The sequence below is a fragment of the Hyaena hyaena genome, unplaced genomic scaffold (assembly GCF_003009895.1).
Source record: "Hyaena hyaena isolate Hyena2069 unplaced genomic scaffold, ASM300989v1 scaffold_64, whole genome shotgun sequence".
NCBI lineage: Eukaryota > Metazoa > Chordata > Mammalia > Carnivora > Hyaenidae > Hyaena > Hyaena hyaena.
Window position 1 is genome coordinate 2,619,120 of NW_024080698.1, and position 142,580 is coordinate 2,761,699.

Here is a 142,580-nt window from a genome sequence, read left to right on the forward strand (position 1 = left end):
CTCTGTGCTAACAGCTAGCTCGGAGCCTGGAACCTGCTTCTGATTCTGTGTCTGCCTCTCTCTGACCCTCCCCTGCTCACACTGTCTCTCTCTCTCAAAAAAATAAATAAAACATTAAAAAAAAAAGAAAACATGGTAAGGATTGCCTGGCTGGCTTAGTCGGTAGACCATGAGAGTCTTGATCTTGAGGTTGTGAATTTGAGTCCCATGTTGGACAGAGAGATTACTTTTTTTTATTAAAAATTTTTTTAACATTTATTCATTTTTGAGAGAGAGAGAGAGAGAAAGCACAAGCTGAGGAGGGTCAGAGAAAGAGGGAGACACAGAATCCAAAGCAGGCTTCAGGCTCTGAGCAGTCAACACAGAGCCTGGCATGGGGCTCAAACCCACAATCTGTGAGATCGTGACCTGAGCCAAAGGTGGATGCTTAACCAACTGAGCCACCAAGGCATCCCAAGACTACTTTTTTAAAAACGATAAAAAGTGTTGACAAGTATGTGGAGAAATTAAAATCCTCAAGCATTGGTGGCTGGATTGTAAAATAGTGCAACCACTTTGGAAAACAGTCTGACAGTTCCTCAGAAAGTTAAACATAATGGTAACTCCATTCTTACAGGTATACTCAAGAGAATTGAAAACATATGTACACATAAAAACAAGTATACAAGTGTTTAAAGCAGCATTATTCATAATAGCTAAAAAGTGTTAACAACCTAAATGCCCATAAACTGTTGAGTGGATACATAAAATGTGGTATATCTATACAGTGGATTTATCAAGCCATAAAAAGGAGTGAAGTACTGATACATGTTACAACATGTATCATGGATGAACCCTGAAAACATTACATTATGTGAAAGAAGCCAGTCAAAAAAAGCCACATATTGTACAATTCCATTTATGTGAAACATCCAGAACAGGCAAATCCATAGAAACAAAAAGTAAATTCATGTTTCCAGAGGTTAGGGGAAGGGGAAAATGGGGAGTGACTGCTAATGGATATGAGATTTATCTTTAGGGTGATGGAACATTCTGGAATTAGTGGTGATAGTTGCACAACATTGTAAATATACTAAAAACCTGAATGGTACAGTTTAAAAGCCTGGATTTGTGGTATGTGAATTATATCTCAGTAAATCTGCTATTTAAAAAAACGTGATTATTATTTTTAAAATGTTTATTTATTTATTTTGAGAGAGAGAGCACACGTGCACGAGCAGGGGAGGGGCAGAAAGAGAGAGGGAGAGTGAATCCCAAGCAGGCTCCATGCTGTCAGCACTAAGCCTGACACAGGGCTTGATCCCATGAACTGTGAGATCATGACCTGAGGCCAAAATTAAGAGTCATATGCTTAACCGACTGAGCCACCCAGGATCCCCAAAAACTTTATTATTTTAATCCACTGAGATTTTGGAGTTGTTTGTTACCTCACCATAACATAACCCATCCTGACTGACACATTCAGCCAGGCTATCAATCTAGTGCATGGGCAGAGTAAAGACATGTGCAAACCAGCAAATACTCAAAAAATTCAGAAAGCTATGAAAAAGTGTGTCCCACTAGGATGAGAGAATAACTTAAGAAAGAAGAAGACATAGGATCTGGGGAACAGGATCCAACACGGGAGACAGACACAGGGAATTCTAAAGATGATGGTGAGGGAAAGTTCTGGGATGGTAGCTGTGCTCCAGGGCTGGGGAGTAACCAGTGTAGCCTGGACAGAAGGCCAGAAGGGATATCCCCAGGAGAAACAATAAAACTGGTAAAATACCTGATGGATTTGAATCTGGTGGAAATTGTATTAAAAGGAGTATCACAGGGTTCCTGGCTGGCTCAGCCAGAAGAGCATGTAACTCTTGATCTCAGGGTCCTAAGTTCGAACCCCACGTAGGGTGTAGAGATTACTAAAAACAAAAACAAAACAAAAAAAACCAAACTTCAAAAAACAAGAGTATCGCAGAGCTACTGAAGGATGTTGGAAGACTTGGTCAGACTTTTAAGATAAGCAAGCAAATGAAAAAACAAAGCAATTCCTAACTTACAGTAAAACACAAAATTTTATAAGAAAGGATATGGAATGAGAGTACAGCTGACCCTTGAACAACGCCAGGATTAGGGATGCAGACTACTCTACCTTGCACAGTCAGAAATCCATGTATAATTTTTGACTCCTTCAAAAGTTAACTGCTAATAGCCTGCTATTGACTGGAAGTCTTACTAATGGCATAAATGGTTGATTAACACATATTTTACATGTTATAAGTATTATATACTATATTCTAACAGTAAAGTAATCTAGAAAAAAGAGAATTATTAAGGAACTTATAAGGAAGAGAAAATACATCTATAGTACTACACTGTATTTATTGAAAAAAATCCACTTATAAGTGGACCTACACAGGGGTGCCTGGGTGGCCTGGGCAACTGACTCTTGATTTTGGCTCAGGCCATGATTCCAAAGTCATGGGATCAAGCCCCAGGTTGGGCTTTGGGCTAAACATGGAGTCTGCTTGGGATTTTCCCTCTCTCTCTCTTCCTCTGTTCCCTCCCCTACTCACACTCTCTCTAAAATTAAAAAAACAAACAAGTGGACCCACACAGTTCAAATGTGTTGTAAAGGTCAATTGTATATTACTTGATATGCAGTGGAAAAAATATACATCATCATAATAAAGAAAATAGTGAATATGGATTTAGTCCCCAGATGAGGTGTCATTATATTAGGAGAACAGAATGCAGAAAAGGCAGAATGAGAGAAACCTAAACTCCTGTGCATGATAAACAGCAGTAGCAATGTCTGAAAGTGATGAATTGGGAATTTTGGGAGAGAGAATCTAGGAGTCTGGAAGAAATGACACATGGGGTAAAAGTTGACTTAATAGACAACATGTCAAAATGAAAAATTCAAGGGTTGCTATTTAGAAATATAGAGGTTAATATTAGTATAAATGACCAAAAAAGAGCACTTCTTGTCCCATCTCTCCCACCCTTTATTCTCTCTCCCTGGCACTTATTTTGGGCCAGATTTCTGCTGTTTTTCTATTTATTCTCCCATCAGTGCCATATAGGGATTTTTATCTCTTCTCTGCCCTGTTCCTTCCTCAGCACATCAGTCTTACTGTCTTTTCATTCTTTGCTAATTTGGGAGATGATAAATGATTTCTTGCATTTCTTTGCTTATTATTAATGGGCTCAGAATTTTTTACATCTTTGTTTTGGGGGGGTGGTTTTGAATCCAACTTGGCAAAGTGTAAATGGTATCTCACAGAGTTTCTTTGATTAATGGACAGATTTTTTTCTACATCTTTTTTTTTTTTTTTTTGGTCCATTTGGGCAATCATATGTTATAAACTTTCCCCCATCTTCCTTGGGAATATTCATCTTTTTCTTATTGAATTATAAAAACTCACATTAGAAGCACCTGGCTAACTCAGTTAGGTGGAACATGCAACTCTTGATCTCGGGGTTGTGAGTTCAAGCCCCACATTGGATGCAGACATTACTTTAAAAAACAATGTCTTTGAAAACATATATTTTTAAAAAGTTCACACTAAAATCACTACTAACCTTTCAAACGTTACTTATGTTGCACATGTTCCCTACTTTGATGTTTGTCATTTAAGATATGTTTTTCTGCATAGGAATTTTAGATTTTAGGGGTGCCTGGGTGGCTTAGTCGGTTAAGCGTCCGACTTTCGCTTAGGTCATGATCTCGCAGTTCATGGGTTCGAGCCCCGCGTCGGGCCCTGTGCTGACTGCCAGCTCAGAGCCTGGAGCCAATTTCAGAGTCTGTATCTCCCTCTCTCTCTGACCCTCCCCTGCTCACGCTGTCTCTCTCTCTCTCTCTCCTAGAAATAAATAAAAAATATTTTTTTTATTTTTTTTTTTATTTTTTTTTAAATTTTTTTTAATGTTTTATTTATTTCTAGGAGAGAGACAGCGTGAGTAGGGGAGGGTCAGAGAGAGAGGGAGTCACAGACTCTGAAACAGGCTCCAGGCTCTGAGCTGGCAGTCAGCACAGAGCCCGACGCGGGGCTCGAACCCACGAACCGCGAGATCATGACCTAAGCGAAAGTCGGAAGCTTAACCAACTAAGCCACCCAGGCGCCCCAAAAAATATTTTTTTTAAAAAAAAAAGGAATTTTAGATTTTATGGAGTCAAACCTATCAGCCTTTCCATTTCCAGGGTTTACTTTCGTGTCATGATGCTTAGTTTGGAAAATCATGAACAATGCAAAAAGCTTTGTTTTGTGTTTAGATTTCAAGAAAAACTGTCAGGAAAAAACTTTTTAAATCTGCTGCATTGGAAAGCAGTTATAGCACCAAGATCCCACATGTAGCTTTTTGGTCTTTGAAAGCCATACATCTTTTAGGAGGCATAGTGAGGTTACTGTTAAATTGTTTGATCAACTAATATATATTTTTAAAATATCCATTAATCTTTGTGCTACTGGATAAGGTGTAATTTATACAACGTTCGAACATTAAGCAGAAGTCTTAGTGTGGAAGAGACCAGAGCAAACGATCCAGCTCCATCTTCATGACAAGAGGCCTCGAGGTCAGTCAAGATGCCATTGCAAAATTATACTGACGTTGAGATTTTTCTTTCACTTTACAAACCAGCTAGCATAAGAGCTCATTAATTAAAAAGCTGATTTTTTCCCTTTGCTAAAGACAGATCCATTTCTGGACTTAGGTTTCCTTTAGAAAAAAGGAGGCTTACGTGTTTGCTTACACATTAGGAAGGGCTTCTCCTGAATCATTATTGAAACAGTCTTTGATTTCCCTACTCCTTTTCTCACATCACCTCGCTGCTTTTATTTTCTCATCTAAATTGTGTGACTTTGACAATGATTCACTTCAGATAACTTGCTTATGTAAAGAGGAAACATTAACCGTACACCTGATCTTCAAATCAGGACGGTGAGAAGAAGAGAGAAAGAGGGAACGCAGAATGGCCACATTATTTCTAGAAGCCCAGTCACATGAAGCCATTGGGCTCCACACTCCTTGTGACTTCTTCCTCCTGTCATTCCCCGCCCTTCCTCTCCAGAACCAAGAACCGTTCACCTTTGTGACATCACCTGTAGTGCTAAGCAACAGACCTGGGGCTCTCTTCACCCCCATGAGCCCCTGGAGAACATTGGACCAAGGTGCTCCAAGAAAGAAGCTTTGCTGCAGAGGGAAGGAGAGAAGAAGGTGGACGACATGCTGCGGGTTGTCGTAGAGTCAGCCAAGATTAGCCCACCCCGAAGCCCCCCACCCAGACCCTGCGTGTCCATCTACTTCCAAGGTGAGAGCCAGGCTCCTGGATGGGAGAGGGGAGCCCCAAGAGGGAACATGCAGTCAGTGAAAAAAAAGACTTATTGGTGCCCTGCTCTGTAAAAGATGCCCTGTGTGACAGAAGAGTTAGGTGGACACCATCCAGTTCTTTAAAAACTTACCTTTATTGCTATTATTTCTCCTATTATGACATCTCTGCCTGCTGTTTTGTTTTCTGGGGTTTTTTTTGTTTGTTTTTTTTTTTCAGGGAAATGGCTATGGGGAAAAGAGAAGGTTAATACTTCTCAAGCTGCTTCTGTGAACTAGGGCTGTGCCACAAACTGAGGCCTAAAAAAAAAAAAAAAGTACTTGCTTCATAGGATCAAAGTGAGGATTTTAAAAGATAATATATGTACAGCTCTTTGTACAACATCCAGTAATGACCATTCCATCCTATGAGAGCCTTTTCATAAACATAATGATTTTTTCTCCTCACAACAATCCCACGAGTCAAGTTTTATTGTCTCCATTTTTTATAGATAAAGAAAAGTGTCCAAGAAGGTTGGGGGATGAAAGGATTTGGGGAAGAACATGAATAAGATGAAGAACATGAATAAGATGAAGTGTGTCTATGTAACACAGAGCTGGGAGCATAAAGGGAAGAAGGCCAGGAGAAATGGACGGTCTGTAGGTGGAAAGTAGGGGGAGGTGGATGCAGGCAAATGAGGTTGCCCAGCCCATGTGGGAGCGAGAAAATTAGGGCCAAAGAGAGAGAAGACACAGTAGTTTCTATAACAGACATGATGAGGTATCTTCATTTTTTTTTCTGGGTTGTAAAACGGTGCTCACTGAATGTGACAACACTCCTCAGAGAGTGGACATCTGGGACTCCAGGGTCACAGAACCATACATGTTGATGTCCCCAGGTACAGGTGGAGTGGATGTTCAGTGTGTATTAGCCATGAGCCAGAGGGTAGCTTGATTCGGAGCCTTCTTTACTACCACCTTGAAGGTATCATCTTTCTCCTCCCAGAAATACCTCTTACAAAGATGCCTACATCCCAGACTCCTGGGCTTACCCACAGATTTACCTACAATTTCTTATAACTGAATGTTTGATATTTTTTACTCTCTTTTCACCTTTCCAAGCCCCTCTTGCCCCATATACCATCCACTCCCCTGCACCCTTTTCCACCACCCAGCTTGCATATGCATTCTCTATCCCCCTCTTTCACATTCTTTCTTTGGGAAGGATCTTAAAGTAATTTAGCAATTTAGAGGTTCTTTGCAGGGCTATAGATTGTTCTTTGTTCAAGACATTTCTGGAGGAGGGGGATTTTAGTGGATGCAGAACTCTCAACCCATTATAGATGTTTTGGCATGTCTTAAGGTAGACCAGACTTTGCTCTGGTAACAAATAAACCTTTAAATCTCTATGCCTTAACACAATAAAAGTTTATCTCTTATTCATACAAAGTCCTACATCGATGGGGCAGCAATCCTGAGTGGCTCCTCCAAGCAGTGGTTTAGGGACCAGCTGCTTGCTGCTTTTGGCTGTAAAGTCATCCTGGAACCACCCTGCCCATAGATTGTGAGGGTGGATGTGTGGAGTGGAGAGAGGAAGAATGTCTTGGGAGATTTTAGGAGCCGATCTTGGCAGTGATGAAAATCGCTCCCACACCACATTGGTCAGAATGAATCTTGTGGCACCACCTGGATGCAAGATGGCTAGGAACTACATACCATGGAAGAAAATGAAGCAAACACATTATCTGTCAGATGGGATAATGTTACTCTTAGAAAAAGTGAGAAATTTTGAAAAGCTCGGAGTTCAGAATCAGCTTCATAGCACATCTCCCAAAAATCCAAATGTAGATTTGAAGTTTTCTTAGAGTCCTCCCTCTCTTTACCACACTTGAACCTAGACTTTGAAATATTCCCTACTACCAATGACAGCCCCTTGGTACCTTTGCAGATGTCAAGAGGAGAACTCGTGAAGTAGAAGGGAATAACCCCACATGGAATGAGGTAAAACACATCAGGACAAACCCAAAAGAAGCAATGACACCCCAATAGTGAGGTTGGGTCCTGGCCATGTGCAGAATTCTAGAGAGAGGGCAGGGAGCCTCATAAGCGTTCCCCAACGCCAAGGCATCTCAGCCTGGGAGGAGCCCATGAGCCCATATGGCTATACAGGCCTAAGGGCCACAGCAGCCACATCTGCCCAGAGCTGTTCTTGGCCCTTCCCCTCCACTCTGGGGATGGACTATGATATGGCCCATCTTGTCCAACCTGGCCATCCTGATGTTCCCAGAAACCTGAAGCAGAGACGGGGCTCCCTATGCAGAATCCCACTAATCTTCCATCCATTCATATCCCCCCATGCCCACCCTGAGTCCCCAAACTCCTTAACTAAGACGCTCATGGTATTGCAGTCACATTGCAGAGCCCAGATAGGATGCTCAGCACCTTGGTGAAAGGTAGTTAATGCCATCCTCTTAAGAAACCAGACTTGAGGGGCACCTGGGTGTCTCAGTTGGTTAAGCATCTGACTTCAGCTCAGGTCACAATCTCACAGTCCTTGGGTTTGAGCCTCGCATCGGGCTCTGTGCTGACAGCTCAGAGCCTGAAGCCTGCTTCAGATTCTGTATCTCCCTCGCCCTCTGCCCCTCCCCCACTCACACTGTCTCTCTGTCTCTCAAAAAATAAAATAAAGACAGAAAAAAAATTTTTTAAAAAAAGAAAGAAACTACACTTGAGAGAGGTTCCTCAGTTGAAGACAAACACCATTCCAGCCCATTCCCTGCATCTTTCCTCATTTCCTAGAAGGGTGGGAAGGAGAGGGTGGAGGAAAGATGCTGATCTCTCCATGCCTCCCACAGACGCTAATCTGGCACCTCTGGGACTGCTCCTTGCAAGATGACTCTCTTCTGCAAATCATCCTTCGGGACATGGGCACCATAAAGAAAGAAAGGTGAGGCAGAGAGAGGCAGGAGGCTGACTCTCTGACCAAAAGCCACAGCACATGCTGCCTCTCCTGTCTCTATCCATAGCTCACTCAGGTGGCAAGGACCATACCCTTTCCAGCTGACTAATGGGGGAAAAATGGTGGGGGGAGTCTGTGGAAGGGTGGTGAGGCTGGGTATGCAGACTAGAACCAGGAACATGGGAAGCCAGAGGCAGTTCTGTCTTTTCTGAAGCCACAGGATCTCAAACCTCTGCTTCTCTCTACCCAACCCTGGCTTCCCACCATGGCCCCATTCTAGTACCCAGCAGAGACTAACATCCACTGAGACTGAAGCTAGGGTATCCCAAGTCAAAATTCCTAGGGTGGAGAATCTGATTGGCCCAGCTTCCATCAGGTGTCTACCCCTGGTCCAATCAACTGTTACTTGGCACTGTTCCCATTCAATAAGAGTGTCAAAGTGAGCTTGGAAAGGAGCTGGGCAGGGCAGAGCCAGTAACTGGGGCACCCAGTGCTCAGAGCTCCAAAGTCAATTCCCAGAGACATGAGAGCCCTGCATTCTCTGGTGGATGCTTCACATCACTATGTTCTTCCTTCAGCCTCTCTGTGTGGACAACATTGCCTGTAAGAGAGAAAACCCTAGATAAAGTCATGCCTGGGAAAAAGACACGCTTTCCCCCTGGCTCAGGATCTTATATGTGTTCTTCATCTCCCCAGGTTCATTGGCCTGGCTACAGTAATGCTCGAGCCCTTGGTGCAAAATCCAAGCAAGGTCCTTTTTGTGAAGGACCTGACCCTGCTTAACTGTGCCATGATGTCCACAGATGTGAGTTGTGTCCCAAGAAGGGTGGCTAGAGGAGTGGGGGCAGCTGGTGAAGCTAGGCTACTCCGCTTTAGCAGAGGCCCAGTGCCTTCACCAGAGAGCACTTCCTGCCCTAGAAGGCCCCACCACACTGCCGTCATCTCCCTGACATCCCTATCCTGCCATCCATCCACCCTCCCACCCCCACATCCACCCATTTAGATTGATTATTTAGTCAGTTGTCCGTTGAGTGTCAACAACTGTGTTAAGCCTGGGATGCAAAACTGAATGAAGCTCATGGTCCACTGATACCACTCACAGTGACAAGTGCTCCAGCACAAGGGTCAGGAAGGCTAGGTCACTGAGGTCGGGAGGAAGTGAATGATTCCATGTGGGAGGTAGCAGAAGGCTTTGTAGAAGATGTGATTAAGATAGATAGAGGTAGACAAAGACCAACCAAAGGAGAATAAGCAAAGGCTGTTTATACAGAGCTGGCTATGTATTTCAGCAGACACTCAAAGACAGGCAGAGGAGGGGGAAAACTACAGTGGAAACAGGGAAGGCTCTCTGTATGCCCTAATTGAAGGCTATTGGTGGGGGAAGCTATAAGTGGATCAACTAGAAGCTGGGCATCCTATGTGATTGGTGAGGGATGTGTATTTGAATTTCTCTGGCTGATCCTAATTGGAAAGAAGGGACAAAAAATAGGGAAGCTATCAGTTATTAATTAAGTCCTGGCTATTTGGGGCCAGTTGTTATAGGGATTATTGTTTGGCTTCCTGGACTGGTTGCTAGAGGCGTACTCTGACTTCCTACAAGGCTGACTTAGAGATAGCAGGCTGGCTTCCCAGGCTGGTTACTATAGATATATTGGGTTGGTTTCCTAAATTGATTGCTGCAGATTGTAGGTCAGATCTCATTTTTATATAAGGTCTGGCCATTTTCCATTTATATATCGAGTTTCTCAGTGGGCACAAGATTGCTCAATGGACAGGAAAGAAAGACAATCCCAGGCAAGGGTGTAAGGTACATGTGTGAGGGCTGGAGGAAGAGAGGGGCAGACAGCAGGTGCAGGGAGGGTTGGCTGCTGCGCTGCTGGCACACGGGGATTGGAAGGATATAAAGGGGATGGTGGGAGAGCTGAGACTAGCTGAGACCGGGGACCAGAGGTGAATGGTCTATGCTAGTGAGTTGTGACTTTACTCTGATTGGTTAGGGCATTTACACAGTGTTTAGGGGGCTATTCTGGGAAAGGTCTGGAGTTTGGATGGGTAGTGAGAGCACTTGGAGGCAAGAGGTTAATTAAGAGGTATTTGCAGGAGTTCTCACTTAAAGTCAGGAGATGTTAGGCTAGGAGGATTGCTGTTGGCATCAGCAGTTCTGGGCTGGTCCCAAGGTGCCTCTCCCTCTCCTCCCCACCCCACCACACCCCCTTGTCACCACCACTGCCATGTGCCTCTTCTGTTCTCCAAATCCCCTCTGCTATAACCCATTGCTCTTCTCCAACCAGTTCAGAACCTCCCTCCACCCCAGACTTCACAGGCCCATGGCGTGGCATGGCCTGGTACCATGGCCAGCATTGCTCCCCACAGGGGGACTAGGCATGAACTCAGCCAGGCCAGGTGAGGTTCCAGTGTTATAACGTGGCCAAGGATTGGAGAATTTGGCTTAAAGCTCCCCTGCCTTTGCCTTGCAGTGCACTGTCACCCTACAAGTGGCTCTTATGAGAAACAAAGATATTGAAAAGATAGGTATGTACTTGAGACTTACCCCTGCTCTTCTCCAAGTATAGCTGGATGGGCTCTTTGGGACCTTTGAGGCCTATCCCTCGAGGCCTACAGAAAGATTATGACCAGGTTAAGGTTTAGAGGCCAGATCTCCAAACATGTGGCTGTTGTTATCTGTCCCCCTCCCAATATTTCCACTTGCCATCTCTAGACATAAAGCCCACCCTCCAATGGCTGCAGATGGAAGCAAGGATGGCTGTTTCCAAGAACCCCCACATGTGGGGTGTAGGGCCCAGGGTTACTGAGAGAGAGAGGGAACCTATGTTCTAAGGAGGACATGTGCCCCTTTTGGGGCCTCTTGGCCATGGTTTTAGTCAACACCTAGTCACTAGGAATAGAACAATGAAATGGGAGCCAGTGCCTCAAAACCTGAGCCTCTGAGAGCCCACCCAGACTGTGTTTCCCCAGGTGATGGTGACTTTCTGGGCATAAGTGCACGAGAAGTGGCACCGATGGTCCCCAGCTCCGCCGTGTCCAAGCCTCTGTCTTCAAAGCCTCAACACTTTCAGGTGAGGACCTTCCAGGCTGAAAGCCGTCATGATTCACCTGACTCTCTCACTGCATCCCCAGTCCATCCCCATCTCTCCACAAAGTCATGGCAAAGGGCCAGAGCTCTTTTGAACCCTACTGCATCCCTTGCTTCTCTGGGCACCATTCTGAACCACTTCTGTAAAAAGTTGAAGCTAGAGACAGCTCCAGTGAGCCAATAGGAGGCACTGTTGGCTGTACACCAACCAGCCCTGGCAAGGACTGGGGAGGCGGAGCAGAAGGCCTGGACCCCACCCTTCAGGAGGCAACACAAGGTTGGCCATGTGCAGGGCAAAATGAGCTGTATGGGAGAGGATGAGGAGAGTTCCCACTATGACTTCTAGAATCCCCATGCCATGGCTTACCAACTTCCCTCTGATGCATAGCCTGTAGCCTGACATTTCTGCTATGGTTTTGTCTGCTCCCCAGCCTGCCACTTGCCCAGGAGACTGGGCACCATTCTTGACTGCCTTCTTCCTCACCCTACCCTTGCATCCAATTGATGGCCAAGTCCTAGTGCTTAATATTACCTGACCACCCCCACCTCTCCATCACCACATCATTTCCCTGGCCCAACCCACCACCATCACCTCCCTGAACCACCTCATAGGCTCCTCCTGAGTATCTAGCCTCCAGCTTTCTCCTGTCCATTCTTCAGTCAAAGTGATCTTTCAAAAGTGTCATTCTTACCTTACTATGCACCTTACTTAAAAATGTCCTTAAAAATGATGACACCCCCCCCCAAAAAATGAGGACATCCATGACAGATGGTAGCTATACTTGTGGTGAGCAGAGCAGAACATATAGTTGTCAAATAACTATGTTGAATGCCTGAAACTAATGGAACATCATGTGTCAACTATACTTTAATTAAAAAATAATATGAAGCATATGAATCATATCCCAGGCCCTTGATAACACAAGCCTATTCCTCCAAGCCTCTCTGTCTCCTGCCTCTGCCCTTCCTCATCCTGCTCCACATCCTGGACACCTTGAAGTTCCCATTCTCAAGTTTCTCTCTCTAGCTGCCACATCTCTGCACATGCTGTTCTTCCTTTGGAGTACCTTCCTTTCCTCTTCCTAGAGGCCCCATCCCTTTCCATCAGGCTAGTTTGCCCAGGATAGAAGGTCACTGTGCCCAAATCACTGCCCTTCCTCTGTAGTAGAGGTTAGGACAGAATTCGGACATGCAACCTATTTGCCAGGTTTGGCCCACTCTTGTCTCTGAGGGACAGGTAGCTGTATGTGTATCAATCCTTGAAGGGTCCCTAAACTTGATGGATACAAGTCTTGGAGAATGGCTGGTCCATAGCCTGGGTTGGGAGACCCATATGTGATTTACTATCTATAGTAAGATGACAAATTTCCATGACTCTGCCCTACTAGCCACTGCCATCTCTAGTTCTTTCTCCCCTTAGGCCTCAGCCAGCTTGGGTCTTTCCTGGACTTTGCCTTGCTCTTCCCCTCCTGCCTTCTAATTCTAGGCCCAGATGTCACAGCAGCTTTACTGAGTCCCAGTAAAGTAATAAAGGGGAAGAAGAAATCACAAATCAGGAAGTAAATCACAGATCATTGATTCAATTGCATAGAGCTTTAAAATTCTGAATTCCTTAAAAAGATTGTAGACAAAAGTGAAAAAAACAACAAACGGGGAAAGATTAGACTTCATTCTGTATTCTGTAACAAGTCCATAGCAATTGAGAAACACTTGTGTAGCAATTAAGTCTATACAAGATGGAAAGGACAAAGCAGGGGCGGGGGGGGGGGGGGGGGAACAGTTTCCAGAAAAGGAAACAGAAGGAGCCACAGCCTGTCCAGGACTTGTCTTTAGGCTGGCAGCTCCCTGTGGGTCGTTCTGTTTGCAATAGATGCCTCTTATCAGAACACTTTGTTCTTTAAGAAAAGAGTCTCTGTTGGAAAAGGGGGAGTCCAGGCCCCTGTGTTCCCTGTGTTCCCCTATACAACATCAGGTTCCCCTGTGTTCCCGTATAGGTCCGAGTGAAAGTGTATGAAGCCCGACAGCTCATGGGCAACAACATCAAGCCGGTGGTGAAGGTGGTCATTGGAGGCTACCAGCAGAAAACACGGATCAAGATGGGAAACAACCCCTTCTTCAATGAGGTGGGCCGCACATGACCTCCAGAGCTGAACAGGGCACTTGGGCCAAGTGGGCCAGCCAAGGGCTGGGCGTTTCCTTCAGGCATCAGGCAAGCTTGTTTCTTCCACAGACACTGACTGAGCATTGGCCAAGCACTGCTTGACACTGGAAATACAGATGAAATAATTTGAAGCCTCACATTGGAGGAGTCAGTAGACTGTGGTGGGATCAGCATGTGAACACGTAAACAATGAGAATGAGATAAGACTCAGGTTGACAGAGATCTGATCTGGCTGTGCTGTTAATACAACCATGAAATGCAGGCCCAGACCATGTATGTCTTGTCACTGCTGAAGCCCTAAGCTGTAGTATTGTGTCTGATGCACAGGTGGAAGTCCATAACTACTCACTAAATTAATCAGTGAACAGACCAATAAATAAAAGATGAAAGCACAGTGGAAGCAGGGAGGAATGGGTGGACTGAGGAAGGGCTCCTGGAACCTTGAAGGAAGAATCTACCGGTGAAAGAGGAACGTTGTGGAGAATTAAAAGTCAGGAAAAAGCAACTGTGTCTTCAGATGCCTAGAAATGAGAAGCAGCAGGACTTGGAAGAACTGTAGATATGAGTGTGGCTGGAGGGGAGTGGCTAGAGGGAAGCCTGCAAAATGCACTGGGACCCTGTCATGGATGACACTTGGGAGCCACGGAAGGACTTAATTAGGAGAGTGATGGGGCTGGGTTTGCATTTGGGAAAGAGGGTTCTGGCTGTAGCAGGGGCTGGGGTGCAGTGGACTGATGGGGAAATCTAGAAGGAGGCAGAGGCTTGGGTCTCCATCCCTGGGCAGCTAGCTGGGCCTTGAGCCACACACATGACAGATCCTCCTGGGATCCCCTACCCCTGCCTTTTACCCAGGCTAAACACCCTTCTGGAGCCTGAAAGGCCTCTGCTTCTGGAGGCAGAGCATAGGCATGAAATGGGCAAGGGCTGGGGAAGAAGCATACTATTCTGAGTCTTCAGGCTTACTGAGTCCCTGGATGAAGTGGTAGAAGAAATGTCATCCAACCCCTACCCTCATTCTTTCTGCTTCAGATCTTCTTCCAGAATTTTCACGAGGTGCCTGCAAAGTTCTTTGATGAGACTATCTTAATCCAGGTGAGGAGCCAAGCAATATGGATCCATTTTCTTGTCCCACCTCAATTCTGGGAAGAACTTCAGCTCCCTCCCCCTACCTTTGGAGCCAGTCACTTCAGATGGTCCTTCTGACTCCAAGGCACAACCTCTACCACCTTCATCACTCCCTGGCAGCCCAGACTTCCACACATTTATTTAACAAATATTATGGAATGCCACTTACTAGACCCTGAGCTGGGCCCCAAGGTGCCTTCCCATGTGCCAGAATTCTCATGTCACCAAAAGACCCCTCAAATGTCCCCTCAACATGGGACATTCCATTCCCTACCAGAGGGAACCCAGTAACAGTGATGAATGTGTGGTTATCAGATGCCTCCTATGTGCCCAGCATAGGGCTAAGGAGAACAAGGAGGTCTCTCCCTTGAAGAGTGTACATGTTCTTGGGAACACAGGGACAGGGACATGGGAAATGATCAGGACAGCATGCAATGGAGAAAGTTGAGTGCAACACTTTCCTCTGGACTGACCTTTGAGTTGACTAAATAGATTGGACCCTCTGATCAATTTCCTCATTAATAAAATGGAACTAAGATTCTCAACCTTACAGGGTACCTCTGAGAATTAAGTGAGAAGAACTATGTGGAAGTGTGGGCCATTAGGAAGCATTAAATAAATTCTTAGAGAATCCCAAATGTGCCCTTACAATTCTTCCCATGGGGATGGGGGAAATGAGGGGTGTAAATAACAGATCTTTCTGGAACCCCCCTGCAGGTGAGGAATTCCACACTAATGAGATTCAACGCAGAGATCGGGAGATTCCAAGTGAGCTCTGGGTGAAGGAGGAGGTTTGGTGAAACAGTTAACAGAGACTCACCATGGGTTCCATGCCTTAGTCTAGGGGCAAAAACTTGGATTTTCCTGCAGAAATATCCAGATTTGAATCCACCTAACAACTAAGTTAACTTAAGTTATTTAGAATCTCTACTTTCTCATCTATACAATGGGAATAAGTTGTTATAAGGATAAAAATGTATACCATTCATGAAAGAGCTGGGTGCCATGTTGAATACTATGGAAACACTTCAAACCTCTGCTTCCAGGAGATGGAAGCAGAAGATCCAAAAACGCCAACCTAAGAAACACAGAGGAAATTGCTGCCTGTGAGAACAGAAGGAAAGGTTTGCTTTGGAAAGACACAGGCTGGGAGATGAGGAAAGCTGACACTCATGAAGGGCTAAATAAGATTCTCTAAACCCAGGAAGATCAGGAAAAGGTAGTGTTGCCAGATTAAATACAGGATGCCCCATTACATTTGAATCTTAAACGACAGGTACTTTTTAAATACAAGTATGTCCCAAATAATTACATGGCTCCTAATGAATACTGCAGGGGACATACATATACTAAATATGTAGCCATTGTTTATCTCTGGTTATAACTTAAATCAGCATCTGTATTTTTATTTGCTAAATCTGGCAACCCCTGGAAAAGGCTTCCACCTTGGGAAAGGCACATTTAGGACAAATGAAAGTAAGGTTTCTTTCTCATTACTTGTAATAAGCGTATGAAGAGTCACGACCTATCCCTCAAAGAAGCAACATAGGCTTCAAAATGAGAGATTCTAGAGAGGTTATATGGCAGGTGGTAAAAAATGTGCTTTCAACAAAGACAACTGCACAATTTCCAGACAAGGACCAATGATATGAACTGTTAAATAAGTTATAGACATGAGAGAAAACTGAGACTTTTTAAAAAGTAATAATAATTTTTTAAATGTTTGTTAATTTTTGAAAGACAGTACAAGCGGGGGGACAGGCAGAGAGGGGGGGTGACAGAAGATACTAAGCAGGATCTGTGCTGAAAGCAATCAGCCCGAGCCCTATGCAAGCCTGATGCAGGACTTAGGCTCACAAACCGTGAGATCATCACCTGAGCTGAAGTTGGATGCTCGACCAACTGAGCCACCCAGGTGCCCTAGTCTTTTTTTTTTTTAATTACTTCTTTGGAAAATTTCAAACATCCACAAAAGCAGAGAGAATAATACCATGAATTCCCACATCCCGATCACTCAACTTTAATTCATTGCCAGTGATGTATTGTCTATACCTGCCTCCCCCCTTGGAATTATTTTGAATCAAATCTCAGACATCATATTTTATTTTTAATATTTCAGTAAATATTTCTAAATTATTTAGAATAATAATTTACTATGTTATTAGAGTATACTCTAATATACTCTAATATACTCTAATATATCTAGTATACTCTAGTATACTAGAGTGCCAGTCACTGCCCATTCTCATCAACTCTTCATATGGTCCACTTTTACCTTAGCCATTCTATGTGTAGAGCTATCTCGCTGTGATGTTAACTTACACTTCCCCAGTGACTCGTGATGTTGAGTATCTTTTCATGTGCTTATTTGTCACCTATATATTTTCTTTGTTGAAGTATCTGTTTAAATCATGGGGCGCCTGGGTGGCTTAGTCGGTTAAGCGTCCGACTTTCGCTTGGGTCATGATCTCGCGGTTCGTGGGTTCGAGCCCCGCATCGGGTTCTGTGCTGACTGCCAGCTCAGAGCCTGGAGGCTGTTTCAGAGTCTGTGATTCCCTCTCTCTCTGACCCTTCCCTGCTCACGCTGTCTCTCTCTCTCCTAGAAATAAATAAAAACATTAAAAAAATTTTTTTTAAATTTAAATATTTTTCTCATTTTCATTGGGTCACTTTCTTACTGCTGAGTTTTGAGACTTTTTTATATATTTGGGATACAAATCCGTTTATCAGATATATGACTTGGAAATATGTTCTCCCAGTATATGACCTGTCTTCCAATTTTCCGAAGTGTCTTTCAAAGAGCAGAAGTTTTGCATTTCAATGAAGTCTACCTCATCAAACGTTTCTGTTATGGATTGTGCTTTTCTTGTAGCTAAGAAATCTTTGCCTACATAACCCAAATGGGTAACTGAGTTTTTTTTTTTTTAATGTTTATTTATTTACTTTGAGAGAGAGAGAGAGAGTTGGGAGAGGAGCAGGGAGAGAGGGAGACACAGAATCTGAAGCAGGCTCCAGGCTCTGAGCTGTCAGCACAGAGCCTGACACGGGGCTCAGATTCATGAACCAGGAGATCATGACCTGAACCAAAGTTGGATGCTCAACCAGCTGAGCCACCCAGATGCCCCAAAGGGGTAACTTAGTTTTAAAGCAGGCCTAACATGCATAATTTGGGGACTACTCTATGGAACCTTCAGATGTGGGATACAAGGATGATCTGAATATTTTGCGCTGCCTTGCCTCATGCCCCCTTCAATCCTGTACCACATCCCTTGGGCCTTAGTCAGAAACCCTCTTCCAGGGGAAGGGGAAAGCCCATAGTCTCTTTGCCAGCTCCTTCCTTGACCATCCTCTTCCCTAGGATGAGAGATATCTTTCTCAATCCAGGAACAGGGAAGAGTCAATGCTGAGTTGGCCAGGCACTGCCATATGGTGCTTAAGGATCCTTTCAATCCAGACCTGCTCACATAATTACTAGTTGTAAGACTTTAGTACCTTTTCTCACACCAGGTACCCTCCTCTGTAGAGTGTAGGTAATAATGGACCAACTTCTAGGCTGTTGTAAAGAGTAAAGGAGTTAGGGCAAGGCAAGTTCTCAAGCACTGGTGGCTAATACTGTCAGTTTAGTACTATTGCTTGTTGGTATTGCAAATCTTGGTTGATGGTCCTTACTAATCCTTATTCTACTCTTGTCTTTCCAGACAGATATTGGGTTTATCTACCATTCTCCAGGTAAGTAACAGTTGTTGCAAGTATGTGTGCCCTCTGAGAAAAAGCAGACCAGTTATCCAAACATCTCAAAACTCCTGTATGTTCAGCACATGGGGGGAAAGTAATAGAGGGTATGAATTATTTTCTGTATTTGATAATATTTATAATCTTTCTCTGAAAAACTCAGAACATCCCTTTGGGTCAGATGCTAACCTTTTATTGCAACCTGGCGTTGAATTTCTATTTTTTGAGGCCAGTATTGAGGGACTGATATTTGAGTAGAGGTTTCCACTGTAACCATAACACACAACCTGGCCATAGCATACATACAAGGTTAAGATATGAACTTAGTGTTGGGGAAAATGCTTGCCTCTCTCAGATCAGAATACTAATAACTGTAGGCTCCCAGGACGGGAAAGCGGGGCGGGGGGGGGGGGGGGGGGACAGGTGTGGTCTCTATTTCCTAAAGGCAATGGCTGGTAGCCTGGGAGTGCACTAGCTTTGCCTAGTGGTAGAAGTGATTCCCATTTTCCTCTGCTACTGTATGGAAACCAGAATATAGGAGACACATTTCCACACCCCCCTCCTGGTTTCAGGAAAGAAAGATGGAGACTGAAGGCCAGTCTCCCATAGGCCCTCTGCCCCTCCAGGTCACACACTCCTGAGGAAATGGTTAGGCCTCTGCCAGCCAAATGAACCCAGCAGTGGTGTGAGAGGCTACCTGAAAGTCACAATCTGTGTCCTCAGTGCAGGAGACCAGGCTCCGGTGAGGCTACCTTCCATACCCCAATAACATTTCCTACTGTATCTGCTTCTATAGGGCAAACTGGGCCCTTGGTGTGGCCACTGATCTTCACCTGCTTTAATTCAAACAGTGTCACTCAAGAGTTGTTCATCCCTCCCCCATACCAAGTAGAAGGTCGGGGAAGCAAAATCTGATGGCCATGGGCCATGACCATCCTATGACTCTGACTCTATCAGGTCTGTGGTCTCTACAGGTAGATCAAAAGCTGCCCTATGGGGCTGATGACACCAGTATTCAGATCTTCAGGTCAACGGTGGTTCCAATCAACATGGCCTACCTACAGTTCTTCATCTACTGCGCAGAGGACCTTCATTTCAGTTAGAGTCAGGGTTGTGGGGTGGGAATGGCCCTGGAGGTTCCCTACACAGTGGCAACCTGGATTCTTATGGGGCTTCCCTGTTCCATTTTGATGCTAGCCTAAGATTTGGGGGGGGAGGAAAGGGTGAGACTGAAATTCACCAAAATTTGTTTTATAAAGTCCCTACAGAAACCCTTTAAAATGGGTCATATGCCCCTGAATGCCTTTGATGCCCAGATGCAGATTCCATGGTTCCCTGTGCTAGCATCCACCCATCCCTACTGCCCATTATGTGCCATGACACATAGCAGCACATAGAGATAGAGGGGAAGTGGGAGAGGTCTGCCCAGGGGGCACCATGCCAATTGACGGCAGAGGGTTTCAAGTTGTTCTATCACCTCTCCATTTCCTCCCCTTAAAAAAATTACTTCAGTCTCAGAAATCTTATATCTAATCTTATAACTTCTTGTTCTCAGAGAAACAGTACTTAGTGAGTCCTGTGTTGGAGGTGGAACTAATTGGGGAAAAGGTAAGTGTAGAAATGGTAGGAGGTTTAGAGAAACTGTCACCTAGATAGTATGTGTGGAAAGATGGAATTGGTGAGCAGGAGCCCACGATTCAGATCTCAGTTCCTCCATCACTGGACCAGGAACTTTGTGAAGATGGAGGCCATAACGAGTCACCTTGTATCCCAGAGCTGTGCTCAGTGCCCTGCATGGAGAAGTTGCCCACTGAAAGCCAAATATACACGAAGGGCACAAAAGAGTGAATGAGTGAATGAAACAACATGCCCACAAACAACACTGAAACTGTCGCTGTCTTCTTTGAGCCTCGGTTTCTTCATCTATAAATGGAAGGTTTTAGGCAAGACAGCTGCTGACAATCCATGATCCTCTATGAATAGAGAGTAGTGTTTTCCAAAGTGTGCTGATGGATGTTATGTGCAAAAACAAGGATCCTATGTTCAAATTTGGGGAATGGTGGGTTAAAGAGGTTTGTCTCTTTAAATTCATAATCCATAGAATTCATAAACCATGGTTTCTACTATATTCTACCTATTAGAAGCATCATTAAATCCAGCCCATACATAAAAGGAGGGAAATCAGTGTCCACCTTTCAAAGGAAGATATACCAAAGGATTTGTGGATATATTTTAAAACCACCACACCAGCTTGGGTGCTCTGGGTCTAGGTGAGATGCTCTTGGATGATAGGTGGCACACAATTTTCAAAAACTTTATATATCTTTGTGGTTTTCTTAGTGTGTATTATTTTAATATTTCTTTTACATCTTTTTTTAATGTTTGGTTTATTTTGGAGAGAGAGAAAGAGCATGAGGGGGGGATGGGGCAGAGAGAGAAGGAGACACAGAATCCAAAGCAGGCTCCAGGCTCTGAGCTGTCAACCCAGAGCCTGATGCGGGGCTAGAACCCACAAACCATGAGATGATGATCTGTGCCAAAGTCGGATGCTTAACCAACTGAGCCACCTAAGTGCCCCTGTTTTTTTTTTAATCTTTATTTTTGAGTGAGCGAGCGAATGAGCGAGAGAGAAAGAGAGAGAGAGAGTGCCTGCAAGTAGGGGAGGGGCAGAGGGAGATGGGGACAGAGGGTCTGAAGCAGGCTCTAGGCTCCAGGCTCCACACTCCACACTGACAGCAGAGAGCCCAGTGCGGAGCTCCAACTCCTGAACTATGAAATCATGACCTGAGTCAAAATCAGACACTTAACCAACTGAGCCACTCAGGCGCCCCAATTTCTTAGTGTGTATTAGGAAGTTTAACCAGTCCAACCAACCCTTGATATCACCAACATGATTGTTTAGAATTGAGCCAGGTTTAAAAATGAAGTCAAGTGGGGGTGCCTGGGTGGCTCAGTCAGTTAAGCATCTGACTTTTGATCTCAGCTCAGGTCTTGATCTCAGGGTCGTGATTCAGGCCCCGTGTTTGGCCCTGTGTTGGGTGTGAAGCCTACTTTTTTAAAAAAATGAAGTCAAGTGATGCTTTGGGAAAGGGTATTCCATTGTGTACTGCCACAGTTGACATGGTTTTTCTCACTTTTCTAATTGGGATCTTGGAGTTTATCTAGCCAGATCTGTGTGAATGCATTCATATAATAAAGTTAGTAATGCTATGATTATTTAAAAACAAAGTCAATTGAAAGATAGTTTAAGGATACATACTAGGGAATCTGGATATGGGAAGATACACAAAGGACTGAAGTTGTAGCTGAGAAGTTGTGTCTTTAGACCATTCCCATGATCAGCCCTGTGCTGGACACAGCATCCATCTGTGGGCTGGGCTGGAAGGGCTGGAAAGTGAGGCCAGTGGAGGGAGGAGGGGACAGGCTGACATTGACACTGCTTTGGGATGTTTCTAGCTCAAGACAAGCATGCTGAGCCAAACTGAGAACCCAATATGGAACCAGATCCTGACCTTCCGGATTCAGGTAGGTATGGCTGTTCCATCTTGACCACCCTCCTCCTCCTGGCCCACCAACAGAAAGGAAGTTTGAATGTTTGTGTAAGGGTGTGGATAGAAGGTAGGGACCAAGAAGCATGGGGTGGTGGGGGTGGGGGAGCAGGATCTGCCTGATAGGGAACATGAAGAAGGACATATTACAGAAAATTTATTTGTCCAACATTAAGAATGAATGGGCCATACAACTGAACTTTCCAGAAAATTGAAACTTGCCCTTTCATCTATGTTACAAAACAAAACCAAAAATCATTTAAAATCAATTTAAAGACTTATTTTAAATTGTACTGTGCATTTTCTTATAATCTAGGCAAAGTGCCCTGAAGATAATTACAGCTCTTTGTTAATGACCTAGAGGTATTGTGGGAGCATAGTTAGTATATGGGCTACACGTAGAATGGGCTATTTGTGCCTACACTAAATGGTTTCCAGATGCTCTTTGTGGGATTCTGTGGTCTGATTTTTATAGCTTTCCAGTCCTTCTTAGTTACCTATCAATGGTGTGGATCCCAGTTCTCTTAAAGTCCTGGGAGAACCTTGATTGCCTTTTGACTCCATGACAGGCTTCTAAAAGCTGCATGTAGAATAAGAATAAGCAATTCTGAAAAATAACTTGAGCACCGCCATAAGGATGAGTGCAAAGAACTTTGTGTGGCTTCTATTTGGCTACCCAGAGAGTATTTCACTTTCCTTATACCTTACATTTGTGTGATACAAAATCACTAATAAGCTCCCCTCTAGTTCCCTGGAACCCTCTTCCTTGCTTCTCCTAGAAGCTTCCCTAGTCTTCCTCCTGGTGAGGCATCATCTTTAACCATTCTTCATAATCCCTACCTTCCTGGGTGACTTTATAGACTCTTAAAATAGGAAGAGATTTCTTTTTAAGTTTATTTTGAGAGACAGAGTATGCGTGTGTGTGTGCGCGCACACACACACACACGTGAGCAAGGGAGGGGCAGAGAATGAGGGAGAGAGAGAACCTCAAACAAGCTCTGTTCTGTCACCACAGAGCCAGAAGCAGGGCTTGATCCTTGAACCTGAGCCAAAACTGAGTCAAATATTCAGCTGACTGAAACACCTACTGGTGCCCCAGTAGGAAGAGATTTTAAAGAAAGTCTAGTCTATCCTCCACCTTTGATCCCTCCCACCTGCCTCTGGCTGTGATGAGGCTCATGGCTAGGATCCTCACGTGCTTTGGATGCTCAGAGCTTTGAAAGTCTTCCATCATGGTCAGCTGCCTTTAGTCTTGGAAGCCAGCGGCACAGGCCAGGCCCACCTTCATCCCTGAAAGAGACCTTCCAACGGTTAAAGATGTCCAGACACTCCCTGGACCCTACCCACTTCCCACAAAACACAGTTTTCTAGGCTGGAGCCATTTGGATGCAGGCCTGATTGTCACTAGCCCTGTGGAAATGCAGAAAGCAGATGTGACCCTCACTCTAAATGGCAGGATGGCAACAGAGATGGTGGCATCTGAGGCTAGCTGGTCAGGGCCCCAGCAAGGCAGGCTGCAGGGGAAACTGCTAAAAATGGGTATTTTCCAGTTTATAATCCAAGTGCCCCAGGACAGAAGGACAGTCAAGACAAAGAACTGGGAAAAGGGAAGAGAATTCTCAACACAGTGGATGAAAAGATGGTTCAGCCATGAGTTTGAATTTGGAGGATTTGTCATTTTGGAAGACCCAGATGTTTTATGGTGCCCATCTCTCAACTTCCAGTGGGCCTTTCCTCACTTTTTACCTAACTATATGCTCAACTTGAAAGCCCTTTCCCTACTTCCCCCTGGCCCCCAGCTTCCCTGGCAAGGGAAGAATGGACAGCTCCAGGAGCTGCTGTGTGAGGGGAGAGGCCCGGACTGAGAGGATCTGAGTCCCACTCAGATCTTAAGCCCAGCAGCTCTGTTTTCCATGTGGGTTGGTTTTTGTTTTCATAATTGAGGGGGCCCTGTGGCAGAGTGGAGATATGTACCAGAAGCTTGCGTTCGCATCCTGACTGCACTCCTACTGTGTGACCCTAAGCAAGTCCTTCTGCTTCTCTGGGCCTCATTCCCCATCTGTAATTAGGAACGATTACAGCCCTCACTGGGTTATGGCAGAGTCATTAGGACCTCTAAAGCTGCTTTAGCCCCTGCATATAACATGAGACCTTCAGGAACTCCGTTGCTCTGTGCCTCAATTTTCCTGTCTGGAAATGGGAATAATAGCACCTGGCTTATGGGGTTGTTGGAATGAGTCACTCAGGTGATCCATGTGGATCATTTAGCACAGGCCATGGGACAACAGAAACCCTCCCCATAATAGCAGCAACTACTATTTACTCTCTGAGGAGATAGATGTCTTGCTGTTTAAAAGTTAACTGCTGGGACACCTGGGTGGCTCAGTTGGTTGAGTGTCTGACTTTGGCTCAGGTCATGATCTCGTGGTTCCTGAGTTCAAGCCCCATGTCAGGCTCTGTGCTGACAGCTCAGAGCCCAGTGCCTGCTTCAGATTCTGTGTCTCCCCTTCTCTCTCTGCCCCATCCCTGCTCACACTCTGTCTCTCTCTCGCTCAAAAATTAATAAACATTAAAAAAAATTTTAAAGAAGAAATAGAAAAGAAAAGTTAATTAACAGTGAAGAATACATTTTAGGCCACAACTTCCATGCAAGACAGACTGAGCCCCACATTGGGCGCTGTGCTGACAGCCCGCAGCCTTCTTGGGATTCTCTCTCTCTTCCTCTCTATGCCCTTCCCCTGTTCATGCTCTCTCACATACTCTCTCTTTCTCAAAATAAATAAGTCAACTTAAATAAAAAAGAATAAGAATACTAAAGCAACTATGGGACCTCTCCCAGGTCCTTGCAAGAAGCCCATGCAAGTGAGGAGGCCCACAGCCACAGATTTATATATCCCCATGGTAAATTCATTTTGGCTGTGGTCACATAGCTTGCTAATGATTGAGCCAGGCCTTGGACCCAGACCCAGGACTTCCCAGCTGCACTCAGACTCCTCGAGGACCAGACTACCTGAACTTGTACCCACTGCTGCTCTTGCTTTCCTCTTGTAGCTGCCCTGTCTATCCAGCTACATCAAGTTCAGAGTCTTGGACTGGTAAGTTGCCGGGAAGAGGCTGAAAAACATTTAGGGGAGGAGAAAATCTGAGCTGGGCCAGCAGCTCAGGCTGTGTTTCTCTCCAGCCCCAAGAACAAGTGCCAGGATGAGATTGGGACGGTCAGTCTGTTCCTCAACCAAATCTCATCCACCGGAGCAGAAATAGAAGGCAAGCAATCCCCCAGGCCCCTGCCTCCTGCCTCTCTCCCACCCGGCCCTGTCGCCCTTACCTTCTCTTCTTGCAGGAATGTACTCTGGCTTCCTACCGTGTTTTGGCCCCAGCTTCCTGACTCTCCGTGGGGGTAAAAAGGCCCCTTTCAGGATCCAGGAAGAAGACACTGTAAGCTTCTCATGACAGCTCTAGGGAACAGTGTAGGTAAAACCAACCACATGAAAGGTGCTGGGGCCTGGGAAGTGCCGGGGGAGGATCCGGCCCTGGTTTCTGTCCATGATGCTATTAGAGAACATGTAACCTTTGTGTAAATGGCTATGTGTATATGGGATGTGTGTTGTGTCACAGAAAGGAACAGATGGAGAGCTCTGAGGAAGGGGCATTGAGATGAAATGTCAGGTCAGATTTCCAGCAGGTGGAAAGGACATACAAGACTAAAACAGCATAGGAAAAGTGGAAAGTACTGGGCTATTAAAGATTGGTGATAGGAGCGCCTGGGTGGCCCAGTCAGTTGAGTGTCCGACTTTGGCTCAGATCATGATCTCAGTTTGTGGGTTCAAGCCCCACGTTGGGCTCTGTGCTGACAGCTCAGAGCCTGGAGCCTGCTTTGGATTCTGTGTCTCCCTCTCTCTCTGCCACTCCCCCACTCACATATACACACACTCTCTCTCTCAAAAATAAATATTAAAAAAAATTTTTTTTTAAAGATTGGTGATAAATTTCAGGAAGCCAGCTCCAACTGGCTTAAAAGAAGGGAAGAATTCTTGAGTGAGGACAAGCTGCAGGCACCAGGACCTCAATGCCATTAAGAGGCTAGCTCATTCACTCCATCTCTTGTCTCTGCTGCTCCTCAACCTGGGCTTCATCCTTTCCTACTTCAGTCAGGCCTCCCTGCTGGCTAGTGGCCATCCAAGCCTCTGATAGGGAAGGCCCAAGGAGCATTCTAATTGGCTGATATAGGTCATGTGTACTCTCCTTGGGCCAATCACTGTTGCTGAGGAGGTGGGGCATACCCTGATTGGCCAGGCTGGAGTTGCACACCCAGTGTTATCACAGCCTTGTCCAAGCTGGAAGCATTTGCTGAGAACCCGAACTTTGATTTGATCAGGGGGTAGAATGCGCAAAGAGGAGTGGGCCTCAGAGTACGGAAGAAGAGGGTCAGGGCCCAGAGGTTTCCTGGCACAACCATGTCTAGAGTGTCTGGAATTCCACCCCTGAATTGTGGTCAACCCTAGGCAGAAAGTTACTAGGCAATATTGCTTATTGTCTTTGCTGCAGAAGTGTCCAGGGAGATTTGTCTGCTCGTTTGCTCTCATCCCTTTTGGCACTGTTTTCCTTCCTGTTGCCCTAGAATATTCCCAACGCTGTTAAGGATGGCTTAGCTTATCGAGGCCGGGTCTTCCTGGAGATACTCACCCACATTGGTCCCCATCAAAACTTTAAGAAGGATCTCACCTCTGAAGTGACCAGTATAGAGGTAACTACAGGAAAAGGTAACTCAGGAGTAAAGAGCCCCTCTGTCCACCCCAAATCTACTGTGGGTCCTGTTCCTGACACTGTAGAGGCCCTAGTCATAAGCTGAATGACCTTTTGGGTGCATGAGGATGTTTGATCAACCTGCCTGAGTCTTTATCAGGATCCTATTGGGGCTTCATGCTGTGCCAAATCCCAGGTGGTCAGGGACCCAGTAAATACAAAATAAGGTTTCTGTTTAAGAAATGTATAATCTAGTTAAGGAGAAATTATGTTCTAATGATTTCTTAAAAATTTTTTCAGTGTTTATTTACTTTTGAGAGAGAAAGAGAGGGAAAGACAGAGCATGAGTGGCGGAGGGGCAGAGAGGCGGACATGAGTGGCGGACAGAGACACAGAATCTGAAGCAGGCTCTAGGCTCTGAGCTGCCAGCACAGACCCTGATGCAGGGCTCAAACTCATGGACCACAAGATCACAACCTGAGCTGAAGTCAGACACTTAACCGACTGAGCCACCCAGGCGCCCCAGGAGTTTTTATTTCTTCCTGAAGGCTGGGGAAGACCACTGATGCAGGAACCAGCAAGAGGAGCAGTGTTGAGAATAGCCACCCACTTATTCAAAATTGGAATATAGTCACTAGGAAGGAGGGCCCAAGAGGAGGGAGCAAATTCCAGAGAACTTTTGGACACAGAATGGTTTGAGCCACCGACTAACGAGACATTAAAAATGAGGCTAACTGCCCTAAGCTGATGCTCATTTTCTGCCTCAGGTGGCACGGTGGTTAGGGGTGGCATGCATCAACGTGGACTCCCTGAAGTAGAATCAGGCCTGGGAGGGGTGGATGATGTCCACCCCTGGGGGGGTTTGACATGTGCTTGTGAGATATCCATGAAGACCAGTCCCCAAGGCTGCTAGCCAGATGGTGTGTCATCAGCACACCAGGGTCTGAACACAGGGTCGTGGAGGAACTGCCTGGGAGGAGTAGGTGGGTGAAAGGGTGCCACAGCCTAAGGCAGGTCAAGGAGGGGGAGGGGCTTGCAGAAGAGACTGAGGAGGAGTCTGCAAAAGGGAGCATCGAGGCAGCCCCCTGGAGGGAGAATTGCCAGGCCGCATAGGTGTGAGGGAGAAGCTGCGTGCAGACTGTGCATATGGGCAAGTGCATAGAAACTTGGATGGAAAATAGAAGGAGACAAGATCAGGTGATAGCTAAATAGAGGCTCAGAGGTGAGAAGGAGGGTTATTTTTAATGACAGCAGAGAAGAGCTAGTGAACAGACTGGGTGAGTGCAAGAGGAGGGCAGGGGTTGGCCATGGAAATGCGAGCAGCTGACGTAGTAGATGGAGGACCCGGAGCATGTGGGAGGAGGCGGCTAGAGAAGAGCTCAGAGCAGATGTGTGCGTGTGTGTCACCTTCATCACACCCCTGCCCACACTCATCCCTTCAGGGAGGGCATTTAGGAAAAATGGAGAGGGAGAGGTGGCGCAAGTCAGAGCCTAGGCTAGCCCTCTGTGCATCAGAGGGAGAAGCCTCCCTTTCAGGAAGGAAAGGAACCACAGCTGACTGGGAGGAGGGGGCCAGGTGATAGAGGTCCTGGGAGGAACTGCCCTTGAGCCGGAGTCAAAGCAGGATTTGGAGGGGGCGGGGGTTCAAAGATGGTCCAGCTCATCCTGAAGAGAAGCAAAGATGACCTTCAAAAGAAACAGGGCACCTCATCATTGCCTCCCTACCTGTCTATATAGCCTTGGCTTATGTACTGGGGATGTGGGGGGTTTTGTTTTAGAGGCACCACAACCGGCAAAAGTATGGGCTGTGCGTCATCTTCCTCTCCTGTACCAAGATGCCCAGCTTTAAGGACCCAATCCAGTTCGAGGTCAGCATTGGCCACTATGGAAACAAGACAGACCTGAGTTACAAGCCTGTCATCTCAACCACACAGTACAGCCCAGTGATATATGATGGTAATAGTCAGATCCAACCAAAGAATAGAGAGCATCCACTGCATGCCAGGCTTGTGCTTGGCCCTTTTATAAGGGTATTAGCTCATGAACATTTATAGGTATTGTTAACCCACATGTCATTCATGAGGAAAATGAGCTTCGGGGAGGTGAAGTCACCTGCCAAACATTGCATAGCTAGTAGGCGGTGAGCCCATGACAAGAGTTGAAAGTAGGTGTTTACGTCAAGTCTCACTCTACACTAAATTCCACACTACAACTTCCCCAACCCCATCTTCGTCCCTACTACTCTGAACCACCCTGATCCGTCCATGCAACTATCTTCTGCTACTTGTCTGCCTACCTTCTATCCATCCATTAATTCACTCATCCACCCTTTTATCCATTTATCTCCCACCCATCCACTGTCCCAAACACTCAGCCACCCTCCCTTCCATCCATTCATCCATTCATCCAATATATGTTTATTAAACACCTATACCGGGCACAATAGAGTAGCAGTTCTCAAAGTGCAGTCCCTGGCTGAGAATCAGGATCACCTTGGAACTTTAGAAATGCAGATTCTTGGCCCCACCTCAGTCCTACAGAATCAGAAAATCTGGGGATGGTGCCCTACAATCTGTTTTAACAAGCCCTCCATATGATTATGATTCAGATGCATGCTAGAGTTTGAGAGCCACTGTTCTAGAGGAATACTGCCTCCCCTTCCTCTTCAACAGCTTTGCAATCTCATCGCCCATTGAGAGCCTTTCTGTGCTTAAAAAACTTCCCTGGTGTTTTAAGAACAGCTTATTGAAATAAAATTCACACACCATACAATTCATCCAAGTATGCAATTCAGTGGTTTTTAGTGTATTCACAGAATTAGGCAACCATCTGGTTGATTCCAGAACATTTTCATCACTCCAGAAAGAAACCCTGTACCCACCAGCAGTCACTCGCTATTTCTCCCCTATGTCCCCAAATGCAGGCAACCACTAATCTACTCTCTGTCTCTATGGAGTTGTCTATTTTGGACATTTTATTGTACACATGGATTCACAATATGTAGTCCTTGGGGTCTGGCTTCTTTCACTTAGCATAATGTTCTACTTATTTTTTTTAAATTTTTTTTAGTGTTTATTTATCTTTGAGAGAGAGAGAATGGTGGGGGAGGGCAGAGAAAGAGGGAAACACAGACTCTGAAGCAGGTTCCAGGCTCTGAGCTGTCCGCACAGAGCCGGACATGGGGCTTGAACTCACAGACTGTGAGATCATGACCTGAGCCAAAGTTGGACACTCCACTGACTGAGCCACCCAGGTGCCACATGCTCTACTTATTTTTAAATTATGAAATATATACAAAAATATATTAAATGTATATATAGAATTTAAAGAAAAATAAAATGAGCACCCCTGAACTCACTACCCAGTTTAAAAGAGAGAAAATTGCCAGCATCTTAGAGGTTCCCTGTACGCTCTTCCCACATTCATTTACCCACGAAATAACCACAATCCTGACCCTCATGATAATCACTCCCTTGCTCTACTTTTAAATTTTTACCACCTATGTAGGCAGCTCTAAACAGCATACTATTTTTGCATTTTGTTCGAGTGGAACTCTGCAGTCTACATCTATTTTCCATCTTTTGCTCTATATTAATTTTTGTATGTTGGTGTATATAGCTGAAGTTCATTTTCATTTCTGTATATGTTCTACTGTATGATTATAACACCAATTATGTGGTATATGTAGACATTGGGATGTATCTTCTTTTCCTACTATAATAATTTTGTTATAAACATTCTTGTACATGTCTCTTGGTCTCAAGTGCAAGACTTCCTCTAAATTATATACCCTAGAATGAAGGAGAGAATCAAAGCAAAAGTAATTATACCAAAATTACACTCTCATCAGCACGATATGAGAATTCCTGTTACTCTGTGTTCTCACCAGGACTTGATGTTGCCCAGCCTTTTCGTTTTAGCAAATCTGATGGATGTAAAATGGTATCTTATAAGATCTTGATTTGTGTTTTCCTGATTATTAATGGAGGATGAGCAACTTTTCATGTGTTTACAAACACTTGTTTTTCTCATCTGTAAAAAGCCTATTAATATATTTTATCTATTATTCTATTAGGCTTGTCTTTTTCTTATTGACTTTAAGTTATTTTTTCCAGGAACAATCCTTTGTCAGATGGGTATCTTGTAAGTATCTTCCCTAAGTTTGAGGCTTTTCATTCTCTTAATTACAATCTTTTATTTTTTTATTGAGATATTATTTGCAAACTATAAAATGCACATATTTTAAGTATACAATTTGATGCATTTTGACAAATACATAGGCCTATGTAACTACCATGGGCAGAAAATTCCATCTCCCCAGAAAGCTGCCATATGTGCTGCCCCTTTACCGTCAATCTCCCCAACACTGGGGGCAGTCATTGCTGGGCTGTCTATCACTATAGATTTGTTTTGTTTTTCCTACAACTTCATGTAAGTGAAATCATACATACAGTTCTCTTTCTATGGCTTCTTTGGCTCAGTGTAGTGTTATAGGTGTTCATCCATGTTGTTACACAGACAAGTGTCTTGTTCCTTTTTATTTCTGATAGGTACTCCGTTATGGGAATATGACAGTTTATTTACCCATCCCTCTGTTGGACATTTAGATTGATTCAGCTTTTGGAGTATTATGAATAGAGCTACTATGAACAGTCTAGTACAAGTCTCTCTATACACATGTGCTTGCATTTCTCTTGGCTACATACATAGGAATGGGATTTGGGTTAAAAAGAAAATAACTAGCAATCTTCCAGAGTGTTTGTATGATTTTACAACCCCACAGCAGTGTTTGAGAGTTGTACTTGCTGCCCATCCTAGCCAACATTTGATACTGTTGGTCTTTTTCATTTGAGTCATTCTAGAGGGTGTGATATACACAACTGTAATTTTAATTTCCATTTATCTCATCAGTAGCAATAGTGAGCATCTTTTCATGGTCACCTATATTTCTCTAGCAAAGGTACTGTTCAAGTCTTTTGCCAGTCTTTCACTGGGTTGTTTGGCTTTTTACATTGCATTCCTAGAGTTCTTTTATATTTTGGGTACAAGTCCTTTGTCAAGACCGTTTTGTTAATACTTTCCACTCTGTGGCTTGACTTTTCAGTTTCCAAGCAGTGTCTTTTCAAGATCAAAAGTTTCTAATTTTTGTGAAGGAAATAAATTCTAATTGTGAGGGCTGCTTGGCTGGCTCAGTCAGAAGAGCAGGCGACCCTTGATCTCAGGGTCATGAGTTAAAGCCTCAAGTTGGGTGTAGAGATCACAAATAAGTAAATAAGCAGATTAATTAACTAAGTGATTTTGATGAAATTAAATGTGCTGCTGATTATCTTTTCTTTTAAGTAATATGTTATTTGGTCCAAGAAATATTGTCTATGTCAAGATCATGAAGATATTCTCCTGTGTTTCATTCTACCAGCTTTATAATTTTAGCTTCTTTGTTTAGGTTTATGATCTAACCTGACTTGATTTTTGTATATGGTGTGAGGTCAGATTCTTATTTCTATAAAGATAACCAATTCAGTACCATTTGCTGAAAAAAACTTCATTCCCACTTACAATTACGTTGACACCTTTGTTGAAAATTGATTAACCATATGCTGTGGGTCTCTTTCTAGAATCCCTGTTCTGTTCCATTGATCTGTCTGTCTTTATGCTGATATCCCACTAGTTTGATTACTATAGTTCGAAAGCCAGTCTTTAAATCACTCAGTGTAAGTCCTCCAACTTTGTTATTCTTTTACAAAGTAATACAGTATTTGGCTATTCTGGTTCCTTTCCATTTTCATATAAATTTTAGCATCAGCTTGACAATTTCTACAAAAAGCCTGCTGGGATTTTCCTCTTTCTTTTGTTCTAAACAAGTGTTTTTTATTTGTTTAGTTTAGTTTTGTTTTTAGTATTGCGTTCTGTCTCCACTCTGGCTATACATCTCTGGATTATTTGTAGTGGTTGGTCAAGAAGTTGCAATATTGATCTTTAATCTATCATCATCTACCTTGAGTTAATATTATAACTACTTCAGGGGTGCCTGGCTGGCTCAGTCAGTTAAGCATCTGACTTTGGCTCAGTCATGATTTTGCGATTTGTGGGTTTGAGCCCCGTGTTGGGCCCTGTGCTGACAGCTAGCTCAGAGCCTGGAGCCTGCTTCGGATTCTGTGTCTCCTTCTCTCTCTGCCCCTCCCCTGCTCATGCTCTGTCTCTCTCTCTCTCTCTCAAAAAAGAAAATGAAGAAAAAAAAATTTAATATTATAACTACTTCATATGATATTATATATATCCACATATAATTGTTGTATATAAAATAAAATGCAATTTTAATAATACAATTTTATTTTCACCTTTGTTATACATTCTAGAGTTGGTTTGCTAATATTTTGTTTAGGATTCTTGCATCAATGTGAATAAGATTGATCTGTAATTTTCTTTCTTGTAGTGTCTTTGTTGGATTTTTATATTTATATCAAAATTATGCTAGCCTCCTGAAATTGAGTAGCATTTCCTCTTTTTATTCACTAGGATCATTTGGGTAAGACTGTAATCATCTGTTTTTTGAAAGTGATAGAACTCACCTCTAAATATAAGCCTGGTATTGGTTTGTTTGTTTTTAATTGATTGATTCAAATACATATTTATTTTAATTACTCCACTTTTCTATTTCTTTTTAAGTCAATTTTGGTATGTTTCATTTGTCTAGGAATTTATAAATTTTATGTAAATTTTCAAAATTTTCAGCATAAAATTATTCATAGTATCTTTTAAAAAGTATCTTTAAAAATTTTTTTATTGTGGCAAAATACACATAATGTAAAATGTACCATTTTAACCATTTTTAAGTGTACAGTTCAGTGGAATTAAGTACATTCACAATGTTGTGTCACTATCACCTCTATTTCTAGAACTCTTTCATAATCACAAACAGAAACTCTACCCATTGGACAATAAATCGCCTTGTCCTCCTCCCGCCCTCCCCCCCCACCTCTGGTATCCTCTATTCTACATTTTGTTTCTCTGAATTTGCCTATACCTCATATGTGGAATCAAATAATATATGTTTTTCGTGTTTGACTTATTTCACTTAGCATTTGTTTTCAAGGTTCATCCATGTTATAGCATATGTTAGAACTGCATTCCTTTTTACGGCTCAATCATATCCCTTGGTATGTACGTATCACATTTTGTTTATACATTCATATGTTGATGGACACTGGGTTGTTTCCACATTTTGGCTATTATGAACAATGCTGCTTATGAAGATCAATATACATATACCTGAGTCCCTGTTTTCAGTTATTTGGGGCATATGCCTAGGAGTGCAAGCACTGGATCATATAGTAATTCTGTTTAAGTTTGTGAGGAACCATCAAACTATTTTCCATCAAAATTTCTTACTGTTATCTGTTTATCTCTGCAATATCTAAAAAATAGCTGTCCTTATTTTTTTATTCTTTGCAGGCACACGCATGCACTTTCTTTTCTCTTCTTAAGTCTTGACAGATTTTACCAACCTTTTACTACTACAAATAATGCTGTTAAGATATAATCTTATCCACAAGTGATTTCACTTAAGTCAATATAACGGTAAGATAAATTTCCCAAAGTGGAATTGGTCAGGGGCGCCTGGGTGGCTTAGTCGGTTAAGCGTCCGACTTTCGCTTAGGTCATGATCTCGCAGTTCTTGGGTTCGAGCCCCGCGTCGGGCTCTGTGCTGACTGCCAGCTCAGAGCCTGGAGTCTATTTCAGTCTGTGACTCCCTCTCTCTCTGACCCTCCCCTGCTCATGCTGTCTCTCTCTCTCTCCTAGAAATAAAATTTAAAAAAAAAAGTGGAATTGGTCAAAAGTGTATTTGCATCTTGGCAGATATTGCAAAACTGCCCTTCATGCTGGTCATTTTCCCGTTTGCTCTCATTATCTCTAGCAAGGAGACACTTTGCATGCTCTGTTCTACATCAAGCTTCATTCTTGCCCATCCTTGATCTATTCTGTACCTCAGAGCTGAACACCTGCAAACTACATTTCCCAGAGTCCCATGCCAGCTGATAAAAGAGGTGATAATTGTTGTTCTGTTCTATCTCTCCACCTCTTCACTTTGTCTTTCTGCCTCTCCCTCCCCCTCTCTCCCACCCCTGATTCAGGAGGCATCACTGGAAGTAGCTACATCCCTTCAATGATCCCAGCTTTGGCTGGTCCCTCCTCCATGATTCCAGCCTTGGCCAGGCCTCTGCTCCTCTGCACTACTGGTTGGGCATCACCTTGGTGGCTCCAGCACCTTGTGCAGCTACCCCGATGATGAAGCCATGTTGTGCACCTGTCTCTGTTCACACCATTGCCTCCTTTTTGTTCCCCAGCCCTAGAAACAGAAGTCTCTTCCTCCTGTTACTAATATCTGAGTAAGCTCATTTTCCTCTTCTTGATCTCTCGGCCCTTTCAATACATTAAATCCCCTCTATTTCAAATACATGCCATGGCCTTTTTCTTTTCCTGGCTGCACCCTAATAATCCTCCATAAAGGATGTACCATTCAACACTCCCACCAGCAACATATGAGACCCTAATCAGTCTGATAAGTGAAAACTGGTATTTTGGTGTGGTTTTTACTTTGTGTTTGTTGTTATAAATGAAGTTCGGCATCTTTTCATATGTTTAAGGTCATTTGTGTTTCCCATTATTTTCCTGTTTATGTATTTTCTCTCTTATTCTATTGAGATATTAGTCATTTTCTTATTGATTTCTAGGATGCCTTCATAGATGAGGGAGATTAGGCCCTTATGATATGACCTGTCGATATATGTCCTATATTTGTCTCATATCTTTGTCTATGGTGTTTGGGATTTTTTTCCCATGAAGACTTTTTTTTTTTTTAATGTACTCATACTACTTCTTTTAGGGCTTCTGGTTTTTGAGTCATAATTAGAAAGGTCTTCTCCACTCCAGATTTATTAAGGAGAATTCCCTCATGTTTTGTTCTAGAAGTTTGTGGTTTCTCAACCAATACCTTCTTCATAACGAATGCCTTCTCTTTTTCTGATATTTTTCCCTATAAATTTCTTGATCTTTTTGTCCAGCTCCCCAAATATCCTTTATTTGCAAGTCTACTAACTTTACCAGGATATGTTGAAATGTTGATCCCTTGGAGTCAGTTTTCCCTGGCATGTGGTGTACTCTTTTATCGGTAGATTAGAATCTTACTTTGTTAGTAATTTCTTTAGTGGTGTAATTATTTTTACAGTTTTTTAATTGGATTGCATGTCTTCCTATTATGGGGTTATAAGAGTTCTTTATATATGCTAGATACAAGTCTTTTATTAGATGTATTATTTGCAAATAGTCTGTGGCTTTTCTTTTCATTTTCATAACAGTGTTTTTGAAGTGTGAGTAGCTTTAATTTGGAGGAAGTCCAATTTTTTTCTTTTATGGTGTCATATCTGAGATTCCTTTGCCTAACCCAAGGTTATGAAGATTTGTCTCCCTATCTTCTAAAAGTTTTATACTTTTGGTTCTTATATTTAGCTGTATGATCCATTTTGAATTAATTTGTATATGAATACAATTTTTCAAGCATGATTTATTAAAATGACTATCTCTTCCCATGTGAGTTTTCTTTAGTTATTTATATATATGTATATATATTTATGTTTATTTATTAATTTTGAGATGGGGGCAGGGGGGTAGAGGGGCAGAGAGAGAAGGAGAGAAAATTCCAAACGGGATCCACTCTGTCAGCACAGAGCTCGACACGGGGCTTAATCCCACGAGCTGTGAGATCATGACCTGAGCTGAAATCAAGAGTCGGATGTTTAACCAACTGAGCCACTCAGGCGCCCCTCTTTAGTTATGTTTTTAAATATTCTGTCCCATTGTTTAGGTTTTCTATTTCAGGGGCTCCACTTATGGGCTTAACAATTTTCCCTGGTTTTCTTCTGTATCCATCTTCTTCTCCTTGATCCTTTTTGATTCTTTATTTCCATTTTATTCTGGTGACTCTTCTTATTTCTATCCTTACTTCTGTGCCTCTCACCGGCTTGCCTGCAGCATCTAATCTCCGTTAGGCTTCTTTTTATGTTGTCTTCTTTCTAGGGTGTTTGTGTTTTTACTTCTACTTTTTTTTTACCAGCTCACATTTCCTCCTCTGAGCCCTGAGTTCATTCTGGGAGTGTATTTTTGCTGGCACATTCTGCACCCTGCTCCCATCAAGCTGTGCTTCCAGCTGTCTGTCCAGCTCTTCGCTTCCCCGCAGGCGACTTCTGTTGCACTTCACCCCTTTCGGCTTTGAGGGCAATCACAGTTGCTTTTGGCAGTCCTTATGTGTATTTTGAGTCTGCAGATTATATCTGTCTCCTTGCTTTGCTGAAAATGGAGTTGTTTTCCTCCTCCTTGTTGCTTTTGTATGCCATCCAAGAGTAGAAGAAGAAAATTGCCATCTTGTGCCGTACGTTCATATCTGAGAGCCCCAGTCCTGGACCTCTGCTCACTTACCATTGTAATGATTCATTCAGTGCCGGAGTCTGCATCGGGGGTCTGCCAACAATTCTGGAAAATTGTAAGATATTTTCACTTTGAAAACTACTACTTCTCCTTGTCTCTTATAGCTCCTTTTCAAACACACTCAATTCTCTGTGGAACTTGTCATTCTGTTCTTCATATTTTTAAACCTCCCTTCCATATTTGCCATCTCTCTGAGCTGCATTCTGCATAACTTCTTCTAGATCTTCTTGGAAGGGCCTGAGGCAACCAATATATTTAAAATGCTTTGGCAGCTCCTGATCCCTGGTCCCCACTTTATTCTTCCCCATGATATTTTCTATCATTTGACCCACTGTATTTTAATGTATTTTGTCTTTTTTGCCTCCACTATCTTTTAAATTCTTAAGTAAACTTTTGATTCAGGGATGCCTGAATGGCTCAATTGGTTAATGAGATCAATTGGTGATCTCACAGTTCATGGGACTGAGCCCATGTCGGGCTTCACACTAAGTGTGGAGCCTGCTTAGAAGTCTCTCTCCCTGTCTTTCTCTCTCTGTCCCTCCCCCTCTCGTGTGCACTAGCTTTCTCTCTCTCTCTCAAAAAACAAACAAACAACCTTTTGATTCAAGTATAACATAGCTATGGAAAGTACACAAAGCAAAGTGTCCAACTCAATGAATCATCGCACAGCAAACACACCCGTGTAACAACATTCAGACCATGAAACAGAGTCCTGACATCTCAGAGGCCCCTTGAGCCTTTCTGCCCCCACCTCCACCAAGGGCATTACCCTCCTAACCTCCATTTTGCCTGGTGGTTTATAAAAACGAAACCAGATAGCACGCAGTCTTTTGTATCTGGCTTCTTTTGCTCACCATTTTGTGAAATGCATTCGGAAACCTAGATGATGTTGGCTGTAGCTGCAGCTTGTTCTCCTTGCTGTATAGTATTCCATGGTGCAAATATACCATAACTTATTTTTCCCTTCTACCGCTGAGAGGTTTCAGTGGTTTTCAGTTTTGGACTATTACAAACAGTCCTGCCATGAACATTTTGCGACCTGTCTTTAATGCTGTGACCCGCTTCGGTTGGGTGTATGCCTGGAAGCAGAACTGCAGGGCTATGGGGCACCTGGGTGCCTCAGTCAGTTGAGCGCCTGAGTTTGGCTCAGGTCATGATCTTGCAGTTCATGAGCTCGAGCCCCACATCGGGCTTTGTGCTGACAGCTCAGGGCCTGCAGCCTGCTTCGGATTCTGTGCCTCCCTCTCTCTCTGCTCCTCCCCTGCTCACACTCTGTCTCTCTCTCTCTCCAAAATAAATAAACATTAAAAAAAAAAAAAAAAAAGAACGGTGGAACTGCAGGACTAGAGAGTGTGTATATTGGTTCTGAGCTGCTTGTTTTCCTGGAATTGTATCTCTGGGAAACCTTTGGGACTTTAAAGCTTTACCTCCAGAGAGAATTTCTTTGCTTCCTCCGGTTACCTGGGGCACTGCCAACCAAAGGCCACTTTACATGTTTTCCAGCCCACACAGGTGGTATGAGTGCAGAATACAACCTATGTGAGGCTCCAATTAAAGTTACAAATGTTTGAGAAAACTTCCTGCCCCCTCTACCCAGAGACATGCTGGAGATGGGCCTGTTTCCTCACTGTTGTCTTCTGTGTGGTGGATTATTTCTTGACTGAGCGTTTAGGTTTTGGGATGGTAGCTTTGCATGGCAGATTCATTTGGTAAGGGCTGCCCTAACAAAGCACCACAAACTAGGTGGCTTAGAACAATGAGAGACTTGTTCTCTGTTCTGGAGGCTAGATGTCCCAAATCAAGTTGCTGGTTCTTTCTTTTATTTATTTTTAAATTTCTTTTTGAGATTTTTTTAAGTTTATCTACTTATTTTGAGAGAGAATATGAGTGGAAGAGGGGCAGAGAGAGAATCCCAAGCAAGCTCTGCACTGTCAGCAAGGAGCCCGATGCAGGGCTTGAATCTACAACCCTGAGATCAAGAGTCACACTCTCTGCCAGCTCAGCCTGCCAGGCGCCCCAGGGTTGGTTCCTTCTGATGGATCTGAGGGAGAATCTGGTCCAAGCCTCTCTCCCAGCATCTGCTGTTGCCTACAATCTTTGGTGCTCCTTGGCATGTAGATGCGCCACTCCACCTCTGCCTTCTGTCTTCACGTGGTGTCGTTCCTCTGTCCCTGTGTCTTCATGTGGCTGTCTCTCTGTGTCCCTCTCTTCTTATAGGAACATCTATACTGTGTTAAGGCTCCAACCTACTTCAGATGACCTCATCTCAACTAATGACAGTTGCAATGACCCTATGTCCAAATAAAGTCACATTCTGAGGTAGTGGGGTTAGGACTTCAACATATCTGTATAGGGGCCACAATTCAACCCCTAATACATGGGGTCTCCTATTAGACTACCCATTGTGGGCAGTGCCAGGCTTTCTCTACTGAGGCCCCTGCTCTGGCACTTGCCAAAGAGAAACACAAGTTCAGGGCACCTGGGTGGCTCAGTTGGTTAAGCATCCGACTTCGGCTCAGGTCATGGTCTCACGGTTTATGGGTTTGAGCCCCATGTTGGGCTCTGTGCTGACAGCTAGCTCAGAGCCTGGAGCCTGTTTTGGATTCTGTGTCTCCCTCTCTCTCTGACTCTCCCCTGCTCATGCTATCTCTCAGAAATAAATAAAACATTAAAATAATTTTTTAATAAAAAAAGAACAAACAAAGAGAAACACAAGTTCTCCAATATTTCCAGAAACTTAGAGGGCAAAAGTCAGTTTTGTTTTTGCTTGCCTCACAGATTGTCTGCTTTTAGTTTATTTTGACTTATGTGAATTTCTTTTATCAAGTCAGCAATACAATTCAGAAAAATTTTTAAATGCAATTATGTTCCATCTAGCATCCCCTCCCCCTCCCTACCATTTCAATAAGGAACATGGCCAGGGAACCCAGTTTGTCAAACTCATCACTGTTTTTTATCTATCCTTGCTCTCCTCACCCCACGCCTCTGCACTGGCAGGCCCTTTATGTTAGATGTCTGCCCACTCCAACCAAACCCTGGGTCTCCCCTCTGCCTTGCAGCCCACCCAGAAGGGAGACCCTACCTCTCAAGTCATGTACCTTTACCTTGAGGTTAAGGGCACAGGGCTTTGGAGCTAGAAACCTGCATTATGATCACCTGGCCATGCCTGGATTTTCCCACGTGTAAAATGGGGAATTTTGAAAAGCGACATGATACCCTGAGCACAATGAATGCTTGGTAAGGCCAGCAATGTTCATCATAGTACATATGTTCTCAACTGGCCACCAGCCCACCCTCTGGCAGGAGGGATCCAATTAGGATTATTAACAGATGGCATCCTTGAGGAATGGAATAGCTCAGGGAAGATCCTCTGAGGGGACTTCCCACGGTCCCTCAGACACCTCCCCCGCCTCACCACCCCCTCCACATGTCTGTGTTTCAGGGAACATCTACCATTATGTGCCCTGGTACAACACCAAGCCAGTGGTGGCCGTGACCTCCTACTGGGAGGACTCCAGCTTCCGCATGCACTGCCTCAACCTCCTTCACTTCACTCGGGACCGCCTGGTGAGTGGTGCAACAAGGCACAGGGGTGGGGCAGGGCCATCGATGGGAGGCTTGGTGAACCAAATCCCCAAGGATTTGGGAGTCCTAGGGAGCCAGTCACTCTCGTTGCTCACACATTCCACACCAGTGAAGATGGAAGTGTCCGGCACTGTGCTAGATACTGAAGACTCAAAGCTTAATAAACACAGCGCCAAGCCCCACTACCTGAGAGGGCAGACATGCAAATAGCTACTATAGAGCACAGCCAGGGCTGGAGTTACAGTACCCAGCGCTATGGGGGTAGAGAGATTAGGAGTGGAGGAGGTGAGACGAAGAGAGGATATTCAGAGGTGTTTGAAAAGCAGATAACATTTGAGGAGTGTCTTGAAGAATGAAAAGTTTGCTGGGGGCATGGTGGGGGTGCAGAGAAGGGAACAATGTACAAAGCCATGGTGACATGAAGTTCTGGGGTGGCAGGGCCAAGGAGGTGATGTGGAAATAAGGCCAGAGAAGCTGGAAGGGGTCAGATCACAAAAAAGCTTATGCATCTGTTAAGGAGGAAAGTCACTGAACAATTTTAGGCAGGAGAGCCACCTTAGATACGACTTTCTTGCACCCACAGAAGGGAAGCCCTGGGTCAAGACTGTACCCCTTACAGTCCTGCCCTATCCTGGCTCCTTCCTGCTGCTTATTCTATTGGGTCATAGAGAGGGTGCGTGGGGATCCTAGCCTTGTAAGGGCATGTGACAGCTTTGGACGGAGGGCCTCAGGTTACCCCAAAGGCGCCCAAGTCCTGACTAAAAACATCTCAGGCCAATCAGCCCTGTAACCCCTCCCGGGTGAGCTCCCATGCTCACTTTGTGTTCTCTCCTGCTGGACAGAAAGCCAATCTGGACACCTTGAAGTCCATACGGAATCCGAGGGACCCTGCATTGCTCCCCCAGTGGGAGAAGCTGTTGAGAGAGCTGGTGGAGGACTGCAAGTAGGGGAGGAGAGCACTGCCCTGGGGCTGGGGCTGAGCCAGGTCAGGTTCACACAGGGTAGGGGCTCGGACTCACACCCTACAGAACAACCCCAGCCCCCACCTCCGCAGGAAAGGGGCTCCGCTCAAGTCTCTCTCCAGCTCAAAGCCCACATGACGATGCTGCTTCTCTCCTCCCCTGTTCAGGCCCTCCAGAAACTGACCTTGACCTCTCCACCCAGCCTTGTCCCGGCTGTCCCTATACACACACCTGATGCTCCTACCATCCCAGACCTCTCCCTGTCATCCTGACAAGCAGCTTTTTCCCTGCTGCTCCTGTCCACAGTGCCCTCCACAAGGCTCTGCCTGTTCTGGAAGATGCATCGTAAGGCCTCTCCTCCCAGCCCCACACCCCACTTGGATCCCCACCCTCACCCCCCCAGGGCTTGGTTGGCCCTTGTCTCAGGGCTCCCACTCACATCCATAAGGAGCTCCCTGAGCACAAGCCTGGCACACAGCATGGGGCTGGGAGGGCGGGAGGCGGTTCTCATAAGAGCCCGGGGGCCAGGCCATCAGGGGATGGGACAGGATCTCAAGTCTAGGAAGGGTACATTGGCCTAAGTCAGGGCAGGAGGTCATGAGGAGGTAAGATCACGAGAGGCCCAGGCCCCTCTTTCCCGGTCCTGGCCACAGGTACCCTCTGCCCTGCATGAGCCAGCAGCCCAGAGCCACGGAGCTGGACAAGAAGAGGTGGCAGCTCCGCAGCCTGCTCCTGCAGGAGCTGGCCCAAAAGGCCAAGGAAGTCAAGCCCAGGAACATGGTGGCCACCGTGGAGAACTGGCTGTACCGCCTCAATGCCGTGCTCCCCGAGGTAGGCGCTGGACACACCGCTGGGGGAGGTGGGACTCGAAGCCACTCACGTAGGCCTGGCACCCTCCCATCTCCGCAGCCCCAGGTGAGCCTCCCAGATGTGATGATCTGGCTGATGTCCAAGGAGCAGCGAGTGGCCTATGCACAGGTGCCTGCCCACAGCATCCTGTTCTCCCCGACAGGGGCTCTGCACTCTGGCAGGTTCTGTGGGAAGATACAGAACCTCCTCCTGCAGGTGAGGAAGCTGGGAGTCCTCAGGCCACCCTGCTCCTCGGGGGGAGGAAAGGGCCCAGAAACACCCCAAAAGAGAAGCTCTGAACTCTTGAAGTAGCCCCTGTGAATCTCCCTGAGGGCATGCCCACTTCGTCTCTCCTGAGCCCTCAACCAAGTAAAATGCGGTTTAAAGAGTCTCCATAGGAAGGCAGAGGACAGTGACCACCATCATGTGGTTAATGCCAAGTTCACATCCCTCATAAATGTTCCTCAAATTCATCTCTTCCCTCATTCTTATAGTACACTTGGTCCAGTCCCTTGCCATCTTTCCCCTACACCAGGACTGGGTGCTTTCCAAAATATTTAACGTTTATATGGATTGGGCACCAGTCCATCATATCAAATGCAGGCCATACATAAGGCTGGCTGAGCAGCACCCCTGCCCTGATGACAGCCGCTGCTTCCAGCCTTCCCCACCCCACCCCACCCCCTGGAAGCAGGTGGGGATCTCTCCCTTGCTCTTGATGTCCTTGGTTCCCTATTGCCTTCTGGAGAAGGCTCAATCTCCCTGGCCAGGCCCCAGCCCCTTCTCACTGCTGTAACCTTCTTAGGGCCACATACTCTCAATAGTCCGGCTACTCTCGGCTTCCCTGCCTCCAAACCTGCCTGTTCTAGGCCCTTTTCACTGTTGTAGAAGGGCCCTCGCATGCCCATCTGAGTCCCTCATCCTGCAAGAACCACTGAGACTTGACTCCTGGCTCTACCACTCACTGGCTTGTGTGACCCCAGACCAACCCTTGACCATGTCCAGGTCTCAATCTGCTCCTCTGTTAAATGGGCCTAGTGAAAATGATGCCTCCACCCCACAATGGTAATGTGTGAGGATCAGAGCATATGTCCATTTCGCCACCATCACCACTCCTCTTTGGAGCCTTCTCAGGCTCCCTAGGTGGCACTGCCCCTCTCCCCCACACCCCCACCAGCCTCTCTGTTATCATGGGGTCACAGGTATAATCATTTGCATGTCCTCTCCCCATGGAAGGCAGGAACCCTGCATCATTCACTTTTAGCCCCAGCACCCTGCTCAGTGGAAGGCCCCTGCTCCCGGGGCTCAGGGTGAAGGAGCAGGTGTCCCTCACCCAGGCCCCCGCCCCCGGGGGCCATGTACCCCTGTGGGGCTGACCTGCCTCCGATTCAGTACCCAGAGGGTGAAGGACAGAAGGACACGCTGCCGGCACACCTCCGGGTCTGCATGTGGCTCGGCAACGTCACAGACAGCAAGGATCTGCAGCTGCTCCGCCAGGGCGAAGTTGTCGTGTACGCGGAGACGGTGAGCAACGCCCGGGTAGGACGGAAGGGGGAGGTCCAGCCGCAAATAGCCCAGCACCAAAAGTGGAGAAAACTGTTACCAGCAGAAACTTAGGTTTATGAAATGGGCTGTCATAAAGAGCGGTGGCAGAGCTCAAAGCAGCCTCAGATGCCGCCAGCTTGGGGTCCCTTGTTGACAAGCCATAGGCGTGTGATGACAAGAGGAGCAGCCGAGTGGTACCTTAGGGCCAGCCACTCTCTCTCTGATGGAGGTTTGTGAGGAGTAGACCTGCAAAGTGAGCAAGCCTCCAACCGGCAGGGTCTCCTCTCTCACCCACATGGCAGCCTAGGACCCCTCCAGACTCCAGCTGGGTCCTCCAGGTCAGTCTGGTGGCTCTGGGGAGGGTGGGATCTGGAACATTCAGAGGAGCAGGAAATGGTCCCAGAGAACCATAGACCCGGGGGGATGGGGGGTGGCGGCGGGGGCATGAGCAGCCAGCCGGTCAGAGACAGCTCTAGAATCAGAAGAGGGAAGGACAACCCTTGCTCCCTGAGGGAGGACATGGCTCAGGAGAAGGCTCTGAGAGCAGCAGGAATGGAGTTGAAGAGTTTTTGGCTTTTTAATTTACCAAGTTAAAAACATACTTTTGTGGTTTAAGTTGCACACTGTGAACAGATATACCCTAACATGCATAACCAGCCCCTACTCAGGGCTTGGTGACCCCGAGATGAGTGGGGATTTAGGAGGAGTTGCAGGCAGCAGGGGCTGTGTGCCCAGCCAGGAGGATGTGGGGGAAAAGGCTCAGAGGTTGCAAAGATGTGACAAGTGGTGGAGCAGCACTGGGTTCCCCGGCTCAGCAGCAACAGGACTAAGGGACCACACTGCAGGTGCCACCAGGCCCTAATACAGGCACCCACCCTGCTCTACCCTTCAGTGGCTGAGCACCCGGGGATAGAGTTGACCTCTGAGCCTCAGTCTCCCCACCTGTGAAATGGGACTGTGAGAATTACAGGCGACAGTTCATGTAAAACCCTAGGCATGGGCCTGGCCCAAGGGGAGAGCTTGATGAACAATCTGCCTGTGCTAAATGAGTGCCGTTGGGGGAAAGTGATGGCTGTGATAAGCTCTGGAGGTGCCTGGAGCTGAGTAGGGGGCCCAAGGAGGGACCCAGTGTCCCACCGTGAGCTGGCAGTACAAAGCACTGACAGTCGCCCTCCCCCCAGTACGAGAACCAGGCCAAGTATAAAGACCAGTGGGGACAGCAGGGGCTGTACCACTGCCCCAACTTCTCAGACGTCATGGGGCACAAGGCCCTCCCCAAGGAGGATTTCAAGGCACCCCAGGGATGGCACTGGCAGGGGCAGTGGACAGTGGAGCCTCAGAGGAGGTAAGGCTAGCACACAGGCTAGAGCCTCTGTGCCCCTGGAATGCAGCCCTGGGGTGAGAGCCAGTCAGCAGCAGCCCAGAGAGCTAGGCACACAGCCACCATAGCCTGCCCCCGGGGCCTGGAGTGCCCACCACCCCTCCCCTGGATGCCAAGCCCCGCTGCCCAGCCTTGCCCAGAGCAGGTGGGGCCACTGGGTAGGGGAACACTGGGCCCACAGAGGACAACCCCAGGGCCTGAAAGTTAAGGGAGATGTGCTGGGAACTTGGGATTTCGCTGCCCCCAGACTCCTCCTGGACATACACATCAACAAGAGCCAAGTGCTGGAGGAAGTGTATGAGAACCAGTGTCGCGACACCACAGGGGCCTGGGCGCCAGCAGCCATCCCCAACACAGACGTGGTGAGTACGGGCTGAAGCTGCCTCCAGGGATGTGGGGGGATAAGCAGTGCAACCAGGTGGGCACCTCGGAAGCTGTGTTGTCCAAGTGGAAAGAGCACTGGACTAAGGGTTACCATCGAGTAACCCTTTGGGACCTTGGGTGCACACTGATGGGCTTTCTATCCCAAGATGACAGGTAGAGGTAACTTCCATAAGACAGCAAGGAACAATGTAGCAGGGCAGTGTTTCCTTCCTAGGCCTCTTTCAAAGGTAGTGCTTACCCAGCAGGAGAAAATCTGTGTGGGGCTGGTCTAAGCCCATACTGTCCAACAGAACTTTCTATGATGATGGAAATGTTCTATGTCTGCACGGTCCACCTATTGAATTGGCTATCGAGTACCTGAAATGTGGTACTTGTGAGAGTGAAGAACTGAACTTTGGATTTTCTTTCATTTTAATTAATTTGCACTTAAGGGGCCCTAGGAGGTTGGTGGCTGCTGGGTCAGACAGCACAGGTCGAACCCATGTTCTCATGCACACTACCCTCCCCTCCTCAACAGGGACAGAGACAGGGCACACAACAGCAACTAGCTGAGATCAGTCACACTATTTCCCTTTCATAGTCATTAGTATCAGTATTTCCTATCTATGGTACTGATTTTCCATAAAGTCAGAGAGTGGCTTCCATAATTGATAGTGGCTATATAAAGTTTCCTTTTAAAAATACATTTACTGTTTGGGGGCGCCAGGGTGGCTCAGTCACTTAAGCATCTGACTCTTGATCAGCTTAGGTCATGATCTCTTCGTTTAAGGAATCAAGCCTCACATTGGGCTCTGAGCTGACAGCATGGAGTCTGCTTGGGATTCTGTCTCCCACTCTCTCTGCCTCTCCTCTGCTCACGCTTGCGTGCTCTCTCTCTCTCTCTCAAAATAAATAAACATTTAAAATAATAATAATAAATAAAAATACATTTACTGATTGAAAAGGCAAGTCAGTAAAAGCATATTGAGTGGATATGCAGGTGGCATCAGAAGTAGCAAGCACTATCTGCTCCAAGCAGAGCAGAGAGAGACCACTATGGCCACCATAGTGAGCAAACGTGTAGGCAGAGTGAGTGAAGGTGGCCTCCTAGCTCAGATGCCCCCGGCCCACCTTGTCTGTCTACCCTCAGAACGGAGAGCCCGTGGAGGCCCGGGAGAATATGAAGTGTCCCCAAGGCTGGCACTTTAAGGAGAACTGGGATGTGGAGCTGAACCATGCAGTGGACAATGAGGGTCAGTCCTCTGGTCACAGGCTGAGGGAAGGAGGCCCTGGAGCTGCCAGGGACTGACACTTTCCACCTCACAGCAATCAAGTTCTCAGGTGGGATGGGCCTGAATTTCTGGGGGTCCCCCAGCCTCGGGAGAGTGGGGCCGCCACTCTTTCTATAGACATGGGCCCCAGTTTTGAAACAGGGCAGGTTGTAAGTGCCTCCTGAGCACTTACTAGAAAGGAGAAATGCTCATGGAGCCTGGGTTCACCTGAGGTAGTTCCAGGGAAAGAGTGATGGGCTGGAAGTCCGAAGACCTGAGCTCAAGATGCTGACTGTGCTACATATGGGCTTTGTGGCCTTGTGTGGATCACAGGACATCTCTGAGCCCCAGCTTCCTCATTTGTAAGATGGGCAGTTGGGCCCAACCCACCCTGGTGACCACCCCATCCTTTCCATACCTCAGGGCCCTGAGAGACCATGAGGGAAAGCATTTCCTTCCCCTTTAGCTTGCTTTCTGGGGCCCATCTCTCAGGCCTGTCCACGCCTCCCAGCCCGTGGGCACCTGGGCACCCACAGGCCATGGCCCTGCCTCTGCAGGCTGGGAGTACGGAGTGGGGATCGAGCCCTCAGGCCTGCCCCAGCTCTGGAACTCGGTGGAGAAGACCTACTACACATGCCGCCGCCGGCGCTGGGTGCGTTTGCGCTGCCGGAACCACGGGAAGCTGGGCCTGGAACAGGAGACCCTGTCCTTCCTGCAGCTGGTGAGGGGGCCACCTGGGCAGGGTACCCCCACCCTGTGCCATGGCGGGGGGGTGGTGACATTCTGCTCCCCTCCCTGCAGCACCACCCCAGCCCAGCCGAGGAGGAGGGGGGCTGGGAATACGGCACCTTTGGCTCCAAGTTCCACCTGACCCCTCAGCCTCAGAGCCGGTTCCGCCGCCGCCGCTGGCACCGCAGGCTGATCCCAAACAAGGACAAGGGCATTGCACCCATTTTCCTTCTGGAGGGATCCTTGGTAAAGCTTCAGTGGGCTAGGTGACTCCTTGCAATGCTACCTCTCAGAGCCAGGGCCCAGGCTGGGTATGGCAGACAGCTGGAGATGCCCCAGGTTGGGGCACTGATGGCTGGGGGGCAGGGGAGTGTGCACCTCAGATCCACACCCTTGGATAAAGGGAGAAGGGTGACCTGGGCCTGCACTAGAGGAGACAAGAAAAACATCCAAGAGCCTCAGGGAGAATGTCCTGGGTTACAGTTTATGGATCTGAAAGAGCAGGCTAACAAGGAAGAGAGCAGGATGCTGTCACAGGGTCCAAACAAATCATTCATGAGCTTCTGGAGGACTGCCCCACAGGACACCCATCCACTTGACCTACCCTTCATCTACTGCATCTTCAACAGTGAGCATTTGAGACTCAGCTTGGGTGGCCCCAGAGGCCTTGCATCTGAGGGCAGGGAGTGGGGAAGGGCCGAGGTGGGGATCCTGGGGGCAGGTGATAGACATGGCTCCTCTCTTACCCAGAGCCCCATTACTACCAGCTTTTCTGCTACATCTACCAGGCCCGGAACCTAATGTCCAACCAGATCCAGACATTCCAGGGTAGGCAACAGGCACCTGTTTCTCCTCAAGCCCCCAGGGACACCACAATGTGGCTGCCTAGCAGCATAAAGAATTTGACAAGGAAGGGGGTGAGAAACATTCAGACCCCTCTCCCCAGCAACTCAGGGCCCTAGCTTGGGAGAAAGATATAAAAACAAGGAGTATAAGGTGGGGCTCTTCTTGAGATGTGTCCCCAGTACTGTGGTTTCAAGAAGGGGGAGAAAGTGACATACTTGGGGACCATGTCCCTCGTGTCAGAAGATGGGGGGTGTGGGGAGGAGGTGAGGCATTTCCAGCCCTGTGTATGAGCCTGTCCTTGGTTCTGTGAGGAGGACCCAGTGAAGCTTTCAGGAGAGTCGTGTGCTCCTGCCCTGTCCTACTGGTAGCACTGTTTATAAGGAGCCAGGTTGCTGGCTGAGGGCCAGAGCCAGGGCAGTGGGTGTCTGCCAGGAGCTGTGTCCATTGGGCGTCAGTGCCCACACTGAGAGGGCCACGTGATGTCCCCTGATGCCACAGCCACTACTGATGCTGTGGAAGGGCAGCCACATGTAGCTGGTCCCCAGAACTCCAGAGGAGCCACAGGGCCTTCCATCTCCGTGACACTCAGGCCTCAACCAGGTGGTGTAAAATAGGTGTGTGTGGAACCAAATGGTCCTTGGCCTCTGGTTACATGGCCATTTGCTCTGTAGCTTGCACTGAGGTGGCCTTCTGGGCAGCTGGCAGTGGCTGTGGCTGCCCAGCCTAGGCCTCCCTGGGTCTGGTCCAGTGGTAGCAGCTGCCATAGAGGAGCACCTGGCTTGACAAGCTCAATGGCCAGACCCCCTCCTCTCCTTCTACGCCCCAGGGCCCTTCATTCGGTTGGTCTTCTTGAACCATAGCCAGTGCACCCATACTCTGAGGAGCTCTGCAGCCCCCACATGGGCCCAGACGCTCATTTTCCAGCACCTCCTTCTGTATGAGAACCCCAAGGACACTGAAGCGAGCCCACCACTTGTGGTGTTGGAACTGTGGCAGCAGGACTCCCAGGTAAGGTGGGCTGGACTGGGCAGAGTTGCTGAGTTTTTCTGTTAGAGGAGAATATACAGAAAGGGCTCCAGTGGGGCGTGATTCACAGAGAGCAGCATGTCAACATAAATGTTAGCCCTGAACCTAGAGTTGTCCGAATCCCAGGGGAGGAGAGCCAGAACCCTGCCAGCATGGCCTCAGTGTTCGGTGAACTTCCCCTTCCCTGCAGGGAAAGGAGAGCTTGTGGGGCCGGAGCATGTGGTCTCCAGTGGTCTGGCTGGATGCCCAAAAACGGATCCTGCCTCCCCTGAGGTGGCACCCCCTTATAAAATTGCTAGGGGAGGAAGAGGGGGAGATCCTGGCGTCCTGTGAGCTGATCCTGGAGACTGAGGTACTAAGGAGGAGGGCCTGGCTGGTGGCGGTTGGGGGGGCGGGGGGGGGAGATGTCGGTGCTCACTGTCCACCCGCCCCACTTCCCTGCCCCCAGTTCCCACTACCAGTGGTCCCCAACTCCACCCCCCAGGAAAGGCCTGGGGCCTGAGGAGCCAGAACACTGGGCTTGGTGATGCCAGCTGGTGATGTCTCCCTAACCCCCTTCCCGCTGCTGCCTGTGGGGCTCTGGAGCCGCCTCACTTGAGCCCTGCTAGGGACTCGATTTGGGGGTGGGAAGCAGGACAAGCCCACTAGGGTCTCATGCTCTCTGCTCTCCCACCTCACCCCTTCAGAGTCTCAAAGAGAGGCCGGCAATCATAAGTGTTCCCTGGAAGAATGGGGTCTACACACTCCCCAAGAGCATCCAGCCCACACTAAAGAAAATGGCTATTGAGGTGATGATGGGGGGGACGGGGGGGAGAGCAAGCACCCCCCCAGAGCAGTCGAGCACCATGGAGATCTCTCTGCTCGCTCTCCTTGGGCCCTCTGACTATCTGATCCAAAGTGTGGACCCCAAAAAGAGACTCTCTGAGAGATGGAGGGAGAAGGGAGGAATGAAGAGCAGAAGCTCTGATAGAATAGGTTGTTTTAATGACGATCTCTGTGGCAGGTCATAGACAAAGGGCTTTGCCATTCCTTACCGCATCCAAGCCCCTCACTGCCCCCTGTAGTAGGGACCACATTTCAGACAAAACTGAGGCTCTGACACCAGAGAGCCCATGCACCGTGACACAGGAGTAAGTGGCAGAGCCAGAATCTGGGCCCAGCCCTGCCTGACTCCAAATGACAGTAGCCTGGAGGTCCCCACTTCAGAACCTTTGTGCCCAGCCACAAATCTGGCAAAGACCAAAAGATGGTCAGGTTCTCCTGGCCCTGGAGATCCCCTCCAAGATCAGGTAACCCCACTCTGGTCCCCTGAAGAGGGTTTCATGAATAAGAGCGTGGAGATGTTTCCTGGGGTGCCCAGTGTCTGCCGCTTGAGAGCGCTGAATGACCATGGAGTTCTATGGGATCTGAGTCACCAATGAGCTAGATAGCAAAAGGGACACCTGAGAAATCTGGGCACTCTCTGCTATTCTGGGCCTTCGAAGCAGCCAGCCGTAGGAACTCACTCCAGAGAAGTAACTGGAGGCCAAAGCAGCAGGGGAGGAAGGACAATACCTAAGGGGCCCTGGAAGTCAGTGAAGGATATCAGGTAGCCAGAGGGCACTCCCTCATGGAGGCCTTGAGGACAAGCTCTGATCCCTCACAGGGCAGGAGACCTGGGTAACCTTCAGACTCTGACTTTGTCCAGCTCATTTCCAGGCCTTGGATGTTCCCTGACGCACCATCACTCCCAGGACAGCCCCCTTTCTCTGACCAGGACCCCAATACAGAGGCCCTGTCTGTCCTCTGCCCCACCCCTCCTCTGTTCTGGCAGATCCTGGTCTGGGGCCTTCGGAACATGAAGCAGGTGCGTTCCCCCCAGCTCCTGGTAGAATGCTGGCAAGAGTCCCTGCAGACAGAGCCCATCAAGGACTTCCAGACCAATCCCAACTTCGCCCAGTCAGTCCTCTTCCTCATAGTGGTAAGGCAGCCTCAGGCAAAGCAGGGCCTGGGGCAGCCCTCTCCCCTGGGAGGCCTCACACCTGGGCCTCTCCTTGGGGCTGCAGGTTATGCCTATGGAGGAGGTCTACGCGCCACCCCTCACATTGAAGGTGGTGGACAGTCAGGACTTCGGCCAGCAAACTGTGGTGGGTCAGGCCAACATCAACTCCCTACAACCCTACTTCTGCGACCCCTGGGCTGAGGACTATGTGCCTCCACAGCTTCCAAGTATGGCCCTTTCTCCTTGCCCTTCTCCAGCCTCACCTCTAACCTGGCACTGGGAGTGGGGGCAGCCCTGGCGGCCCTGCGGGGCTGGCGTCCCTCCTCCTCACCCTTCTCGCTGCTCCTGAGATTCACGATTGCTTTTTCTCCTCAGTGCTGTCTATGAACAAGTACCAGAAGGTGAGTAAAGAGCTTGAGGTCCCCCCCTTCTCCTGCCCCATTCACAGGGAGCAGCCCTTGTCCCCGAAGAGGGGTGGAGATTAAACCGAGTTCTGAGGTGTGTGCTCCCAGCATACACGAGAACTCTAAAGCTGTGATTCCCAATGTGGACGGCACGTTAGAACGGTTTGAGTTTAAGGAAATCCTATAGCCAGGCCACAGGATAGCTGGGGGGAAGGACCCCAGGTATCAGCATTTTTTTCAAGCCCCAATCACTGTCTGATGATTCCAGTGTTTTCAAGATTCAAAACTACCCCTCAAGAGCTCATTTGTCAAACTTGAACACAGGCATCTTGGGGAGATTTGGAGCAAAAGCAGATTCTGACTTAGTAGGCCTGGGGTGAAGCTTCAGGTTGTGCATTTCTGGGCCCTTCCAGAGTTCCATCTGAAGCTGTGGGCAATGAGGATAAGAACTAAGCTTACCCTCCTTCTAGTTCCTGATCCCATGTCTGATGATCTCATAACTGAATGGACTCCCTGAGGAGCAAGGGAGCCAGGAAAGAAAGCCCTGCCCTCCACTCCCTTTCTCCTCAAAGTCAGGGATGGTGAGTGGGCCGGGCAGGGGACACCGCACCTCACCCGCTCTCCTTTCTCAGGTCCTAGACTACCTCTATGAAAAGTTCTGGTTCAATTCCAGCAAAGCTGAGGTGACGTAGGCTCAGCCCCAGGGAACAAGGAATGACCCTGGGCAGAGGAAGGCCACGGTGCCTTCTCCCTGAGGGCCAGAATGACCTTCCCTCCAGGACGAATATGAGCATGAAGTGGACTGGTGGAGCAAGTTGTTCTGGGCCACAGGAGATGCCAAATCCCTGCAGTACAAGCACAAAGACTACCACACCCTGAAGGTTTGGAGGCCTCTAGGAGGGGAGATTGCTGAGACTCAGAATAAAATCTGCTGGCAGAGACTGGCAAACCTTGCCCTGGTTCCTCTAGGAACTACCAGCGGGGATGGGGGCGGGGAGGAGAGGATGTAGTTTCCTCCTTGTCTCCCCAAGAATCCAGGCCACACCTCCACCAGCCATGCCTTTTTGGGAACCAGGACTGCCCCATCTGCAGCAGGCGGTACTGACCCTGGGGCCACTGAACAGGCAGATGCTTTGAAGCAAGACCTAGGAACTGGTGGCCCCTCAGCCCCCTGACGGCTGGAATGGTCCCCCTCTGGCTGAGCCCACTGTCCGCACCAGCCTGGGTCCACACACCCTCCTGCAGGTGTATGACTGTGAGCTGGAGGCTGTGCCTGCCTTCGAAGGCCTACAGGACTTCTGCCAGACCTTTAACCTCTACCAGGAAGAGCCCAAGTTGGACAGCCCTGTGGTAGGGGAGTTCAAGGTACGAGTCCACCCCAGCTGAGCTGCCCCTGTCTCCCGTGCCCCTTCAGTCACCAGAAGACTCTAATAAAAGCCCTGGCTCTCTATGCTCTGTGAGAGGATGGGGCAGGAAGGGCTTAAAACAGTTTAGGGAGTAGGGGAACAGAGGGTGGCCTATGCTGGGATTCAGAGTGACCTCCCCTTACATAGGACAGGCAAGGGCCTCCTCACACCAGCTGCCCGTGAGCCTTAGAGAATAAGTTGCAACCTGAAGGGATGGATGGGGATGGAATGGGAGTCTGCATCAGCAGAAACTGGAAACTCACCGAACGACTAGAGTTCTGTGCCCAACACCCTTCCTAAGCAGAGTTGTCCCTGTGGAGTCCCTGCTGCAGCCGCCTCTCCCGTCCTCACGGCTTCCATCCCTGCCAACCTCAACATAGCCCACTCTCTCCAGAGCTCAGGCCAGGGGCACCTCCTGGAGGGCTTAACAGAGCGCGGCCCGCACTGCCAACATCTTCCCTCCCCAACACACACACAGGGCCTTTTCCGCGTCTATCCCTTTCCTGAGGATCCCGAAGGCCCCAAACCCCCTCGCCAGTTCACAGTTTGGCGTGAGAAAGAGGACTTCCCTCAGGAGTGCTTGGTGCGGGTGTACATAGTCCGAGCGATCAACCTGCAGCCCCAAGATTCCAATGGCCTGGTAATGAGCAGCCCCAAGCCCATGGTGTTTATGGTCCCCAGGCCCACCCAGCCCAGGTGCCTCCCACAGGGTCCTGGAGTTCCCTCGGGCTGCGGATACCTAGACCGCCACCTCCCTGGTGCTAGGGGCTCACTTCTGCCCCACTCCCACCTGCCCTGACCAACCTGGGCTGACTCTCCATTTCCTGTCACATTTCCCTCACTATGACTGAACCCCAGTGTGACCCTTATGTGATCCTGAAACTGGGACAGACAAAGATTGGCAACCGGCACAAGTACCAGCCCAACACTCTGGATCCCATCTTTGGCATGTGAGCTGCCCTGACCCACACAATCCCACTTCTCCAGGAGTAAGCTCCAGAAGGCGAACAACTCTTGCATTTCTTTCTACCCTCTGAGTTCCTAGCATGGGGTCTCACACACTCTCGGTGCTCAACAGATGGAAGGGTGGTCAGTTCTGCCCTCCCTCTCAAATGCTTTGCCTGGGAAAGGAGTTCAGTGTCCCACAACCTAGGCCTACCAAAAGTTATTTCAATCCATAAGTAGGGGATAGTTAGTGGCAGGTGACAGCCACCCCAGGCTCTGCTCTCCATATTCACCATGACCAAACAAGGGCCCAAGAGCTGGACAGGGAGGCCTGTGGATAACAAGGTGCACAGTCTGTAATCTCCAACACCCTCACCCCTAGGATGTTTGAACTGAACTGTATCATACCCCTGGAGAAAGACCTGGAGATCGAGCTATATGACTTTGACCTGTTTTCACCTGATGATAAGATTGGAACCACAGTCATTGACCTTGAAAACCGACTCCTGTCTGGCTTTGGAGCCCGTTGTGGGCTCTCCAAATCCTACTGCCAGTGAGTACACCTCAGGCTGGGCAAGAGAATAGGGGAGGGGTGGAAGAGGGAGCCCCCAGCTCCCTTTAGAGAGGCTTGCATCTCGGGCTGGGGAACCAGGGCCTAAACCTGGCTCCATCCGTGCCCCACCTCTGCTTATCCTGCAGTTCAAAGCAGAATGTTCTCCAGGCCCCACACCTCCCCACTTGCTCCTCTCCCTTAACCTCACAGGTCAGGGCCCTTTAGGTGGCGGGATCAAATGCACCCAAGCTTCCTCTTGGAACGCCATGCCAAACAGAAGGGGCTGCCTCCACCTCTGTTCAGTCCTGAGGAGGACTCTGTGTTTTACAATGGGAAAAAATTCAGACTGCAAAGCTTTGGTGAGCACAGCATGCTGCTGGAAGGCACAGATACAGGCCTCTAAAACCAGAGGGCACCTGCCCTATTTTGCCCTTTCCTCTTGTAGAGGACAACCATGGCCACTGTCCAGGCGGGGGATAGAGAAGTGGGGGGGGGGGAGCACCTGCCTGGGAGACAGGAAGGCTAACAACCTTGTGATCCCTGCCCCTTCTGCCTCCTTCCATTTAGAGCCCAAGCCCCCTACTGTTCGTTATTTGGGACCTAAGAAAGAACGCCTTGCACTATACCTCCTGCACACCCAAGGGCTGGTCCCTGAGCATGTGGAGACCCGCACACTATACAGCGACAGCCAGCCAGGCATCGACCAGGTATGAGACTGGAGGGCTGGATCGGAAGACCAGGGAGCCCATCCATCCAGGACATAGCCCATGACGAGAAGGGAAGGGGAAGCCAAGCATTCACAGATGCATGTGCACAGAAGACAAGCGTGTTCTGCACATGTTAGAAGTGAGAAGTTCCAATGACGTCCCTCAGAATGAAGAAATTCAGAGCAGGAAGAGTTCGTCTACAAGAAACCTAGCCCATACATCCGTTGGTGGAAGCGCTAAGCCGCACCCTTACCAGACAACGCCAACACTGCCTTAGTCTCTCCTGAGGGAGGGTGGGAAGGTAGCGCCTGGGGTCAGATGTGCAGACATTACAACCCTGGTTTGCCTGTTAATTGCAGGCTGTGTTTTCTCCATGGCAAGGAACCCCAAACAGAAGGAATAAAAATCCCCACAGGCACCCTAATTATCATCTACCCTCCAGCCACCAGGCCAGCTCATCTCATTCTCCAAATTTCTCAAGCTGATACCACATTCCAGACATAAAGTTCTCTGCTGAGCACTTTTTATAAACCATTCTCATTAAACTTGTTTTCTTAAATGGGGTCAACTTCAAAAGAGTAAAATGAGGTCAGTTTGAAAGAATATATTTATCTACCTTCCAGTGTTGGTAGTTCTATTCTTGTAGTTTTTTCTCTTCCTTTTTCTCACCATTTTCACGCCTCCCTCCTTAAGACATCCCTCTGTGCTTGGTGGAGAGCTTCATTTCCTTATGATATGCTTACACAACATAAAGCGACCTGGACACTTGGACTGACCGTGTAGTTTGCTCTTATTGGGGCCACTAAGCTGCTTAACAAATGAAGCCCCAACCCCACTGTGGTGCCCTGTCCAGAGAGGCTGTCTAGCACAGCCTGCTCAACGGCATTAACCCTGCAGCCCCCAGTCACGAGTGATAACACGCTGCAGCCACCAGCCTTGAAGCCATCATACTTTACCAGCCTTACTCTGCACTGTTCTTCCAGCCAAAATGAGAAAAAAGGGAAGCTGGTGGGGAGATGCCAGACTTCCTGTCTGAAGTCCATTCCACCTCCTTACCCCACCCTCTGTAGGGACCTAGCCTCCACAGAGCCCAGACCCTGGGACAGAGCCCCCAGGCCACAGCATGCTCAGAACGGAGGCTAGCAAGCCCCAGCCAGCTAATCCATCTCCACTCTAGGGAAAGGTGCAAATGTGGGTGGACATCTTTCCCAAGAAGCTTGGGCCTCCTGGCCCCCCAGTCAACATCAAGCCCAGAAAGCCTAAAAGGTAAGTGACCCACCTCATCCCCATCACTGTACTTCCCAGGGCATGTAACATGGGTGTGCTCACATGCTGGGGAACAGCACATTCTTTCCTTCTCTTGGGAATCCTGGGAGCCTCCTCGCTTGCATGCTCCCAAAGGTAGCATGCCTTGCGTGGGCAAGGGCCTCCCAGCCTCTCTTCCAGCAGCAAGGCTGCAGTTGGGGAGCTATTCCTCAGCAAAGCCTCAGAGTACAGTGGCTGCAGGTATGAGCTGCGCTGCATCATCTGGAAAACTGCCCAAGTGGACCTGGGGAAAAGTTTATCTGGCGAGATAAGCGACATCTATATCAAAGGGTGAGAAAGAGGGCAGGGCTCCAGCAGCGTTCCCTCAGAGTTCCCCAGCTGTTTCATCCCTATGTCCCCCTCCCCTGCCAATTCGTGGGCCACATCTCTCTACTCCCACCTATGCCTGGTGTCTGCTGAGCAGCCCTTCCCACGAGGCTCCAGCTTGGGGAGGGGCAAAACATGTAAACTCTGGGTGAAATGACTCTGGCCCCAGGTGGTTATTCGGGCTAGAGAAGGACATGCAGAAGACAGATATCCACTACTACTCCCTCACTGGGGAAGGCGCCTTCAACTGGCGGTTCATCTTCACCATGGACTACCTAGCAACCGAGCATATGTGTGTCCAAAGCCAGAAGGTAACAGAACTCGGGTTGGGGGGGTGTGCTCCCCCTTCGCCTCCCTCAGAGAACTGCAAGCTGAACCTTGGAAAGTGGCTTCAGGCAGAAACTTCTTTGACAGTCCATCACTGCTGGGTGGTGGGCTACTAAGGGGGCCAAGGGCAATCTCAAAGGAGACAGGCCAGGAATATGCTCTTCTGTCATCCTCTAGGACTACATATGGAGCCTGGATCCCACAGTGATGAAGTTTCCAGCCCGGCTCATCATCCAGATCTGGGACAATGACATCTTCACCCCTGATGACTTCCTAGGTGAGATCCAGCATAGGGCCCGTGACCACAGGACAGAGAGCTCCTTCTTGCTGATGGCATTTCTTTGGGCTCAGGGGTCTTGGAGCTGGATTTGTCTGACATGCCCCTACCAGCCCGGCATGCCAACATGTGCTCCATCAAGATGATGGATACAGATTCCAAGTGGCCCTACATGCTCCAGCATAAGCACATCTCCCTCTTTAAGAAGAAGACTGTAACGGGATGGTGGCCTTGCCAGGTCCTCGATGATGGCAAATGGCGCTTGTCGGTAGGAGCTGGGGAAGATGTCTGGCATAGGACCACTATGCCACATAACTGGGCTCTAACAGACTTCTGGGGACCTTTGCTAAATCCCTTTTCCTTCCTGGACCCTAGAAAGGGGTCTTAAACTATTCTTGCACCTGCTGTAATGAACTCAGCCTCCCACAACCTATGGTGTTTCTAGGGTAAAGTGAAGATGACACTGGAGATTCTGTCAGAGAAGGAAGCCCTAATCAAGCCAGCAGGGCGAGGCCAGTCAGAACCCAACCAATACCCTACGCTTCATCCTCCCGTGTAAGGGTCCTGCGGGACAAAGGCACAAAAATCTTTCTTCCTCATTCACAAAGCTGAGCTGCTGGGCCTGGCAATTTGAATAGGGTGGTGAACAGTGGGCCTACAAGTGGAGAGAGGTAATTACTTCTTAGCACCCCAGCTCAGTGGTCAGCTACAATCAGGAGAGAACAGCCCTGGTGAAGGGGAAATGGGGGGCTGGGGACACACAAGTAAGCAGAAGTTGTTTTAAAAAAGAAAGCTCTTTGGTCCAGATTACTTGACCTGAAGGTTCCCTCTGCCCTCCATCCTCTGACATCTCCTCTGCTTATTGGACAGACGCCCCAACACCTCGTTCTTGTATCGGATACCTCTTATAAACTTGTGCAAAGTTTTCTGGAAACGCTACCGCTTTAAAATCATAGCTGCTGCAATCATGTTTATTATAGCACTTCTGCTGTTCAACTTTATCTATTCAGCCCCGGTGAGTGACAACCCTGGGGACAGGGACAAAGGCACTAGTTGCTCTTGGGATGACTCTAAAGAGACAGCCTCAGGGGTGCCTGGGTGGCTTAGTCGGTTAAGCGTCCGACTTTCGCTTAGGTCATGATCTCGCGGTTCGTGGGTTCAGGCCTGGCGTCGGGCTCTGTGCTGACTGCCAGCTCAGAGCCTGGAGCCTGTTTCAGTCTGTGACTCCCTCTCTCTCTGACCTCCCCTGCTCATGCTGTCTCTCTCTCTCTCTCCTAGAAATAAATAAAAACATTTAAAAAAAAAAAAAAAAAGAGAGACAGCCTCAGGTCGCTACCTCAAGCTAACTATTGTCTTTTCTCTCTAGCACTACTTGGCCATGAACTGGATCAAACCTGGACTTCGGCTGAGTGCTCCCCTTAAAATAGATAACAATTTCATCAATCTACCAAAAACCCACACTGCCAACCCTTCTGTCCTCACCAGCCAGCATATGAACCTAAATCCTACAACAGAACATGAGCCGAAATTCCTCCAGGGACCTTTGAATCACCTGCAAGACATCTTTCCAGAACTTCCAGCCCCGCAAGATTAATTGACCCATGTCTGCCTGGCTTTTTTCCTGCCCATCGCCAGCCCTACCCTTGGGCTTCCTACCAGCTCCTCATTTCTGTCTTCTAGGACATACCCAAGGGGCTAAGGATATTCTGGCCATTCTGTTCAGAAACCCCTTCGGACAAGGACAGAGTTGTCATTTTTCCACTGAAGTAAACAAGTTTTGTCACAGAGAGTCACCTTGTAACTTGGGGGATGGAAGACAACATGAAAAGCAAGACTCACAAGGACAGGGAACAATGTCAACTTCATAAACCACCTCTAGTCTTCAGAGTCAATTCCTCTCCAAGAGGCTCTAAAGTCAGAGGGAAACCAAGGGAAAGGGGAGCCGTGAGGAGAGAAATGGCTCACGTGGGGTAAGCAGCTTGCCAAAATCACTGTTCTCACCCCTACGGTACATGCACAAGAGTCCTGCCACAGAGCAGGCATCTTCTTCCTCTAGGGCACACCTGGCATTATGGGGCCCAGAACAGTATCTGGTCCCATTCACAATGGGAAATATTTGTTTCTGAATAAAATTCAAGAGCAAAAATCAAGAGCTAGGGCAGGACTTGCCATGCTAGGTTAGACAGTTTCTTTGCATCACACATTTCTCAAAGGCTGACCCCATGTTGGGTGGGGACTGCATTTCACGTCTTCCCCATCCTGTTTAAAAAGCCTCAAGGAGCCCATGAGTGGGAATCATACAAAACTCATGTAAGTTCGATCATCTCACATGCACACCCTCCCCCACGATGAGACTGCTCCCTCTTGTACCACTGCCTGGACCATCCATCTCAAGAACCCACCTAGGTGCTCCTACCAGAGGGGTCTAGCCAATCTCCCCCTGAGCTCAAAAAAGACAAAAGAGCCATTTGCTTTGTCATTGCTAAGTGGTCCTAAGGCCAAGCTCCAGGTAAGTTTGTGCTCTGGCACCCCACCCTGGAGCTCCTCTGCTCTTATGGGGAAGGTCTTAGGAGGACCCCATCTTATTTCCATCTGTAGAAGAGCACCGTGGCCTGTGATGCTCACTTAGGCACATGGGAGGGACAGAAGAAAGTCGAATATGACAGAAACCTGTATGCAGCCAAGGTGACCTCCTTTCCTTCTGGGCTGAGTTGAGGGCTTTCCCAACCTAAAAGAAGGCAGGGCAAGGGTTGATGGGCTTGGGGCTCAGAAGGCCTAGACCTTCCCCCAAATCTACCCCTCAAAGGAAGGACTCTGTTTGGTTTCCATTAGCCATTTTAAGAATTTCCCTTAGGCTAAAGAAGTACATGGCTAGGAGGGCTCAGGGCTCCAGGCCCTCCAGGGAGACTGGCCTATTGGCCAACTTAATCACAGGGCAGACAGGTGAGCAGCAAGTGACCCCTTGTCAGATAAGGCAGTGGAACAAGGACTGACCCACAGAGGATGACACTCAGGATCTGTCACTTAATGACAATGAACTCTTCCAGGCACAGATGACGAGGGTCTATTGCTCCCAGATTTGCAACAGGAGAACACCAACGGTTTCTTAGCCGTTAAGAAAAAGAAGCCAAGTTTTCTCTTTGGGTCATATCCAAGCCGAGGCTATAAAAAAGCTTCCTTACGTTTTGAACACTCAGTGGGATTCCAAAAAATCATGATAAACACAAAACATGCAGGCTCCAGAGTCCAGAAACATCTCCACATGGTTAGACCACATGGCAAGTGTTGCTTTTGGTGTCAAAACATGGAGCTGGTCAGTTTCACAGTTGCTTCTATTACATCCATGGAGTCTTCCAAGCTTCTCTTGACTTGCACACCAAGTGTGCCAAACGTGACCAAGGGCCTAAAGGAACCAACTGGGAAAGTCACAAACCAAAAGAGCCAAGATTCACGCTAAAGAACAATTGCTAGAGCAGTGAGCCAAAGCAAAAAGCCCTTTCCCCATGGCCACCTAATGAGGGTCAGTGAAACCTAAGTTTGTTCTGCAGCCCCAGGCTCCCAAAAGAGAGGCATCCAGATGGTCTCTTCTAGTTCAGGCTGAATTTGGAGAAAGCGATGAATGGAGGGAGAAGGCAACACAGGGAAGAAGTTTCCATCCAGATTGCTAATGAAAGTTCCTCAGGTGGACAGAGGCTTGGATGAAAAACAATGAATGGATGCCAGGAAGGTCTGAGTAGTTATCAGTGTTGTAGTATTTGCAGATTTAAAAATGAAGTACAAGGGTCCTCTGAGTCCAACAATAAGGCAGCCTGAGCTATGAAATTCTTTTCTGTGATTTTGGTAGCATAACCGCATATATTCTCTCCATCCCTCTTAGCTCCCAAGTGGAAGGACTGCAGGGAAAGGCACATCACAGCAGCACTGCCCTGGGGTAGGTGGGCTTCCTGAACCAGAGTCAGATGTCCCCATGGATGACCATGGCAATGCAGTATCCCTGCATTCAAAGTTCCAGTGACAGAACAGAGTCCCTGACCAGCTGTTGGAGACTAGAGAAGGCCTGCTAGGCTATATACTCAGGCCAGCGCCTGCTCCTCCCACGCCTCATAGTGACAGCCACAGGGGCAGCAGTAGCAGGACGGCTCAGTAGAAACGCTTTCGGCTCTGTTCCTGCCATTTGTTGTAGAGTATGATACCAATGACAATGGCAAATACGGAAAACACCAGCGAGAAGAAGACGATGAGGAAGAGGGCCAGGCCACTCAGGGGCGGCAATGGGGCGGTCACTGAGGAAGCAAGAGAGAAGCAAGTCACAATCAGGGAGCCCACCCAGCTGGGAAGGTATCGAGTCTCCGGTTTCTGACACCCATTTCTGGGAGCCAGAAATAACAGACTCTCCCTTTCAGGAGGCCTCAATATAAAAACTGAGCAGCCCTGCTCATCTGTAACACAAACAAGTAGAATAGCAGGAGCACCTGCTCCATGTTCTTTAGTGGAAGAACACAGAAAGGAGAAGGCCCCGCAAGCTGCAGGTGCAAGTCACCTCGGACCTTCCAGGCACAGTGACCTCCCTCCAGCCACGAGACCACTTCCCAGGACCCCCTGTGCTCACCCTCAGGCAGCTTCATGTTGTCCACGGAGGGCAGGAACACATCTCGATGCAGCTTCTCCTCTTCTGGGGTTCTCTCCACTGTCAGCTCAAACAACTTCAAGGAAATGACGTCATGATTATCTAAAGGAGAAAAGCACAAGGAGGACCCAAACCAACCTCAAACAGAGGGATCTTGGGAGTATCTTGGTTCAAGCTTCTGATCCACAGCAGTGACTTTGGGGGTTTTTTAGAAATTTATTTTTTAAATAATCTCTGTATCCAATATGAGGCTTGAACTCACGACACTGAGATGAAGAGTCAGATGCTCTACTACTGAGCCAGCCAGACACCCCACTAGCAGTGACTGAGAAAAATGACTGTTTTCTCATCTAAAAACAAGGATAGGGAACAGAGAATTTTCTATATTACTCAGGATTTCAAGTTTTTATCAAAAAGCATACAATACCTATATAATTTTAAAACTTAAACATAATGCAAGAATGAAAGCCCATATCATATGTAAAACCTTATAGTACAGGGAGGGAAGACACAGCACTACAACGTCCCTTCAGTGCAGATGACACACCAACAAGATAGGAAAGGGCCTTATGGCAGCTGATTAATAGGCCACAAGCAGGCTACTGGCATGGCACACACTTCCCTTCTGGACTATGCCTAATTCTCTGCAGCTCCTTAGAACTGTGACCCTGAATCTCACTATTACAAAAGAAAGAGTCAGGGGAAAATAGTGGGGGAGAGGGAGGGAGGCAAACCATGAGAGACTCTTGAATGCCAAGAACAAACTGAGGGCAGATGGGGTGGGGGGAGGGGAAAGGGGGTGATGGGCATGGAGGAGGGCACTTGTGGGGATGAGCACTGGGTATTATATGGAAACCAACTTGACAATAAACTATTAAAAAAAAAAAAAAGAAAAGAATCAAGCAATTGAGGGCTCATTTTTTTCTCTCTTTTTAAAGTATCATTAATAATCCAGGGGCACCTGGATGGCTCAATTGTTTAAGCATCTGACTCTTGGTCTCAGCTCAAGTCATGATCTCATAGTTCCTGAGTTCAATCCCTGCATTGGGGATCTGTCAGTGTAGAGCCTTCTCTCTCTCGAAATAAATAAACTTAAAAATTAAAGTATCATTAATAAATTCATAGATTCAAACATATTTGCTGTATTTCAATACACTTGAACTTGTACAATCTTATAGGTGCTACACATGACCCATCTTTCTCCAGTGGGAGCCTATTCAAGTTGGCTCTTGAGTCCTTTTGCATGAACCCAGAAATGTTTGATTCTTTTTAAAAATTTTTTAAAGTGTTTACTTTTGAGAGAGAGAGAGAGAGACAGAGTGAGCAGAGGAAGGGCAGAGAGAGAGGGAGACACAGAATCTCAAGCAGGCTCCAGGCTTTGAGCTGTCAGTACAGAGCCTGACACAGGGTTCGAACCCATGAACTGTGAGATCATAACCTGAGGTGAAGCCGGACACTTAACCAACTGAGCCACCCAGGCACCCCAGAAATGTTTGATTCTTTATCGCTTTCCTGGGAGGTTCCCAGCTTGTCCAATTCCTCCTCAGACCTGACATCAGCCATTTCTCCTAGAAGCTCTTGTTCTTTCCTTTTAGGAGAAACTGGTATTACAAGACCACAAATCTGAATACTAGGGGTGCTCACGGCTACCAGGGTAGGTTATTGGAGACTGGATTTCTTGTCGTTTCCCCCTTTTTTTTTTTAACATATGTTTTATTTAACCCAATATATCCCAAACACTATCATTTCTACACGTAAATGAAGGAAAAATTGTTGATGTTATGTTCATTTTCTAAGTCTCTGAAGTCTAGTGTGTAGTCTACATTTATATAGTACATGTCAGTTTGGAATCATATTTCAAGTGTCCAGTAGCCATCTGTAACTTGTTGCTACTGTACTGGACAGTGTTGATCTAGATCATTCTTCTAGTTGACTTTTGACATGTATATGGGACCCAAAGGAAACTCTGATCCCCGTAGTGCAACACAAGAAAAATACATTTGCATAGGGCACTCTCTGCCCTTTCTGCTTCCAGCTGAAGAACACCACTTGAGGTGGTAATTTGGGAACCTCTCAACAATTCATTCCCCAAACTCTTTCCCAACTGTGTCTTCTTAGCATACTTTGTCTTGACTTCTGGCAGAAGAGAGAAACCAAATCATGTTCCCACTTTTTTCTTCCTCACACCTATATGATACCCTTTGAACCAAGGAATTTAGAATTTTTATATATGGGGGGAAATCCATCAATATCTCACATACTAGGATTGTTCCAATTGCAACCTCTGTATGGCCCAGGCATGGCATACCAGGAAGCCTGGTGCACCATTTCTCTGTGATTGTCTCCACTCTGCCGTCTTCTGTGGTTTTCATCTCCCAGCTAGTGGCAAGATGGTTGCCCCAGCTCCAGGTATTTTCACCCTTCCTTCCTTCCTGAAGAAGGAAGAGGGCCATTTCTATTATTAGGCTGGCATTTACAGCTTCTTAGACTCATATTTAGCAGACTCCCAGAAAGGAAAAAACTAGATTTGTCTTTGATTAGAAAAATGTTTTTGCTGTCAGGAATGAGTTTAAGCCATGGAACAAGATAAAAAGATGGGCATTGCTCCTCACAATGTAAGGGCATCAAAAGCTGGGGGAACTGGAATGTGTCCCTTCTCAGCCATTTTCAACAATTTACTGCATATCAAGTAAGAAGATGTCAATAAGAGAGACCTTAAGCGAAAGACATAATTTGTATTTAGGGATATTCCACAGGCAAAGAACAGAGACTTGCTAATATAGGCATTATCATTAAAAATCTAGAGCAAAGAACTCCTTAGGATAGAAATTAATCTATTTCATACCAGCTTTATTCATAATTAATTATACTAGTCAAAAAACCTAAAAGTTCAGTGTCTTACCTCTTACCAAAAGACGTTATGATTAAGGCTCAAGCCAAGAGAGAGAATAAACATATATGAGGAAGCTACGAATTAGGAACAAGTAGGAAGAAAATCCAGAGATAGAAAAGTAAAAGAACCAGGATTAATGCCACATAAATCAAGAACAGCAGGAGTTTCAGAGTAACTGGTCAAACCAGCTGAAGAGAGGACAAAGAGCGAGGACTGAGAACAGAGTACCATGCTACGGTGAGGATGAAGCAGCTTTGAGTAGAGTGGTGCTGATGGCTCGGCTGAGTTGGATAGGAGGTCTGAGTGCAGGGTGGTAGGGGAGTGGATGGCCTAGAAACAAGCACCTGTGCATATGACACATTCAGAAGTCTGAGCACAAAGGAGGATCTGGGGAGTGAGAAAAGAGAAGGCAGAGTTAAGAAACTCAAGGAAAAGCTTTGTTAAGAGAAGAGGCACCAGTGATATCAAAGTATGGAAATCAAAACACAGGCAGAAGAGGTGGCCTGATGAAGAAGCAAACACTACTTTGCATTAGCACCAACCATCTCCTAGAGCCAACTGTGCGAGGATGGCATAGACCTGGGAGCGGTGCGGGGGAGGGTGGTTAAGGATACAAAAATGTCAGAAGACAGGCAGTTTCCAGGTACTTGCTTCCCACAGCTCTGCTTGTCTGGCTTTCCCCTCTGAGAAGCCTCACCAAGGCCTGGCTATCAAGACATGACCTCACTCAGGACAAATAAAGAGTGCATGTGGCAATACCCGAGAGATCCCCAGTGATGGAGGAGGTGCCAAAGTAGTAGCCCCGGGGCAGACGGACCCCCGGCACCTCAATGCAGTCCCTCCACTCATGCTTGCCATCGATGTCCATCATTATCTAGAATAAAAAGAAGAGATAAATCAGGGCCATGAATGGAGGTGCGAGGCAGCCCATACCACCAACTGGTCCAGAAAACAAGGACTCACCGTCAGATGCCTCTTGACATAGCGAATCACAAGGAAGGTGTCATAATGCAGATTGCGGACAATGGCCGTACAGCCCCCCAGCTCTGTAGGCCGCCCATCCCGCTCATGATCGTAGCTGAGGGAGCCATTGTTCACCATGGCTGAGATGTAAGGGAATACCCGCTGGGAAAGCAGGGAAGGAAAAGCGGAGGACAGTAAGGAAGTGCTCTTAGGAATGCCTGTACGAACAGCAACAGGAAATGTGCACATACAAGCTGAGCCCCTTCCAGCAGACCAGACGACCACTCTGCCTCATCATTAGCAGCTCCCGAAAACCCACTCTCAGATGGTCACTCAAAGGATATAGCCCAGAAAGCAACTGAACTCTGTACTTGCCTTCAGGAATCCTCCTTGCTACAAACCTGGGGTGGGCCTGAAACGGCCCCTCTGGAGTCTGACTTGAATCCTTCCAGAGATCCCTATTTGCCACTTACACATGGCCCAGGACTGGTGGTTTCCTTTTTATGTATATATACCTATCTCCCCCAACTGCCATGTAAACTTCTTAAAGAAAAAAAATCATACTGATGTGTCTCCACCTTCCCCCAAATCCCCTTCCCCCACCCCCACTCACCCTCCGAGTAAGCATTTTATACACAGCAGGTACTCTGAAAATACCCATTTGATCAGGGAAACCTTTACATTCTGGATAGTTCCTTTCAAATTCTCAAATCCTATAAGCATACGATGGATGCCATGTGGATTAGGACTCAGAAACAGCACTGCCAGAACCGGGCTGCCAGACGGTGTTCTCCAGCCTGGACTGTTCTTAGCTGAAAGACCTTCCAGCCCACTTAAGCTTCCCCTACACATTACTTCTGCCAGCAATACCCTCCCACTCCACTACCCATTTTCCCACCTACTTCAGAGGCCCTCTCTGTCTCTCTGACAGAGTTGTAGGAGGGAATGCTTCCTCAGAAGTGATGCCCTAACCTTTAAGAACCAGCCCAGTGCGAAGGCAGTGCAGAGGCAGAGTGATGAAATGAGGGGAAACACGACACATGCCACTCTTCAGTGACTTCATCATTGTCCTCAACAGTCAACATGCAAGGTGGAGATGCAGTCAAAATCAGAGACTGGTGACTCAAGACAACAGCCACATGGGTGTGAACAGGGGCAAATGCTGGATGGACACGTAGGGAATAAGGGATGGCCATGGTGGGTCAAGACTGAGTACCTGGACTCCTGGAGAATATCGCCTCTTCTGGGCCTGAGAGGGTCCAGCAGGTTATTATAAAAACGAGAGAGGACACAGAAGACAGACCAGGTCAGAAAGAAACAGCCATGGAAGAGCTTTGACCCAGCTGTGGTGGATGAGCAGACCAATCTAAATCCCCAGACAGAATTGTAGGGTCTGTGGAAGGCATTTAGCAAGTCCTACACCCCTCAAAATTGTGGGCAAAACTCTGTGCATAGAGGCTTGTCTGTTTTCTAAGGAGAGGGTCTGTACCATTCTCAAAGGGGCCCACTAGGAAAACCTCTCTGAGGCTTCCAGAAACTTTATAAAACGAACAACACTGCATTGCACAAGAAGGTCCCCCAGTTAGGTCTCTGAGTCAGAAGGCCAGGCCACATGTTTTGTCTGAACTCAGACGACAATATTTCTGTCACAAGGGGAGAGACAGGACTGACAAATGGGGCTAAATTCTTTCAAATTCAAGATGGCCTTTCCCAGGATCTCAGGATACAGCTCTTGCCCAAAGGACAAAAACCCTACCACTTGAGAGACAGTGAAGTTGACTCTACTCCAAAAGGATCATTTACCCTCTAAGTGAGCCTTGTGGACCTACGTTTTCCAAAGCTCTTGTCATTCTAACCTACAACATGTGCGCAAGGAAGAAGCTCCACGGAGGCGCTGTGGCATGGCAGATTTAGAAAAACCCTGAGACTTGAGGATATTCAGCTTTGCTCCGGAAAACCGCTACAGTTCTAAGCTACCGGCAACAAGAGATACGTACACAAGCTCAGGCCAGGCCTGCCCTACGGAAAGGATGTGTGAGGGTGTAAAGCCCGAAGCATTCCTTCCTCTGACACTTAGTGAGCACCTATTAGGAAGGAGGCGCTGTTCCAGGTGCTGGAGTTCAATGGAAAACCAGACAGACAGGTATCTGCTGTCATGGAGCGGACATCCGAGTAGAAGAGACAAACAATAAATAAGCAAATAAAGTCATTTTAGAGAGAGGGGTACTTGGCTGGCTCAGTTGGAAAAGCACGTGACTCTTGATCTCGGGGTTGTGAGTTTGAGCCCCACGTTGGGTGTAGAAGATTATTTAAATAAAACTTTTTTTAAAAAAGTAATTCAGAGAGGGATAACGCTACAAGGAAAAATAAAACAGGTAACATGATAGACTAATGAGGGAATAGCTCTCTGAGGAGACAACATCTGAGCTTAGGCCTTAGTCGTTAGAGGGAGCCACCGAAAGATCTGCAGGTGTAAGAAGCATGAGGTTGACATATTCAAGGACTAGAAGACACCAGTGTCTGAAACACAGCCAGTGAGGGAGCGGTGGGTGTGAGCTGAGGCACAAGCCAGATCACACTGGGCCCTGGAAGCCATACTGAGGAGCGCAGGGTAAGCCTCACAGCAGCCCCCCACTGCTCTACTCTTAGGCCACTTGCAGAATGGGCACAGGACTACAGAAAGGTGCGAAATGAATCAGTGGATGATTGAATTCCCCAAAGTACTCTTCTACAACTATCATTTACAACAGGGAATTAGGAGTACGTTGTCAGGCAGAGTATAGAAATGGGCTTCTGACAAGAACGTTGATCACCTCAGTGAACAATTAGGGAAAAGAAGGCACTAACATGGCCCTGGGTAGCCCATTTATCAACCCCAGTACGCATGATCAGAAGTGTACGTTGCACCTTTCAAGAGGGTGCCTCAGACAACTGTCCTTAACCTACAGCAGCCTTCATCTTCCAAGGCCGGTGAGGCATCTGATTATCCGGGGAACAGCCAGAGGTAAGCTGGTCCCCCAGCATCACCTGGGGGAGCTTTCCAGTTGCACATACATATGGGGCTCTCAGTCAGACTCTCAGTTAGCAGATCTAGAGGGGGGCACAGGTTTATGTGTTTTTCAGAAAGCACCACGGACAGTTGTGATGTACAACCAAATTTAGGAAACACTGCACCAGAGACACAGCACCCCACACCCTTGGAGCCGGAATCTGTCTACTTCAGCAACTCGTGACACGGCCTTCAACTTTTCACCTCGCGCTAGTATTAAGTCTTTAAATGCCCTCTTATTTTCCATGCCCAGTCAGGAGTTCTTAAGTGTTCCTTGGGAAGCCACTAATTTCACACAGCAGCTCATTTTCTTTCCTTGGAAAGCAGCCTATATATATAGCAAGAACCAAAGGCTGAAGAATCACTCGGACCCAGACAAGGTGGTAGTTTCATTCCTAATTTAAGAGTCACTAAAAATTAGGCACTCCTGCCTATCATCCAAATGATTATTGTCTGTAGGGTGAAGAAATATTTCCAAATTTTTGTACTACAAGGACATTAAAAAAAAAACAAAAGAACTCTCGACATGGTGATTGTACCTTCGGCCTATCTTGACTGAAGGGAGACCCCTGAACTTGTAGATTTATAGATCCTATGTTAAAACTCCACAGATCCCAAGCACACGAGTAGCGTAAACCACTAGGCAGAAGAAGGAGCCCCACACGGCTTCTGTAATCAAGGAGACCTAGGTTCTAACTGCAGTTATGCCACTCGGGGTTGTATAACCTGGGCTGGGTTACATTAGCCTTCGAGATTCCGTTTTCTCCCTGTAAGCAGGCAGAATAACACAGAGCTCACTTGGCTGATCATGAAGATAAAGAGATATGTAAATCATTTAGTACAATGTCTAGCATTCAGGAGGGAGTCAATAAACATTCATTTAATCAAAGACTAATGAATTTCTAGACAGAAATACTATTCACAGGTGCTCATATATAAGCACAAAGCCAGGGGCACCTGGGTGAGTCAGTTGGTTAAGCGGCTGACTCTTGATTTCAGCTCAGGTCATGCATGATCTCACAGTCTGTGAGATCGAGCCTCACGTCTGGCTCTGCACTAAGAGCAGGGAGCCTGCTTGGGATTCTAACTCTTCCTTTCTCTCTGCCCCTCCCTGGCTCTTGTGCACATGCGCTCTCTCAAAATAAATAAATAAAATTTTAAATTACTTAATTAAATAAGCACACAGTCAAATATACATCTTTTAGAGCAGTCATTCCCAGGCCATTGGCTGTCAGACACCAGTAAAATCTCCAAAAATATCTTGGGGATTAATGGGCTTGCATTTTCTGACCTACTAAACATTAAAATATAATAATGAACAATAATGACAGAACAACCATCTATAATAAATATTTTTTTAATGTTTTATTTATTTTTGAGAGACAGAAACAGCATGAGCAGGGGAGGGTCAGGGAGAGGGAGATACAGAATCTGAAGCAGGCTCCAGGCTCTGAGCTGTCAGCAGAGCCCGACACGGGGCTCGAACCCACGAACCGTGAGACCATGACCTGGGCCAACATCGGACACTTATCCAACTGAGCCACACAGGTGCCCCTAAAAGAACACCAAAAGAGGGGCGCCTGGGTGGCTCAGTCAGTTAAGCATCCAACTTCAGCTCAAGTCATGACCTCACAGTTCATGAGTTCAAGCCCTGCATTAGGCTCTGCACTAACAATGTGGAGCCTGCTTGGGATTCTTTCTCCCTGCCCCTCCCCCGCTTGGTGCATGCCCTCTCTCTTTCAAAATAAATGTAAAAAGTTGGAGCACGTGGATGGCTCAGTCAGTTAAGCCTCTGACGTCAGCTCAGGTCATGATCTCACAGTTTGTGAGTTCGAGCTCCATGTTGGGCTCTGTGCTGACAGCTCAGAGCCTGAAGCCTGCTTCGCATTCTGTGTCTCCCTCTCTCTCTGCCTCTCCCCCACTCGCACTCTGTCTTTCTCCTTCTCAAAAATAAATACACATAAAAAAATAAAAGAAATAAATGTAAAAAGTTGAAAAAAAGAACTATATAATTTCACAATAAACAAGTTAGCATTTATGAAAATTCATTTACTCTTCCTATTTGTTAGACCAGCAAAACTCGTTACCAATCAATATGAGTTCATGAACCTCTAGAAGCTGCTCGCTTAGAGCAGTTTTTACCAATCTAAGGCATCGTGCAGTTGAGTAAGCTGGCCAAGTTTGCTCTCTGGAACATAGATGTGAAGAGAAGGAGGGTGAGAGAAGAGAGGAGAAAACAACCACAACTACTACTGCCAAGATGTGTGCACAGTGTTCCCTGCGAACGCCAGTTAGTGGTGTGAATGCAAACGGCTAGCACTTTCAGAGCACTTCCTATGCCAGACATTGTGCTCGGTAATGTACACGCACCTATTTATTTAATCCCCGCAGCCTTAAGGGGTGGGATTAGTATCCCCATTTGACTGGTAGGAAAAATAGTGTAAGTAGTGAAACCAGAATTTGAAGCCAGGTAGTCTGGCCCAGAACACTGGCTCAGTCACTGTGCTTCCATACATACGGTTTAGAAACCAAAAATCAAAACAACAAAAACCCCATGTCTCTAATATACCTTGAGACACAGAAATATTAGAGATTTCCAGAGTTTAAAAAAGGAAGGAGATGACAACTGACAACTGAATGTCACAGAGAATCTGGGCTTCTGTTTTGCTACCAAGGACATATTGGGACAATTGGTGAAAGCTGAGTAAAGTCAGCGGATTAAAAATAGTACTGTTACCACTGCTAACTTCCTGATTTTAGTCGCTGTGCTGTGGCTATGTAAGAGAATTCATTTTTAAGAAAAACAAGTATTTAGGATTAAGAGAGCATGAGAGAAGGCAATTTACTCTTAAGTAGTTCAGAAAAAAATTATACACACATGCAGGAGTACACGAATGTGTGTGCACATGCGGGCGCGCGCACACACACACACACACACGCACGCACACACACACACACACACACACACACACACAGAAAGGTAAAAGAAAACGACAAAGAAAATGTAATGAAACGTTCATTTTGAGTAATCTGGGTGAAGACCATTCCTGAATTCTTTGTTGTGTTCTTGTAACTTATCTCTAAGTCTGAAACTCTATCAAAATTTTAAAAAAATTTAATTTAAACGTTTATTTTTCAGAGAGAAACAGCGCGAGTAGGGGAGGGGCAGAGAGAGAGGGAGACACAGAATCTGATGCGGGGCTCGAACCCATGAACCATGAGATCATGGCCTGAGCAGAGGTCGTACGCTTATCTGACTAAGCCACCCAGGTGCCCCAAAAAAGTTTTAAGATTAATCTGAATCTAGTATTTACCATACTCTTATTTTTTCTGTCAAAATTTTCAAAATTAAAAAATGGTTTTTTAAAAACACATTATGTTGGGGTACCTGGGTGGCTCAGTTGGTTAAGCTTCTGACTCTTGATTTCAGCACAGGTCATGATCTCACGGTTTGTTGAGTTTGAGTCCTACGTCAGGCTCTGCATGCTAACAACGTGGAGCCTGCCTGGGATTCTCTCTCTCCCTCTCTCTCCCCTGCTCTCTTTTTCTCTCTCTCTCAAAAATTAATAAACTTAAAAAAAATAAAAACACATTGTATTAAAACACATGGACACATATTATGTTCAATATAACGTAACGTTTTTTGTTTTTAAAAAGATGTTTGTATGCTTTTTGTCTTCGCCTTTTCTGATTTTTTTGTAAAAATCAGCTTTTATATAAAAACAAGGATTAACAAAACAAATGCCTCTTCTACAGCATCTCCTTCCACATCCCCACGGGATCCTCCCCCGGGTCACTAGTGGAACACACTGCTGCTTCCACAGATCAACACTTTTCACACTTTCAAAATACTGTCAATCACCTGTCCTACAGTAATCTTCACCTACCTAACCCTTTACACAGGGATCTGGATGAAGAGATGGCTGGTTAACTCAGCACCACCACCCTATTCGGTGGGTAACCAGATCAGTGAAATTCTCACCACATTACTGGGCAGCATGAGGGGTTCCAACCCTTCTGCCCCCAAACTATTACTAACCTATGCTACTGACTGTGTCCCCAAGTCTCAAAGCTTCTCAAATGAAGGACACAGAAAAATGACACCTCTAAGCCAGCTGACTGCCTAGAAGACCTTTAAATACTTGAACATTATCCTCATCTCTTAAACTCATTGAATTATTTTAATCCCACTCATCTCAGTTGTGACCCCACCAGAATAAACCCAAATAACATAACTTAAGGACTTCAATGGAGTGCTCCAGAATCAGGAAACTCTTTTATCTTTTTTTAAATGTTTGTTTATTTTGAGAGAGAAATAGAGTGCACAGGGGAGGGACAGAGAGAGTGGGAGAAAAAAAATCCCAAGAATCCCAAGTACTGTCAGCACAGAGCCCAACACGGGGCTCAAACTCACGAACAATGAGAACATGACCTGAGTCAAAGTCAAGAGTCAGACACTTAACTGACTCAGCCACCCAGGCACCCTAACAGCAGGAAATTTTAACTTGAGATATGCCTGAAACCCAAGACACTTGAGTTTATAACCCAACTACCCACATTACAAATGCCAAGATTCAGAATATTGTCTAATGTGTATGCCTCAATTTCACTGCTACCCATCATTGTGATAGTATGTGACTATTTGTTTTGAGTGAGAAGATGTATCAACTTTCCAGATCTTGTCTATAGTCCTACTTCGGGGAGCCTATAAAACTCCCAAAAACATAGGCAAAATCCTACATCTCCTGCACCTTGCTGTGGGCCTACCACTTTCATCATATTGTCAAAACCCAAAGAAAGGGAAAGAACTAACCCAGAGCTAAGTGTCCTCTGGAGCACTGGCTCTTGCTTTCTTCTTCCTCTTTCCTTCTTTCACGGTCTCAAAAAAGAAACATTCTGTTCTCCTCTCCTTTGTTCAATTCTAACAGAAAGCCATAGATTTCTACTTCCGTTGAAAACTAGCTCTCGGTGCAGCTCAGCCTCGGTGCTTAATCACATCTAGAGAACTTGCCAAAATCCCCTGGGCCCAGTTTCCAAAGGAGCCTCTCTTCGGAAACACTGCCTCACCTAGGGCTGAAAAAAACCCGAAGTCACATCCAAGCTGGAGGACAAAGAGAGAATTTAAGGCGCTGTGGAACTCCTTTACTGATTCAAAGATTCTTTCTGCCAAAAACAGACAGACCAAGAGGGATCAGTATCTTCATCACTTAAAGGAATGTGTCTTTTAAATGGATGGCATTGTATTATCAATTTTCTTCTAGTTTCAAAGGAGAAAAAACAGTTATCACATTAAGAAAATATGCGAGGAGCATCTGGGTGGCTCAGTCAGTCAAGCGTCTGACTCTTGACTTTGACTCAGGTCATGATCTCATGGTTCATGGGTTCAGGCCCCACACTGGGCTCTGTGCTGACAGCTCAGAGCCTGGAGGCTGCTTCCGATTCTGTGTCTCCCTTTCTCTTTGCTCCTCCCTCATTAATGCTCTGTCTCTCAAAAATAAATAAAAGTTTAAAAATTTTTAAAAAAAGAAAAGAAAATATGGGAAACACCTCATAGACAAACTAGACTTCTTAATTTTTTTTAATGTTTTTTATTTATTTCTGAGAGAGAGACAGACAGTGTGAGCAGGAGAGGGTCAGAGAGAGAGGGAGATACGGAATCTGAAGCAGGGTCCAGGCTCTGAGTTAGCTGCCAGCAGAGCCCGACGCGGGGCTCAAACCCACAAACCGTGAAATCATGACCTGAGCCAATGTCGGACGCTTACCCAACTGAGCCACCCAGGCGCCCCTAGACAAACTAGACTTCTAAGCTGGTGTGATCTGGGAAGGGCAGTGAGCTGTTTCTGCCTCCTGGGGTAAGACCCAAATACAAGTCTCACCAGGAAGAATGAGGGCCACGGCTCAAAGGACTGCACTTCTGTGCTCTCATTCAAGAATAGCCTCTTGTCATACTTTGATTTCAAATGAAGGAAGACCTTCCTACTTTAAGACTGCTACTGAGTTCCCTGTAACTTTTCACCAATATCTGGGTTCTCGTGAGAAACTGATGATCATCAGCTGATGACTTCATAGTGCCAAGAAAAGATCAGGTCATGTTTCAATCAGTGTTTTTTAAAAATAGCGATGCTAAGATATAATTCATATACCACATAATTCACCTAAAGCCTATAATTTAATGGCTCTTAGTACATTCGCAGAGTTAAGATTATGATTACTACAATCAACGTTAGGGCATTTTCATCACCCCGGAAAGAAACCCCAGACCCACCAGCAGTCATTCCCCACCCCTCCCGCCAGGCAAACCATTCATCTACTTTCTGTCTTTATAGATTTGCCTATTCGAGACATTTCATATACATGGGATCATACAACATGTGGTTTTTGGTGACTGGCTTCTTTCACTTGGCATATGTATTCAAGTGGCATCCACATCAGAGGACCTATCAATGCTTCATTTTCCTTTTAATGCTGAATGATATTCCATTGTATGAATACACATTGTTGACTCATCAGTCGATAAGACATGGAGTTAAATGTTTCTTGGCTATTATGAATAGTGCTGCTATGAACATTCATGTAACTTTTTGTGTAGACATAATTTCAATTTCTCTTGGGTATATATACCTAGGAGTGGAATTGCTGGATGATATAAACTCTATATTTAGACATTTGAAGAACTGCCCAACTGTTCTCCAAAACAACTGCTCCATTTACATTCCCACTGGCAATGTATGAGAGTTCCAATTATTCCACATCCTTGCCAGCACTTGTTAGCCTCTATCTTTATTTTAGCTATGACTAAATAGCCACAAGTGGGTGTTAAGTAGCATCTCATTTGGTTTTGATTTGTATGTTCCTAGTGGCTAATGATGTTGAACATTTTTTCATGTTTGTCAACCCTTTGTATATCTTCCTTGGGGAAATACCTATTCAGATCCTTTGGTCTTTTTTTTTTTTTTTTTTTTTTAAGATTTTATTCTCAGGGGCATCTGGGTGGCTTAGTCAGATAAAAGCCTGACTTCGGCTCAGGTCACGATCTCATGGTTAGTGGGTTCAACCTCCACATTGGGCTCTGTACTGACAGCTCGGAGTCTAGAGCCTGCTTTGGATTCTGTCTTCCTTTTCACTCTGCCCCTCCCCGGCCTATGCTCGTTCTCTCAAAAATAAAATAAAAACATAAAAATATTTTAAGAAATCTCTACACGCAATGGGGGGCTCAAACTCACAACCCCCAGATCATATGGTCCACCAACTGAGCCAGCCAGGCACCGCAGCCATTTTTTAACTGGGTTGTCTTTTTTACTATTGAACTATATCTAGAATACATAAAGAACACGTCCCTTACCAGATATAGGATTTTCATTTATGTTTTCCCACTCTGTGGGTTGTCTTTTCACCTTCTTGATGGTATCTTCCAAAACAGGAGGTTTTAATTTTAATGAAGTCCAACATGAGTTGTGAGTTTTGGTTTTGGTGTCATATCTACAAAACCAATGCCTGATCTAAGTTCATGAAGAATTAGCCGCTTGTTTCCTTTTTTTTTTTTTTTTTAATGTTTTATTTATTTCTGAGAGAGAGAGAGAGAGACAGCATAAGCATGGGAGGGTCAGAGAGAGCGGGAGCTACAGAATCTGAAGGAGGCTCCAGGCTCTGAGCTGGCTGTCAGCACAGAGCCCGACAAGGGGCTCGAACCCTTGATCAGTGAAATCATGACCTGAGCTGAAGTCGGACGCTTAATCGACTGAGTCATGTTTTTTTCTGATAGTTTTATAGTTTCAGTTTTTACAATCAGTTCTTCAGTTCATTTTGAATTACATTTTGTGTATGGTGTGAGGTATGGAACGATTTCCTGATTCTGCATGTGGATATCCAGTTGTGTTAGCACCATTTGTTGAAGGTAGTTCTTGAAGGTAGTTCTTTCCCGCATTGAATTGTCTTGATAGTCTTACCAAAAATCAACTGATAAAAAAAAAAAAAAAATCAACTGATCACAGGGGCGCCGTGTGGCTCAGTCAGCCAAGCATCTGACTTCAACTTAGGTCATGATCTCAACGTTTGTGAATTAGAGCCCCACATCGGGCTTGCTGCTGTCAGGACAGAGCCCACTTTGGATCTTCTGTCCCCTCTCTGCCCCTCTCCTGCTCACACTCTCTCTCTCAAAATAAACATTTTTTAAAAAATCAATGGTCATAAACGTGAAGACTTATTTCTAGGCTTTCAATTTTATTCCATTGATCTATAGGTCTATCCTTATGCCAGTACCACACTGTCTTTATTACCATAGCTTTGTGATAAGTTTTGAAATGAAGAAGCCTAAGTTTTCCAACCTCACTCTTTTTTTTTTAAGTTAAAAAAATTGTTTTAATGTTTTTTAATTTACTTTTTGAGAGAGAGAAATAGCAAGCCAGGGAAGGGCAGAGAAAGAGAGGGAGAAAAAGATCCCAAGCAGGCTCTGTACTGTCAGCACAGGACCTGATGTGGGGCTCAAACCCATGAACTGTGAGATCATGACCTGAGCCAAAATCAAGAGTCGGATGCCTAAGTGACTGAGCCACCCATACACCCCACCAACTTCACTCTTCTTAATCAGTATTATTTTAGCTATTCTGGTTCTCTTGAATTTCTGTACTGATTTCAGGATCACTGAATTTCTTTAACAAAGCCAGCTAGGTTTTTGATAGCTAGGACAAGTATCAAATCTGGAGGCCAATATAGGGAGTGCCATCATCTTTTTTTTTTTTTTTTTTTAAATATTTTTATTTATTTCTAGGAGAGAGAGAGAGAGAGAGAGAGACAGCGTGAGCAGGGGAGGGTCAGAGAGAGAGGGAGACACAGACTCCGAAACAGGCTCCAGGCTCCGAGCTGGCAGCCAGCACAGAGCCCGACGCGGGGCTCGAACCCACGAACCGCGAGATCATGACCCAAGCGAAAGTCGGACGCTTAACCGACTAAGCCACCCAGGCGCCCCGGGAGTGCCATCATCTTAACAATCTAGTGGACACTTCAACAACATGGAATTTAACTGCACAGGTCCACTTCTATGTGAATTTTTAAAATATAAATACAATACTGTAAATATATTTCTTCTTTATGATTTTCTTAGTAACATTTTCTTTTCTCTAGCTTACTTTCAGAATATAGTACACAATACATATAACAGACATAATGTGTTAATCAACTGTTTATGTTATCAGCAAGGCTTCTGGTAAGCAATAGGCTATTAGCACTTAAGTTCTGGGGGAGTCCAATGTTACATGTGGATTGTCGACTCCATCGGAGGTCACTGCCCCTAACCCCTACACTGTTTGAGGGTCAACTGTACTAAGTTTTCTGATCCATGACATATCTTTCCATTGACTTAGATCTTTACTTTCAACAACATTTTATAGTTTTCACAGTGCACTTTAATTTGTTAAACGTATTTCTAAGTATTTTACTCTTCATGATAGTATAAATGGAATTGCTTTCTTTCATTTTCTGACTGCTCAATGTCAGCAGCAGAATTGATTTTTATATGTTGATCTTGTAGCCTACAACCTGCTGAATTCATTTATAAGTTCTAGTAGTTTTCTTGTGGATTCTTTAAGATTTCCTATGTACAAGATCATGTTGTCTACATATAAGAATACTTACTTCTTTCTTTGCAACGTGGATGTTTTTTATTTTATTTTCTTACCCAACTGACCTGACTAGAACCTGCAGTACAATGTTGAATAGAAGTTAAGAAGAACAGATATACTTTATTTCTGATGTTAGAATGAAAGCGTACAGTCTTTCACCGTTAAGTACATTAGATGAGGGTTTTTCATAGTTACCCTTTATCTGATTGAAGAAGCTCCCCTCTATTCCTAATTTGTTTAATGTTTTTGTTATCATAGAGGTACTAGGGGCGCCCAGCTGACTCAGTTGGTAGAGTGGGCAACTCTTGATCTCAGGGTTGTGAGTTTGAGCCCCACGTTGGGTATAGAAATTACTTAAAAATAAACTCTTAAAAATAAATAAATATAATAAAGAGATATTAAATTTTAACAAATACTTTTCTTACATCTATTGATATGATCATATGGTTTTTGTCCTTCATTCTTTTTTTTTTTTTTTTAAGTAGGCTCCATGCCCAACATGGGGCTTCAACTCTTGACCCTGAAATTAAGAGTTGCACCCTTTACCGCTGAGCCAGCCAGGTGGCCCTGTCCTTTATTCTATCAATATGGCCTATCATATTAATTTTCAGATTTTTAAAGCTTTTATTTATTTATTTAAGTAATCTCTACACCCAACGTGGGGCTCGAACTCAGGCCCCGAGGTAAAGAGTCATATGCTCTTACAACTGAGCCACCTAGCCGTGCCTTAATTTTCAGATTTTAAAGCAAACTTGAATTCCTCAGATAAATACCATGGTCATGGTATATAATCCTTTTTATGTTGTGGTATTTGGTGTGTTCATATCTTGTTGATGATTTCTACATCTATATTCATAAGAGATTTTGGTCAGTAGTTGTCTTTTCTTGTGATGTCTTTATCTGGTTTTGGCATCAGGATAGTACTGGCCTCAAAGAATGAGTTGGTTAATGTCCTCTCTTATATTTTGTAAGAATTCTTGGGAAGAATTGGTATTAACTCCACTTTCTATGTTTGATAGAATGAACCAGTGAAGCTTTTCTTTGTGACTCATTTTTTATTACTAATTCAATCTCTGACCCGTTATGGATCTATCCAAATTTCCTATTTCTTTTTCTTTTTTTTTTAATGTTTATTTAGTTATTTTGAGAGAGAGAGAGCACAAACAGGGGAATGAGAGAAAGAGAGAGAGATGGAGAGAATCCCAAGCAGGCTCCACACTGTCAGAGCAGAGCCTGACGCAGGGCTCAATCTCACAAACAGTGAGATCATGACCTGAACTGAAATCAAGAGTCAGACGCTTACCTGACTGAGCCACTCAGATGCCCCAGATTTCCTATTTCTTCAACTATTATTTTAACAATGACTTACAATCTGGTAACCTCACTATGGCACAGGTAGTACCTTGAACTCCCAAACAGCAAAACACTTGACTCACCTAAATTATAATTCTTATATTGCTGACAAGGAAACTGAGGTTATATGACTTTTAACAATCTGTCCTGATTTCAGAGAGCCAGGCCCACACTGAACTCCCTTACCTTCTTCTTAGATGCATTACCAGTTACTAATAGTTTCCCAGTATTTCCTCATGAATAAATGTGGTAGCAAGTAAGCTGAGCAACAAGGTCATATGCTCTGGTGACAAAGAAACAAGAAACCATAGAAACATTTTCCCACTACCTTGAGGGATTTGATGACTTGCTCCACACCCCCATCCTGACAGCAACTTGCCCTCCTAGTCCAGCACATCTTCTATGGAACATGTGCAAGTTTCCAAAAGGTGCCATATACCCTCTTCTTATGTGTTTATGTCTGGAATCAAACCCTCTATTTGTGTATCACTGACAAATTTTTCAACCTTTCTGCACTTCAGTTTCTTCCCCATAATGTACAGATAACAATAATATCTACCCCAAAGAGTTGTTACACATATATATACTAAACATATAATATATACAAATATATATATATAATAGACACACAATATACACAATATAATATACTAATAATACATGTACAAGAGTTTGAAACAATGCCTGGCACCTTTATGTATGATATCAAAATAAATCACACTGCCACCAAAACACACTTGATTTTACCCTATAAAATAGTTCCAGGTGTATATTTTCTATACTCTGTACATTAGAACATAAGCTCTCAGAACTGAAATTACATAGGAGATGACATGAGAATAATAAATGTCTCCATTCTCAAGGAAATCAATCTGCAGAAGAAACAATGGAAAGAAGGGAGGAGGCAGAGCACCATAATTAAAAGCACAGTCTCTGGAATCCAGTGGGCCTATGTTCAAAATCTGACTCCACCTTACATTGGCTGTTCCCTTGAACAAGATAATTCTCTAAGCTTCTGTACTCACTAGTAAATGGGGAAAAATAATACTAACTCTAGGGAGTTTTGATCAGAATTAAGGCATTATTTGTACGTACCTGGCACATAATGGCCACCTAATAAACAGAAACCACCTTTATGAGTTTTCTTAAATTTCATTTTAATAAACAAATTTGATTAACAAGTAAGCTCCTACTATGGAAACAAGGACCTGATGTTGATCCAAGGGTTCCCAATGCTGGCTATACATGTGACTCACCTGGAAAGCTTTGAAAAAGTAAGGTTGCCTACACTGCACCGAAGACAAACAGAATTTTACTCTCTGAGACTAGGGTCTGGGCATCAGTATTTTCATTTTTAAAATATTTTTACTTAAAATTTTTGTATTATTTTTGAGAGCATGAGTGGGGAAGGGGCGGAGGCGAGGGCAGATAGAGGATCCTAAGAGGGCTCTGTGCTGACAGCAGAGAGCCCGATGTAGGGCTCAAACTCATGCCTCATGAGATCATGACCTGGGCCAAAGCTAGAGAATAAGCTAGGGAGGGGCAGAAAGAGAGGGAGATACAGAATCTGAAACAGACTCCAGGCTCTAAGCTGTCAGCACAGAGCTTGACACAGGGCTTGAACTCGTGAACTGAGAGATCATGACCTGAGCCAAAAATGGACGCTCAACCAACTGGGCCACCCCCAGGTGCCCCTGGAACTCAGTAATTTTAAATGCACTCCAGGTAGAGATGCCTAGGTGGCTCAGTCAGCAAAGCGTCTGACTTTGGATCAGATCATAATCTCACAGTCAGTGAGTTGAAGCCCTACGTGCTTGCTGCTGTCAACACAGAGCCTGCTTCAGATCCTCTGTCCCCACCCCCCTCTCTCTGCCTCTCCCCTGCTCGCTCTATCTCTCAAAAATAAACATTAGAAAATAAAGAAATAAATGCACTCTAGGCAATTCCAATGAGCAGCTGGGAGTGAGAACCATTAACAGCTAGCTAGAAAATTTGATTTTTTATTTTTTTACCAACTGAAACTAATTTTACTGATTAACATCTACTCTTCTTGCGAAATAAGGCCGTCAGATCTGCCCTCTCAAATCAGAATTACTATTATCTGATGCTGAAACGGAACCTGAGGGAATCTGAACAATTTATTTCTGGGAGAAGCAGAGGGCTAGGTTTAAAACTCCAGTCAAGCCCTAAAGCCCATACCTCTTACTCAGATGCACTTCTAACTACTACTATTTCCTCAGCATGACTGCAAGCCTAGTCATCACATTCTCCTCACTAAAATCCTTTAACACACTTACCCCCTTAGAATACAATCCAAACTCCTTAACAGGAACACCTCTCTTCAGAATTTGGCCCAACAATGTGCATGGGGAGGATGAGTCATGAACATTTGGATGGCTCTGGTGCTGGTCTGAACACCCAAATCACTAACCACCCAAGGAGACACTGCTCAATCTCAGTGGCCAGTCAACTTGCCCAACAGGGAACAGTGTTAATACTAAAGAATGCAGTGGGAATGGTGGCCCCTGAAATTGTGCGACTTGGCAAGACTCTGGCCCTGTTTTTCTTTCTAGCCTCATTTCTCTCTGACCCCTTTTCCCCTAATACTCTGTCCCTTCTCTCACTTTATCATCTTAAAACACGCTTTTCCCTCTGCATGGAATACTGGTTCCTAATTCTGCAGACTTCAACGTAAATGTCACTTCCTAGAGGAAGTCTTCCCCACCACCACCACTGCCACACTGTCCCGCTCCAAGTCAGACATGCCTCTGGGTCTTCTACGGCACCCCACAGTTCCCCATCGGCATTCTCACACCTCAGTGCTACGGAGTGCGGGACTGATGCTGATCTTGCTCACTAACTTCCCCCTTCTAGAAAGCGCCTGATGTATGGTGGCTTGAAGAGGAGCCCAGAGGCAACGAACATGGAGAAGTGACTCTGTAAGTGTCCCACAACAAACGGTAACTCTCCAAACTCAGGTCTCTCGTTCCACCTCCCTCAGGTGAGCTCCGTGGGCAATGCTAAAAATCATTGAATCTGGGTGTTGCATATATGATGATGTATTCTTCCAATTTTGTAAATAAGTTTGTTATTTTTCATATAAAGCTTTTAGGGAAAAAAAGTAAAGCGACTGCTGTCTGCATCCCTAATCCTGCCTTTCTTGCCAACTATTATATAGCTATCGGATACCCATAAGCAACCTGCCATCATCATTTTCCTACCATGTGGTAGCAGGGCCATCAGGCAAAGAGTAAAAACCTGTTGGCAGTCTAAGAAAGTAGTAAAGAGCCCTAGGGCCAGCCGACAAAAAGCAAGAAGCTCCGGCCAACAGCCAGATACCAGATTGCAACAAAATGCTAGGACTCCATCAATCTCCTTTTACCACCTTTCCCACAGGAGAGCAGACCTGCCGTTCAGGTCTAAAAATAGGAAGAAGAAGAAAAGGATCCTCGAAAGAATGAGCAAACTGCAGAAGAGAGTACACAGTGGTGATCTATTAAGTCAGGGGAGCCGGGTTATATAAATTCAGCTGGCTCTGATGCCGGCTAGTAGCCCAATCACCAGCCAGCCAAGCAGGCTCAATTCCAGCAGCTACCTAACGTGCACAAGAGAACACTGTGAACACTAAAGAAAGAGCCCCCAGTCACAACAGTCATTCCCAAAGGTCTGTGCACCATAAACAATTCTGTCTAGAAAATGCTGACAAGGATATTAGCTTTTCACATTCAACAGATGAAGAAAATAGAAAAGAACCCCTCACATTCTATCCCCTGTTCCCTCACGGACATCCCTGAGGCAAAGGACTGTGATGTCAGTGCAGCTGTGACCTCAGCTCTGACACTTGCCATTTACCTCTTGCTGCTTCTCCTCATTGGGGTACGTGTCTACAAATACTCCCAGCCCCACAAATTTGTCCATGTTTCCAAACACAGGCCCTAGAGAGAGAGAAGAGATGATGAACAATGAAACAAAGCCAAGAGGTGATAAAGGAATAACATATCACTATGATGGAGGAAAAAGTAAAATTCAAATGACTCCCAGGGCCTCTCTTTAAGAAGAGAAAACGTATGTAAAAGCAGCCAGCACGGTGCCTGGCCTGTGGCAAGCACCCAACAAAATCTGTAGCTGTTTGGTATTGAAGGCAGGGGAAGAGAGAAGGCCACTGCAACGTTGTTTAGCACCACAGCTGCTCCCTGGTCCAAACTGGTTGCTAAGGCGCCCCTGAAGAATTCTGCTTCGCAAACGCTTGGTGACAACTATGCCCCTGAGAGAGAGCTGAATTCCCAAGTTCCACTTCTTGTTGCAAAAGAGATAAGGTCAAACCAGGTTGAGTTTGCCATGTCCTTGGAGCAACAGCTCCCACACAACTCCGGACTCGGGGAGTTCTGAGATCGTACACTGCACATGCTCGGAAGAAATCAGCTCACCCAATCGTGGGCGTTCGGGAAAGCCACCGCTTTCAGCCGGCCGACAGGCCACGTGGCCTCAAAGGGAAAGCAGAAGGAATGAATAAGCAAGAAGTTGTCCCAGGATGAGTCAAGTTCAGCTGCTTTACTAGGAGTCAGACCCCATTCTAGAGACTAGACAGGCCGGTCTTCACCCACAGACATCAAGGGGGTGGCAAACTGCTGGCGCTGTGGGCACATACCCTTCTCCAAAAGAGGGCACGTGAGAAAGGAGGCCTGTGGCACCCCACACAAGAGCAACCCAGGGTCCCAATACCTGGCTGCATCCGATCCTTCGTGTACCAGATTGCCAAGCCATCCCCATGCAGGTTCTTCTTCCCTTGTCCATGGATTTTGAAGTGCACCTGCAACTCCCAGTCTCTCAGGAAACATGGCTGAAGAGAAAAAGACACCAGAATCAGTGAAGTGTGTGAAATGTGAGACCCCCTCAAGCCCTCACCAGCAGTCTAGAGACTGGGAAAACATAAATGCAGGTAACACAAGGTGAAGGGTTGAAACTGAAATCTGTGACTTGCTATGTGCCAAAATTAAACAGGTTGGGCCGTTCAACTGTATATGATATCTAATGTGGAAAGCGAATAAACCTCCCAATTATCTTCAGTATCTCCTAATGGAAACAGGATAGTGCTCCAAAGTTGGAAAAGACAAGAGACTGTCAAGTTAGACAGCTGTGACCCTGCAGCAGAGCATCTCAGCCTACAGAGTACAGGTGGCTGAATTAACACTCATTTGCAACTTGAGGTCACCCCTCTGACACAAAGACTCTAAAAAGCCTGGATTTCAAGAAAGGTCAAAGCCTCATTCGTTACAGAAGAACAAAAAAAAGCTAAGCCATTATGCAAACGTTTCCAGGAATTATTAAGCAGATATATGAACAACTCTAATTAGCTAGACTTGTCCTTATGCCAAGCTGAGGGGCAAGCCAGAATTCCCCAAGAAGGAGTAAGTCCCAGTCTCCCAAAACATCATGCCCGTGGTCAAGAAGCATAAATGCACCAAAGGAGAACACCGCCATCCCCATCACAGGGACAGCTTCTGGTGGAAAAACATGGAGGTGGTACTAATCAGACTCTCGTGTTTGTTGGGGTTTTGTTTTGTTTTGTTTTAACTGTGTATCAAAAGCTTGGGAAAATGGAAAAGGACGTAAGTGGATGGTTAAGTGCTCTAAACAGTTGAACGCTTTCAAAAGAATGCGGACTAGGTATCTGGTTTAGAAAGGCTCCTGATTAAAGGTCACTATGAAGAAAGAAGGGAAAGAGGAGCAGATAGACCAGCAGGGTTAACCCAGCAGCTCTCCAAATAGAATGTTCTGGCTCTCGAGCAACACACTGCTAGATCATTTTTAGTATTCAGTTTTAATTTCTGGGAAATCTTCCAAAAGTGTTAGTACTAGGAATACATAGTCAAATGAAAGGGGTGAGGTTACTTCTGAATTCACCAAAGAACCTCCACTAGCTTACCCTACCCTGATGAGCCCAGTCTCTGTGTTGTCATTCTGCATTCTCTTTCTGTTCTTGCACTTAGGCTTCAAGACAAGAGTGAAATTCAGTGGCAGGAAGCTGCCCCTCGCCAGTGGGTATCATCCCCTTGGGACAAGGGCAGGGCCAGAGACGTTCACACTAAGCCCAGAGGTGTCTGCTACTTATCCTCAGTCTCCTCTAGCACGGTGCCACACACTTTTGCTCAGGGCTATGTCTACCAGTGGTTCTGAAACTTGGCTATACATTAAATTCATCTAGGGAGCTTTTAAAATTCCCATGACCACAGGCATCAACCCCAGTAGACAGCCAAATCTAAGAACCACTGTTCAAACATACACATCCTATTCAAATAACTCAGAAGCAACTCCAAAGCTCATTCTGATAGACAACAACAACACAACAACAACAACAACAACAAAAAACAACAACAAAAAACTCACAGTATCAGAGAATCTGAAAAAGGGCAATATAACTAGATCCTAAACTCCAACAGCTGCCAAGAGTTCTGTAAAAGCAGCTAGCAGGACAGCCCCAAGTATCAAGCCCTAGGCATAATCATTTAGTAACCCAGAGACCTCATCAATGAAACCTACATATAACAGATGCATCATGTAACGATGTACGTTTCTCTAACCATTTTAACTTTCGAAGGCTTTTTCAGGTCTATTGTCTTATTTTATTCTCCCAATAACCCTAGTGGACATGTAGAAGGTATTATGAAGCTCATTTGGCAGATGGAGAAACTGAAAACACAATTAAGTTAACAGCCAAGGGCTCACAGTGTGTCTGTGATACAGCTAGATCTAGGACCCAACCAAAGCTGTCAACTGCCAGCCTTTTGCATCTTCCACCAGAACACACTGGCCTGCACTCTGTCTAAGAATGAGAGCAACACTACAATCTGGGTTAAGAGGCCAGCTTGTGCAAATAGCTCATGGAGAAACTTCTCTTATCCCTCTGCTCTGTCAGAATTCTCTGCCACATACAATGAACAGGGAAAAGAGACAGTTCTTTTTTTTCTGAGGTTCATTTATCTACAACCAATGATAAAAACCACGAAAAAGTAAGTTCTTAGCTTATGAGAACCCAAGAGAAAGTATTAAAGGATGCCAAGGTCCTTCTGAAAAGTAAAGGGGTTGTAAAAGATTTAGAAAGAGCCCTGGAAAGCAAAAAGAAAGCATCATCTTACACTTGTACAAAATCACAGTGCAGCCACACCAGGAATACTGCATTCACTTCTTGCCGCCATACCTCAAGGAAGACAATGTAGCTAAAAAAGGTCCAGAGAAGGACAAAAAAAAAAAAAAAAAAAAAAAAAAAAAAAAANAAAAAAAAAAAAAAAAAAAAAAAAAAAAAAAAAATGACCAAGGGCTCAAAGTGGCTTTCACATGAAAATAAAATTTAGAATTAAACTCTTCAAAGTGAAATAGAGCAAGGGCGAATCCTGGGATGAAGTTTAGGATAAATCTAAAGGAGTAGTCCTCTACTTTACAAAGTAATTAAAAGTGAGTTGTTAATCCAAGAAGTAATATGATCAGGTCAATAGGGAATTAAAGACATTTCAGAAAACCGAACCAAAATGGATTATTTGCTATAACTGGGGCAATCAGAGCATTTCCCTACATAATCTGATTTCATTATGAAGGTCATCATATTCTCTGAAAAATCCCTGAAATCCCACAGAAGATGGAACACTGGGGATAGACAGTAAATTAAGTCAATATGCCACTGGTGAGCTTTTTAGGACTTTGTGGGTCAGCAACACAGGAGGGAGAAAGATTCTTACCACCCGGTTCCACAGGGCACCCTGTTTACTTTGCATATCTGGGGTAAGGCGGATATATTGGGTCATCACCATGGCATTGCCCATCAGATTCCACAGTGAGGAGCTGCCTGTGCCCACACCTACAGGGAGGAAGTAGATAAGTTCATACTCTTCAGCACCAACCCGTTCAGAAAGCAAGGACCCTCCTAAAGCTGGAGTCCTCATCATTTGCTCCCTTTCACGACACTCAGTCTCCTACCTCCGTCACTCATAAATCTCAAATCCTTACCATCTTGACAGCTTCCTTTTCACAAAGCCCTTCTCAGGTGAAGTCATCACATCTATCACTTTATCCACGCCACCATAACCATAGCTTAGATCCATTCCTCCCACTTCATAAGTAAACTTTAGCACCATAAAAGAAAAAAAAAAATGTTCCCAGTTCTACTAAAAAGAGCTTGACCTTCAGGCTTCTGGGGCTTAATCACATTCTTTCTTCAAACAATTCAAGTGCAGGGGCACCTGAGCGGCTCAGTCCATTAAGCATCCGACTTCAGCTCAGGTCATGATCTCCAGGTTCGTGGGTTTGAGCCCCGTGTTTGACTCTGTACTGACAGCTCAGAGCCTGGAGCCTGCTTCAGATTCTGTGTCTCCCTCTCTCTGCCCCTTCCCTGCTCGCTCTCAAAAATAAATAAACAATAAAATTTTTTTTAATAAAGAAACAATTCAAGTGTGAAGGTACTGCTTCCAGGACCTCAGGCTGTAACCCTGAGTGTGAACTTTCGTATCTGTGAGACAGCACAGATGAGGCACTTGATGTACCTGCTGAGTGAATAAATGATCACTCTTAGCAGCCGTGGATACACTCGCACTTTGAGTTCTTGTCTGCTGTCACACACTCCAATGGGGAAACAGACTTGTTTCTGCACCGATTTGGTCTTCTTTGTAATTAACTATATAAATGTTCTGGTTGATAAGCTGTACCTAGGAGCCTAGGAGCCCTAAACACAGCAAAGCTAACCAGCCTCTCTGATCAATAGGGCTCCTTGGACCAGAGAACAGGTGTTTTCACCGGCAAAAGGATTGTATCTTCTTTCTCAGTCCAGCCTAGTTCTACTTTATTTCTAGCACATCTATAACTCCATCCAGAGACCGGCTTTTTGCTAGTGGCCTTCAATCACTTTCCACCATTTGCAGTTCCATCCTTCCCACATTCCTCCTATCGAACTCCAACCTCCCCTTTGTCCAGGCCTGATGCTTGTGGCATCCAAGCCCGGCTTCGACTTGCTGGAAACTTCCAAAACAGGGTTGGGAGATGGGGGGAGTTGACCCCTGCCCTTGCGACCCGTGGCTCCCAAACGCGGCGGGAGTCCCCGTGGGCCCCCACCCACCGGCGGGAGTTTCCTTAGGACCATGAAGCCTTTCACCACCCCGGTCTCTACCGATGAGCTCAAGTCCGGTAGCCCTCCCCGTGCACGACCACCTCGCCCGGGGTGCCTCACCCTGGTAGGGCTTCGACAGCGAGTGTTCCCGTTTCAAGTACTCGAACGTTTGACCCGCCCCGACTTGCCGTGGCCCCTGCCCAGACCCCAACAAAAGGAGAAGGAGCAACATCCTGGACCCATTCGGAGCCGATAAACGCCGCCGCCACCGTTGCCACCACCCAGAGGGTCCCAGAGTCGCCGCCATCTTTCCCAACGCTGTCCCTTCACTAAAAGCCCGCCCCGTCGCCCAGGCCATTAGCCCAAGGAACCATCTGCCCCGCCTCCCATTGGCTCTCGTCGAGCCCCCGCCCCCGCAGGTGAGCATCTCATCGATTGGCTGGCTTCGAGATCAGTTGCCTTGCCAACCGAGGAAGGGGCGTGGCCTAATGCCCGGATTCCCTTATTGGCGTTCGTCCCGTGGTCCACTAGGCCTGCTGGGATACGTAGTGATTTCCATTTTGTCTTAGCGTTCTAGAGTAATTTTAAAGAGATAAAATGTTTCCCCCAGTTTCACACAAACGTTCTATCCTCTCTGCCGTAGTACCCTCTTGTCTATGCGGAGCTATCCGTCAGGCTGTAGAACTCAAAGGAGAAATAGGCGAATCCACAATTACTGTAACTGGACAATTATTAGGAAAACTACCAAATTTATAAAAGACTTGAACAGAACAAAGAACTTGACCTGATGACATTTAAAGAGAATTCCACTCAACAATACATTCTCTTCAAGTGCAAAAGAAACTTTTACCAAGATAGCCTGGGCAAAACAGGGTCGCCTGGGTGGCTCAGTCGGTTGAGCATCCGATTTCGGCTCAGGTCATGATCTCGCGGTTTGTGGGTTCGAGTCCTGCGTCGGGCTCTGTGCTGACAGCTCAGAGTCTGGAGCCTGTTTCGGATTCTGTGTCTCCCTCTCTCTGACCCTTCCCTGTTCACGCTGTCTCTCTCTCTCTCTCTCTCTCTCTCAGAAATAATTTTTTTAAAATACATTAAAAAAAAGATAGCCTGGGCAAAACAAACAAAAAGCAGTAAAAAACATAAAAATACCTCCGAAACTTAAGAAGAAATGAAACCACACAAAGGATGTTCTCCTATCATGATGGAATTAAAACTAGAAATAACTGAAAGATTTCTGGGAAATCCTCAAATATTTGGAAATTAAACAACTTCCTTCTTTTAAAAAATGTTTATGTTTATTTTTTAAGTTTCTTTAAAGATTTTTAACGTTTATTTAGTATTGAGAGACAGAGAGAGAAAGAGCTTGAGCATGGGAGGGGCAGAGAGAGGCGGAGACACAGAACCTGAAGCAGGCTCCAGGCTCTGAGCCTGATAAGGGGCTCGAACTCACAAACCGCGAGATCATGACCTGAGCCGAAGTCGACGCTTAACGGACTGAGCCACCCAGGCGCCCCTATGTTTATCCAAAAAAAAAAAAAATTTTTTTTTTATTACATTTATTTGTTTTTGAGAGACAGAGTGAGACGGCGTGAGTGAGGAAGGGGCAGAGAGGGAGGCACAGAATCCGAAGCAGGCTCCAGGCTCTGAGCAAGCATTCAGCACAGAGCCCGACGCGGGGCTCGAACCCACAAACCGTGAGATCATGACCTGAGCTGAAGTCGGACACTTAACCGACTGAGCCACCCTGAGCCCCTGTTTATTTATTTATTGTTTTTTTACGAGAGAGAGAGAGAGCGTGAGCAGGGGAGGGCAGAAAGAGAGAGAGACATAGAATCTGAAGTAAGCTCCAGGCCCCTTAAACAACTCATAAATAACTCATAGAGGAGTAGGAAGTACTGAAGGACTGCAGTAAGTCTTCCAAGAAATGAAACAGGATTATCAATCCTCTACCTGGGTGGCACAGCAATACACACAGGATCTGAAACCAAAAGAGTGAGGGTCAGGGGCATGTGGGTGGCTCAGTTTGTTGAGTGTCTGATTTAATTTCGGCTCAGGTCATGATCTCACGATTTTTGAGTTCAGGTCAGGTGGTGGTCTCACAATTCATGATTTCAAGCCCCACATCTGGCTCTGTGTGGAGCCTGCTTCAGATTCTCTCTCCCTTTCTCTCTGCCCCTGCCCCACTCATTCTCTCTCTCTCTCTCTCTCTCTCCTTCTCCCTCTCTCTCTCTCTCTCCCTCTCAAAAATAAATAAACATTTTAAAAAGGCGGGGCGGGGGCAGAGAGGAAGAAGGGCGCCTGGGTGGTTCAGTCTGTTAAGCATCCAACTTCAGCTCAGGTCATAATCTCGCAGTCCATGAGTTCAAGCCCTGCATCTGGCCCTGTGCTGACAGCTCAAAGCCTGAAGCCTGTTTCAGAGTCTGTCTCCCCCTCTCTCTCTGCCCTTCCCCTGCTCAGACTCTGTCTCTCTCTCTCTCTCTCTCTCAAAAATAAATCAACATTAAAAAAAAAAGAGAATCATCCAGCTTTCCACCTTTTCCTCACCAGTTCTACCACCCAGCCAATGAATAATCAAGTCCTGATTATTTTATTCCTAATTATTTCACAAAGCCATTACATCCTTTTCATCCTCTGCTTTGTCTTTCTCCCAAACCACAACTATTATTCTGGCCACCATCATCCACACGGTCACCCAAGTAATCTAAACCATCTATCCATGCCATTTCCTGAGTGTCAGGGTTAAACAAGTTGTTACTGGTAAAGTAGAGTAGTGACTGGCATGTATAAGCGCTATATCATCATCATCATTATTATTAACGGAGCCCTTGATGGTTCCCATCACCTGTAGGGAAAAGATTCAAGCCCCTCAACTTGGCAAACAAAGCCTTCTGCCACCCTTCTCTGGCTGTATTACCCACAGCTTCCTTTCTTCATCTATATGTACCAGCTTTCCCTCTTCCCTCTCCTTTCCCACAGCCACTTCCTCCTAGAGGCCTTCCCTGACTTCCTCAGGCAGTGGCAGTTGCCCCCCTCTGACCTCTCGATGTTCCCCAAACACATTTCTTTTTTTTTAAATGTTTTTATTTATTTTTGAGAGAGAGAGGGAGAGAGAGACAGCATGAGCAGGGGAGGGTCAGAGAAAGAGGGAGACAAAGAATCCGAAGACAGGCCCCAGGCTCTGAGCTAGGTGTCAGCACAGAGCCCAACGCGGGGCTCCAACCCACGAACCGTGAGATCATGACCTGAGCTGAAGTTGGACGCTTAACCAACTGAGCCACCCAGGCGCCCCTGCCCCAAGCACATTTCTTACAGCACACTCACCAGGTCTGTGTCTCTGTCTTCCCAACAAACTTAACCAAAGTTAATTCTCTCTTGCCTGAATGTAAATATATTTAATAAGAGAAACATGAACATAAGCCCGTTTAACAGGGGACCAACTGGGGCGCCTGGGTGGCTCAGTCGGTTAAGTGTCTGACTTTGGCTCAGGTCATGATCTCGCGGTCAGTGGGTTAGAGCCCTGTGTCAGGCTCTGTGCTGACAGCCAGCTCAGAGCCTGGAGCCTGCTTCAGATTCTGTGTCTTCCTCTCTCTCTGACCCTCCCCTGCTCAAGCTGTCTCTCTCTCTCTCTCAGAAATAAATAAAACATTAAAATAATTTTTTTAATTATTAAAAAAATAATAATGGGGACCAGCTTTTCAAAATTAAAACTGTCACAACCATCGGGGCAAGTGGCTGGCTCTGTCAATGGAACATGTGACGCTTGATAGGGGGGTTGTGAGTTTTGAGCTCCACTTGGGTGTAGAGATGACTTAAAAATAAAATCTAAAAAAAAACAAAAACAAAACCCAAAAAACTGTCACAACCACTGATCATTTACAGACTCCACACAAAGTAGATGTTTGGTGATATGACAGAAGGAATTGCAATGAATCTATTTGCATCATACACTTGCTTTAAAACCATTCATGGATACCAATTATCATAGGATAAAATCCAAACGCCTTAATGTAGCACTCAAAGCCCTTCAACCGGACTCAAATCAGGCTGTACACATGTCTATTACAATGTGTGTCATCCTGAATTATGTGGCTTAATTAGCAGATTATGTGTTTGTCTCCTGGCAAGTCTGGGAGCTCCTGGACCACAGGAAGCAGATCTTACTCATTTCCTATCAGAGGCCCTACCCACTTCCCCATTCCCTAACCCATCACCCAGCACATAGTAGGAGTTCCAATTGTTTTGAATAAAATTATTTCCATTATATTTCTCTGTCAATTGGAATTCTTTTACTGTGATAAATATACATAAAATCAAATTTACCATTTTAACCATGTTTAAGTATACAGTTCATAGGCATTAAATAAATTTACATTGCTGTGTGACCTATCTACTGGATTTTTTTTTTTAATGTTTATTTCTTTTTGAGAGAGACAGACAGAGTGCAAGCAGAGGAGGGGCAGGGAGAGAGGGAGACACAGAATCTGACGCAGGCTTCAGGCTGTCAGTTGTCCCCACAGAGCCTGATGCGGGGCTCAAATCCATGGACCATGAGATCATGACCTAAGCTGAAGTTGGACGCTTAACCGACTGAGCCACCCAAGTGCCCCTTGACTGGATTTTGGATAGAGTATCTCAGCATACCTCATTGTAAAATTCACTGAGATGAAGAAGAAGGGAATAAAAGAGAGGGTCTGAAAGACAAAATACACAGGACGGGAAATCAGATGATTTTCTTCAGACTGTTAAAATAAGGAAAATGCTCACTAGTGAGGAATGTATCAAAGAAAAAGGAAAGAGGCCTGGTGTTTCATAGAGGCAGGTAAACAAGGAAATCCTCATGAGGAAGGATGGAGAGGGTTTTATTTGAGTCACTGAGGAAGGTAAAAGTGGGTCTTAACTCAGAATATTCTAGAACAGGATAGTCCATTGACGTTGAAGTTAGCCATTTCTCAGAACCCAAAATGGGGTGAGAGGGGACACGAAGGGGTGGAGGGATTTCTTGACTGTAGCTGCTTTCCGGAAGTACAGGGTTCATATAAAATTCAATACTGTCAAGATGTTGACACGAGGTGCAGGGAAACAGAAAATGGAGCCATGTCCCCCTCCAACACCATAGTATACACATATAGAGATGCCTTCTTGGGCCAGGTCAGGTCTTGACCATCTTTCAGATCCTTATTACTCTCTTTTTCTCCACCGAATCATCTCCCATGATCTAGGGCTGTACACTTCCGGGGCGGGGCGGTGGGGGGGCATTCACAGACAATGTGAGTTGTACATTCTAACAGTTCTGGATGATTCTTCCACTTTCGTGTCTTCAAAGTCAGATACCTCCACTTAGGAGCACCCTGAAACCTGATGCCCGTACCCCCACCCCATGTCAGAGGCTCCAAGGCAGCCTCTTGGTCCCAACCTTTCCTTTCCCTCTTCCTCCTGCCCTCCACTTCTTAACCTTGCCATTCTATTTAAATCCACCCCCACTCCAAACCTAGGACCCAAAGCGGGGCCTAACATCAGCCCTCCCAAAGCCAGGGAAGCCATTCTTCCCTGCTCAGAGATCCAGGTTAGGATTTGGAATTAGGTCCTCCATCAGCCCTAGGATGGCAGCTAACCCAGTCCCAGCCCTGCCCTGGCTCCATTCCTCCCCAATCCCCTCCCCATTTCCACCCCCCACCCCCACCCCCACCCTCACCCCGTACCTCTAGTTCTCCAAGCAGACCCTAGAGCACGGAAGGGCGCAGTAGCTCTAAAACCAACTAGTCAACTACTTTCCGGTGGCAGCTTACAAAGTCTGGCCTCCCCACACCATGATTAAATAGCCTGGAGCACTTTGGGCCGATGCCTCGGACCCACTCCCAAACACCTGATTGATTGGTAAGTCTAGGGTAGGGCCCAGTGATTTGGTTTGGAAAAATCTATCCCCAGAGAATATGATATGCAGCCAACTTCCAGAACCACAACGTTTTCACATCCAGTATCTCATTTTGACCTCACACTGACTTGTTGTGGTGGGCAAGGCGGGCATTACCTCACTTTAAGATTAGGACATCTGGGGGCGCCTGGGTGGCTTAGTCGGTTAAGCGTCCGACTTTCGCTTAGGTCATGATCTCACGGTTCGTGGGTTCGAGCCCCGCGTCGGGCTCTGTGCTGACTGCCAGCTTAGAGCCTGAAGCCTGTTTCAGTCTGTGACTCCCTCTCTCTCTGACCCTCCCCTGCTCACTGTCTCTCTCTTTCCCCTAGAAATAAATAAAAATATATATATAAAAAAAAAAAGATTAGGACATCTGTACTCAGATCATAAGTTTCAAACAGGGTACAGCACCTCAATTTAGAGGTAAGATTTTGAGATTTGCTTTAAAGAACAAGTAACTCTTGACCTCCGCATTGTGTGAGCCACATTGGGCTTAGAGATTACTTAAAAAAAAGAAAAAAGAAAAAAAGAGGGTCACCTGGGTAGCTTAGTTGTTTAAGTGTGCGACTTCGGCTCGGGTCACGGTCTCACAGTTTGTGAGTCTGAGCCCCGCATGGAGCTCTGTGCTGACAGCTCAGAGCCTGAAGCCTGCCTCAGATTCTGTGTCTCCTTCTCTCTCTGCCCCTCCCCTGCTCACGCTCTGTGTCTCTCTCTCAAAAATTAAAAAAAAAAAAAAAATTCTCCAGAGGAAAATTGTGTGTACTGGTGAAAGGGTAGGATAGATGAAAACAAGCAACAAGATCTTGATAAACGTTAAAGGTGGGTTATGGGTATATGGGGATTCCCCTCTACCTTTATATACATTTGAGAGTTGCCGTAATAAAAAAACTTTAAAAAATCTCCCTTGGAGACGATTACGAAATGTGCTGGGTATGCATTTGTGGTGTTTTCTAAATTTCCTCCAGGGAATGAAAACTGTAATTAACTGTAATCTGTAAAGTTCATTGTGACCCATCCAATATAATGTCGGAACTAAAAAGAGAGGAGTCTGCAATCTAGAAAAAGAACAGTCAATGGATGAAAATATGTCTGGGTCTATCAATTCTGTCCAGGGAGAGAGTATTTCTAAGTATCCTGTGTTGGTTAAAATCAGGTCTACTCTGCTAACATCTTCATAACGACTTCCCACTTAACATTCTAGCTCTCTTAGAAGTTCTCAGTATGTTAAGTATTTAATTTCCCAGTATATTAGGAAATTAGTATTAGCATATTATTATATTGCTAGTACTAGTATATTCATATGTTAATTAAGAAATTAGTTATTTGGCTTTATCACTTCATTACTTCATCACACTTTAGTCAGTGTGATTTAATGCTCCCCAATGTGTTTACCTATCAGTGAATTGATAAAAATCAGTATCCTGAGGACCAGATCTCATATCTGTGGTGGCTCTGTGAAGGGGCAAATGAATTAGGGACTGCCTCTAGGCATCCAGATGTCTGCTTGTCACAGGTCAGTTGGGACATAAGATTCACTAAGAATTTCAGGAAGAGGGTGGGAAGGAGGGAGGAGAACTCTGGCATGTGGAGTTGGAATGAAAACATCTGCCCTTTTGAGATCCACCTCTACCTTATGACCTGAAGCAAATTACACAATCTCTCTGAGCCTGAAATTCTCCAACTGTAAATTGGGTGATAAAACCTACCACAATGGATTGTTCCGAGCATTAAATGAAAAAAAAAATGTATAAAGGATGCACATGCACACTGTAGACTCTAAGAGTCTAAAGAGTTCTAGAAGTACACAAATCACTTTATCGTCTATAAAGTTTTGTTACGGCTCGGCTACTTGTATTCTGAAATGTGTTCTGGGAAAAGAGATTTGGCCCCTTTACTTTTAGTCTTTTAATATTTATTTACTTATTATTTTTTTAATGTTTATTTATTTTTGACAGAGTGTGGGTGGGGGAGGGGCAAAGAGAGAGGGAGACCCAGAATCTGAAGCAGGCTCCAGGTTCTGAGCTGTCAGCACAGACCTCGACTGGGGGCTCAAACCCATGAGCCGTGAGATCATGACCTGAGCCAAAGTTGGACACTCAAACGACTGAGCTCTCCAGGCACTCCAGTGTTTATTTTTTGAGAGAGAGAGAGTGCAAGATCATGTGCAAGTGGGGGAGGAACAAAGAAAGAGGGAGACAGAGGATCCAAAGCGGGTTCTGTGCTGACAGCAGAGACCCCATGTGGGTCTCGAACTTATGAACCTCAAGATCATGACCTGAGCGAAGTTGGATGCTTAACCAATGGAGGGACCCAAGGGCCCCTGGATTTGGTCCCTTTAGAAGAAAGTACATGTATTGGAAGTTGGTTTATAAGTGGAATAGAAACCACTGACTGATGTGAGAATATTGCTCAGGGATCTTGGCGTGGTGGGGGGGCGGGGGCCAGAGTAGAAGTGTATAATGCACAAATCCCATCACTGGGGCTTTAATTTTTTTTTAAATGTTTTATTTATTTCTGAGAGAGAGACAGCATGAACAGGGTAGGGTCAGAGAGAGAGGGAGACACAGAATCTGAAGCAGGCTCCAGGCTCCAAGCTAGCTGTCAGCACAGCGCCCGATGCGGGGCTCGAACCCATAAACCATGAGATCATGACCTGAGCTGAAGTTGGATGCTTAACCAACTGAGCCACCCAGGCACCCCTGGGGCTTTTAATTAGAAATGGGACATGCTGTATCTTCAAAGGTCAAACAACTAAAAAATCAAAACACTTTGGTGGATATAATTTTCTTCATTCACCTTCTGCCTATGGAAGATGGACAGATGGAGGAGCCCTGAGCTCTCTAGATGCTGGATGAGTGGGTAGATGCATGGGGACCGCTGATCTACAGCTCTAATAGAAGCCAAGGGAGGAGTGAATGAGGTTGGAAAGTCTCATGTTCTGCAGCAAGCAGAACCCATTGCTGTAAGAAATGGCAAGCTCTTCAGGATGGGTAGAAGCCATGTGAACCAGGGAAGCCATTCTGGCCCGAAGTCCTGAGCCAACAAGATGATAGCCACTTCCAAAAGTCAGACTGAGGGTTATTAGCTCTGGGGGAAAAGCCAAGAAGTCAAGGGTAGACCAAATACTGATGGATAAAAGCTGAGATTAATGCATAAGGAGCCCAACTGCAAAAATATGATTGTAGGGGCAATTTGGGTGGCTCAGCTGGTTAGGCACTGGACTCTTGATTTCAGCTCAGGTCATGATCTCACCGTTTGTGAGTTTAAGGCCCACATCAGGGTCTCTGCTGTCAGTGCAGAGCTTGCTTCAGATCTTCTGTCTCCCTCTCTCTCTGCCCCTCCCCCACTCACACTCTCCTCTCAGAAATAATTTTTAAAAATTCTTTTTGAAAAATGTTTTTAAAATTTATTTCTGAGAGAGAGACAGCATGAACAGGGAAGGGTCAGAGAGAGAGGGAGACACAGAATCTGGAACAGGCTCCAGGCTCTAAGCTAGCTGTCAGCACAGAGCCCGACATGGGGCTTGAGCCCACGAACCACGAGATCATGACCTGAGCCGAAGTCAGATGCCTAACCAACTGAGCCACCCAGGCAGGCGCCCCTTAAAAATACTTTTAAAAAAATATGATTATATTTCTTTAAATCATATTCCACTTGGTATTTCTTTAAGCAACTAGATTCATACATGGCTGTTCTGTAATAAAGGTTTCTATATTCTAAAAAATCATGGGGGAGCCTGGATGGCTCAGTCGGTTAAGCATCCAACTTCAGCTCAGGTCATGACCTCAGGGTTTGTGGGTTCGAGTCCCACATCGGGCTGTTGTGCTGACAGCTGGAGGCCTGGATCCTGCTTCGGATTCTGTGTCTCTCTCTGTGTTCCTCTTTCGCTCATGCTCTGTCTCTCAAAAATAAATAAATGTTAAAAATTTTTTAAATGAAAAATCATGAAGACTTACAATGTTCTTTGGTTTCAATGTTTCTCAATGAAAATGACAGCTTGTAAGGCACTGGAACTAGACAGATTTAGGTTTCAATTCTTGGCTCTTTTGATCTTGTTGATCTTGAATGACCTTGAACAAGTTATTTAACCTCTTTGAGACCCAGTTTTCTATCTGTAAAAGGAGAATGATAGTGACACCTACCTCAAATAATTGTTATAAATATTTAAATGAGGAAAGGAGTGGGGGTGCCTGGCTAGTGCAGTCGGAAGAGCATGCGACTGTTTATCTCTGGCTCATGAATTCAAGCCCTATATTGCGTGTAGAGATTACTTAACAAAAGGGGCACCTGGGTGGCTCAGTTGGTTGAGCATCCAAGACTTGATTTCAGCTCAGGTCATGATCTGGCAGTTCTTGAGTTCAAGCCCCCAGGCCCTGTGCTGACAGCTCAGAGCCTGGAGCTTGCTTCAGATTCTGTCTCCCTCTCTCTCTCTGCCCCTCTCCCACTCACGCTCTGTCTGTCTGTCTCTCTCTCTCAGAAATAAATAAACATTTAAAAAATTTTTAAAGAAACTGGGAATTTATAGAAGGTTTTGATCAGAGGGGGTTTATCATTTAAGTTTTTTAGAGAATCACTCTGCTGCTGGCCTGAGAAAAAAACTGTAGGGAAGAAAGAGTAGAAGCAAGAAGACCAAGTATATTGGTAATCCAAGTGAGCAAGGAAGATGCCCGGGGCCTGGGTGGTGGCAGCAGAACTGAGGAAAGGTAGCTGGGTTTTAGACTTTTTTCAAGGTACAGTTAACAGGATTTGCTGACCCATCTGACAAAGCTATAAAGGAAGAGAGGAATAAAGGATAACTTAAAGATTTTCTGGCCACAGCAGCTAGAAAGATAGAATTTCTGTATACTGATAGAAGGGAAATTATGAGAGATATATGTTTGAGAGGAAAGATATTTTAATTTTGGTCATACTGGGTTTATGTGTCTATTGGAAATCCAGGCAGAGAATGGGCCCTTTGACCCCAACCATCATCCCAATAAGAACGAAATTCCCAATGTTTAAGAAAAGCAGTTGGGGATCAGGGTCGGAGGAAGTTTGTCAGCTGGTTGGTGTTCAGTAGAGAGGATATTCCCTCACTTGTTGTGATAGCCAGCTTCCAAATGGTCCCCACTGCCCCCTGCCACCTACTCCTGTAGGGTCCTTTCCTATAGTGTATCAATTTTGTTCCATATGACCAATAGGATATGGAAGATATGGTGATATGTCATTTCTTTTTTTTTTTTTTATAATGTTTTATTTATTTCTAGGAGAGAGAGAGACAGCGTGAGCAGGGGAGGGTCAGAGAGAGAGGGAGTCACAGACTGAAATAGGCTCCAGGCTCTGAGCTGGCAGTCAGCACAGAGCCCGACGCGGGGCTCGAACACACGAACCGCGAGATCATGACCTAAGCGAAAGTCGGACACTTAACCGACTAAGCCACCCAGGCACCCCGGTGATATGTCATTTCTAACGCTAGGTCATAAAAGACATTATGGCTTCCATCTCAGATCACTTAATATAGGCAAAGCCAGCTACCATGTTGTAAGTAGCCCAATGGAGAGGCCCATGGGACAAAGAACCGAGTCCTCCTGCCAATTTCCATGTAAGTGAGCTTGGAGGTGGATCTTCCAGCCTCAACCAAGCCTTCAGATGACATCAGCCCCAGCCAACATCTTGACTTCAATTTGTGAGAAACTCTGAGCCAGAACCACCCAGCTAAACTGCTTCCCAGTTCCCAACCCACAGAAGCTATGACATAGTAAGTGCTTATTATAAGCTACTATGTTCTGCATTTGTTATGCAGCAATAGGTAACTAAAATACCTGTCAAAGTTAAGCAAAGGAGGTGCTCTAAGAAAACTTGGAAGGGGGGAAAAAAAAGAAAAAAGAAAATTTGGATACTCCTGCAAGAGAGACTGGCATCTTATTCCACAATCAGACCTCTGCTTAGGCAGTAGTCTACTATTTTGCCCTGGGTGGTCTATACAACAACCATTGGGTGTACTCATTCAAGAGGGGCTGCCTGACAGGCAAAGTGTACCTCAATGGCAAGAAGCTGGAGGGAAGGAGTCCCAACAAGGGCTGAGCTGAACTTTCTACTACCCGAAACCAATAACTGGACACAAACGACACTCAGTCAAGTGGCAACAACCACAAAGTCATGGGGAGAAAGGGTTTCACACTATGGGAGATTAAGTAAAGACAAATTACCTTTCTTCCCCTCTTGCCCTATCAGGCCCCAATATACTGGAGAAGTTTGATCCTGAGAAAGAAGAGGGAAGCATCCTAGAACCAACACATGACCCCCTTCACTTGACACCAGCCACATCCACACATATAAAAACGCCTCCCCTTCCCGAAACTGGCTACAGTGATTGGAGGACTGAGAGCTGACCAAGGCCCTTCCCCGCTCCAAGTACCTGGAGCAGAAACTGTGATCTCCGTCCAGACCCTCTCCCCATATAAAAGCCCACAGCAGACTCCTGATTGGAGCTTCTTGGTGTCCTGCAGGCCCTAAGTCAATTGTTAGGGCCTGAGGTACTTTGTCCAGGCCTGGTCAGCTGTCCGTCTCCAGTAAAACCCATGGGAAAGGAAGTGGGACAGGTCCCCCGAGAATAGGGGGATACTGTTCCTTGAAGATGGGGACAGGAAGCTGGACAGCAATAGATGTCCACTACATCTAATCTTGTTAATCTTTTTTTTTTTAAGTTTATTTATTTTCGAGAAAGAGAGAGAGGGTGAGTGGGGGAGGCGCAGAGAGAGAGGTAGAGAGAGGATCCCAAGCAGGCTCTGCACTGTCATCGCAGAGCCCAAAGCAGGGCTCGAACCCATGAACCTGTGAGATCATGACCTGAGCCAAAATCCAGAGTCAGACGCTTAACTGAGCGAGCCACCCAGGTACCCCATTATCTTGTTGATCTTAACTTCTTCTCTTGGTTGCCTAGGAAAATTATACATCAGAGAATTTAAATGAGGATAGAACCTGCTTATCAGGCCCAGTCCCCTCATGTTGGAGACAAGGCCCCAAGGCCCAGCTGCTGAAGGCTCTACAGATATTTGGTACCTGGGCAATTGTTTGGGACAAACCTGTAGAAATCTGGACACTTGGGAATGAAGATCTCAAAGGCTGTCTCCCTTTCTGGGCAGGGCTGGGAGACAATAAGATTCAGTAATCAGGAACTTGCCTCACTGATCTGCTTGCGGAGATTTATTGCCTCATGTGGATTATGCCAGGCACCGTGAGTGTGAGTATTATTTATAGGGAGAGCATTCGAACTCCCACCAGGCTTCCTAAGGTTCATCCAAAGAGAATTCCAGTAGACACTCATGAGCAATGCATGAAACTGATGGCAGTATTTTTCAAATTGAAGATCGGTCAAGAAATCAATTTAGTTAAGTGCAGAGCAGACTTTTTTTTAAGACCTAGGATAGGACAGAAATTATATCAAGGGGTAAATGCAATGTCATGAAACAGTTTTCTAGCTGCAATTTTATACATAAAACTACTGGTTACAAGCTTTCTCCTCGTTTCCCATTCCTGGTCCATAACAGTATTAATCCTATCCCCTTTTTTAGGGAAATCCAATTCATTCCACAAATGCATATGGAATGGCAAGCATGCTAGACACAGAGATGCCTATGACATAGTCTTTGTCCTTGAGGGACTCTCAACCCAGTGGGAAATGGCCTCCAGTCCAGAGTAAAGGAGAAAATGAAGTGGGAAGAAGGTGGCAGAAGACTTTACAGAAAAAATTTCTGGGCAGTGGATAGGGAAGTTGGGGGAACTCCTGTTTTCTATTTTTTAATTTGAATTTGTTGCAATGAACATGTATCATTTTGGCAATTTTCAAAGCCGAGTAAAAATAGAAAAATACAGGAATGAATAAATGAATCAAATGTAATATGAAAGTCCTGGCCTGAGGGAAGGAAAAGAAACCCATTTAGGAGCAGTGCTACCAAACTTGGGTTCATTTAGTCCCTTTAGTACAATCCAAGGGTCTCTTGACCTCCATTTTAAAAATGGAGAAATCAAGACCCTAAGAAGTCAAGCACTATCGCCCCAATTCACCAGCTGGCAAGGGACAGAGCCCATGGCATTTCTGCTATAGCCTGTTTCCATGTGCCAACTATGAAAAAGGGTTGGGATCTAGGGACAATGACTTCAAGAAGTTGCTCTTTTTTTTTAAACTTTTTTTTTTAATGTTTTATTTATTTCTAGGAGAGAGAGAGAGAGACAGCGTGAGCAGGGGAGGGTCAGAGAGAGAGGGAGTCACAGACTGAAACAGGATCCAGGCTCTGAGCTGGCAGTCAGCACAGAGCCCGACGCGGGGCTCGAACCCACGAACCGCGAGATCATGACCTAAGCGAAAGTCGGACGCTTAACTGACTAAGCCACCCAGGCGCCCCACAAGAAGTTGTTCTTAAGCTCTAGTAAATACTAGTGTTTGTTATCTTGCTCTTCCTTACTTTTCTCCAGTGATTAACAGTTAATCTCTTGACATAAAAAAGGGTCTTGTTGTTTTGGGAGGAAGAAGGAAAAGCTTGGTGGGGTAGCCGGTCTTGGGGACAGGGCTCTCCAGTGCATGAGGGGAGGCGGGAAGCAAAGAGGGGGGCAGGCAGAGCCCTGGAGCTCGGCCCCTCTCATACCCTGTGCTTGCCTGAGACTCCTCACAGGGGCCCTGCTCTCCCCAGCAGGACTTGCCTTCTGGGTCGTCAAGTCTCTCAGATCTGAGTGACAGGCTTCTCTCTTTCCAACTTGCCAGCCTTAGCAGCCTGAGCTGCAGGCTGTGACAACCCCTGTCTCACCTCCAGCAGTACGACCTGTGCCCCAGCCTCCTCAGTTCCCTCACCATGGAGCCCCAGGGGGACCACATGTGGTCTTGTTTCGGCCTTGATGATCTCCCTTGGTCTCTCTTCTCTATTATCGTCTACAGACTGTCTCGCTCTGCAGGAAAAAGAAGGGAAAGAACTCGAAGACAGTAGCTAGGGTTGGATGGAGAGACACAGTGGGGCTAACGGAATCTGAATATCCTATAAAAATCCCAGCCTGGTCGTGTCCGTCACCATCATGGTTACTGATCATGTTCATTGAGCTCTTAGCACGGCATCATCTGACTCAACACTCCAGAATGTCCCAGAGTCTCAGGTCACACAGGCCATCCATGGCCAAGCCAGCCCCACCCTGTGCCTCCCGAGCTATGCCTGAACCCCCATGGTAGGGCATCCTGCTTCCTGTGGTCCGGTCCCAAAGGAGAACAATTTGTTCTACAGTCACGGGGCTTTGAAACTTCCCCAATTAATACAAACGCTTCCTCCCCTTTGTGGCACTGGCATTCCACTTCCTGTCACAGGCACATCCTACTATTGGCCTGAATCTGTTGTTCTGATGCTTTCACTCCCTCCTCTGGTTTAAGGAGGTGTCTGTCTCAGGTAGAAAATGATACCAGGTCCTCATGTCCCCACTTGTTGGGGTGACCTGAGCTGGGATCTGAGCCAAGGAACCATCTCAGCTACGCACCCCCTCCCCCCATGCCTGCTCTGTTCCTCTGTGGAGGGATGACTGCCCTTTCTTTCCCAAGACAGCTTAATAGTACAGCTGTAACTTGCTCAGGGTTATTGCAGATTTGCAGAGAGTTGGTGAACAGGCCACTGCACGTATCGATGTGGCCCCTCCCTCCCTCACTCTGAAAATTGCTCCCAACCAGGCTTTTGAATCCCACGGCCCACGGCATCCTCCAAGGGACTTGGGGAGCCATGGCAGCCCTCGGGCTCTGAGATCCACCAGCAGGTGGGCTGCTTATCTGGCAGCAGCTCCCCATCTTGGACACCCAATTGTTGAAGAGGACTAAGAAAACAGCCCGGGAGGATCACAGCCTGGGGAGGGGAGGGTCTCAGGTTACTAATTAGGGCCTTGATCACCATTGGACTCTCAAGGTCAGCACGATGCCTGGTACGAAAGAAGGGGCAATAGACTTTTAAGGCTGTCTCCCTGCACGGGACCAGAAAGGAGTGTTCTCAACCCCGGGAGGTGTAAACATGATGCCATAGGGCCCAGAAAGAACCGTCAGGCCCAAAAGGCATGAATGGAGTGCTTTGTGAGGCTCAGAAGTCAGGTATCAGACCCCTCTGAGAAAGATCCTCCCCAGACTTGCAAATGGAGACAACCCAGGTGAGAAAGGGCTTCTACCCTGAGGCAGAGAAGCAGGCCGGACCCCCACAGTAGACAGATGTCTCATTTGCACATCTCTTTCTGCACTTCTCACAGCCTGGTTCACAGAAGCCACACACTTGTCCAGGCCTCCTGACTCTTCACACAGATAGACCTCCACCTCCATGTTGTCCCCACCGATCTGTGGGAGAGGTTTTTCAACTCTGCAGATGAGGAAAGCTTAAATGCCCTAACCAGGGATAAAACCAGGGAGAGGTGCCTGGGTGGCTCAGTCTGTTGAGGGTCTGGCTCTTGGTTTCGGCTCAGGTCACGATCTCCCAGTTCATGGGTTCAAGCCCCACACTGGACTCTGTACTGGCAGTGCAGAGCTTGCTTGGAATTTTCTCTCTCTACTCCTTCCCCACTCACTCTCTAGATAGACAGAAAGAGAGAAAGAAGAAAGAAAAAAAATTTATTTTATTCTTTTTAAAATTTGTGGTTTTATTTATTATTGAGACAGAGAGAAACAGAGCATGAGTGGGGGAAGGGCAGAGAGAGAGGGAGACACAGAATCCGAAACAGGCTCCAGGCTCTGAGCTGTCAGCACAGAGCCTGATGCAGGGCTCGAACCCATGAACCACAAGATCATGACCTGAGCTGAAGTCGACTCTTAACTGACTGAGCCACCCAGGTGCCCCAGAAAGAAAAAAACTTTAGGGAAAAAAAAAAAAAAAAGCCCGGCAGCAAATGAACCTGGACTCCAGGCCGGACCTCAAATAGCTCCTTCAGACACTTTCCAAGTTACACTGTTTGTAACTTTTGCTGAGAGATTCTTGTCTTCTCTGCCAGACTGAAGGCTCTGGGTGGACACCAAGGTATTTCATTTCTTTACTTCTTTAATTCTGTTCTATTCACTTAAGGATGGAGGTGAATGCAATTGTGGATGGGTGGAATTAGATGAACTTTAGCAGAGACTAATTCTTCCTACCAGATCCTCACCACCGTTCCCACTTTTTATTTTTATTTTTTATTTTTATTTATTTCTAGGAGACAGAGAGAGAGAGAGAGACAGCGTGAGCAGGGGAGGGTCAGAGAGAGAGGGAGTCACAGACTGAAACAGGCTCCAGGCTCTGAGCTGGCAGTCAGCACAGAGCCTGACGCGGGGCTCGAACCCACGAACGGCGAGATCATGACCTAAGCGAAAGTCGGACGCTTAACCCGCTAAGCCACCCAGGCGCCGCCTCCCCCACTTTTAACCTAAGTATCTCAAAAGCTTTCTTCCCCCATTTGTTGACTTATTTCATTGGACTCAGTGCATATACAGGGCGCTTCTGAGTAGAGGCAGTTTGAAAATGGCAAAGTAAAAATAGCCGATTGGTCAATAATAGAATGGTAAAGTCTCTAAGTATCATGGGAAAGGCATTTCCAGCTGGCTGGAAAGAGATGAAGTGGGGTGGACAGAAGCCTCTCTGAGAGCTGGGCTTGTTCTGAGGTGACGCAGGTGGCTCATCATGCCTTGGTAGAGAAGGGAGGGAACAGCCAAAGGTTCTGCTTTCTGCTTTTGTTCTGTCTTGGCCGGTGCCTATCCGGAGGCTCCTGCTCCTTCCAAAAGCAGCCAGCTAGACACACTGTAGAATAAGAAGTAAGGCGCCTACCTGCAAAGGACTGCTTCAAGCTGGCCTAGGATGCACAACACTATAGGATTGTTCCTCTCTGTTTGGGCTCTTTCGGGCTGGTATTGATCGTTGCTTTTATTGGCACACAGAATACCACAATAAAAATAAACACATGTGTTTGTGCAGGGAGAGAGTAAAATGGACTCTGTGTCTCCAGGGTTGGGGAAAACAAACTTGCTCTGAGACCCAGTGGCCAACCTGGTACCCGATTCCCCCCTCCATGCGCCTCTGCAATTATTGCCAGGTTGTTTGTCTGTCTCCTTCCTCCTGACAGGGCAGGCGGCTGCGGCTGCGGTCTTCCCCACACCTCCGGAGTGCCTGGTGTTCAAATCATAGTTGCTAACTGACACCAAGGTAGGGCCATCCAGGAAGCAGTCATTTCAGGGCTAGGCCTGGAGCCACGCCTCTCAGCTAATATTCACATGCATTTGCCCCAGCTGGCCAGTCACCACCACAATTTGGGGTTCGGGGTTTGGTCTGGAAGGGCAGGCAACAACAACATCAGCTACCCAGGACATTCAGAGTTGTCCTGTCCGTTCAATGCCCGGGCCGTGTTCCCCTAGGCTTAGTGAGGTGGTGCCGCCTCATCATTCTTACCCCCATTTTATACACATAGAAACCTGGTCTGAGAGCCACTCCAATGTGCCTCACCAGTGACACAAGCCTGTTCTTAAAATAGCAATCTGGAGGGACTCCAACTTGTGCCTAGATTCAATTTCTTCATCTGTTATCCGGAAAAATAACACTACCTCCTAGGGTGGTGTGAAGGATTAAATAAGTATGATGCATGTGTTTACTTGCTTATTGTTTGTTTTCTGCTCTAGACTGTAAACCCCAGTGGGCAGGGGCTTTGCCTTATTCACTGCTATATTGTCAGAGTCTGGAACAAGATGCCTGGCACATAGTAGGTGTTAATGTTTGTGTCCTAAAAGGAAATGACCTGAAATAAGGCTAGGACGGACCCTGGCCCTTCTATCTGCGGGTACAATCTATATCCTCAGTTTCCCAGATTCTCTTCCAACCAGGCAGCCCCTGGCCAAAGGGTGTCTCAGACTAGGGGCCAGGGAACCTACTTCTGGCTTAGAGGCAAGGTCAGCAACACCCCCCCCACCCCCACCCCCGAGAGCGCGGAGGCCACAAACGTCTTCAAGGGGCAGTCTACAATGCCGATAGACCCAAAGGCCTCCCTCAGGCCTCAGCCCTCAGGTTCTGTTTTCTTTTTTCTATATCAGGAAAAGCATTTTTCTGGCCCGGGCACAACGTGGTGCTGCGTTCGTTCGGGGTTCCAGTAGAGAAGGGTGAGGGCCCCCCCCACCCCAAGAAAGCGGCGGTGCTCTAGGGAAGGAGCCGAGCACGCGAGGCGCGGCTAGGTTGCGGCGGAGGGATTGCGAAGCCAGGAGCGCAGGCCCCGGGCAGGAGGGCTGGCCGCGCCGACACCCCGTGGGCAGAAAGGCCCGCGGGCATGGGCGTGGGAAGAGAAGGGCGGGGCGAGCGTCCGCCCGCGGCTCCCGCGCTCAGGCGCGGCTCCACCTTAAGCGCAGGACCCCCTTAAGGGCGGGCACTGGAGCCGCGCGCCCGGAGGCGGGGTCTCCCATGCAAATAAGGGGCGTGGGTCGGCGGGGCGGGGCGGGTGGGGCGCTGACCTGACGTCAGGCCTGCGGCCCAGGCAGTTGGCTCGGCGGCGGCGAAGCGGCAGGAGCGGCGGCGGGAGCCGGGCCGCGCGGCAGGGCGCGGGGAGCGGCGGCGGCCGAGCCGGAGCAACATGGCGCCGGTGGGCGGGGGCGGGCGCCCGGGCGGCGGGCCGGCCCGAGGGCGCCTCCTACTGGCGACGCTGCTGCTGCTGGTGCTGCTGTGGGCGCGGGGGGCCCGGGGTCAGAGCGACCCCCAGCGGGGCGCGATCCTGGGCATGAGGCTGGCGAGCTGCAACAAATCCTGTGGGATGAACCCGGATGGCATCATCTTCGTGTCCGAGGGCAGTACGGTGAACCTGAGGCTGTACGGCCAGAGGCTGGGCTCCATCTCCAGCAACCTGATCTCCTTCACCGAGGTGGACAACTCCGAGGCCATCCAGAACTCCACTAACTGCCCCGAGCTCACCAAGGACCTGGTCGTCCAGCAGCTGGTCAACGTGAGTCGCGGGAACACGTCCGGGATGCTGGTGGTACTCACTAAGTTCCTCCGGAGGAGCGAGAACATGAAACTGTATGCACTGTGCACCCGGGCTGGGGTGGACGGGCCCTGGCAGAGGTGGACCGATAAGGACTCGCTGCTCTTCATGGTGGAGGAGGCTGGGAGGTTCCTGCCCCTCTGGCTGCACATCCTCCTCATTATGGTGCTGCTGGTGCTGTCGGGCATATTTTCTGGCCTCAACCTGGGGCTTATGGCCCTGGACCCCATGGAGCTGCGCATCGTGCAGAACTGTGGCACCCAGAAGGAGAGGCGCTATGCCCGCAAGATCGAGCCCATCCGGCGCAAGGGCAACTACTTACTGTGCTCTCTGCTCCTGGGAAACGTGCTGGTCAACACCTCCCTCACCATCCTTCTAGACATCCTCATCGGGTCTGGAATCATGGCGGTGGCCTCCTCCACCATTGGCATTGTCATCTTTGGGGAGATCGTACCTCAGGCCTTGTGCTCCAGACACGGGCTGGCAGTGGGTGCCAACACTATCGTTCTCACCAAATTCTTTATGCTTCTCACCTTCCCCCTCAGTTTCCCCATTAGCAAGCTCCTGGATTTTGTTTTGGGCCAGGAGATTCGCACCGTTTACAATCGGGAGAAGCTGATGGAGATGTTGAAGGTAACGGAGCCCTATAATGATCTGGTGAAAGAGGAGCTAAATATGATCCAGGGTGCCCTGGAGCTACGGACCAAAACTGTGGAGGATATCATGACCCAGCTCCAAGACTGCTTCATGATCCGCAGCGACGCCATCCTGGACTTCAACACCATGTCGGAGATTATGGAAAGTGGCTATACTCGCATCCCCGTGTTTGAAGACGAGCAGTCCAATATTGTAGATATTCTCTATGTCAAGGACTTGGCCTTCGTGGAACCTGACGACTGCACTCCCCTCAAGACCATCACCCGCTTCTACAACCACCCAGTGCATTTTGTCTTCCATGACACCAAGCTGGACGCCATGCTGGAGGAGTTCAAGAAGGGTAAGGCCTGATGTCCGCTCTCTCTGTTAACTGTCTTTGTGCCGCCTCTCGTTCGCTTGCCCGTTTTGCGTCTGCTGGTCTGAGTGATTTTGTGTGACTCTTTCCCTTTGCTCATCAGTTCCCGTGCCTCCGAAGTGAATGGTATTTGGGACAGCAGGAACATTTCCTAAGCATCTGCTGTCTGCCAGCTACTGTGCTTTGTGCTTCAGGTGAATCAGAGCTGAGACACACTTGTGCACTTGGAGGGATAGAGCAAGGCCCTCAGGGAGCTATTGAAGCAGGACAGAGTAAGGCCGATGCCTTAAAAGAGGCCAGGGAGCTATTGAAGCAGGACAGAGTAAGGCCGATGCCTTAAAAGAGGCCACGGAGATCAGAGTGTGGAGCCCCTCGTCTGAGTGGGTATAGGTAGGGAAGGGGGTGGGGACCCGGGAAAGCTTTCACATGGGAGGGGGCATTTGAGGAGAGCCTGAAGATATGGGGAGACGTGGTACTTGAGGCAGGGGGAACCCCACGAGGAGCAGAGCACCTGAATGGGGAAGCAAAGGATGTGCTTGTGGCCCAGCAGGTGGGCCTGTTGAGCTGGGTATACGCTCTGCTGCTCAGTGGTCCCTGGGGAGAGGTTGAGTCATCTGGGGCCTTTGGAAGCTCCTGAAGTCAGGGCAGTAAGTTTGCTGGGAGCTTGGAGCTGTCGGCAGTTTTTGAGCAAGAGTGATGTTACTGGAGCTCTAGCCCACAGAAGCTGAATTGGGAGGTCTCTGGTTTGCTCCCCGCTCAGAGCAGTGCCAAGTAATGCTTTCGACTACTCAGCAGAAGCAAGCAGATCAAGTTTTGGTTATTGTTCTGTCTTTTCGCAGGCGCCAAACATAAGCTTCCCTCCTGTGGTCTGAGACTCTTCAGCTGGCCTTGCAGTGCCTTGTGTTTTTTTCTCACATGGGTTCTTGGCCAGTTCTCAGGTAGTTAGAGAGGCACTTGGGAGTTTTACTCACCAGCCTCAAAGCTCAGGACACACACCCCTTTCCTTACTTCCAGCAAAACTTTCCTCCCACCTCTGCCACTCAGAAGTCCTCGGTGGCAGTAAACAAGCCAATTATGGAGTAAAACCCTCCTAGGCCATTGGGGCGCCTGGGTGGCTTAGTCGGTTAAGCGTCCGACTTTCGCTTGGGTCATGATCTCGCGGTTCGTGGGTTCGGGCCCCGCATCGGGCTCTGTGCTGACTGCCAGCTCAGAGCCTGGAGCCTGTTTCGGAGTCTGTGACTCCCTCTCTCTCTGACTCTCCCCTGCTAGCGCTGTCTCTCTTTCTCTCCTAGAAATAAATAAAACATTAAAAAAAAAAAAAAAAAACCCTCCTAGGCCAAAGGGAATGAGGAGGCAGAAAGGGAAGCTCTTTATAAAGGAATGGGGGAAGGGACCAGGGGCTTTGCTTCCTTTCCCCATAGGTAGAGCTCTTGCTGGCTAAAACAGCCTGCCAGCCTAGGGCTGGGAGCACCAAGGGCACTCGAGCAGGGAGCAAGCCTCCGACGCTTGTCCGGCTATTATTTCACGATAGTTGGGTCTCCTGGAACTGGCTGGGTCAGTGGCAGGGGGTGGCGTTGGTAGGAGCAGGCCCTGCCACGTTTAGTCTTAAAAGATGCTCGGGTCAGGGCCAGAGTGGGAGGTGGGTACCCTCCCTTCATCAGTGTGACAGAGTGACCCTTAGCATCAGAGCTGAGAAGGACTTGAGTAACATGAGTCCAAGTGGGAGACAGCCTGGCTTCATTGCAGAGGGACTTAAGGGACATCTGGTGATGATGGCACAGTGTGGGGGGTGGGGGTTTGCAGGTGCAGACCCCAGAACCTGTCTGCCCCAGGTTGAGCCTGGGCTGAGCCTGAAGAAGGGCAGTGAGAATTTGTGCCCCACCTTCACTCTGCAGCCTGTTGGCCCCGAGGACTTCTCTCATGTTGCTTGGTCAGGAACCTGGTTAGGACTCACCAGGGCGGCTTCCTGCTCCCCACCTCTATGGTCTTTGGGACTATTGCTGGTGACACACCCTACAAGCACGTTTGCATCGTACAATCGTACAGCTCGGGTCTGGAGCCAACCTGTATGGATTGGCTTGGCTGGGCTTCCCAGCCTCTGATCAGCGGCGTTCAGCTCTTGTCTGATGGGAGCTTCCTGGGGCTTGGCAGGACCATCTCTGGACTCATCTAGTAAAACAACCACAACAACATTACTTCAGGAAGCTGGGAAAATAGAGCTAGCCTCTTTCGGGCTAGAGCTCTGCTGAGTGGAATTCTCCAGATGTACATTGTAGTTCCTTAGACCCTACTTAACAGGGGCTGGTGGTCTGAGCCTGAGCCCCAGCCCCCCTCGCCCTGGATCTACCCAGTGCCCCGTGAAGCCCTGGAGATGGGAGTGTGATATGATGGTCACCCCTAATGGACACACCCTGGGGCTTTGTGGTTCCCTGGTAACTTGCCACTCTGGGCTGCCCCCAGTAAGGCCTCTCCGAAAACCTTCCATCTGGCATTTACCTTTTAAGGCCGAGGCCCTCTAGGACACGGGAAACGCTTTACATTTGCATCTTAAAAGATTTTCTTTACAAATCTGGTGTTTGGAAGATTTCTTTTTGAGCTAAGAAAAGCCAAGTGAGCAAGGTTAACATGGCCAGCATTTTCAGCAGCATCAAAACAAGAGCTGGGTGTCTGCCAGGTGTGGCCAACCATCTCCCTGAGGGTCTTTCCTGTGCTTCAGTGGCCTCTTCAGCGTCTCCTGGTTGACTGAGGGCCCTGACCTTTGCCAGAGTCTTTCTGCTCTGAGTGTAATCCTCTTTTAAGGTCATTTTATCTCCTCTTTCTTCCCCACCACCATGAGCTCCATGTGGGTAGCGATCATGCCTCATCAGTGTTTTCACCGCTTAATACCTGGCAAAGAAATGGCTCTCTAGTGAATGTTTGTTAAATGACTGAACGAACGAACACATGAACAACTAACTAGTGAGTGACTATCTGGCAAGCCCTGCTGGCCTTCTTACTGTTCTTGAAGACACCAGGACACTCCCACATTAGGGCCTTTGCCCTGGCTGTTGCTTCAGGCTGGAATGTTTTTCCCCAGATACTGCATGCCTCACTCTCTCCCTTCCCTCATGACTGCTTCACCTGTACCTCTCCATGAGGCCTTCCTGTTGCCCTGTTTAAAACTATGACCTCCCATCCTCCTTGACCTTCCTGATCTCTGCTATCTTGTGCTAATTTTTCTTTTTTTATAGCACAAATCGCTTTCTAACAACTCTCTAATTTACAGATTTACTGTGCTATTTATTGTCTGTCTCCTCCTGTTAGAACCTAAGTTCCAAAGAGCAGAGCTGTTTGTTTGGTTCACTGGTGTATCTCTAGGCCTTAAAATGGTTCTTGGCACATAGTAAGATAAGACCGCAATAAAGTCACCGAATGATGAATGAATGATCTGTTAGATTTGAGACAGAATTATTCTCAGTCCGTAAGTGTTAGAATTTTGAGGAGCTGGATAAGGGATGTGTGCTGTGCTGCTATCCAGGGGACTTGATACTTCTAGTGTCACCAATACAGGAGGAGCTCCTACGGCAACATGTATATTAATGGCTGGTGCGCTGAGAAGCAGAGTTTGGCATCTTTCTTCTCCTCCTTCTTCTTCTTCTTCCTCTTCCTCTTCTTCTTCTTCTTTTTTAAGTATTTCTTTATTTCGAGAGAGAGAGATAGTGAGAGAGCGAGAGAGAGACAGAGCGGGAGTGAGGGAGGGACAGAGAGGGAGAAGCAGGCTCCAGGCTCTGAGGTGTCAGCACAGAGTCCAATGTGAGGCTTGATCCCACGGAGCCATGAGATCATGACCTGAACCAAAGTTAGATTCTCAACCAACTGAGCCACCCAGGTGCCGAGAGTTTGGGGTCTTGAATGTGATGCATGGTTCCCCTGTCCTGTGCCTCAGTTTCCCTGAATAAGCAATTTTTGGCCATCAGGAGTATACACAGCTTCACTCATTCTTGTGAGTCATGAAGATGCTCCAACACACTTCGAGACAGGCTTGAGGAGTTAGTGCAGACGTGGGGCCGAGCTTCCCTTAGAGATGAAGGTAGGGGGTTACAGCCTCCCAGCTGCTCTGCCTCCCAACACAGAGGCATTTATCATTAGATATTTACTGAGACTCCTACTGGCTGTGCAAGTGCGTCTAGGTGCCGCAGAACCTCAGGGTAAGACTGTCTGCTTGGTTAGAGCTGTAAGGCCACTGAGCACTCCTGCCATTTGAACCTTGGTCCTTTGACTTAAACCGACTGAAACCCCGACTTCCACGTCGCCTAGAACTGTTTGCAGTACTGGGTGTTGTGGTTGGCTTTGTCTACAGCATGAGCCCTTAGAACAGAGGCTCCCTTGGCTATTCCTGGCCCAGGCGCAGTTTTCCTTTGCCAAAGATCCCCTCCCAGACCCTGGAGGCAGAGTAATGAATAAGCTCTCCTAAGTCACAGTCCCACAATGAAGCCCACCTTTCAGCTTTCTGCTGTCCCTTCCCTCTGTGACATTCCTGCCCCTCTCAGACACTGTGCTCATCTGTAGTCATCTTTCCTCACCCATTATAACCATCTAACCCCCAGTAAAGACTTGGGTTTAAACTCCACCCACCCTGGTCACCCACCCACAAGATAACTTTGGACCTATTACTGGCCTCGTAGAAAGTTAGTGGGCTTACGTACTGCAGAGAAAAAAAGCGAGTAATATTTTCATCAAAAACTCCTCCCCTGTTTCCATCTGTGCCACATCACACTTCTCCCACGTACTTTTTTCTTCCTGAAACAACTTGATCAAGTCAAGAAAAAACACTGCATAATTTTGCATTTACTTTTGGTTCCTACCGTCTGACACACTTTAAGTATCTTATTTCCCTTCGTGTGCTTGTTTATTCCTTTGTTGCAACAAACATCTCATTTCTGGAGGCCTATGTGTCAGACACAGTGCTTGCCGTTGGGAGTCAGAGAGGATGAAAACAGTCTTATTGGCAGAGCTCGCGGCCTACCGGGGAGACAGACAGGTAAACGAAGCTTACAGCGCACAGTTCCCCGTGGGTGTCGTGGGGCCGGGAGAGGCCCAGGCCTGTGAGATGCTTCTGAAGTCAGAATAACAGGACTCGGTGCTCATTTTGGAGATGTTGGAGTCAGGGCCAGGGAGTAGTTGTGAACATCTGAGGCCTCTGGTTTGGGATTCAGGTGGATGATGATGTCATTTAACAGAAGTGGGGAGAGGAGGAAGCAGGGACAGTTTGGAGGATTGGGAGTGGCGGTTGCAGTAGAGTATGTGACCCCTTTATTGGACTCCTTTGTGCTCACCAGAGCTGCTCACACTTGAACGTGCACTTGAGTGGCCTGAACATTTTGTTAAAATGCAGAGTTGAACTCAGTGGGTTTGGGGTATGACCCTGAGAGGCTGTATTTTTTTTCCTTTTTAAAAAAAAATTTTTTTTTTAATGTCTTTTATTTATTTCTGAGAGAGAAAGACACAGAGCACAAATGGAGTTGGAGCAGATAAAAAGTGAGACACAGAATCTCAAGCAGGCTCCAGGCTCTGAGCTGTCAGCATAGAGCCTGTCACGGGGCTCAAACCCACGAACTGGGAGATCGTGACCTGAGCCGAAGTCGGACGCTTAACCAACTGAGCCACCTAGGCGCCCCTTAAATTTTCTTAATGTTTATTTTTGAGAGAGAGAAACAGAACACAAGCAGGGGAGGGCCAGAGAGAGGGAGACACAGAATCTGAAACAGGCTCCAGGCTCCGAGCTGGAAGTCAGCATAGAGCCTGTCACGGGGCTCAAACCCACGAACTGGGAGATCGTGACCTGAGCCGAAGTCGGACGCTTAACCAACTGAGCCACCTAGGCGCCCCTTAAATTTTCTTAATGTTTATTTTTGAGAGAGAGAAACAGAACACAAGCAGGGGAGGGGCAGAGAGAGGGAGACACAGAATCCCAAGTGGGCTCTAGGCTCTGAGCTGTCAGCACAGAGCCTGATGCGGGGCTTGAACCCACGGACAGTGATATAATGACCTGAGCCAAAGTTGGACGCTTAACTGACTGGGCCACCCAGACGCCCCTAGGAAGCTCTATTTCTGACGCGCACTCAGATGATGGCCACTTTGCTGGTCTGGGACTGCACAGAGCAGCGTGAAAGTCCATCCAGGCCGGTGTGCAGGTGAAAGTGCCCAAGCAGGGGTACTTGGGAGGGAGGCCAGGACGAGGGTTAAAAGTTTGGAAGTCATCTGAGAGCAGGGAGAACACGCAGAGTGTGTAAGAGCTCCGTTAAAGTGACTCCTTGGAGAGATGAAAAAGAACCAGGCAGGCGTGGTTTTGGGAGCCTCCCGGGGAAGCCAGATAGGGTGGCGGCCAAGCATAGACTGTGGGGATGGGACAGTTAAGTCATATGGTGCTGGGAGAGGACAGTCTCGAGCGGAGAGCTGGGGTGTCTGGGTGGCTCTGTCAGTTAAGCGTCCGACGCTTGATTTCGGCTCAGGTCGTGAACTCGTAGTCATGAGATCAAGCCCTGCGTTGGGCTCTGCACTGGCAGCACGGAGCCTTCTTGAGATTCTCTCTCTCCCTCCCTCTCTCTCTGCCTTTCCCAGCTTGTGTGCTTTCTCTCTCTCTCAAAATAAGTAAACATTAAACAAGTGGAGAGCAGTCAGCTACACACCTGGTCTGTCACAGCTCCACCTGAAAACAGCCTCCAGCTGAGCTGGTGATTTGATCTTGAGAAGCTGCCAGGGAGCAAGCGTATCTGAGACGGCGACAGGATCTGCCTGTTAGAGCAGCGGTGCCAGTGGGGCAGCTGACAAAACACTGGCCAGGCTCCTCCTCACTTTCCCTTTGGTGAGGTGCTTGTGGGCATGGAGCACGGCCACTGGGGATAGGGCGGTATAGTGCTGGCCAGCAGGCAGCTGCATGTCTTCCCCTCGCTGGCACCCCGCAGCCCGGAGGCCAACTTCCACCCAGAAGCCAGGACCGATGGCCGTATCACCAGCCTCCTCTTGACAACATCACTTCCTAAAGCTCTTCCCTGTGTACTGGAAGGCACTGCCCTTTGTCTAAGCCCTAATAAGGGCTCAGATGGTACCGAGATGATACTAGTGTTTACTTTTTTTTTAACATTTTTTAACATTTAACATTTTTTTAACATTTTTTAACATTTTTTTTAACATGCGGGGGAGGGGCAGAGCGAGAGGGACCCAGAATTCGAAGCAGGCTCCAGGCTCCGAGCTGTCAGCACAGAGCCCAATGCGGGGCTCGAACCCATGAACCGTGAGATCATGATCTGGGGGCTCGAACCCATGAACCGTAAGAATATGACCTGAGCTAATGTCAGACTCTTAACCGACTGAGCTACCCAAGCGCCCCTAGTCTTTACTTTTCAAAGGTCTTGTATTTTCAGTTAGAAAGCTCAGTCCCAGAGTTTTCCTGAACACCTCTGGTCAGGGCAGCGGGTAGCAAACAGATGAGTGCACAGAAACACACAACCGCAGGACCGTGTCCTACTGGAGAATGGGTAAGGGCTAGGGACTTTAGGGAAGCTGATGCCTCTCTTATCAGTAGAAGTCTGGGAACACATTCCAAAGGAGGTGACATTCTAGCTGGATCCTCAAGGGTGAATGGATGCGACACTTTTGCACTTCTCTGCCTCTTGTTGTGGGAGAGTTTGGAAAAAACCACAGAACGAGAAATGAGTTAATTTGTCATTGATGCCAACTTAGGGTAAAACTGCTTCTGCAAATTGTGATGGCTTCTCAGCCCTTTCCGCGGATGTGAGAGTTCAGGAATTTCCCAGTGGTGCCTGAGATGGCCCTCAGGCAGGAGGATGGCGCGGGGCTGTGGGGAGCTGTTGCTGCCTTTTGATGCGGCTACCACCGCCTGCTCTCCTTCTCTGAGCAGCTCTGTCTGCTGTCCGCGGGTACAGCTGCCCTGTGGCAAGGTGCTCCCCCCTGCTGTCCCTCAGGTTGCCCCTGTCGCCCCTGTTGTCTCGCCTGACTGTGCCAAGACATCCTGTCGTTAAAGGCTTTGTAGCTACATGAAGGACTCCTGGCCCATTTCATAAACTGGAGTCTGGACTCCTTAGTCTATTCCTGTTCCATTTTCTATGTGACTTTTCTTTTTACTAGTGTTTATTTTAAACCAGATGCATCTCATTGTCAGAACTTTAGGAAACACACAAAAAAACCTAAACAAAAGAACCCACAAACCTGTGATCTGGAGAGAATTCCTTATAATATTTTGATTTGTTATAACCTTTTTCAAAATATACTCAAGGGGCACCTGGGTGGCTCAGTCGGTTAAGCATCCAACTTCGGCTCAGGTCACGATCTCATGGTTTGTGGGTTCAAGCCCCGCATCAGGCTCTGTGCTGACAGCTAGCTCAGAACCTGGAGCCTGTTCTGAAACAGGAATCTGTTTCCTGTTTCCTGTATCTCCCTTTCTCTCTGACCCTCCCCTGCTCATGCTGTCTCTCTCTCTCAGAAGTAAATAAAACATAAAAAAAATTTTTACTTGAAAAATGTCACAAGCAGCAAGATCAAAGCGATTTGCTTTTTTTTTTCTTTTGTGTGTGTGTGGGGGTGGGGTGGGGGGGACTAAAACTTTACTGGCCCCAAACCCCATCCTTCCTGCCAAAAACCATTTTCATTTTTATAGCCATATAAAATTTCCCATTAGCTGCTCATGTATATTTTCACATTGAAACCATTGACTGCATACAATTTTGTGCCCTGATTTTTGGAACCCAGTTGAGATTGGTTCTTCAGATTGCTCCTCCTGTAAGACATGAAATCCCTTTTTATCCCGGGGATTCTTGGGAGGAGCATCTTGGAGGATTTCCACAGACTGAGGGCTGGGCAGCCCTGTGTGGCTGACAAAAAGGTGAGCCCAGAGGGCTGGGGTGTGTAGCTGCTTGTGTGTGTGTGTGTGTGTGTTTAGCTGCCAGCCTGTTTTGCTGGGGGTTAAACCTGGTGTTGCTGGAGCATTCCCCTGAGGTTAGAGTCAGAGTTGCTTCCATGCTGCAGGGCTGATTTACTGTGACCTGGGCAGGGCTCTTGAAAGACTGGTTTCCCCAGGCTGTCTGGCACGCCTTGGTCTCTGGCCAGCAGGCAGCTAGGAGCCTTGGTGGGAAGGAGGCTCCATGCCCTCCATCCCAGTCAGGCTTACTCCCACACACCCTCATTCCTCCCCCCACCAGATATACACAGGACAGGCTTACAACACATAGACACACACACACACACACACACACACACACTCACACACACACCCCTCTGTCCCCACATGGGCATGCTTAAAAACACACCCCCCCACACACAAGGGAGCAGATTCACTCACCCCTCCAAGCAGGCGCTCACACACATACATATGAATGCACACATGCACAGTCACCTGGAATCTTGCTTTTTTTGTTGTTGTTGTTTTTTTTAAGTTTATTTATTTATTTTGAGAGAGAGAGAATTTCCAAGCAGGCTTCACTGACTCCTCCAAGCAGGCTCTGATACACACACACATACACATGTATGCACACATGCACAGTCACCTGAAGTCCTGTTTTTTGTTTTTTTTTTAAAGTTTATTTATTTTGAGAAAGAGAGAGAGAAATTCCAAGCGGGCTCTGCACGCTCAGCACAGAGCCTGATGCAGGCCTCAAACTCATGAACCATGAGATCATACCCTGAGCAGAAATCAAGAATTGGATGCTTATGGGGCGCCTGGGTGGCTTAGTCGGTTGAGCGTCCGACTTTCGCTTAGGTCATGATCTCGTGGTTCGTGGGTTCGAGCCCCGTGTCGGGCTCTGTGCTGACTGCCAGCTCAGAGCCTGGAGCCTGTTTCAGTCTGTGACTCCCTCTCTCTCTGACCCTCCCCTGTTCACGCTGTCTCTCTCTCTCTCCTAGAAATATATAAAAAACAGTAAAAAAAAAAATAAAAAAAAAAGAATTGGATGCTTAACAGGCTGAGCTACCCAGGTACCCCTGGAGTCCTGCTTTAAAATTAGTTCATCTAGGGGCGCCTAGGTGGCTCAGTCGGTTAAGCGTCTATCTTCGGCTCAAGTCATGATCTCATGATCAGGGAGTTTGAGCCCCATGAGCCCCATTAGCCCCACGTTGTGCTCTGTACCGACAGCTCAGAGCTTGGAGCCTGCTTTGGATTCTGTGTCTCCCTCTCTCTGCACTTCCCCTGCTCACACTCTGTCTCTCAGAAATAAATATTAAAAAAAAATTTTTTTAATTAGTCCATCTCCTGTCCTACTTTCCTAAGAATAAGTTGTTTTTTTTTTTTTTTAGGATTTTTATTTTTTATTTTTTAAATTTTTTAGAAAGAGTGTGAGCAGGGAGAGGGGCAGAGGGTGACAGAGAATCCCAAGCAGGCTTCGTGCTCGGTGTAGAGCCCCATGTGGGGCTCGATCCCATGACCCTGGGATCACAACCTGAGCCAAAATCAAGAGTCAGATGCTCAACTAACTGAGCCACACAGGCACCCCTGAAGATGTGAATTTTTTTAAGTAAGCTCCACACCCAACATGGAGCTTGAACTTACAATCCCAAAGTCACATGCTGTACCAGCTAAGCTAGGCACCCCACTAAGAGTAAGTTTAAAAAGTGAGTAAATTGGGGCACCTGGGTGTCTCAGTCGGTTGAGTGTTTGACTTCGGCTCAGGTCCTGATCTTGCGGTTCATGGGTTTGAGCCCTGCGTCGGGCTCTGTACTTACAGCTGAGAGCCTGGAGCTGTTTCGGATTCTGTGTCTCCCTCTCTCTCTGCCCCTCCCCCACTTGCTCTCTGTGTCTCAAAATGAAAATAAAGACCTAAAAATATTAAAAAACAAAAAGTGAGTAAATTTGGGGTGCCAGGGTGGCTCAGTTGGTTAAGCCTCCAACTTCAGCTCAGGTCATGATCTCACGGTATCTGAGTTTCCACATCGGGCTCTGTGCTGACAGCTCGGAGCCTGGAGTCTGCTTCGGATTCTGTGTCTCCCTCTCTCTCTGCCCCTCTGCTGCTCACTCTCTGTCTCCCTTGCTGTCTCAAAAATAAACAAACATTTAAAAAAGTGAGTAAATCTTATGCAGGGGAGTTTATTTCATGAAAGGCTCAAAATAGTGACGGACCCTCGGCCTCAGAAGTTTGTCTCTGGTTGCTGGTGATTTGGTTGTCCACGTTAATGACAGTATCCAGCGCAGAGGGTTGTGGTGAGGACTGAATGAGGTAAGGCACGTAAAGTGCTTAGCTCAGTGCCTGGCACCATTGTCCTCATGCAATAAATGTTAGCTATTTTAAAAATTACTGTTATTACTATCCAAAGGTGCCCCAGCTGCTGCTGACACCAGCCTGGGCTGCGTGGTTCTCTTATATTGGCTCAGGTGGCAGGCTGCCCCACTGTCCGGGTGTGGTGCCTTTCTTGGAATTCTGAATACACTGAGGTCAAAAGAGCCCACTATGTAATTACACGCTAATTCAGATACCTCTTATCTGGGCCCCTCGTGCGTGCCTATCTTAAGGGTTACAGAAGCCCAGAGCTTAAGGACAAAAATATATGGAAGGGAAACTTCAAACTGGGGAGGTTCTCCTCATTTACTGAATCACTTGTTTCCCTAAAGCTGGAGAAAGTGAAGCCTGCCATCCTGATTGCCAGCACATTGGCATTCCACCCGCAGGAGTATAATCTGAGGATCCAGGAAGCGTTGGGGGGGGGGGCGGGACAAGGGGCAGGGCCACATTTCCCAGTCGCACCTTCACTTGGGGGTGGTTTCGTGTCGGGATTCACCTGTTGCCTGCTCCCTCCCTGGTGCCCCAGTTAGGGAGAGAAGAGGTTATGCTAGAAAAACAGCAGAGAAGAGAGGGGTATCTAGGAGAGCAGAGACTCCCCAGAAATGTCCCAGACCCAGAGCCCTGGAAACAGGTAAGGAAGAGCAGAGAGCAGAAAGAAGGAAGAAATGCCTTCCTTAATGGTTAACCTTTATTAAATACTGAATTAATCCTCCAAAGGCCTATAGATGGGAGCTGAGGCTCAGAGAGGCTAAGAATCTTTTCCAGACTGTGACACTAACTGGCAACTCCAGCTGTTCCCCTTTGGAGGCCAAGCTCTTAACCCCTGGTCACTTTTCAAGTAAGTAAGATCGTGGATATTCAGAAGAGATGACAAGATTGAGATATTCCAATAATTCCAGGCTAGAAAATTTACTACCATTTCTAGGTTAAAAAAAAAAAATTCTGTCCTTTTTTTAATGTTTATTTTTGAGGGGGGGTGGGGAGGGGCAGAAAGAGATAGGGATAGAGGATCCGAGGCAGGCTCTGTGCTGACAGCAGAGAGCACAATGCAAAGCCTGAACCCATGAGCCGTGAGATCATGACCTGAGCTGAAATTGGATGCTTAACCAACTGAGCCACCCAGGTGCCCTGTTCTAGAATTTTTTTTTTTTTTAATTGAGATATGGTTTGGGCACCTAGGGCACAGTTAGTTAAGCGTCCAACTTTGGCTCAGGTCATGATCTCACGGCTCATGAGTTCAAGCCCCTGGTCAGGCTCTATGCTAATAGCTCAAAGCCTGGAGCCTACTTTGTATTCTGTGTCTCCCTCTCTCTCTGCCCCTCCCCCGCTCATGCTCTGTGTGTCTCTCTCTCAAAAATGAATAAACATTAATTTTTTTTTAAATTGAGATATAGTTGACATATAACATTATGTTAGTTTCAGGTGTACAGCATAATGACTCTATAGTTTTATAAATATTTGCCACAGTAAATCTAGTTAACTACATCCATCACTTACCACACAGATAAAAAATTTCTTTCTCTTATCACAAGAGATGAGAAAGGATAAGATTTACTCTCTTGGCAAGTTTAAAATATGTGATATAGTATTGTTAACTATAGCCATCATGTTGGAAATTACATCCCTAGAACTTATTTATCTTGTAACTTAGGAAGTTTATACCTTTTGACCACCTTCCCCCATTTCGCTCACCTTCTACCTCTTGCCTCTGGCAGCCACCTAGATATGTTTTAAAGTAAACTTTTCATTGGAGCAAAGTGCATAAATCATAAAGGTACAATTTGATACTTTTCCACAAGGGAACATCCCTGTGTAACTGCCACTGAGCTCAGGAAACAGAACATTATCACCACCTTAGAAGACTGCTGCCACGTGCCCTCCCAGTCACCGCCCCTGTCTGCCCAACCATGATGGTTTAATTTTTTCTGTTTCTGAACTTTTATTAGTGTATCATCCAGTATGTGCCTTTTGTGTCTGGCCCCTTCTGGTCAACATAAAGGTTATGAGTTTCATCCATGTTGTATGTAGCTGTAGTTCATTCCTTTTTATTGCTATATAGTATCCCATAATAAAAATATACTGTGATATTGACGGACAGTGGGTTGTTTCCAATTTGGAACTGTTTAAATAAGGCCACTAATGGGCACCTGGATGGCTCAGTTGGTTAAGCGTCTGATTTCAGTTCAGGTACAATCTCATGGTTTGTGGGCTCGATCCCCACATTGGGCTCTGTGCTGACAGCTCAGAGCCTGGAGCCTGCTTTGGATTCTGTGTCTGCCCTCTGTGTCTGTCTCTCTCTGCCCCTCCCCTGCTCGCACTCTGTCTCTCAAAAATAAATAAAACAGTTAAAAAATTTAAGGCCACTGAAAATGTTCTCGTGCGTGTCTTTTGGTGATGTTATGTAGGCCTTTCTGTTGGGAATATACCTAAGTGTGGAATTGCTAGGACATAGTATAGGCACAGATAAGACACTTTTCCAGAGTGCTGTCTGCTCTTAGAAGTTTAGACTCCTGTCCCAACTCTGGTATTGTCAGCTAGGTAGGTGTGTGGTAGTATTTCATTGTGATTTTATGATCCATTTCTCTAGTGACTGATGATGTTGAACACATTTTCATATGCTAATAAACATACGGGTTAGTGCTTTTCATGTCCTGTTTAAGATTTTTTGCCTGTACACAAGTTATGAAGCTGGCGTCCTGTGTTATTTTCTAGAAGCTATAATATTTGCTTTTCACATTTATATCTGTAACCCTTCTGGAATTTGTTTTTGTTTCTGAAGTATTACAGTTTGATTCTTTTTTAAAATCTGTATGGATTATCTAGCTGGTCTGGGACCGCTATTGGAAAAACTGTCCTTTCCCCACTGAGCTGTGGTATATGTGTTGGTCTGTCCCTGGACTCTCATACTCCATTGGACTCTCTGTCTTTCCTTGTTCAATACTACATTGACATAATTGCAGTAGTTTTCTAATATGTTTTGATATTTGATAATAGTTATTCTGCTATTCTTCTTTAAGATTATCTTGACGATTCTTTAGCTTTTTTCCTGGGAATTTAATGGGATTGCATTGAATCTATAGATCAACCTGAAGACTTGACATCTTTATAATGATGAATCTTACAGTCCATAAGCGTGGTTACCCCTCCATTTGTTTATAGCCCTATTGATTTCTTTCAATAATACTTTGTCGTTTTCTTTGTTGAAGTCTTACACATCTTTTCTTAGATGTATTCCTAAGTATTTGGGGATGTTAAATGGGGTCTTTAAAATTGTGTTTTCTAAAATGTTTGTTGCACATTGTTCCACCTGGGGTGTGCTGCAGTTCAATTCTGATGATAACCAGCTGGAGTGAGGATTAGACCCCGGCCCCCACGCCCCCCTCACAGCCGTCCACAGGCTGCCCTTACTTCAGATGCCAGTCATAAGTCGGGTCCCCCCCTCCGCTCCCGACTGGCCATGAATTTAGGATTCCCATGACCACCCCCCCTCAGGTTTGATGATTCACTAGAATGACTCTAGAATTAAGGGAAGTGCTACACTTACGATTGCAGTTTTATTTTTAAAAAAAGACCTAGAATGGGGTCTGGAACAGGAACAGGCTTGGATGCAGAGCTTCCTTTGCCCTGGCCCCATTGAGTTAGGGTGTGTCACCCTCTGGGCACATCAACTTGTTTTGTTTTGTTTTGTTTTGAATGTTTTTGTTTTGAATGTTTTTATTTATTTCTGAGAGAGAGAGAGAGAGAGAGACACACACACACACACACACACACACACACACACAGTATGAGCCAGGGAGGGTCAGAGAGAGAAGGAGATACAGAATCTGAAACAGGCTCCAGGCTCTGAGCTAGCTGTCAGCACAGAACCCGATGCGGGGCTCGAACCGACGAACCGCGTGATCATGACCAGAGCCAAAGTCGGATGCCCAACCGACTGAGCCACCCAGGCGCCCCACATCAACTTGTTTTATAAACCTGAAGCTCCACTGAGCTTTGGGGTCCAGAGGAGTTTTTTGGGTTTTTTTTTCCCTCTCCCACCCTCTGTGGGGGTGTGGCCCAGAGTTTTTATCAGGATTTCATTACCTGGACATGATTGATTAAGTTACTGGCCACATCATTGTACTCAGTATCTAGCCCTCTAATGTTTGGTTTTACTGGTAACCAGCCCTGCCCTGAAGCTATCTAGGGGCCCACCTGGAGTTGTTCATCAGAATAACAAAGCCACTTCTGTTACTCAGGAAATTCCAAGAGTTTTTGAATCTCACTTCTTTGTAGCCAGAGTCCAAGACCATATATATTCTTTTTTTTTTTTTTAACGTTTATTTATTTTTGAGAGAGAGATAGAGAGAGATCATGCGTGTGCACATGAATAGGTAAGGGACAGAGAGAGAGAGGGAGAGAGAGAATCCCAAGCAGGCTCCACAGGGTCAGCACCGAGCTGGTCACAGGGCTCAAACCTACAAACTGTGAGGTCGTGGTTTGAGCCAGTCAGAAGCCCAACTGACTGAGCCACCCAGGCGCCCCCAGCTGTATTTTTTATAATGTAACAGAAGTATGGATAATTTTTGTATAGTGACCTTTAATCCATTGGCCTCGCTAAATTCACTCATTAATCCTAATAGTTTATTTTAGGTTCTTTTGGATTGTTTATACATATAATTATGTTGCCGTGAATAATGGCAATTTTATTTACGTCTTGCTAAGCGTTATACATTTGATACCTTGTTCTTGCTTAATTTCATTGGCTAGGACATCTGGGACTGTGTTGAACTGGTGACGGGGGCATCCTTGCCTCATTCTAGGTCTCAGAGGAAAGCTTGGCAAATTTATCATTAAGTATGATTTTGCTGTAGTTCTTTGGTAGATTTCCTTTATTAGATCAAAAAAGTGTCTTCCTTTTTCTAGTTTGCTAAGAGTTTTTATAATCGATGTTGAATTTTATCAAGGGCTTTTTAAATATCTGTTGAAAGATGTTTGCATGATTTATCTCCTTTATTTAAAAAAATTTTTTTAATGTTTTATTTATTTTTGAGAGAGAGAGAGAGCATGAGTAGGGGAGGGTCAGAGAGAGAGAGGGAGACACAGAATCCAAAGACAGTTCTGAGTTAGCTGTCAGCACAGAGCCAGACGCGGGGCTTGAACCCACGAACCGTGAGATCATGACCTTAGCCGAAGTCGGACGCTTAACCAACTGAGCCACCCAGGCGCCCCTATCTCCTTTATTCTGAATTACACTAATTTTTGAATGTTCACCCATAAACATTTATTGCATAATGGAACGAAACCTCACTTAGTCATGATGTATGATCCTTTCCACACATCATTGGATTTGAGTCACCAATATCTTTATTTAGAATTTTGGCATCTGTGTTCATGAGAGAGAGAGGTCTACAAGTGTTTTTTTTTTTTTTCAGCCAGTAAACCAGGGAAGAAGATGTTGTAGATTATCTCAGATATCTCTGTTGGGGTTTTTATTTTTGTTTTGTGGCAGGGAGAAGAATTGTTTGTTAATTAAGTCATTTTCCCCTCTTTTAACTAATAGTGCAGTTTGGGTGAGCAGGTTTGAATATACCAAGTACTATTCTTGTGGTCTTCCCTGCTTCTACTTGTAACAGTATGAGCCCCACATCAAATGTTGCTACAGTTCTCCCTCTTCAGGTTTTGATGTGAGGTCTAGGATGATTTTTATAGTTTGTAAACACTTGGCTTCACCAAGAGGGGGGGAAATACTTTTACTTTTTTAATGTGTGAAGGGGATAGGATTACCAGGTTAGCTGTCATGATGTCAGTCTGCTAAGCATTTAACAGGATTTCCTATATCTTCATGACTCACATGGGACATGTGGGCTCAATAATAGTCCATCTTTTAGATTGATTCCACTATAGTTTATTAGCTGGTTGCACAAACAGGGCCGAAGAATGGGTGCCTCACAAGGCAGTAAGCGAACTGTGAGTCCGTAAGCAGTTGAGGAGAGGTGTGATAAGGAAGGGGCTCCTCCTGGGTGGGGGGGGCCGTAGTGGGAGGCCGGATGGCCCAGAGCTGGCATAACAGGGGTCGAGGCCAGAGGTGCTCCTGAGAAGAGAGGACTGTGGAAAAGGAGAAGCAGTTTGCTCTAAGGGTCCAAAGTAGAAAGGAGGCTGGCGATACTGACAGATGGCTGGGGATCCCTGTGGTACCTCCTGATCACTTCCCTCTGCCCTTCCCACACTCAGGGAGGTATTGTCAGCTGGGCCAGCATCTCCTCTCCACTTTGTTTTCTTCTGCTGCACAAAACAGCTCTAGTTCTGTGTATTCCTCCCTGCCTTCTGAACTGTCCCTGGCCATGGCCCCCAGGAGAGGTTTCTACATCTCCAAGGCAAAGGCATCAGCATTAGATCTGACTTCACTCCTTAGGTAACTTTAAGAAAGTTAAAAGAAAACAAAAACCTATCTTGTGACTCAGTGATTATCCTTCTAGAAATCTGAGAAACAGAGATGTAACCAAATATATTTATTGCAAGGATTTTCATAATGGTAAAAAAAAAAGGGGGGGGAAGGAAGGGCACAATTTAAGAACCCAGTGGGTATTGGGATTATGTACACGTGTGTACAATGAAATAATGCAGCCTTTGAATTTTTAAAAATATTTTTACATCATGGGAAAATACAAAGAATGTGAAATATTTACAAATTATGTAATTGAATGTAGAAAGTATTTCTTTTTTTTTTTTTGAAAGTATTTCATTTTAAAAGACCAAAGGAAGTACTCAGTTAACAGTAGTTGTCTTTGGAAGGCCAGATTATAAGTGATCTTAATGCCCTTCTATGCACCTGTTACCAATATCAAAAAAGTATATTTATACATATATGATATGTAAATTAGGTGTAAAAATCATTATAAGAAAATCAGGAAGATTAGAACATTTGATGTTGATGATCATAAGGAATTACAAATTGAGGTGTGGTATTGTGTTCTGTTGTGTTCTGCTTTTAAAAGAGTGTTTACTTTTAGAGATACTAACTGAAATGCCTGTAACATTTATAGATGTTTACAGATAAAATCTGTGATTGTCTTCAAAATAAGCCAGTGAAATGGGCAGGAGAAAAGAGGAAACAAGATTGGCCAGAGTAGTTGGAGTTGTTAATTGTTTAGGTTAGGTGAAGGGCCCTGAGGGTGTAATTATATTATTTCCTGTACTTTTGTAGATGTGTGATATTTTCTATCATAAAAAGTTAAAAAATTAGAGACTCCTGGCTAAATGAAAAATCTAAAGCATGAAGACCTGTCACAGGACCAGTCTTAGGGTCTACTGACATCCACTTATCTACACCTTCACCCCTGGGTGCTTGGGTTAAAAGGAGAAGGCTATTGGGGCGCCTGGGTGGCTTAGTCGGTTGAGTCCAACTTTGGCTAAGGTCCTGATCGCACGGTTCCTGTGTTTGAGGCCTTTGTGTCGGGCTCTGTGCTGACAGCTAACTCAGTCTGGAGCCTGCTTCAGACTCTGTGTCTCTCTCTCTCTTTGCTCCTCTCCTGCTCTCCCTCCCTCCTTCTCTCTCTCACTCTCTCAAGAATAAACATTAGGGGCGCCTGGGTGGCTTAGTCGGTTAAGTGTCCGACTTTCACCTAGGTCATGGTCTCATGGTTCATGGATTCGAGCCCCGCGTCAGGCTCTGTGCTGAGTGCCAGCTCAGAGCCTGGAGCCTGTTTCAGAGTCTGTGTCTCCCTCTCTCTCTGACCCTCCCCTGCTCACGCTGTCTCTCTCTCTCTCTCTCTCCTAGAAATAAATAAAAATATTTTTAAAAAAAACTAAAAAAAAAAGAATATTAAAAAAATTTTTTTCAATTAAAAAAGAAGGGAAAAGGCTACTTAGAGAAGCCCCATTTCTGAATCCCACCTTGCTTTACCCCTCTCACAGTGTGATACTGGATAGGACTTCCCTGAGCCTCAGTTTCCTCCTGTGCGTAGTAGGAGATGTGCGAGGGAGAGTGCCTGAGAACATGCTCACCCCCGCTGCTCCATAGCTTGGGGGAGGTGGCCCCTGAAGTGGGAGAGACACAAGTATCTACTATCAGAAGGGGCAACTGAGGTCTCTCTGGCCATCTTTACAGGGCTAAAAAGGGAGCTCTTCAAACTTTTTTTGTTCATGCCACCCTATTAGAAAACAGTTTTTTAAAAAATACTTATTTTGAGAGAGAGCAGATAAGGGAGGGGCAGAGAGAGAAGAGAGAATCCCATGACACTGGGCTCAAACTCATGAACTGTGAGATCATGCCCTGAGCTGAAATCAAGAGTCGGATTTGGAGTGTCTGGGTGGCTCAGTTGGTTAAGAATCTGACTTCGGCTCAAGTCATGATCTCACGGGTTCGTGGGTTTGAGCCCCTCATCAGGCTCTGTGCTGACAGCTTGGAGCCTGGAGCCTGCTTTGGATTTTGTGTCTCCTCCTCTCTGCCCCTTGCCTGCTCTCTCTTTCTCTCTCTTTCTCTCTGAAAGATGATTAAACAATAAAGAAGTTAAAAAAACAAAAAAAGGGCTGGATGCTTAACTGACTGAGCCACCCAGGCACCCCTAGAAAAAAAATTTATAAAAAATCTGTGCCTCTATTCAGGGGCGCGCCTCGGTGGCTCAGTTGGTTAAGCGTCTGACTTCGGCTCAGGTCATGATCTCACGGTTCGTGGGTTCAAGCCCCGCATTGGGCTCTATGCTGACAGCCAGCTCAGAGCCTGGAGCCTGTTTCAGATTCTGTGTCTCCCTTTCTCTCTGACCCTCCCCTGCTCATGCTGTCTCTCTCTCTCTCTCAGAAATAAATAGAACATTAAAAAAAAAAATTGTACCTCTATTCATACAAAAATTGTATACGTGTACTGTTTTACTAATATATATATTATAAAACAGACACAAAAATTTTTAAAGATGAAATAAGCATTATTTTTAAATGTTTTTATTATTTTAAATGTACAAATTTAAATTTAAGTATTATTTTTAAATGTTTCCACTTCATGTTATTTCTAGCACACACCCTATATACTTCCTGATGGCACAAAGTATTCTTGTGCTGGGATTCGTCGTTACGGACAGTGGCTCTAAGTCTGCGTTTCAAATAGTTTTCTTGATAGTTTTGAATTATTTTGGCGAACCGCTCCTCAGTTCTCCCGGCACTGGTATTTTCCCTGCTGACTGACAAAGAGCTGGCAGTGGGAGGAGAGGGCCAGCTCTGGCCTTTGTAGGTGCCCTGCTTGCTTTATTCATGTTCCCTTCACTCCGCGATTTCCTTGCATGGGTCTTGTTAAGCGACTGTCCACTGAGTGGACCGTCGCTTGAGTGCGGCTGGGGGCTCCTTCCCATGGGGGCTGGCTGCACGCACAGCTGCTCAGGGCCCACTGTCAGTCTGTGTAATAATGAAAGCTAAAGTTGCTTATTTATTTTGGATTACGAGTAAATGTGAATGAAATGGGGATGAACACGCCTTTTGGAGACCCCGTTCTAGAAAGTTCCAGACGGGCTGTGGTGCTCTTCTGTGTGTACGCTCGGTGCCTGGCTGTGTTGTTGTCTTGCTCAGGATGGCTGCTGAGCAAGTCTTCTGGTAAGTCTCTAGAAAGCCTTTTCCGTTTTGGCAAGAAGGCCGCAGTGTCTGCATTTCCATTTCTCTTTTCCATGTGCCTGTACTATCACTTTTCCTTTTTTTTTTCCCCCTGCTTCACTCAGTTTTTTCCTTTTTGTCTTGCCCTCCATTTTCCTTTTCCTTTTAAAAACATAACCAGCTATAATGGCTGTATTTATTGAATGGCTTCCTTATTGGGCACCAGGCACTAAGGAATGAATCGAGAAGCGCCTGGTATAACTTGTGCTGGCAAGAATGGACACTGGGAACCCTACCAGGGAAGGCAGTGGGGAGATTTTGGTCACATCTGCCAGGGCACGAACCTGTGTTCTGGTGGCCCCACAGCTGTAGGTGCATCGGCATCTCGCATACATGGAATGGTGGAGTACAGGGATTTTCATCGCAGCCCTGTTCGTGGTAAAAGAAACTGGAAGCAATCGCGGGCCTGTCAGCAGAAGAGAGAGGGCTAAATCCATCTGGCGCCCACCAGTGGAACGCTCCACAGGGGCAGCAAAGGGAGCTCGGGGCTCCAGTGACATCGCTGAGTGTAAAACCCAAGGTGCAGAAGGACGTACATTGTGTTTGTAATTAAAATGTAAAAATAAAGCAATATTATTTACTGTAGAAACTTTTAGAAAGGAGGAAAATGACTAGAAAATGAAAGACCCCCTTATCCCACCACTCAGAACAGGAATATTTTTGGTCTGTTTTTTTCTAGTAAGTCAGCAATGAACCAACTATATTGCTGTCTCCCTCCCCTCAATAGGAGGTGTCATTCTTATCCTTTCTGATTATAAATGTAAAAATGAGATAATACATGGTGATTTTATTTTTATTTTATTTTTTTAATGTTTTTTAAATTTATTTCTGAGAGAGAGAAAGACAACATGAGCAGGGAGGGTCAGAGAGAGAGGGAGATACAGAATCTGAAACAGGCTCCCGACTCTGAGCTGGCTGTCAGCACAGAGCCCGACGCGGGGCTCGAACCCAGAAACTGCGAGATCATGGCCTGAGCCGAAGCTGGATGCTTAACCGACTGAGCCACCCAGGCGCCCCAAATACATGGTGATTTTAAAATGCATTAAGCTAAAGCAAAAGAAGCTGGTGTAGTTCTCATACTTTCTTATTTTGTAACTTCTAGCCTTTTTTTTTTTAATGTTTTATTTATTTCTGAGAGAGAGAGAGAGAGAGAGAGAGAGACAGCATGAGCGGGGGTGGGGGGATCAGAGAGAGAGGGAGACCCAGATTCTGAAGCAGTCTCTAGACTCTGAGCTAGCTGTCAGCACAGAGCCTGATGTGGGGCTCGAACCCACGAACCATGAGATCATGACTGGAGCCGAAGCCAGAAGCCAGACGCTCAACTGACTGAACCACCCAGGTGCCCCTGTAACTTCTTGCTTTACACAAATGGCGAACCACTGTCTCTTTAAACAAATCTCTGACTGCATCAGCTTAGTATTTAGTGGCTGTTATACTGTGTCTTAAACCACCCTGGGTGGACCCTCCTGGGCACAACTTGCGCACTGGCATGGGTTTTTCCTTGTATTAAAGTCTTTCCTAGAAGTGGTAGATATGGTTGAGGCCAGGGTCTTACACATTCTCCAATTTGACACGTGCTGCCAGATCCTGAAGAAAAAAAGGCCTTGTTCTCTCCAGTACTGCGCTGTGTTAGTCTCTGGGGTCTCACAGTATATATATATATATATATATATAATATATATTACATATGTATTATATATTACATATATATTACATATACATTACATATATCACATATATAATATATTACATATATCACATATATTACATATATCACATATATATTACATATATCACATATATTACATATATCACATATATATTACATATATCACATATATATTACATATATCACATATATATTACATATATCACATATATATTACATATATCACATATATTATATATTACATATATATTATATATATATATTTATTTATAAAATTTTTAAAAGTTTACTTATTTCCAGGGAGAGAGACAGAGCATGCAAGCAGGGGAAGGGCAGAGAGAGGGAATCCCAAGTGGGCTCTGCATTGGAGCCTGATGGGGGGCTGGAACCCAGGAACCGTGAGATCATGATCTGAGCTGAAATCAAGAGTTGGTAACTTGAGAGGCGCCTGGGTGGCTCAGTCGGTTAAGTGTTTAACTTCAGCTCAGGTCATGATCTTGCGGTTTGTGGGTTCAAGCCCCGCGTCAGGCTCTGTGCTGACAGCTTAGAGCCTGGCGCCTGCTTCGGATTCTGTCTCCTCCATCTGCCCTTCCCCTGCTCACACTCTGTCTCTCAAAACTGAATAAACGTTAAAAAGAAAAAAAAAAGTCGGACACTTAGGACGCTAAACTGCTTAACTAACTGAACCACCCAGGCGCCCTAATATATTTTAATTTATATTAAAATGAAGAATCTCCTCAGTGTTAAGTTGCTTATTGATTAGACAACTTACTCCCAGCCCCTTCGCAGTCTGGCCCTCTCTGCTCAGGGAACTCATGGCAGCCTCTTTCTGTGTATAGCTCTCTCGTCCCCTGGTTGCTGAGGGGTGCCCATGTGGCGGGTTGTGCAAGGGTCTGTCTAGCGCTCCTCTGCTTCCTCCAGTATGTCTGCCCTGCCTGTCTCTTCTTGCTGGGAGGGGCTGCCCCTCCTGCTGGTTGAGATCTGCACTATTAATAGTCAGCTTAATCCTGCCCACCGCCTGGGCGGCCTGGGTGGAGGGTGGACAGAGGAGGGGGGTTCCCAGGAAATCAGAGTGCTCTGTCGCCTGCAAGTGCAGAGACCCATGGCCTGCGGCAGCATGTCTTCTGGCAGCCAGGCCAGTACCTCTCCTCAAGGGAGGGGCCCAAGAGCTCAGAGACTGTGCTGAGAGCCTGGGAGGGCAAGAAGTGGGGGACCTCGCTGGTCCCCCGGCAAGTGAAGATGCCCAGGACACCGTCGTGGGTGGTGGGAATCCCATGTCTGATCTGGAGCCTCTGGGTATTCCACACGGGAAAAGACAGCAGGAGCTGGTGAGTAGGGCCCTCTCAGGGCCCTGGTGGACTTTGAAACCCCGCACCTAGTAATGTGTTTTTCTTATGGTCTGTGAGAGATGATAAAGTTTTTTATGGGGGGAGGAGGATACAGCAGTTTGCTACACTGGGCAGTGCGGAAGGCAGAGGACTGGGCTTTCTGGGGCCCCTGCAGACCAACCTGTATGTATCCAGCAAAGCGTTTGGGGGGGTCTCCTGTGTTCCAGGCGTGAGGTGAGAGGGGATGGGCTAGCATTGCTGGTCGCCAGCTGACTGCACAGGCAGCTGTACCAGTGCTAGTGAAGGGAGAAGGGAGCGCCGGGGCCGGACTGGGCAGTGAGTGCTAATGGTCCCCAAGGTGGAGCCCCCTAGGGCTGAGTCAAGGGTGGTAAAGAGGAAGGGTTGGGGAGGGACTCTGGGCAGGTTCTGGGGCCTCTCGCTCCTTGCCCCTGTTCCAGGTGAGAGAGGCCTCACTGTGGTTCTCTGACTGGGAGGACACCCGGCTGGACAAAGGTCAACGAAGGGCAGAGTGGGCAAGCTGACGGCCCAGGTGTGCAAGGTGCCTCCTTTCTCAAAGCCAGGTTGCCCCTTGCTAGCAGTGCTTGAATTTTTTAAAAAACAATTTTTTTAATGTTTATTTATTTTTGAAAAGGATAGAGCATGAGCGGGGGAGGGGCAGAGAGCGAAGGAGACACAGAGTCTGAAGCAGGCTCCAGGCTCTGAGCTGTCAGCACAGAACCCAGTGTGGGACTAGAACTCACGGAGCATGAGATCATGACCTGAGCCATCATGACCTGAGCCAAAGTCAGCCATCTACCCAACTGAGCCACCCAGGCATCCCTAGCAGTGCTTGAATTTAAAAGGAAGCCCCAGACACCCCAAGGTTGGGGGGGGGAGCAGTAGGAGAGTATTTTTCAAAGTTACTTTAATGGATGTCTTTCTTTATGATTATAAAATTAACACTATTGACTGTGGAAATGTTGGATTTTTCTATTCAGAAAAGTATAAAAAAAGAAACCAATCTGAACCTCCTGTACTTTTAGGTTGAATAATATGAAATTGTCACTTTTCTTCGTCAAAAACAGTCAGATATCAACAATTTCATTTGGATCAGCCAAATATGAGCATTTTTCTGTATTTCCTCAGTCTTTTTTCTTTGAATGAGGACTACTGTGAAAACTGGGGGATTCTCAGCTTTTGGGGCAGATGTATTATTTAAACTTTCTTGTTTCATTTCTCACCCCAGCCACCCCCAAAATCCAATTATCCAGTTGAATGGACACTAATAATAAAATGAGGTAACTCATTAAAGTAAAAATTCTGTACCAGGTTTAAATTTCATAGAATGAGGATCATAAATATAAGTCCTAAGTTGGCCCTTTTATTTTAAAAGGCAAATTAAAAATGATTTTGAATTACGGAATCATAATTACTGAAGTTCAAAATAGTTCTTCTCCAGTCTCCATCCCTTCCCCCTTCCCATTGATTACATTTTTTTCTCCTAAAGAGCATCCGCGTGAACTGAGTCATTCATTCCTTGATACCCATTCAGCAGTACTGCGTGCCACTCACTGTTCTGAGTTTCAAGAACACAGACTAAAGCCCCTGCTATAACACAGCTCAAAATATAGCAGGAAAAGACGGGCCATAAATGATAGATTCAATGCATAAGCATTTATTTTAGGAGATTTAATGACTAGGGCTGGGGTGCTAGGGGAGGGGTCGTAGTTTCGGGGTCAGGCCTATGCAATTTTCCCTGAGGCCTCACTGAGAAGGCCACCGTTGAACAAAGACCTGAAGTGGGGGCAGGCTACGCAGCTGTGTGGGGGAGGAACAAAGCAGGCAGAGGGAGCAGCCCGTTGTGTTTGAGGAACAGCAAAGAGGCCCTGTGGCTGACCTGAGCAGGGGAGAGAGAGAGTGGTAGGGGACATGAGAGGGTCAGCACCAAGGGCTCTGTGGGGGGTGGGGCTTTTACTAGGAGTGAGGCAGAGCCACTGGAGGGACTTGTGCGACATGAGGTGACCTGACTTCCCCCATCCTGCTGCTGTGTGGAGAGCTGACCTGGGGTCTGGGATGAAGCAGGGAGCTGATTAGAGGCTAGTCTAGCTCTCTGGGTGAGAAGGAGATGTGTGTTGCCCAGAATGAGACAGTAGCAGTGGAGGCCGCCAAAGGAGGCCAGATTCTAGGTGTCCGTTGCATGTCAAGGTGACAGGATCCACTGGAAAGGCTGGATATAAAAGGGTAGAGAAATACAGCAGGCATGGTTTAGTACCCCATGGCCTGATCTACTGGATTGATGGACATGAGAAAGGCTGGGGGGAAGGGTGGCACTTTGGTTTTGGCCATGTGGAGGCATCTAGGAGGAGCTGCCTAGCTGTCAGCCAGAGTTGGGTTTATGAGTCTGGAAGATGCGGGAGTGGGCTGGGCTGGAAGTGTTTATTTGAGACACCTTGACATACAGTTTGTATTTAAAGTCCCAAAGCAAGGGACCAGATCCAAGACTGAGTCTTGGGACACTCCTCCGTAAAGAGGTCAGAGGGAAGAAACAGCCCCTAAGGTCAGAGGAACACCAGGAAAGCTGTGTGCTAAAAGCCAAAGAGAGGAAGGATTTCCAGGAAGTGGGAGAGAGTGACCCCTGGTCAGAAGATGCAGCCTGAGCCACCCCATCACTGGAAGTCATTGGTGACTTTGGCAGGAGAGGTTCTCTAGCCAAGGAGGAGAATCTTCTGCTAAGACCATAAAAACAAAAACAAAACCTCTGGGCAGACAAATTAGAAAAAGGCAAATGCAGTTCAAGGTCCCGTGGATGGGCCAGCAGAGAGGGTAACTGGCTGTCCCCCAGCCCAGCACCTGGCCAGCCACACTCAGCACCAGTGCATCAGGCTCTCAGCGCTCCGAGCAGGGTTGCCCTGGCCTGTGCGCCTGCAAGTTACCTGTCTGCAGAGAGCGTCCGCACGCACCAGTGCCGCCACAAACAGAGGAGCCTCAGAGAGGAGGCAGGAGGGCTGAGAGTGGCCCCAAGATTGGGCTCAAGGATTCAGCTCATTTCTTCTGCAGGAGGGATATTTCTCTCCTTTGGAGAAGCCACCAGCCTTTCCTCCTGCAGCCCAGTGCACCCGTGACCGTGCGTCCGGATTTGTCGTGAGCCTGTGGTTAATTGCAGGCTCAGTGGAGAGGAGGACATTGACTCAGGTTATTGAAGCCATGTCTCTTCTGTGCGGGGGCCCTGACTTCTGGGCTCTGAGCGAGGCGCTGCTAACTGAACCACATGCAAACACACCCCATTACCTGGGACTCAGTCTGCGTCCGTTTAGGCACAGAGGGCCCTTGCTCACCCCAGACCCTCACCAGTCTCCCTCCGTTCATTCCCCTTGATTTTGTTTTCCCCCTGACTCTTTCTCAATTAAAAATTAAAAAAAAAAAAAATCTAGAAGTAAAACCTGCCCATCAAGTAGGACAGTACCAGAAGGGTACAGAGTAAGGGATCATAGGCCCTCTCCCCCAAACTCCACATAACCCCAGAGGTAACCCCTGTCACCTCTTCCATGCAGTTCAGTACAGTTCAACTCTCCCACCCAGAGCCAGCCCTGAGTTTCTTCACAGGCAGCCGGCACCACTGTTTGCTGATCCATCAGCAGTCCGTGTGGGGCTTCGTTCTGACAGTCCGTCTGTCCATCCAGCCTGCTGCCTTTTCCCCAGAGCGCTGGCGGCCCGTATTCAGTACTCCTGCTCCATTGCTGTTGATTTAGGTTGTTTCTGGTTAGAGGTTGTTAACGGTGTTCCGTGTTTGCTTCTGTGTCTTTCTCCTTTGGGGAAAATTATAGTCAACTTCCTCCCAGTGGAATTTCTGAGTCCAAGGTTAGAGACCTTTGATTTTGAGACATGGTGCCAAATTGGCTTCCTGAAATATGCCCATTTACCTGCCCACTAAACAGAGGACCTGTGAGGGCATGTTTGTCTCTCCCACCACTGGGCATTACCAGTCTTAGAGTATGCCAGTCTGGAAGGTGGTAAAAGCTACTTTGCTTTAACTCTGGTTCCCGCCTAATGGCATAGTTTAGCTGGCTGCCCTGGATCACTCAGAACATTGTTTCTGTTTCTAGAAGGCACTCCTGGGTGGGCAGCCTCCAGCAGGCAGAGAGGCCTGAGGGCCAGACCCCGGAGTCCTGGCTCTGAGTGGCTGCTGCCTGCTGGAGCACCTTGGTGGGTCTCTTGCCCTTGTTGGCTCATGTCTAGAGGTTTTTGTTTTTGTTTTTTAATTTTTTAATGTTTGTTTATTTTTGAGACAGACAGTGTGAGCAGGGGAGGGGAAGAGTGAGCTGGGGACAGAGGATCTGAAGCAAGCTCTGTGATGCTAACAGCAGAGAGCCCGATGCAGGACTCGAACTCAGGAACAGTGAGATCATGACCTGAGCTGAAGCTGGATGCTTAACAAACTGAGCCACGCAGGCGCCCCTCATGTCTAGAGTTTTTAATCGAAGTCTAGTCATGGTTCCGTCTAGCAAAGCGCTGAAAGTTTCCTCACCACAACTCCTAGCTGGAAATGAGTGTATCCTAGTGACTGTCACGTGTGTGAGGGTTGCACAGAACAGTACTCCCCCCTTCATCACATGGGGTGTATGCTGATATCTTTTTCCTTTGTCCTATTTTTTAAACTGCTGCTCCTGAGAACTGGCACCTCTCTGGAGTTCTGAGGAGTGCATCCTGGGGTTGGGGGATTTTCAGTGGCCTTGGAAGACGTCCTCTACAGAGAAGTCCTTAGAGTGGGGCCTAAGACTAGGTTGTGAAGGGGATGCTGCATTGGAGACCCTAGCTTGACCTCCGCTCTCCTGGGACTTTTAAGTTGCTCCAAACTGTGTCCCTGTGTTGGGTACACAGTTCTGTGCAAACTGCAGTGTGGGCCAAGCCCTTGGCTGTCTCCCTCCTGTCAGTCAATCACTGGGGTGAGGGGCACGAAAACAGGGTAGACACCCAGAAGGAGGGCCTGGAAAGCCCTGCCACGCCGCAGAGTTTCTGTGAAGGGTCCCTCCTCCCCTCCCTCTGCCACCCAACTTTCTCTTGATTTATTTTTTTTATTTTTAAATATTTTTATTTATTTCTAGGAGAGAGAGAGAGACAGCGCGAGCAGGGGAGGGTCAGAGAGAGAGGGAGATAGACTCTGAAACAGGCTCCAGGCTCTGAGCTGGCAGTCAGCACAGAGCCCGACGCGGGGCTCGAACCCACGAACCGCGAGATCATGACCTAAGCGAAAGTCGGACGCTTAACCGACTAAGCCACCCAGGCGCCCCCAACTTTCTCTTGATTTAGGTTGAAAGGGTGGTCTTTCTCTAATTATAGTACTTGCCTGTCCTAATTACAGCCTGGGCTAATTTGTTAATGGTTTAGGGAACTGAGAGCCTTTGCCTTGGGCAGTATCACAGCCCCTGGGTCCATGCCGGGGAGTTTGCCAAGGAGAGCAGGATGAAGTAATGTGAGTGCCCCGCGGGTCCCCGTGGGCAGCATGGGCCGTCCGAGGAGCCCCGTGTCCAGTTGGCACACACGTGTCTCTGACTGATGGCTCCACTGTCCATGGTTGTCAGTGTGGGTCTTTCCCCTCTCCAGGACCCTCAGGAGGTCCTGATACATGGCGCCAGGCAGGACCTTGCCATTTTCAGTCTACTGAAACAAAAGGTCTTAAATGCCTTGAGATTTAAAAAATACTTCTGGTTTTCCATTTCATAAAAGCAATATCTGTTTGCAGCAGAAACTTCAGGAAATAACGAAAAGGGGAAAAAAACCCACCCATGACCTCAGCCCAGTGACTCATGACCCCAGATGTGTTCATGTTTTGCTGGAGGAGTCTCATGACTGGTCCCTTAACTCTTGTCTGATTCATTGCTTGCATTGTCCTCTATGCCCCCCACCCCCAGGGAAGTCCCACCTGGCCATCGTGCAGAAGGTGAACAACGAGGGTGAAGGGGACCCCTTCTACGAGGTGCTGGGCCTGGTCACCCTGGAGGACGTCATTGAGGAGATCATCAAGTCTGAGATCCTGGACGAGTCGGATATGTATAGTGAGTTCCATCCTCTCCACAGGCCCGGAACCCCTTTTCTGTTCACACCCTGGGTGTCCCTAGGTGGGAAGGCCACAGTGCAGGGACATGGGAGGGCTGGCACCCTGAGACCCAGGAACTCGGTGTCTCACGCCAGCCAGGGACCTTGCCCTGATGCAGACACTGCCTCTTGCAGCTGACAACCGAAGCCGGAAACGAGTATCTGAGAAGAACAAACGTGACTTCTCAGCCTTTAAGGATGCTGACAATGAACTCAAGGTGAAAATTTCACCTCAGCTACTTCTGGCAGCTCATCGCTTCCTGGCCACGGGTAAGAGCAAGAGGAGGGCCTTCAGGTGTTGGTGGGATACAGTCATGGAGGGAGGATTCTGGGCCTCTGGCTACTTTCTTCTGTGGGACAAGGGCTGTGGCAGGTGAAATGTATGTGGAAAATATGATTACCTCTGGAAGGGGGCAAGGCGGCTTCCCTCCCTCCCTGGGGTGCTCCTTGTGATTTATTTTCTCTGTTGATGGGTTGCCATTGCAAACTTCTAGGAAGCATCCAAGTTGGTTTTCAAATAACCACTGGGAGTACCTGAAGTGGGCCCTGGGGCTCCCTAGACCCATGGGTGCTGAGGAGGAGGAGGGAGAAAGAGGCCCTTCCACATACCATGGGCCCACAGCTCTTGTCTGGCTCATGCACTCCAAGGAGTCTCAATCCAGCTCTGTTCTTGTCCCCCCGCCCCCCCCCCCCCCCCCCCCCCCCCCCGCATATGCTGGCTTGCAGGACTTAGCCTCTAGATCAATGACATTTTTCTTTTCTCACCCCTGATTCAAAGTCCCCTTCGGGACCTGGGCAGTTGATTTGGAAAGCTCTTGCCTATTCCCTCCCTCCTCCCAAATCTGACTTCCTTCCTAACCCCCACTTGCTAAAGGATGTTAATTCTCTTTATTTTTCCTGCCAGGATATTGATGATAGTGCTAATAATAATAATGATGGTAATATTTATGAAGCACTGTCCATATGCCAAGAATGTGTCTAAGAGCTTGTTTTAAAAGTAATCTCTACATCCAATGTGGGGCTCTAACTTGCAACCCTGAGGTCAAGAGTCCCATGCTCCACTGACTGAGCCAGCCAGGAGCCCCAACGCTACGAAGTTTTGTTTTGTTTAATTGTTATTATTATTTTTTAGATATTTTTTTAACATTTTTTTTAACGTTTATTTTTTATTTTTGAGAGACACAGCGAGATAGAGCATGAGCAGGGAAGGGGCAGAAAGAGAGGGAGACACAGGATCTGAAGCAGGCTCCAGGCTCTGAGCTGTCAGCACAGACCCCGATGTGGGGCTCGAGCCACAGACCGTGAGATCATGACCTGAGCCAAAGTCGGATGCTCAACCGACTGAGCCACCCAGGTGCCCCTAGATATCTTTTTTTTAATGTTTATCTATTTTGAGAGAGAGCAAGTTGTGTATATATGAGGAGCAGGGAAGGGGCAGAGAAAGAGTGAGGGAGAGACAGAGAATCCTAAGCAGGTTCCATGGTATCAGTGCAGAGCCTGACACAAGACTTGAACCCATGAACTGCAAGATCATGACTTGAGCCAAAATCAAGAGTCAGATGCTCAGAGAAATACAAATCAAAACCAAAATGAGATACCACCTCACACCTGTCAGAATGGCTCACATTAACAACTCAGGCAACAACAGATGTTGGCGAGGATGCAGAGAAAGAGGATCTCTTTCGCACTGCTGGTGGGAATGAAAACTGGTGCCACCACTCTGGAAAACAGTATGGAGGCTACTCAAAACATTAAACATAAAACTATTCTATGATCCAGCAATTGAACTACTAGGTACTTATCCAAAGGATACAGGTGTCCTGTTTCGGAGGGGCACATGCACCCCAATGTTTATAACAGTACTGTTGACAATAGCCAAAGTATGGAAAGAGCCCAAATGTCCATTGACGGATGAATGGTTAAAGAAGATGTGGTGTGTATATATACATTGGAGTATTACTCAGCAATCAAAAAGAATGAAGTGCTGCCATTTGCAACTACATGGATGCAACTAGAGGATATTATGCTAAGTGAAATTAGTCAGAGAAAGACAAATATCATATGACTTCGCTCATATGTGGAATTTAAGATACAAAACAGATGAACATTGACGAAGAAAACAGGGAAGGGGACAGAACACAAGAGACTCAAATATAGAGAACAAACTAAAGGTTGCTGGAGGGGTTGTGGGTGTGGAGA

The 142,580-nt window shown here is 46.7% G+C and overlaps 3 protein-coding genes across 9 annotated transcripts in view; 2 read left to right on the forward strand and 1 right to left on the reverse strand.

Moving 5' to 3' along the window:
- Nucleotides 1-5,059: 5,059 nt before the first annotated feature.
- FER1L5 (fer-1 like family member 5) lies at nucleotides 5,060-59,707 on the forward strand. Its single transcript, XM_039232428.1, has 53 exons — nucleotides 5,060-5,293; nucleotides 7,238-7,290; nucleotides 8,145-8,236; nucleotides 8,945-9,053; nucleotides 10,726-10,780; nucleotides 11,225-11,325; nucleotides 13,337-13,465; nucleotides 14,533-14,595; nucleotides 15,346-15,396; nucleotides 18,327-18,357; nucleotides 18,987-19,102; nucleotides 19,335-19,458; nucleotides 19,916-19,968; nucleotides 21,817-21,885; nucleotides 24,960-25,003; nucleotides 25,090-25,172; nucleotides 25,249-25,343; nucleotides 26,527-26,652; nucleotides 28,430-28,607; nucleotides 40,576-40,700; nucleotides 41,561-41,661; nucleotides 42,334-42,511; nucleotides 42,590-42,745; nucleotides 43,922-44,053; nucleotides 45,256-45,419; nucleotides 45,703-45,817; nucleotides 46,969-47,071; nucleotides 47,647-47,810; nucleotides 47,891-48,064; nucleotides 48,302-48,446; nucleotides 48,569-48,646; nucleotides 49,491-49,672; nucleotides 49,881-50,042; nucleotides 50,377-50,478; nucleotides 51,504-51,650; nucleotides 51,736-51,898; nucleotides 52,047-52,072; nucleotides 52,708-52,758; nucleotides 52,855-52,956; nucleotides 53,321-53,440; nucleotides 53,960-54,121; nucleotides 54,340-54,431; nucleotides 54,809-54,979; nucleotides 55,190-55,338; nucleotides 55,547-55,686; nucleotides 56,864-56,952; nucleotides 57,193-57,282; nucleotides 57,488-57,629; nucleotides 57,823-57,922; nucleotides 57,997-58,190; nucleotides 58,368-58,477; nucleotides 58,793-58,937; nucleotides 59,289-59,707. The coding sequence occupies exons 1-53, from the start codon at nucleotides 5,209-5,211 to the stop codon at nucleotides 59,514-59,516; spliced, it is 6,159 nt and encodes a 2,052-aa protein (XP_039088359.1). The 5' UTR covers nucleotides 5,060-5,208; the 3' UTR covers nucleotides 59,517-59,707.
- On the reverse strand, nucleotides 8,232-89,825 carry LMAN2L (lectin, mannose binding 2 like). 6 transcript variants are annotated; one of them, XR_005528478.1, is made up of 10 exons: nucleotides 89,639-89,825; nucleotides 88,158-88,276; nucleotides 85,147-85,264; nucleotides 84,277-84,359; nucleotides 67,622-67,654; nucleotides 66,406-66,567; nucleotides 66,202-66,316; nucleotides 62,532-62,651; nucleotides 10,800-10,864; nucleotides 8,232-8,849 (listed from the first exon to the last, which is right to left on the reverse strand). XR_005528478.1 is itself a non-coding variant. In XM_039232426.1 (9 exons), the coding sequence occupies exons 1-9, from the start codon at nucleotides 89,823-89,825 to the stop codon at nucleotides 37,141-37,143; spliced, it is 975 nt and encodes a 324-aa protein (XP_039088357.1). In that variant the 3' UTR covers nucleotides 36,742-37,140. The 6 variants fall into 6 exon arrangements, 5 of the variants coding, with proteins under 5 accessions (XP_039088357.1, XP_039088356.1, XP_039088354.1 ...); XM_039232426.1 differs by lacking the exons at nucleotides 8,232-8,849; nucleotides 10,800-10,864 and adding an exon at nucleotides 36,742-37,178; XM_039232425.1 differs by lacking the exons at nucleotides 8,232-8,849; nucleotides 10,800-10,864 and adding an exon at nucleotides 60,964-61,325.
- Nucleotides 89,826-108,977: 19,152 nt separating this feature from the next.
- The window catches only part of CNNM4 (cyclin and CBS domain divalent metal cation transport mediator 4), a 42,877-nt gene continuing 9,274 nt past the window's right edge, over nucleotides 108,978-142,580 (forward strand). For both annotated transcript variants that reach the window (XM_039232430.1, XM_039232431.1), the window contains exons 1-3: nucleotides 108,978-110,391; nucleotides 140,198-140,341; nucleotides 140,517-140,651. In XM_039232430.1, the coding sequence (XP_039088361.1) occupies nucleotides 108,990-110,391; nucleotides 140,198-140,341; nucleotides 140,517-140,651 (1,681 nt within the window). In that variant the 5' untranslated portion in view covers nucleotides 108,978-108,989. The remainder of the gene's footprint in view (nucleotides 110,392-140,197; nucleotides 140,342-140,516; nucleotides 140,652-142,580) is intronic.

Excerpts from the sequence above, each read along its gene's own strand:
- FER1L5 (XM_039232428.1), top strand. The coding sequence starts at position 5,209 with ATGCTGCGGGTTGTCGTAGAGTCAGCCAAGATTAGCCCACCCCGAAGC. Across the intron at positions 47,072-47,646 it reads CCATGCAGTGGACAATGAGG|GCTGGGAGTACGGAGTGGGG; the intron begins GTCAGTCCTCTG and ends CTGCCTCTGCAG. Across the intron at positions 48,065-48,301 it reads TCCTTCTGGAGGGATCCTTG|TTTATGGATCTGAAAGAGCA; the intron begins GTAAAGCTTCAG and ends CCTGGGTTACAG.
- LMAN2L (XM_039232423.1), bottom strand. The coding sequence starts at position 89,825 with ATGGCGGCGACTCTGGGACCCTCTGGGTGGTGGCAACGGTGGCGGCGG. Across the intron at positions 66,568-67,621 it reads GATATTCTCCAGGAGTCCAG|CGGGTATTCCCTTACATCTC; the intron begins GTACTCAGTCTT and ends CTGCTTTCCCAG. Across the intron at positions 62,206-62,531 it reads CAACATGAAGCTGCCTGAGG|TGACCGCCCCATTGCCGCCC; the intron begins GTGAGCACAGGG and ends TTGCTTCCTCAG.